The sequence below is a fragment of the Camelus ferus genome, chromosome 21 (genome assembly GCF_009834535.1).
Source record: "Camelus ferus isolate YT-003-E chromosome 21, BCGSAC_Cfer_1.0, whole genome shotgun sequence".
Classification (NCBI taxonomy): domain Eukaryota; kingdom Metazoa; phylum Chordata; class Mammalia; order Artiodactyla; family Camelidae; genus Camelus; species Camelus ferus.
In genome coordinates, this window is record NC_045716.1 from 18310424 (window position 1) to 18454602 (window position 144179).

A 144179-nucleotide genomic window follows, 5' to 3' on the forward strand; every position below is an offset into this window, starting at 1 on the left:
GTTCTCCCCAAAACCTTATGAGATGTTTCATCTTAACTATGTTACTGATGAGGAAAGAAAGTCTTAGAGAGATTAAATAACTTGCCCAAGGTCACATGATTTATAAATAACAGACTGAGGACTTAAACTCAGGTCTCTTTGACCAGAGAGCTGGAGTTCTGAACCAGTCTACTCTAGAGTCTTATAAACAAAGATGTGGAGGAGATTTGCAAACTTGAAAGCAGTTGAGACAAGATTGGAAAACTATGGAAGATTTTATTTTCTTTCTTTTAAAATTTTCTTCAATGCTATATTGCATTTGTAAAGCCTAAAAAAGGAGGTAGAACCCCAATATTTAAAAATCCCATTTCCTAAATATCCTGCTCTTAACAAGATATGTTATCTAAGAAATTCATCCAAGTGGTTGGTAATTAAATGTGTTAGTCCTTGTATGATTACATCATTAAAGGATGGTTGGAGTCATTATATTTTAACCCAGTGGAATGGTTTTCTCACAGTTAGTGTTGGGAAAGGCACATGGATGGAGAAGAGGAAGCTATTTGACCTCCTCTGTCAAGCTTTATTTGGGGCTATCCCCATGATTTATCCCTCTCTCCAGTGCTCCCAGCTAGAGTTCTTCACTGAAGCATTCTAGTCTATAGTTCGGTTTTCCAAATTGCTCAAGTATCCAAGCTTCTGTCTCCTCCCTGGACTCACTCTGAGTCGCTCTCAAGCATCCCTGTTCTGGGCTGCATACATGACCCATGAGCATCTCAGAGGATCACTGAATGACCTCATGGAGCATGCAGTGTTCATTCCCCAACTGCCTCTATCTCAGGGAAGCCACTGTTGGTTAGGGATGGGAATTATCCAGAGGGAAAGGAGAATTCTGCTCCTCACCAGCTTTTGGAGGAAGAATGTTCAGTGGAAATGCCAAAGAGCCTTCTAGAACTACCGAAGAGGAGGCCTTAGTTTGAGCTTTGTATGGTGGGAAAGAACAAGGCTGACAGTGGTTACTCAGGGTTTCTAGGGTACTTTGCAAATTACTGTCAAATTGACCACTCTTGCCTAAGAAGGTAGATCAGAGTTATGGGAGGAGTTTTGGGTGCAGAGAAAAGGTCTGAGGCTGGTGACTCAACAGCCACTGTTACTGGTTCCGAAAGCCTGTTGCTTCCTAGGAGTGGAATGGTGCAGGCGTTTCCCTCTCTCTAGCAGCTTATGCCAGTAGAAAGCAGGCTGGCAAACTACGTGGCTGCCATGCAGGGTAATTTGGGGATATTATAATATACCCCCAGCCAGTACCAAGAATGCTTCTCAAGGAGCTGTGGGGTCTTCGGGGACATAAGAAGTTCAGGAAGGTCCCAGAGAAGGAGAGATCCCCACACAGTGGGTGTGGGGTCTGGCAGGAGCATCAGTGGAAGTGACAAGTGTTTGGGGAGGAAATCCTCAGATTACAGATGCCCGTGAATCTCTCTCCTCAACTTGCAGACTTCAGTGCTCTGAACCGATCTGAACCTGGAAGAGGCAGTGATGTCGGAAACCTGGTAAAGGCCTTGGAGTGGGCAATCTGAGTACCACAGATCTGTTAAGAGCCAGAAGGCACTGCCAGTGGGCACCATTGCAGGCCATTCTGGGCCATGTCCCCAGCTCCCCTCCTTGAGCCTGGCATGGGTATTTGCTCAGGAAGGTAACTTTCTGAACATTCAGGGTAAAGATGTTGGATAAAATCTGGGTCTGGGTCTGGTTCTGAGCTAGAGCCACCTCATAGTCTCATTTTCTCCCCCGCCTCCCGTCAACCCTTACAATCCTAGCCCACAGCAGGGCTGTTTGGTACACTGGTCAGCTCAGCCTCCGTATCAGATACCTGTCTCCGTGGGCTTCCTCATCTTACCCAGCAGGGCTGACCCCAGGGTGTTTTTCCCAGTGCTTTCCCCAGGCCAGTTTTAGACTCTGCAGTCAGGTCTCCTAGGAGACGTTTCAGAGTTTGGGGGAATTTTGTACTTTCATTTTGTTTTCGTGGGGTTTTTGTTTTTTGGGCTTTTTTTTTTTTTTTTTAAACTTATCCAGATAAATGTACTCATCATGGGCTCCAAGTGACCAGGTGGTTTGGACTGCTTTTCAGAGACCCTTCCTTGTGGGGCTGGGTTGTCTTGTAGGGACCTCTGATCAGAGGCCAGGATGAGAAAGGTCGTTAACTGGGAGGCCCAGATGCTCAGGGGCAGCCCAGATCCATTTCACTTTGCCACCTCTAGCCTTAAAGTGTCAGAATTGAGAGTAACTCGTCTCAGGGGGATTGCACGCTCCTGTTTAGGACTAGGGATGACCTCATTGTGCAGGCCACCTGAGACTGGGTTGTTTTCCACAGACAGACGGTCCTCCTCACTCTCAGGGTGGGGCTTCACATAGCCAAAGGGAAGGAAGTGGTGCTTTGTTACAGGTGATGGAGGTATGAGGCAGGAAATGCTGCTTTCCCAGGATGCTCCTGTTGCCTACGCCCCGCTCTGTGCCTGATGGAATGTTTCACGGATAATGGGCTGTTGACCAACACAAGCTTGAAGGCCGGTTAAGGTTCTTGCTCGGTGTGATGGAAGTGCCGTGGTGAGGGGATAGAACACAGACTCTGGAGCCAGACTAGGATTGAAGCCAATCCTTCCATTGTTTCAGTCTGAGCCATTGGACAAGTTATTTAGCAGCTCTGTACCTCAATCTATAAAATAGTGATAATTATGCCTGCTTTTTACTGTCACAAAAATTAATGGAATGATGTATGTGGAGGCCCCAAGCATCTAGGGAGTTCAGCTAGGGGAATTTCCCTCCTCCTACCCTCTCGAATATTCATGGGAATAATGAGTACACTCAGGGAAAAAGAAAGAGTTTTGACCCAGAGACAAGGTTCCCACGTTTGGTCCAGGCCCTGCCTTACACCACCACCAGCATTGCCTCCTTCATAGGGCTGTTGTAAAAATCAAATAAGATGGTGAATGCAAAGGCTTTTGAAAATGGCTTTGTAAATACAAGGCATTGTCACTTGTGTATCTTTGCTGTCGGTTGGTCAAAGTTTGCTCTGTATAGCTGACAAAGCAGCTTGGTGTGCCAGGCACAATAATCTCAAACCTCAGGTTAGTCTCCTTGCCCTTCAGGTCCTGTATTACTTTCCTGCGGCTGCTGTAACAAATTACCACAAACCGGATGGCTTCACTGTAGGCTTTTGTGGATATTCTTTATCAAGTTGAGGAGATCCCCTGTATTTCTGGGTGGTTAAGAGTTTTTATCATGAAAGTGTTCAATTTTGTCAAGTGTTTTTTTCTGCGACTATTAAAATGACCGTGTGATTCTTCCTTAGCCTGTCGGTATGAAGAATTAATTGATTTTCGAATGTTAAACCAGCCTTACTCATCTGGGATAAATCCCACTTGGTTGTAGTGTATAATTCTTTCTGTACATTGTTGGATTTGGTTTGCTAATATTTTGTTGAGGATTTCTGCATCTATGTTCATGAGAGTTATTGGTCTGTGGGGTTTTCTTTTTTTCCTCATAATGTCTTTGTCTGTTTTTGGTATTAAAGTGAGTTAGAAGATGGAAAAGAGTGAGGTAGAAAGAGTTCCCTCTACTTCTATCTTCTGAAAGAGATTGTAGAGAATTAGTATGATTTCTTCCTTAAATGTTTAGTAGAATTCACCAGTAAGCCCATCTGGAACTGATGCTTCTGCTTTGGAAGGTTATTAATTATTAACTCAATTTAATAGATGTAGCCCTGTTCTGATTGTCTGTTTTATTTTGTATGAGTTTTGGTAGATTGTGTCTATCAAGGAATTGGTCCATTTCATCTAGGTTATTAAATTTGTGGGCATAGAGATGTTCATAGTATTTCTTTATTAGCCTTTTAATGTTTCTGCAGTTGGTAGTGATATTCCCTCTTTCATTTCTAACACTAGTAATTTATGTCCTTTTTTTCTTATTTAGCATGGCTAGAGGGTCATCAATTTTGCTGATCTTTTCAAAGAACCAGTTTTGGTTTCATTGATTTTTCTCTATTGATTTCCTGTTTTCGGTTTCTTTCTTTCGGCTCTAATTTCGTTCTGTCTTTTCCTCTGCTTATTTTGGACTTAATTAGCTCTTCTTTTTCTAGTTTTATAAAGTAGAAGCTTAGATTATTGATTTTAGTTCTTTCTTTTCTAATATATGAATTTAATGCTATAAATTTCCCTCTAAGCCCTACTTTTACTGTATCCCACACATTTTGATAAGTAATGTTATCAAAGAGGGGTGATGAAGTCTCCAACTAAGACAGTGGATTCATCTATTTCTCTTTGCAGTTCTAACAGTTTTTGCCTCACATATTTGAAGTTCTGTTGTTAAGCCCGTACATGTTAAGGATTGTTAAGTCTTCTTGGAGAATTGACTCCTTTGTCATTAGGTAACACCCCTCTTTGTCTCTGAGAATTTTCCTTACTTTGATGTCTGCTCTGTCTGAAATTAATACTAGCGACTTCTGCCTTCTATTCACTAGTGTAAGCATGTTTTCTCTTTCTCCACCCATTTACTTTTAATCTATATATGTCTTTATTTTTAAAGTGGGCTTCTTGCAGACAACTGTATAGTTAGGTCTGGTTTTATTTGATCCACTCTGACAATCTCTGTCTTGTAATTATTTCATTTAGACCATTGACATTAAAAATGATTATTAATTTAATTGCATTAATATCTACCCTATTTGTTACTATTTTCTATTTGTTGCCCTTGTTCTTTGTTGCTCTTACTGCCTTCCACTCTTTTTCTGCTTTTTGTGGTTTTAACTGAGCATTTTAAATGACTCCATTTTCTTTCCTTTCTTAGCAAATCAGTCACAATTCTTTTTTTTTTTTTAACTATTTATAGTGGTTGCCCTAGATTCTGCAATATACATTTACAACTAGCCCAAGCATACTTTTAAACAGCACTATACTGCTTCATGGGTAATAATAACAAAATAGTCCAATTCCTCCCTCCTCTCCCTTGTATCATTGCTGTCACTCTTTTCACTTATATATAAGCATATATATACACAATATATATGCATAGGCACACATAATTTAATAAATTGTTGCCATTATTATTTTGAACAATGTGTTATCTGTTAGATTAAGAGTAAGAGAAATAATAGTTTATATTTTACCTTCACTTATTCCTTCTCTAATGCTCTTCCTATGTCGATCTGAGTTTCTGACCTCTATTATTTTCCTTTTCTCTAAAGAACTTCTTTTAACATTTCTTGCAAGTCACAACTACTGACAACAAATTTCTTCCATGTTTGTTTGCCTGAGAAAGTTTTTATTTCTCCTTCAATTTTGCATGATAATTTCACAGGATACAGAATCATAGGTTAGTTTTTTTTTCCTCAACACTTTAAATATGTTACTCCATTCCCTTCTTGTGGTCAATTTTTTTTAAAGTTAAATAAATGTGAAACATCAAAGATGTATATTACAACCTCACTTTCTCGTCAGTGACACTAGTGAATTTTTGCTGAATAAGATGATAGTTTTTGAGTACTGGAAACCTATTTCCTCATTTTTTAAAGTAAACTTTGTGATGTAAACCTACAGTCATGACACATTTTTAAGTTTAATATGCATCACCACCATTTTCTCTATCACTTTCTTTTTTTAACTTTTTTTTTATTGATTTATAATCATTTTACAATGTTGTGTCAAATTCCAGTGTAGAGCACAATTTTTCAGTTATACTTGAACATGTATGTATTCATTGTCACATTTTTTTCTCTGTGAGCTACCATAAGATCTTGTATATATTTCCCTGTGCTATACAATATAATCTTGTTTATCTATTCCTCTCTATCACTTTCTAGACAATCAGTAAAACAATAAATCAGAGCTCTGATTTATATTATTTTCCAACTTTCATGATATATGTACTTCCACCCTGGCTTATTTACAAGCTACCAACATGACACTGAATGCAGAACTGGGAAGAGAAGTGTAGCAGCACATATGACCTGGTATTTTATTTCCACCACAGAGATACAACAGATATAAATGTCTTCAAGAGCAGAGATAATAGTAAAGTGTAAAGTAATTAAGAAGTAATGAGTTTTAAGTTTTTATTCCCTTAATTTTAATATAATTTATTTAATTGTAAGTTTATATAATTCACTTTTTAATAATGGTAATGTTTATCAACCAACCAGCTCACAAGATTCCTGAAAATGTAACAATTGCCTCTCATGAGTTGGTATTTGCTGGCTCCAGCACAGCACTGGGTAGTGTTGTGGGGAGGATGGTTGAGTGTTAGGTGTATATGTATGGGGCTGAGGGCAGGGACCCATAAGATTAAAGAGCAAATTCACGGAGTAGGGTGTGTATAGCTCAAGTGGTAGAGCGCACACCTGGCTTGCGTGAGGTCCTGGGTTCAGTTCCCAGTACCTCCCCTAAAAATAAATAAACCTAATTACCTTCCCCTCAAAATAAAACAAAACAAAAAAAGAGCAAATCCACATACATCACCAACTCTTATTACCCTTATCCTCTTAGGGAGGCCATTGGAGAGTACCTTTGACTCGCTAAAATGGACTTTAAAAACACTAGCCTGGTCTTCCAAAATTTCCTTGTGAGCCAGTAATAGCATCTTTCCTGTGTTTCATTCTTACAGCTTAACTTACGGAAAAGCACGGGATCTTCCTTCTGTCAATTCTGGTTCCTTCTCCTCAACAAAAAATTAGTTACAAGCTCGAAAATAAAGGCAGCCCCTCCAGACACAGTACAGGGCTCACCAAATTCTACCACATTGTACCCAGCAGGGAAATTGGGTTTCTGCCAACTGACCCACCCTTGCCCACTCCATCTCTCTGTGACTTTGGCACCAGGACCTGACTGCATGTAGAGGTGTTCCTCTGAAATTATGGAACAAATCAGAAGTAAGAGGTCCATCAGCTCATCACAGTTCAGTCATCCAGGTTTAGCTTTGAACTAACCTACCCATATTTGGGGTGGCCAGACAAAACTGCATCTTTTCTTTGTACTCCAAGAAGAGTTACCAGACAGAACTGCTCAGAGAAGCTTGACATCCCTTTCCGGGAGACAGCTAAGAAAGGGAGGAGGGGAGCACGTTTCTTCCCAAAACTGAGGTTTGGCCGAGGTGACTACACAGCTCTCTTCCCGGCTCTAGTGGCCTAAGCACCTGACCCTGACTTCTTGGGAACAGCAGAGTGATTTAAGACCTGAAAGGAGATGAGCAATCCTGGAGGCATAGGCAGAAAAAGTCCCGGTGAGACAGGAAGCCTGCCGGTTCCTGATGCATAAACTAGACAGTAGAGGCAGCACTTGACTGACGCGGAGCTCACTCTGCTGCGGCGTCTGTGAGCAGCTGCCGGGTTCCTCACCAGGCTCCCCTCCCTCTCTTCACTGGCTGATGGATCCCAAGGGACTCCTCTCCTTGAACGTCCTGCTGTTTATCTCCCTGGCTTTTGAGCTGAGCTGCGGAACAAGTGAGTGTTCGTCTGTTTGAGGGCTTGGGTCTCACGATTCTCTGCCAGGAATCAGCTAGCCCCATGGATGGGGAGAGGACGCAGGGGCAGGGGGCTGTGATTCTGCTGCCTCCTTCTTAGAGACTTGCTCTGAGTTCCGCCTGCCTCTTTCAAAGAGGAAGAAATGTCATGAGTTGCTGGGCCCCTTGGCTCCAAAGCTCAGCCCCACAAATTTTAGTTTCCTAGGAAACCAAGAGCTCTAAGCCAAAGGCACCAGTCACATTCTAGACTAGCCACTCCGGGTGAGGGGCTCCAGTCAAAGTCCTGGCTGAGAGGCTGGTTTTGCATGGGTATCATTTTGGCAAAGACCCAGGCTAAGGGAATGAGCTGGGAAAAGATTGCTCCTGTACCCCTGTCCTGAATGGGGAATCTCACACACACACACAGGCAGACAAACCACAAGCATGGTCCAGCAACCAGAAGTAGCTCTAGTGGGAAGAGGGTAGAAGTGAAAACCCCAGGCATTGGTCAAGAGCAGATAGTGGCCACAGTGTGGTCATACTGGTGGCTACTTTCCTGGAAGAGAAGGTCCAAGGCAGCAAGAGGGGGAGAGGCCTAGATTTTTGTAGCCCAGGGCTGGTTACAGTAAGTGAAATATGAAAACTGGGAACCCTCGGGGTCAGGGCAGCTCCACGAGAGGGCCAAACATACCACAAAGCATTTGGAGCTAGGCTCTGTTCCTGTCTTTCTGGCTTGTCTTCCTCCAAAGGCCACTTGGTATTCTCTGTTTAGTAGTATCTGAGCTATGAGGAAAGGTGTCTGAGAAAGAAAAAAACAAGCAAGAAGTGGAATTTGGGCTCCCTGTGGAGTGGGTGAGAATCTCCTTTCTTTTTAAATGCCTTGGGACTTTAGACTGTGGGAGGCAGCCTGGAGTGGAAGCAGCATTAGGGAAGGGAGGGGGGAAATCCCGAGGCTCCAGAAGCTTTGTTCTTGGGGTTTTCAAGACCGCAAATCCATTATGGACTTTTCCAGGAAGAGTCCAAAGATAATGCTGGAGTTGTAAGAGGGGCTGCACTTGGGATATATTTTTTGCCAGACTCCCAGATGAAGAGCCCTTCCTTAAGTTCACTTTTCTTGGAATCAGGCAGATCCATGGCTCTTGCTTTCCGAGGTCTAAGAGAGGAATAATTGAGCTCAGGGCTCAGAAACCCAAACAGAAACACCTTAAGCCATCACAGGGAGAGTATACCTTCCTGGGCGTACCCTATGTGTGACTCCACCATTTTTGGAATTCTTCTGAGTGACTGTCAGGAGCTGTGGGGTTGAACAGTGAGCTGGACTTCTCCATCTCTGTGCTTGCTTGCCTCCTAGCCAGCCTGGCCCACGGCATCTCAGGTTCTGCTGATAGCTTCTCCCCTGAAGGCTATGGAGGTCACTGGTTAGTGAGATACAGCCCAGCCCCATAAGGCGTGTCTATCCAATTGGCAATGGCTCCCTTCCTTGCATTCATCTTCTCTGAAATATGTACAAAAATTTTAGTGTTTTTATTTTTAAATACGTACCCTTTTGTGAAACCCCAATAAAACCCAGACGGAACTGCTTTGCAAGTGGGACAGGTCAACCATGACAGATTTACCCAACCAAAAAGCCCAATTCTTGTAAAATCAGTACCCACACCTTTCCCCATGTCTACTCAGCTCACCTTCCAATAACCAGTCAGAATTACAAAAATCAAAATGTCCGCATGTCCCTTCCCTAGTAAAGTGAATTTTCTAATTCGCCCAATGATATATATTTTTTAATAGACTTCATTTTTAGAGCAATTTGGGGTTCACAGCAAAACTGAGTGGAAGGTACAGAGATTTCCCGCTCCCCCAACATATGTGTAGCCTCCTCAATTATCAACACCCCCCCGCCCCCCACCAGAGTAGTATATCTGTTACAACTGAAGAATCTGCCCCAGTGGGATTTTTCATTCCTCCTTGCGGGTCCTCTCCACCTCTTTCACACATGTGGGGGAGAGGTGAGGGACCAGTGTGGGGGTTCTAGACTTGGCCCATCCTTGTGTGTTCACTGGTTTATTCTATCCCAAGATGTAGATCTAGGCACTTTTATTTTTCAAAAGCTTTAATATTATGATACAATGTCATTACCTTCACTGTCTCCAGTGCTGGACTAGAAATCAGAACCTCAGGACTATTTGGTATTAGCCATAGGTTGACTTTAAAATAAACAGCCACGGCCCCTGCCTAGCACCTGACAGTGTCTGCTACATGAGAGCCCTTCCACAAATGTTTGTTGAGTGAATAATAATAGTATGCACAGCATCTTTGCAATATATCAGACACTGCTGTAAGTACTTTATGTGTATTATTCATTTAATTCTCATACCAACCCTATGAGATATGCGTTGTTATTGTTACCATTACAATTTTACAAAAGGGAAGAGGCACAGAGTAGTTTAGTACTTTCTCTGCAGTCACACAGCTTGATTCCAGAGGCCTCAATGAATGAAACTGGATAAGCTTATGTTTAGGGAGGAGGGGAATGCTAAAATTAGTATCCGCATCTATGAATATTTAATATGCTATTGATTATCGAAACATATGAGTTGGTTTTAATTGAATTGAAAGGACGTATAAGAATTTTCAAAAGGTGAGAGAAGTTGATAAAATTATAGGAGGAAATAGAAGGCATAATGGAAGTATTCGATCTAGAATTTGGAAAGTGAATAGAAACATCTTTCATCATGTAATATTTTCATTAAATTTTTTAAAACTAATTTGTTTATTGACAGAGTTTTACGTGTATGTCTATAAAATTTCAACAATTTATAAAAGGATATAGAATGGAGACCGATCTCTCTTTCATACGTCTCCCTACTGTTACCAGTTTTTTGCATGTCCTTCCAAATATATATGCCTGGTAGGTTAAATTTTTATGGGACTTGAAAAGAGTGTTCTAGATGAAGGCCCAGATGCAGAGGTAAAGTGTTGTGAGTGTTCAGGGGGAATGGTAAGCAGCCTGTTGTATCTGAAACCTAGGGTTCCGAACTAAGGACTTCCATCTCCTGACTGGCAAGTGGATAGAAGAGTCCTCATCATTTCCCTACATAAATACCTCTTAGGGATGTTATAAAAACAACAGAGTACACTTTGATTTTAGAGAGAGGATAAATTAGGCTCTGTGTTGCCTTTTGTTCATTCATTCATTCATTCATTCATTCATCTCATTCAGTTTTTTCATTCTCTTGCAACAAGGATTTACTGAGTTTCTACCATATCCTATGTGGGTGTTAGGATTACAGCAGTGAATGAAACAGACACAATCCCCACTCTTGGAAGCTTATAATCAAGTAAGGATGACAAGTACTGAGCCAGAGTGAAAAGTGTGATGAGTGATATGAAGGAGAGAAGCAAATTACACTGGAAACACATGGCAGGGAAACAGAATCTAAGCCAAGGGTCGGAGACCCGGAGGGCGGAAGGAGGCAAATAAAGGGCAGTAACAGGCTTTCAGGCTGGAGGATGGTGAGTGCAAATATTCTAAGATAGGAAGATGCAGCAGTGTCAAGGAATGGGAATAGGAGGACAGCTGGTGGGACTTCAGTTTAAAAAAGAGACTTAGACACGTTACTTTTTCTTTGTAGGCCTAGGTTTGCCATAAGAACTGTGAGGTCTCTAAGTCCTACCTGGAAGAAATGCTATAGCAAGGTGCTACAAGCACATGTGAAAGCATTAGGGCTGGACCAAAGAAAAAAAAGTTATCATTAGGTAAAATCCCATCTTGTGAAAACGTTGGCTAAATGCTACTGATTTCAGGAAAATATCCATGCGCGCATGTGAATCACTCTACTTTCTAAGCAGCATTACTGTGGAAGGAAAGTGAGTTGGTGTTAACAGCTACAAATGTTTCCTCCAGACTCTTTTAGTAAACAGGGGCTGACTGAATCACAGACCCACTGGAAAACACTCATCAGGTAGAGTGTTTCAGGAGCTGGGACTCCACTTGAAGGGGTTTACGAACCACTTTAATTTTCCACTCTTGCTTGGGTGACGATGATTTCATGAACCCCCTGCAGACCTGGCCACTCACACATGTTCAGCTGTTACCTCACCATTCTTCATGTGGGTTGTGGGGTGTGAGGGTCTCTTCCTGGTGAAGTTTTGATTCCATTCCACATGACTGAGTCTACCTAAACCACTCGGCCTGTTTTCCTCATCTGCCCTCTCTTTCTTTCCCTCTTTCCACTCCTCTTTTTTTTTTAATTTTTCTTTTTCTGGGGGAGGGGGGGTTACTCCCTGCCCCATTCTATTTCCCCTCTTCCCCCCAGCTACCCACCAATTCCAAGTTCTGAAAATCACCATGGTGTAATGAGTCTATTGGTTTAGATGGATGGAAGGGGCACACAGGAGACATAGGGGGAGGGGGAGGGTTATGGTCTGAGAATGGTCCATTTCTCCTCCATATCAAAATTGGTCTAAAAAATCACCAGGATGATGGTGATTCTCAACCTTGATTTGAAGCCCAGACTCCTTTGAAAGATGATATTTATGGACGTGCTACCAGAAAAACGTATATATGCTGATCTACACAGCTTCTGTACACAATTTCAGGGGGCCCACTTACCGCATGCACGGATTGTTCTAATTTTCTGTCATCCCTTTATAAGTAGAAGTTTAAGTTCAGGATTCAAGAGCTTACTCTTTTGGGTACTGTACCTATCAAGTTGTCTGGATAGCCAGGCATCCATAAGTGTGGCTGGAACAAATTCCATCATGCTGTCCAATTTATCTTTGTAAAAACAGCAACACGAACACCAACAACAGCATTTCTTGTCTAATCAATTAGGCAACAAGGGAGAGGACTCTAAAGAGTTGATGTATTAGAAACATGTAAAAGAACAAATACCTAAGTTGTCTTTCTCTCTTTTCCTTAATAATTATCTGCCAATCGAATCCCTCGAATCCCATTTTTTCTTTTTTCCCAACCTCTGAATCTCTAGTCTGAGGTCAGCTGGGCCCTTTATAGGACAGCATTGGATCTTAGAGCATTTTGGTATCGAGAACATCTTAATCAGTTTGCCCAAATTTCCAACAACCCATCTTAACCTCAAGTTAACTGTGCCTTTTCTGGGTCGCTGCATTACTTAGACAGCTTTATCGTGCTCTTCTGACTTTCTTATCAACTAGAACAATCTGTGCTCTCTCTGAGTCATGGGCTCTTTCTTTTATAAACTTTAGCTTATGGTTAAGTTCAGTTATTAAGTTCTGTCACACACTGGGCAAAGCAAAATAAGGGAGTTTCAGGTAACACGGCTTTCAGCATTCCATAAATTGAATAGATATTTATTTAAAGCCAACTATGTGCCAACCATTGTTCTAGGTCATAGGGACCAAAGAGTGAACAAATTCTTCCTCTTGAGGAGTTGGCATTTTAGTGGAGGAGACAAAAATAAATGAATATACAGTATAACATCCGATAGTAAGAAGGGAGATGCCACTTTAGACAGGATGGTCAGAGCAGGTCTCTCAGAGAAGATAATTTTTTGAGCGGAAATCTGAAATAAAATGAGGGAATGAGCTCTTTAGCTATGTAAGGGGAGAGATTCCTGGAGAGGGAGAGAACAGCAAACGCAAAGGCTGTGAGATGGGAAGATTCTGGGTGAATTAAGGAATAGCCAGAGCCCATGAGGCCATAGCACAGTGAATGGAGACAGGGCAGGAGACGGAGCTGGACAGGAGCCAGGGACTGGGTTATTCAGAGTCTTTGAAGCCATAATAAGGACTACGGATTTTTATTCTATGGGTGCTTAGAAGGCCCTGGAATATTAAAAAAAAAAAAAAAGACAAATTTAATTACAAAATAGAAACACTCACAGACATAGAAAACAAACTTACAGTTGCCAGGAGGAGAAGGGGTGGTAAGGGATAAATTGGGGGTTCAAGATTTGCAGATACTGACTACTATATATAAAATAGATAAACAAAAAGTTCATACTATATACCATGGGGGACTATATTCAATTTCTTGTGGCAACTTATGATCAAAAAGAATATGAAAATGAATATATATATGTTTATGTGTGACTGAACTATTATGCTGTATGCCAGAAATTGACACAACATTGTAAACTGACTATACTTCAATTTAAAAAAAGCAGGAGAAAGACAAAATCTGACATTGTTTTTAAAGATTACTCTGTCCATTGTATGGATGCAGGGAGATTTGTTGGAAGACAGTGGCAGGGCCCAGGCCTGGGATGATGGTGGTAGAAATGAAGGAGGTCGGAAGTGCTCAGTTGCCAGGTATATTCTGAAGGCAGAGCCAACAAGATTTGCTGACAGACTGAGTGTGGAGTATGAGAGAAAGAAAGGAGTCAAAGATTATTCCAGTGTTTTAGCCTGAGAATTTGGGGGAATTTAATGTTGTTTGCAGAAGGAGCTATGGAATCAAGAGTTCATTTGCTAAGTTTGAGATGCCCTTAAGACTCCCAAATACCTATTATGTGTGGGCAGTTTTGAGTACAGGGAAGGGTTTGGGTGGGAGATGTAGCTCTATAAGGATTCCAAAAACATGTCAAACTGCAACTAGGGTGAGTGTGGCTGGTAGACCTGGGAGCATGGCTGTGAATGGGTCTGAGTACTGAGTCCTGGGATGCTCCAGTATTTAGAAGTCTTTTAGAGCAGAAAGTTCCAGTCAAAGAGACTGAGAAGGGGCAGCTAATGAAATAGAAAGAAAACCAGGAGGTAGTTTAATGAAGACGCTATTTCAAAGGAGGGATCTGAACTATGCCAAGTGCTCCTGAGAAAGCAAGATGAAGATAGAGAATTGACTTGGTACCATGGAGATAAAGTGACCTTGACAAGAGTGGTTCTAGTGAGTAGTAGGGAAGAACGCCTGTTTGGAGTGGGTACCAGGAAAAATGGATCAGGAAATGGGGACAGAAAGCATACAGTATAAAGTATACCACACATTAAAGGACTTTGTGATAAAAGAAATCAGTGAAATGGGGAGGTGGCTGGGGGCGGACCTCGGATCAGGGGAGCAGTCTTCAAGTTGAGGGAAATTACATGTTGGAATGTTTTGTGTTGGTGGAAATAACCCACAACATCCCATACCAATAACGAAGGTGATGATGCAAGGGGTGGGGGGCAATTACAGGAGCAAAGCCTTGAAGCAGGTGACTGCTCCATGAACGAAGATGCTACCCTTAGCTGGGAGCATAGATCATCCATCCAAGTAGGTAAATTGACTTGGTGGTGGAAACAAATGGAAGTTCTCTTTTGTTTCTTCTTCTTTTTCAGTCATCAACTGAGGCTGTGGGTTTAAAGAGAGAAAAGGTGTTAGATAGTCAGCAGTAGGATCCCTTACAGTGGTTTGAAAGGCTTGGGTGGGTTTTTTTTTTTTTTTTTTTGACTGTTGTTGTTGGCTCAGCTTTTTTGAAAAAGAGAATAATTTCTCACCCTCAACCATACTAAGTATCTTAATGATTTTTTTTTTTTTTTTTGGAGAGCTAGGATTCCACGGTTTGAACAACGGGCCCACCCCCTCCCTGACTCCACATCCCTCAGATTTTCCTCTTTCCTCCTCATCTGAAATGATGCTTCTGTGACCGTGGTCTCCTGGACTCACAAGCTCAGAATCACTTTCATTTACTCTCCAACCTTCATGCTGTATATCCAACGGTGATGAGATGTCTGGTCGAGGAATTAACAGACCTGGAGTCTAGTGCAGTTACTAGCTATATGACTTTAGGGAAGTCACTTAACTTCTCTGTGCCTTGAGTGCCTCACCTACAAATCTGAGTTGATAAAATTCCCTCCTAGATCAAAGAAACCCAGTGTCCTAGTTAGTCTGTACAGCTCTCTCATAAGTCATTTTTAGGTTTCCACTGGGGTTTTTGAAATACTGAGACGATAGTGGGATTCTCATGACAGTCCTTATAAAGTGCTAAGGGCCTAGCAACCCCAGGGATAGCCCAAGAGGAAGAGGGAGATCCTCCAGTTTGTTATTCCTGATGACTAGGCGGTGTGGTTCTCAAAGGCTTCCATGATAAAGGACTTCCTCTGCCTTCCTCCTGCAGGTGAGGACTTGATGAACTGCCCAGAGATCCCTGGCCGGCTGGGAAGCAGCGTGCTGCTGCCCCTGGCCTCTGAGTGGATGATTAAGAGCATGAACAAGAGCATCCACATCCTCATCACAAAGGCAGAGTCACCCGGAAGCAAGGTCAAGAAGAAAATAGTGTCTCTTGATCTGCCGGAAGGGGGATCTCCAGGATATCTGGAGGATGGCTACACATTTCACCTGGAAAACCTGAGCCTGAGGATCCTGGAGAGCAGGAATAAGGATGAGGGCTGGTACTTTATGAGCGTGGAGGAAAACGTTTCAGTCCAACACTTTTGCCTGCAGCTGAAGCTCTATGGTAATAATAGTGGCTTCCCCGGTCCACGCTGGAGGGCCAAGAGAGTGCTTTGCCCAAGTATGTAGGCCTCTCTCAGAAGCAAAGGGTATTTAGAATTGGAAGCAACTTGAAAGATCATTTAAGTCAAGGGGGAAACTGTGCTTCAGGAAGAAGTTTTAGCAGTTCACAAATCTTTTTTTTTTTTTGTCCAAATTGCGCATTAGTGATAGCTTTACTCCCATTTTCCAAAGAAAAGGGGACCAGCTGCCGATAGGCTGGAGGTCCTGGAGCCCCAAGAGTCTTGCTTTGCAGATGAGATTTTCTTTGGAAAAAGGGTTTTGGTTTTTTTTTTTTTTTTTTTTCTGATTTTTAGGAAGTTTGAATATCACTGACCGAGTCCAACCTCTCACAGAGGAGGACATGGACATCTGGAGATAAGTGGTTTGCACATGCCTACTCGCATCTGTGTAGGTGGCTCACTACACTAGGGGTCCTGGGAGAGGGAGAGCTGAAACTCATCCCACACACCACTCAGCCAAGCCCTGTGTCCTGGCATAGGATTGCATCTGCCTGGTGGAAGAGGCACCTCCTTCTTATTTAAACAAAGGCTTTGGTTATAAAGTTTCTTAGTTGCAGAACTTAACTGGAACCTATGTCCCTCTGACTCTAAGGTCGGAGATTTTTTTGAGCCTCTTTAACTGTCAACTCTTTTGAATGTACCCAGAGTTTGTGTCTCTTAAGTCCAGAGGCTCCCTTGAGTTCCCAGGGATCCTGGCAGCCACTTGGGCTGTCCTGCTTCTTCACGGTCACTTCCTTATCTCTGAGGATGGAACAGGGAGCCCCATACACCCAGCATTACTTTGAAATCCTCAGGTACCTACAGGAGAGACAGCAATGCCCTTCCACCTTTCCCCTCGCCCCAACCTTCCCTTCCCTCCAAACAATGTAATGCAGAATTCCCACAGCCCTCCACCAGGTACCAGGGGAGTCCTGTTCACTCCCACAGTGTCCCGGGAGCAAGGCTGCCATTAGCATGAAGACTACATATGCATTTTTCTAGAACAGTTCACTGCGTTTGTCAAATCTAATCAGTATTTTATGATCAAATTCTTACCTTGGAAAATATGGTCTCTGCAGCCTTGCTATTTTTCTCAAGTCAAAGAAAGAGGCTGGATTTTGGAGTCAGACAGATGCAGGTTCAGATCTCAGCTTGGCTGCTGAGAGGCTGAGTGACATTATGTAAGACATTCTACCACTCTGGGACTCAGTTTCCTCATCTATAAAATGGGTATAATTATAAATAGGGTCAAAATGGCTGAAAAGATTTAAGAATATGATGAATGTGAAATTCTGGCATTATGCCTGTCCTATAGTAGTTACTAAATAAATACAGCTTTCCCTTTTACCTTGCCTATTTCACAGAATTAGAGTGGGATTAGCTGATGAGACCTATGGCTATCCCTATTCCAGACACCCTAAAGCTCTTGCTATTCACACACACACACACACACACACACACCCCCTCACAGAGTATAGATGAAATCCCACCACCAAAAAGTAATTCTTTTAGGTCTAGAATGTAATACTCTAGCAAAGGACACTTAAAACCCATGGGGGAATTAACCAACAGCAAACACAACAGTTAGAATACAGGAGAGCAACCTAGATCAGGAACAACAGGAAGGGGCATGGGGAGCCCTTACAGTATTGGTAGGAGGGGACTAAAAGACAATTTTTTCTTCTCTATTTTATTCCAGGGTGGTCCTGGAAAGGAGTATGGGTTTGGGGCATAGGGAGACAGATGGTGCAAAGCAGTAGGTCCCCATTAGGAATAAATCACACTGCGGACCCACTGAGAGGGAAAAAGCACCATTAGACTGCATTTTCTTCTGACAAAGAAGGTGAGTCAGAATTCCAGAGGGTTCCTTTCAGTGATGGCTCCCTTCCTCCCCCTCCTGACAGAGCAGGTCTCCACTCCGGAAATTAAGGTGTTGAACTCAACCCAGGAGCACGGGAACTGCAGCCTGACGCTGGACTGCATAGCGGAGAAGGGGGACCAGGTGGCTTACAGCTGGAGCGAGGAGGTGGGCACCCACCCGCTGAGACTTGCCAACGGCTCCCGCCTCCTGTATCTTACCCTTGGGCCCCAGCATGCCAACAATGTCTACATCTGCACTGTGAGCAACCCCATCAGCAACCGCTCTCAGACCTTCATCCCGTGGTCCACATGCTGGCCTGATTCCTCAGGTGAGTGCCCTGGTGGTGGACAGTGTGCCACATTAATGATGTAGGCTCAGTCCCCACCTGCACCAATTGTTCTACTTCCATAGCTGTGGTCTTCACCTTGGTAACAACAGTTTACTTTTTCTCTACAATTCATAAAAGCCTCCCATGTCCATTCAGTGAGTGCCCTCTGCTCATAATGACCAGGGTGCCATTATGCTCAGTTCACAGCTGAGGTAACCAGTGAAAAATGATGGAGACAGACCCACAGCCTAGGTCTCAAGTTGAGATCCTTCCTCTCCCCTCTGGCCTTGGCTCTAACCTGCAGTGGTGGCTGGGTGAGAGAGTGCAGGGGGGCAGGTCCTGCCTCCCAAATCCATGCTCCACTAATGGTGGGATGGTTCTACACCATCAGTAAGTATTTATCAGTTACCTATGGGATAGGAAATTGGGAAAAGATATGATACATGACCTCTGCTCTCCAGCAACCTGTCATAAAGTTAAGACATGAGACATTTGCTCAATAATGAATAGCAGGATATAATAAAGGGTCACATTTCAGGAAATGGACTGTGAATCCCAGAGCTGGTCAGAGGGCCAGGAGAGTCGGCTCTCTGATTAAGACTTGGACTATAAAGTTTGGGGATAATGATAAGTCAAATAGCACTTTATTGTTGGCAAAGCACTTTCAAATGTATAATCTTTGTGATCCTCACAATAGCCTTATCAGATAACTGTTGTCATCATCGTCATTTTACAAATGAGGAACTTGAAGCTCGTAGCACTTAAGTATCCTCCTCAAGTTTCTTCAGCTTATAAGTAGAGGAGTCATCACCTAAACCTAGTTCTTCTGACAGCTCTTTCTCTGGAAAGATAAAGCATAATTATTCTGTTCTCAAAAGGAAGGAAGGGCTGATTATGTAAGCCCATCTAACCACTTGAGATTGGACCCTTTTCACTGATAGATCTTGTGTCCATGCTTCAGGTAGGGTCAGGAACAGAAGAACCAAGGTGCTGGTCCTGCAAGGCATGATCTATGCCCTGACACTCTTCTCTCTGCATCCACTGAGGAAACAACAGGAGTCATTCCAAGAAGACTCCTGTCTGTGATGACCTGGTGTATATATGGAGGGCTTTCCCAGATGACCGGGGATGGGGGACAGGGGAATCTAGCCAGGTCATGCCCTTGGGCATAGCATGTCCAGTCCCCTGACTGAGGTTCCCTCAGGATAGAGACCGCCCCCCACCCCCGTGTTTCAGCAGAAGCAGCAGAAACACGGTGTCACAGGAAAGCTCCATCAGGATCTCAGCTCAGTCAGTGAGACAACTACCCAGCAGCCAGTTCACTTTCTTGAGCCTCTGTTTCATCATCTGTGAAATAAAAAGGGTGAACTAGTGAAGTTCTTTCCAGAATAAATATTCTATGATTCAGTTTGGATGTACATTAATAAGAAATGTTAATAAAGGGTTGTCAAGGTACATTAGTTTGCTAGGGATGTTGTAAGAAGCTGCCATGCACTGAGTGGCTTCCATAACCAAAATTTATTGGCTCATAGTTCTGGAGGCTAGAAGTCCAAAATCAAGTTATTGGCAGGGTTTGTTCCCATTGAGGGCTGTGAGGGAAGGATCTGTTCCAGGCCTCTCTCCTCGACTTATAGGTGCTGTCTTCTCCTTAAGTCTCTTCACGTTGTCTTCCCTCTATGCGTATCTCTGTTCAAATGTCCCCTTATTGTAAGGACACCAGTCATGTTGGATTAGAGCCCATGTGTAAGTAGGGCTGCAATAACAAAGTACCAAAGACTGGGTGACTTAATTAATGGAAAGTTATTGTCTTACAGTTCTGGGGGCTGGAAGTCCAAGGCCAAAGTGTCTCTAAGGCCTCTCTCTCTTTTCTAGATGGCCACCTTCTTGCTGTGTCTTCACATATCCTTTCTTCTGTGCATGCCCATCCCAGGTATCTCTTTGTGTGTCCAGATTTCCTCTTCTTATAAGGACACCAGTAAGATTAGATTCAGGCCCATCCTAATGACTTCATTTTAACGTAATCATCTCTTTAAAACCCTTATCTCCACATCGGCCACATTCTGAAGTGCTGGGGGTTAGGGCTTCAACATATACATTTGGGAGGGGATGTAGCTCAGCCCATAACTCCACCCTAATGACCTCATTTTAACTCGACTACCTCTGTAAAGACTCAGTCTCCAAATAAGGTCACATTCTAAGGACTTCAACATACGAAAGTTTGGGGAAACACATTCAACCCATAACACAAGTAGAGATCCCCTCTCTTGCCTCCAGAGATGGGGAATCACAGCACGTCAGAATCAAATCGCACAGCTAGTTTATGGCATGCCATTCGCAGTACAGCAGGTTGCCTAAATACAGAAAACAGTTTTATTAGTTCATTGATTCATGTTTGCAAATGAATGTTACGAATTTTTAAGATACTGTGTTTAGTTCAGTAGAAGATTTATTAAGGTTCTGCTATGTTCCAATATTGTGCTAGGTGCTGAGTATACAAAGACCAAATGACAGGTCCTTGCCCTTAAGGAAGGAGATAGTTTTATAAATAACTAATTATCCTAAGTCACATAGTGTAATAGGTGCAAAGCAGAAGTATGTGCAAGGTACCCAAAAGGAGGGAATGGTTGACACTGTCTCAGGGAATCAGAAAGAGCATTACAGAGAATGTGGCAAACTAGGTTTGAGGAATAAATAGGAATTAACCAAGCAGATAAAAGACAGATGTTCTAGGCAGAGGGAAAGGCAGATATAGCTGGTCTTATTCTGTATTATCCTGTAGGTGAAAAGAACTAATAAAGGGTTCTAGCTAGAGGAGTGATCAGCTTTGCATTTCAGAGAGGAAAATCAGTGGTGTAGAGAATAGACTGGGGCAGGGAAGAGGCAGAAGAAAGAGAAACTAGTTTTTGAGGGAGGGGTCATTGTTACAGTAACTCTTCAAGAGATGAGCCAAAACAGTGGCTGTTCCTTTAACAAAGATTCCATTCAAGGGAAACCCCAGCCTTGGGATGAAGTGGTGGGGTGTGAGGGTTTATTAGAAGTCACTTTGCCATCTATAATGAGGACAGTGATTTTAAGACATTTTTCACTTTCATCAATGAAAACTCGAGTGGCAATGATGTGATGAGACCAAATGCAACATGATGTCAACATTGTCTCTTGTCAGGACTCCCTGAAACTAAACTGCACAAAAACATATTTGTCCCTCAAAATCCTTTTTTTTAAACAATCGTCCAGGCTCTTCCATCATATATTCATCTTTATTCCAATTGCTATCTCAGTGTTTTGCAGTAAGTAACACTTTCATGTCTATTGTCAGTTAAATATCTTTACTGTAAAGTCCAAATCCAAGGGTGCTACAAAGCATTTTCTCTGGGTCATGCAGAATATGGTGATGTGGGTCAACACTGGACAGTATGTGACAGCATGACTTGCTGCCATCCTCCATGACCGTGTTATGAAATTGTTATGTCTATGCAGAATGAGTAATACTGAATTTAAATAACTCAACTACAGAGGAATGCCCCTGGAAGCTCATCTTGAAAAGAGGACCCCTTTCAGTACATTAGCAAAAGGTTGGCTCAGCAAGTCTGGGTTAACTCAGTGGAAGGAAAAACTGACACCCGTCAGCAAGTTCCGGGGGCTCCCCCTTTCTTACAAGGTCATTTCATCAAAAGGGAGCTCCCAGTGTTACAGAGTCACCTAGCTGTTCCACGCACAGGGGCAGGTCCTTCTGCATGGTGTTCCCAATCCAGCAGACAAGACAACAATGATGGAAGGATGGAACCTGGGCACCTGTCATGGACCAGAGCCTTGTCACATGGCCACAGGAAGCCGAGAAATGTAGTCCTTAGCTTGGCAGCTGTGTGACTGGACAAGACTTACATCGCCATGGAATAATGAAAATGACACTGGGGGTCCACCTAGGAACCTCTGCAGCACAATGCTGGATGGGGTAGGCAAGTGTAAGGGATGTTTCTGGAAGCTATGAACCCTGTAATAATTTTTACTTGGATGGTCCCAGATCTTAAATTAGTATATGGTTTAGGAGCACCCTTCCCCCACACCCAATTCAGAGTGGAAACCGCCCACCAACAAGAAGAAATCTCTTGAAGATGGATTGATTTCTTCAAGTAGATGTGCTCCATGCAGGCAGCTTTGCTGACAGAACCACATGAAAGGCAGGAAAGAGATCTGGCACCCTTAGACCGTTATATTAGCATCTCAGTATCTCCTGGGGTGAACTACATTTGTTTCTCAGATTCTTTTTATTTTCTTCTTTATCTCCCTTAAAGAATAAAGGTTCAAGGACTTGAGGAGAAAGAGAAGCTTTTGTGTTTCTGTGGCAGCAGACTTTCAGAGACAAAACAGGCCCTTCAGCATTATTCTTGGAGGCGTGGCTACAGGCCAAGTTATCATATTTAAACCACAGCCAACTGAGCAGACTACCAAAAGGTGGAAGATCATGTAAAACACTCTTTATAAATGGCGCTGGAGTTCTCAACCAGCCTGCTCAGCTACTTCTAAGAGGCTCCAGTGGGGAGAACCTCCTAAACCCCCGGTTTAAGAATGTTAAGATAGGGTTTCTTTGTGGACGAAGAATGGGACCTGTGGACCCCAGAACAATGTTGGCCTGATTTCTGAGCATCACCATCCTGAGGGTCCTCACTATATGACTGAGCAAAAAGAGGGAGAGCTGGAGTTTCTGCCACAGGAAATGGTGGTTTTAAAATGGGAACACAGATGGTGCTGAGAGCACAGATGCACACCTCCTTCCTGGTTTGATTTTGTTATTACAAAGCACATGCCAAGTAGGTCATTGCTCATTCTCTTCTACTCTTGCCTTGGGCCAAAACAGAAGGTGACCCTGCATTCCTTCTGAGACCTTTATATTAAGTATTCTGATAATTAACAAAAGGGTACATGACATTCTTCTCCCAGCTTCTTTCTATGGCCTCTGATTTAACTTACTCCATCACTTGCATATTGAGTGCCCCCTGCCCTACATCGCACCAGGTGGACAGGGGGATGCATATGAAGCCGAAGGCACAGGATCTACCTTTAAGGAGCTTACAATCTAAATAAGACTCCTAGACCTTACTAGGTGGAAAAATATCATTATAAAATGAAACCACTACTAGAATTCCTCTTTAGAAGGGAACAGAGTTTGTTTAGGATGGGGCTTTAACAAATGCTAGAGGGCAGAAGGTGAGACTCCCTGCCCCCGCCCCTAAAGAATCCAGCTGTAAGTTAGATGGTTCCGTGTAATAATGGGAGAGATGTTGCTCTTGCAGATACAGGAAGGTGAAGAGAGGATCTGAGTCTGTCAGATGGTGGAAAGCTGCTCCCAGCTTTCACGTTGGAATCTGCTCCCTGGTGACCTTTCAAATCTACAGAAGTGGATTCAAACTCACAAAATTCTTCGTGTAGGGTTTTGTTTGTTTTGAAATGTGTGTGGAAACTGATGAGGGCAGTGAACTTTGCATGCCAGGACAGCCCAGACTAGAACAAGTAGAGATGCAGGAGCGAAGACTTCAAGGACCACAAGCAAGTTATGCCCAGAAATGACAGAAATCATGGGCAGCCTAACCCCAACAAGCTGTAAAAGTATTATTTTTTCCATATTTACCCCCAATTCCGGAGGGCATAGAGACCCTGACATTTAGTTTCCATATATATATATTTCATAATTGGATAATAGCACCAAAAAAATGAGTACCAAGTGTAGAAATACTTAGATCTGCTAGAGAGATAGGGAAAGTAAGTCATAAACAAATGACAGGATGGGGCTGAAGCATCCCTGATCATCAGTGAAGGGACTGCTTTGGACTTGAGATCAAACCTATCGCCTTGTCCTTCCAATCAATCAGCAAGAATTTACTGGAGACCTATTATGTTCCAAGTTCTAAGAGAGCTGCAAAAAAGTAAAGAGGTGGTCTCTGGCCTCCAAGAACCTAGCAGCTAGTTGGGGAATTAAGTTGAAATTTATTTACCACATGCAGGATTCCAGGCATTGCTCTGAGTGCTTTCCCTGCATTACCTCATTGGTTCATCAGAACAACTCTGTGAACTAAATGTTTTTATGCTCAGTTTGCAGATGAGGAAACTGGAGCCCCAGTGGGTATAAGCGGCCTATCTGAGGTCACAGAGCTATCACGTGGTAGGCCCAGAATTTGAATCCATCTGTCTGGCTCCAAATGCCCTCAATGAAAAATAGTCTCCAGAGCAAAGATAATTCTAAGATGCAAGACATAAACCAAGTGCTTCAGAGTCCAAGGGAGAGGGAAGAATGGGAGCTGGGAAGGTCAGGAAAACCTACACAGAGGAAGCAAGATTGGCTTGGGAGTTAGGGCCCGGCAGACAGACTGAAGGTGCAGCAGAGGGGAGAGCAGAGGACAGAGCATATGGGCCGGTGTTGGATGAAGGACAGTGGAGGGAGGAGTTGGCACTTGGAGAGTTTTTGATTCACAAGGTCTCCCAGGCGTCTCTGCCTTCCACTGCTTTCCTTGTGGGGACCCCGCCTCTATAGGATGAAACACAAACTGTAAAGTCTGAAGATCTTATCTCAGTCCACTTGGCCATCACCTTCCTCTGTAACTTTATGTACACTTATCAGAGTCTCAGTTGCCTCAACGTAAAATTAGCAAGTTGGGTGAGAAAAATGCTATAGTTTCTTTAAGGTTAAAAAAGGCCTGTAACTTAAATCCTCCGATAAGATTCCTATTCTCTGTATCCAAAGACTAAAAGAAAAATCAGGGCTTATGAAATACATTTCAGGACCACGGCCGTGTTGCCTCTCAGATCTGGCCGGGCTGGCAGAAGCTGGTTATTTATGTCATAGGACAAGGAGAGCAGGTAGCTTTCATCCTCCTGAGACCCTGAAAAGAGAGAGCTGGTGTCATTATGCCCTCTGGGCCTCGGTAAAATGCCCCTGTCATTTTTAGTTTATGCGAGTGGGTGAGCAGCTGAGCTGTCAGCAACAGGACAAAGTCTCCTTTGGCCAGTGTTACTGATGCATTTATGTCATCTGCTATTTCTAGCTTTGTTTGTTTGTTGTTTGTATAGCTATTTAGCTATTTTCTAGTTTTAGGTGCACCACCTTGTTGATTTTACTTTTATCTCAAATGAAATTTGAAAGAACTATTACCTTTAAAAATGACTTAAATGGTTGCAGTGTTTGTTCTTAAATTAACTGTTGTTTTAGAAGATCTCAAAATATATGAAGGAAGAAAAAAAGAGGAAACACTAAGTGCTACTATAACAATTTGCTGGGTCAGTTCATTAGCTGGGTTGATGAACATGTGGCACTTAGGCTGCTGGCTCTGCTTCTTTATTTTAGGATTTGAAAGGTTTCTCCATGGGTTTCTGGTGTTGGCATCATAAGCCCTGAATAATCAGATAATCAGTCTTTCTCTCACTGTCTCTCAGACACACACACACACACACACACACACACACACACACACACACACCTGTGCAGACGGTTCTCAGTGACCATAAGCCATCGAGAGTGGTCATTCAGAGTAGTGCTGCTCAGAGGGCAACTCCAGTCTTCAGTCTTGTGATTTCATGCTCACATTTCAAGCTTAATATCAATTCATGAATCTTATTACAACCCTCTGCTTGCCCCCTCGCTTTTTGATCAGGTGGTATGACTGTCTGCTGAAGTTGGTATCTGACAAGGTTAAAACATGTTTGTTTTGAGGAAGAGAATCTATAATCAGGATGTTCACAAAGCCAGTTCAGTGAGGTTCCTTGGGATGACTTGATGTGTGAAAGACCTAGAAAGAAAAAGCAAGCCTTTCCAAACCCAAGAGGCGACTTCTGGTTATCTATCAGGCTGAGGGCCCACTCAGATCATGGTGGGATGCCTTTTATCAATTTGTTGAGACTTCAGTCTGTATCTTTGGTCGACTCTGTAAACATCTGAATTGTGTCTGCAAGCCCTCTACTCCTTTGTAACCCACCTATTCCTTCCTTCCAACTTCTTCCCAACAAACCCATCACAGGTTCAACAACAAACAGGCTGATTCCACAACCATCCTTATAAGTTACCCTTACACATTAATGTTAACTCCTGGCATTATACTATTTAAAATGTGAATGCTATTACTTTACTTAGAACCCTAGTGCTTCAGGTTGGCCCCCACTGTTCATTACCCTGATGTAACTTACCCCAAGCCCAGAAGTCTCCTTGACTTTCCAGGAAGTCTGTCTTCAGCATTGTTTCGACTCCTAGACCAAACTCAAGTTCTTGAGGATCTCTGCATCTGCTTCCTTATCCACAAAATCAGAGTATTAAGAGCACTCACCTCATAGGATTGCTGTGAGGATTAAGTACATTAATAAACAGGATGCAGTAAAAATTGCCTGGACCATTGTGAGTGCTCTGTAGTTGTCTTTTACTATCTTGTTGAGTTAAATGTCTCACTTACTGGGGCAATAGATCTCATCACTGTTTTCCAAAGTGCTGCTTCTGGTTCAGAAGGATTCAGTGAAGGGGGTAAAGGAAAAAAAGCAATAAAAAATGGGCTCTCTGAGCTTTAGCTTGGGTGATTGTTATGCTAGTGCTAATACTGAACACGGGAATGATTCAGAGGAAAACTATATACTTTTCTGTCAGCTTAGGTCTAGTGCTTTCAACACAGTTATTTGCATGGAAGGACGAAAATAGCACTGCTATGTTTATTTTAACAAAAGGCAAAAGTAGATTCTTCCTCCTCCCAGGGTCTCATGAGAATGGTGTGGGAGTATGGGGAACATGAAGCCACCATGTTCTTTCTGCCCAAATGGATACAGGACAAACTAGAGACTTAAAAACAGAGACACTGGGCAGAGAGTTTGGACTTAGGAAAAACAAAGTTAAGTTTAATTTTAGTCTTGTAGGAAAATGTCTAAAGTGAAGTGAAAATAAAGCATTTGAATAGAAGAATCTTGAGAGAAATTGGGAGTATGAGAGTCAAACATAGTGAGAAAAAGTAGGATAAGAAAACAGATCTGGCAGTCTTCAGTAGTCTACAGCTGATGTCTAAAACCATGAGAATGAACGTCTCCCTTGAGAAAGAATGTGGATAGAAAATGTGGGGCTGTGTCTCCTCACTTCTGCGTAGGATGTTTCTAAACTCACAGCACTGTTGAGGTTGCCCTTTGACTTTTTTTTTTTTTTTTTTTTTTTTTTTTCAGAATCAAGACAATGGGGACTGTATGCTGGACTGTTCTTAGGGGGCATTGTTGGTGTCATCATGATTCTCGAAATGGTAATACTCCTACTGAGAAGAAGAGGTAGGTGTCTGACAATAAAGAGATATTTATCAGACTCTGCGGTAAACAGGGGACCTCTCCCTACAACTGCTTGCTCTCACCACTTTGGCTTTTTGCAGGAAGCGCCTTTGCAAAAACACTCAATAAACATATCCTGTGACCTTGCTCAATCCAGTCTAATTCTTCATGTTTTGCTTGGTCCCCTATAGTAGGCTATGGGGATAAAAAGCAAGATGAACCACAGGTATCCAACATGGGAGAAATTACACAGATAGATTCAATATGCTAGCACTGCAGCAGAGGCATGTGAAGGATGCTGAAGAGGTCTGGACAAGAGGCCTAAAATATTCACTAGAGCAGAATTCAGAGGACTCTTGGATCTTGTTCAAGAAAAGTTATAATTATCAACTAAAAAAAAAGACATTATAATAAGGTGTTTTAACCCAAGGGTTGGAACCTTTCTATAACTTATTTTTATCCTTACGATATCCCTCTGAGAGAGGTAGGGTATAGTTGTTCCTATGTGACTTAGCAATGGGGTAACAGAGGCACAGAGAGGTTAAGTGACTCCTGCAAGGTCACCCAGCTGGCTGGTGAGGGTATCAGAGCTGTAACTATGTCTTCCAACTACAAGGCTGTGTTCCTCTGGGAAGGCCCACAGGTCATCAGAAGACAGCAAAGGGAACATGATTTCCTAAGATTTTAGCACAAATTCTGATTCACCCTGGGGAAAGTGTGCAATCCATGAGGTTACCTAAAGCTAAACTAAACAGTTATAGAAATCACCCAGGGTAGACTAAAATCATTAAGGCTCAATTACTCCCTTGCCATGTAAATGCCTAGATTTAGTATCTCCTGTCCTCTCCTCCAAGTTGTCCTATGATTCAATATCTCAGGGCAGCGTGCTCCCCATTGGCCACACCATCCACCACCTACCCATGCTAGAGTCAGAAGTTCCTGCCCCAAGTCAGGGAAGATCCCTGGGCTGGGGTTCCCATGGGGAGGCTAGAACTTGATTCTCACATTGATTTCATTCTCAAGTAGATCAGTGTTCTCCACATGTAATCTTCTTGAAAAAGCCCTTACCTCAGCGCTCTGATGTTGGTTTTGCTTGTATAAGAAAATCTAGATCATAGCAAGCCGCCTACCTTGTCTCATTTCCTTCATCTAAGAGGCAGCTGGGGAGGAGATGGTGGGTTGGCAATTCAGACAGAAATCCTGTTGAGACCCTACCGGGATGGGGCAGGGCAACCACATTTGGCTTGGACAGTAAGGAAGCAGTGAAATACAGCGATGAGAAGGCTGAGAGGACCATACCCCCATTAACCTAGCTAGTGAAGGTCCTGGGATCCTGACCCACACTCTTTCCTCAGCTACATTCTGCTCAACACATGTTTGTGCTCTGAAGAGAGTAGTCTCCCCTCCACTGTAATTCCCCACCACTTTTCCCAGCACACATACCCATCCTTCTTCTTAATCACTGTGTATTCCCTGTAAGCCAGGAACACAGAAAAACCCTGCCCCAGATCTGTGGAAACAACCCTATGCTTCATTGCTGTACCCTTCATAAGCCTTTGCTCAAGAGATTCTATTAACAGCTTCTAATGGTGTCATCTGTTGCCTGACTCAGAGGCTTTCAGGAGGACCCTCTGGCAATTTCATGTCTAGAGATACACTGATTAAGAACATAGACTTTAGCATCAGACAAATTTACTTTCAAATGCAGACTTGGCCACTGACAAGCTGTGTAGCCAAACGATTTAACCTCTCCTCTGCAAAGTGGGGATAATATTATGTACTTCATGGTTTTCTTGTGAGGATTCATGGGTCAATACACAGGAAGCACTGGACATGGTGGCTTATATGGGTATATGATGGATGACAGATAAATAGGTGGATACATACATATATACATATGTACACACATACATGCGCAGAAAGACATCTCTTAATATGGACATCAGTATTTAAGTCCTATTGCCAGCAGAGGGCAGCACTGGAAGGATCCAGGGACAGCACCTTGAGCAGATTTACAGGACTCAAACTTAGAGTACTAGACAACTTTATGCCTGAGGTGAGAGCTGAAAAGGACATTAGACAGTCTACATCTTCATTGTACAGTTATGTTAAAGGAAGAGACCCTTGAGATGGCCTGTGTTGTCTAATGCCACACAGCTAATGAGGGCTAGAATGTAGCTGCCCCAGTTCTAAGGCTAAGACCTTTTTCATTAGATCCTAAGGCCTTGCTGACTTTGAGTCAAGTTGAGCTGGCTCCTGGAAACCTGTTCTTGCCCCGGGGGTAAAAATAGAAGTGAATTATCTTGATTCAGTCTTTGAGACGCAAAATTCAGCCTTACTTTTTTCATCTGTCTGACCATGTAGAGCTGTCCCCACAATTGTAATTTCCAGCTTGAGCTGACCTGAAAGACAGAAGTTCTTTAAGGACTGAGGTCTGTTCTCTGTGCTGCTTGTTCCCCTACAACACCTAGGACAGTGCTGGGCGGGCATGGCTAACTTCACACTCACTCACGGATTTGAACTGAAAGGTTGTAATTCTCAGAACTAACCTGCAACCCCATCCTCCATTCTATACACACACACACACACACACACACACACACACACACACACACATTCCTCAGCCAGCATCAACCCTGACCAAAAAAAATGAAGTTGGAACCACTAGGCAGGCACAGGAAAATCATACATCAGCTTCTTTGAATTCTTCATGCTTCCCAGCCGCTGCCCATCAATTCTTCCCCAAGGATCACTCATGCAGCATAAAACCACCTTCTCTGCATACATACACTTTCCCCTTCCAAGCAAAAATATGCCTCTCCTAAATGCTATTCCCTCAGAGACATGCTCCTAGATTTTTAAGAGGATAAATTCATTGGTGTTAAAATAAGTCTATCCTAAAGACTTTGTGTGATTGCTCCTGGGTCAAGCCTCCATTGCCTCTGCCTGGACTTTGCAATAGTCCCAAAATAGACCTCCATGCTTCCATCTGTTCCTTTCCCTCCATCCTTCTCACTTCTACGTGATGCATGCAAAGAATACCTTGAAACGTTAGAAAGAATGAGATAGCACTAGCATGGAAAATGTCCTCAACACATTGTAAGTGAAAAGGTCAAGTTACAGAGATAGCATATGCAAATGACCCAATTTGCATAAAAAATCTGTGTAAGTATAGCAAATGTTCGGAACTGCACTGTCTTATATGGTAGTCACCAGCCACATGCGGCTGTTTACATTTAAATTAATTAGAATTAAGTATAATTTAAAATTCAGTTTCTCAGTTGCTTCAGCCATAGTTCGGTGCTCAATAGCCACTTGTGGCTTGCAGCTACCATATTACACTGCAGATATGGAACATTTCCAACATCAAAGAATGTTCTATTGTCCAGAGCTGGTCTGGAAGGGTATATACATCAAACTGTTCAAAGCAATTATTTCTGAGAATGAAATTGTACTGATTAATGGGGGAGGGAGGACATACTTTTCAATGTATATTATTTTAAATTTTGTAAAAAAAAAATTATTTTTATAATTTAAAATGAAAAAATTCAGAAACTGATTAAAAATTTAAATGTTTTACAACATATTAATTTCCTGAGACCCAGGACCCCGAGCAAAACTTCCAGATCGTAGGCATCAGAATGTCACTGTAGCTTTATTTTCCGAACAGTCCTAGGCAGATCATGCCTCTTAGACCCCTTTCCCCCTACATACACCCCAAAGCCCCCCAAAACTGGGAGGTGAGAAAGCTATGAGTGAAACAACATACTACGAGCTGAAGAGTTCAAAAGAGATATAAATAACTTGCACTGCCCCTAAAGAACTTAGAATCCTATCAGGAGGCCAGATATGCACATCAAACAATGGAGATCAAAACCATTGAATGGCACATCAATTACACCTAACACATTTAGGGAATTTACCACGTGCCAGGCACTGTTCTAAACACTTTACAAATAATATCTCATGGAATCATCATAATAACCCTGTGAGGCAAGTATTTCTATCCCGTTTTACAGGTAGGGAAATAAGCCTAGAGAGATCAAGTATCTAACCTAATGTCATACGAAAATATTCAGGGGGCTTGGGGCTCAGTGCTTTGTTCCTATGGTCCCCCTGGCGGTGGCGGGCGGGGAGGGGGAAGATCACATGGGTCTGAGTAGAGAGTTCATGCTGGGGACCAGAGAGAGATAATCACTATGATTTCTTTTCCCCAGGTAAAACAGACAGCTGCCAGCCAGCAGTGGAAGCAAAAAGCCTTACTATCTATGCCCAAGTCCAGAAATCAGGTGTAAGTCCTATACTTTCTTCGTCTGGGGTAAACCTGTCATGTTTCCCATGGGATCTGTATATGTCTGATCTTTATGGGTCTATGTGGGCAGAGAAAATTAGGGAGGCAGAAGTCAATAACAAGAGCTCTCTAAAAGGGCATTAAACTTCAGGATCAAATGGGACTATTTATTACTCAAAATAATGGGAAATACTGGGTAATTTTCTGGTCATCTGTTTCTTCATAGGAAAAAAATGAGGAAGCTAGAAACATGTGACATATGACTCCTTCCAGCCTGCCATTCTAGAAGTCTGTGATTCTGTTATCAAACTCTCTCCTTCTCTAGGGAAGAGGGTGCAAACTTTTTTTTTTTTTTTGAGTAAAGGTAGATTTATTTAGAGAGATACATACTGCATAGAGTGTAAGGCAAGAGAAAAGCAAGGAAAGAAGTGTGGGAACTGGGTGCTCAGGTTAAAGCAAAAGTAGGTACACACTCCATAGAAAGAGTGCGGGCCGTCTCCAAAGAGGAGGCAGCAAAAAAGGCCAGAAGAGGGTGCAAGCTTGAAGAGAGAAGGAAAAGCTGAGGAAGGCTATCGTGTGACATGTTGGTCTGATCCAAGTTTAGGAGTTTGCAAAGTACCAAAGAGACAGGGAAGGATCTTGAGGAGTCTGCCTAGAGAGTGGTTGGAGAGATGGAAGATGATATGTACGCTGGGGATGAAAGAAAGCAAAACTGTGATGGAGTGATGGTTGAACTAAGACAGAAGAGATGGACTAAAAAAAAAAAAAACAAACTAGAGTCATGATGAAGTTGAGGAGCAGATATGTTAGAAGTAAGAGGGAAGCTAAAAGGATTATGGTCAGATATGTTTCAGACATGAAGGCAATTCTAGGTGATGAATAGGCCAGAATCTGGCCATTCAGAGTGTAGGGAAAGACAAATTCTTGAGTAAAGCATGTGAAGGTAGAGACAGCTTTGATTAATACCTTGGAAAATTGTATCAGATGATGGTAAATGCATTTCTGATAACCAGAGATAAACTCTTGGACAAAGCTCTTCTTTCTGCTGTCCCCCTAGTGGACTGGAGGGTTTGTTACACAGGCCATGACCACAGCTGAGAGCTGAGAACCAAACTCCATTTAAATAGATGAGAGTCCCAAGAGCAACCTCCACGTTTGTACTTACACATTTTGGTAATCAGGTTCAACCATGGTGCCTTTCCTGTCTATTCTATCCCATGCTGCTAGCATCCCTATTTTTATTGTAAATTATGGCATAACATACCAAAAAGTGCACAATATATAAATGTCAGCTCACTGAGTTACCCCATCTTGGTATCTGGTAAAGCAAGTCTTCCTACCTCATTTTTCTTCAAGAGTTTTTGGCTATTCTTGTCCCTCTGTACTTTCATATGGATTTTAGAATCAGCTTCTCAAGTATCATGAAAAGGAAGAAAAAATCCTATTAGGATTGCATTGAATCCACAGATATAGTTGAGGAGAAACTGTATCTTTCAGTATTGAGTCTTCTAGTACCATGAAACTACCACTCAGATCAAGGAACAGAACATTGCTCATACCCCCAGAAGACCTCTTTGTGCCCCTCCCAATCACTATTTTCTCTCTCCTCCCTAAAGATTCCACTATTATGACTTCTGAAAATATAGTTTAGGGTTTTTGGGGGTTTTTTGTTTGCTTGTTTTACTTTATGAAAGTGGAATCCTACAGTATTTTTCCTTTTGTGTCTGATTTCTTTTGCTCAATATTACATTTATGAAATTCATGCATGTCTTTTTTTAATTAGTTATTATTTTGGGCTGGTGGGGGCAGTAATTAGGCTTATTTACTTTTAGAGGAGGTACTGGGGATTGAACCCAGGACTTCAAGCATGCTAAGCATGAGCTTTACTGCTTGAGCTATACTCTCCCTCATGCATGTCCTTGAGCTTAGATATAATGCATTCGTTTTCATTGCTTTATAGAATATCATTGTACACATATAGTAGAGTTTATCCAGTTGACCATGTGTTGGACATTTGGGAGTTTTTTTTTTCAGTTTGAGACTATTATGAAAATTGGAGCTATGAACATTCATATGTATGCTTCTTAGTAGATATGTGCACATATTTTTGTTGGGTATATTCTTAGAAGTAGAATTGCTGAATCATAGAGTATGCATATCTTCAAATTGATTAGATAAGGCCAAACTGTTTTTCAAAGTGGATGCACCAATTTACTTTTCTGCAACTACATACAAGAGTTTCAGTTGCTAGACATTCTAATCAAAACTTGGTATTATTGGTATTTTAAATTTTAGTCATTCTGTTGAATGTATCTTTTCATAGTTTTATTTTGTATTCTTCTAATTATTAAAGATGTTGAACAACTTTCATATGCTTATTGACCATATTAATAGCTTCTTTCTTAAGGTGCCTCTTAAATCTCCTGCCCGTTTTCCTTTGAATTTCAGGCCATTTTGGGGCGGGTGGATTGATTAGTATAAGATCTTTAAATATTTTTAGCTTTTTGGCAGTTATATGTTAGCACATACCTTCACCCATCCTGTGGTTTGCCTTTGCAATTTCTCAGAGATATATTTTGATAAAGAAAAGTTCTCAGTTTTAGTGCAGAACAATTTGGTAATCTTTTCCTTTGTAGACAGCACTTTTTATGTTCTGTTTGAGAAATCTTCCTCTACTCCCAGGTAATAGGATACTCTTTTGTCTTCTTCTAAAACTGATTTATCTTTTACACTTATATCTGTTATGTGCTTGAAAATGATTTTTGGAGTACCATGTGAGATGAGTCAAGTTTTTTTTTTTTTTTCTGAATGGATAACCTATTGAATATTTATATTTAAAACATTGTTCTTGGCCTGCAGGGCAGCCTTTATCATAAATCAGCGGGCCATATATGTGTGAGTCTATTTTGAAGTTCTCTATTCTTCTCCACTGGTCTATTTGTACATACTTGGACCAGTATCATACTGTTAAATCTGTGATTACAGATTTATTAAAAGTTTGATATCTGGTAAAATGAGTCTTCTCACTTGTTCTTGTTCTTCTTTGAGTTCTTGGCCATTTTTAGTCCTTTGCATTCTCATATATACTTTAGATTCAGTTTGTCAGTATCCCCCTTAAAATTCTGCTGGAATTTTAAATAGAACTGCATTGATCAATTTTGAGGAGATCATATATATTTATAGTACTGAGTCTTTCCATTCACAAAATGATATATCCATTCCTTTATTTAGATCTTCTTTAATTTCACTCAATTAATGCTTGAATTTTCTTCTACAACATTACTTCCAAAGTGCTGGCTAGCTCCTTTTTTACTAAAATATGGTCTGTGAACAAGCAGCATCGGCATTATCTTGGACCTAATTAGAAATGCAAAATCTCAGGCTTCCCCTGCCCAGATCTTCTGAAATAGAACCAGCCTTCTAACAAGACCCCCATATAATTGATAAGCACATTAAAGTGTGAGAACCCCTGTTCCACCCCAAGCACTTCCAGTCATGGGGAATTCACTGCCTCCCAAAGCAATTCACCTCACATTTGAGCACCTCTTACTATTAGAAAGACCTTCATTTTATTGAACCAAAATATTTCTCTAAAATTCTAACCTTGATTTAAAGCTGAAGGACTCTACAGAACAAATCTAATGCCTCTTCTACATGGCAGTCCATCAGATATTATTAAGAGAAAGATCATGTCCTATCTTGAATCTTCTTCCCTTCAGTAAACTTTTCCAGTCCTTTACCTCTCCCATCAGGTGACAAAATTCCAAGTTCTTTCCCATTAAAATCCATGTGCTTCAGGCTTTAAGTCTCACTGTATTTCAAAGAAAAGTGGAGAGTAGCATTATCCTACCCAGTGCCCGCAGAGTATGTTAAAAGGATGACTTTCCTGGCATTAGTTATGCCATCTCCATCTTAGAGGATTGTGGTCTCAATTTACCCCCATACAGACGACCCTGGTATCGTGGGTTTTAATGCATTCTAAGTAATGTCAACAAACATCAACTGAGGTTTTCTTATGTGTCCCAGCACTGTTTTGTAGGGAATGCAAAAAAATATATAGGCTATTTCTCAAGGAATTGATGGTCTGTTTGGAGAAGCAATGTGGAAATATATCAGAGTGTTTTAAATACAGTGTACAGTTAAGTGTTGTAATGTATGAATTAGACTTTAAATACCTGAGGGATTTAGGTAAAGAAGAGGTCATTATAAATTGGAGTAACCAAAGAAGAATAATTTTTTTGGAAAGAACATGCACTTTAAGTTAAAAGACCATGGTGGGAATCCTGGCTTTGATACTTTTTTGCATGTGCACGTTAGGAAAGTACTAAATCATTCTGGGCTCCTTCACCTGTAAAGTGTGTGTAACAATAGTATTTAATATATAGAGTGGTTGTGAGACAAACGAGAAGATATATGTGAAGAACTTTGTAAACCTTAACACGCTTGGACATGAGGAGTTATTTTTAAGCTCAATATTAGGGCAGGAAAGAGAAGTAATGAGAAACCATGTTAGAGTGAAGAATGGCAGGACTTCCATGTGTTGTGGGTGATATGAGTGAGACTTAAATGCTATGAAAATCCCATTCTTGTTCACTGTTTGCAGTAAGAGCCACACCTATTCCAGTTCACTGTGAGGAAGACTTTTCAAACATCTGGGAAGAGGAGGGGTATATAGCTCAAGCAGTAGGTTCAATCCCCAGTACCTCTCTCAAACTAAATAAACAAATAGACCTAATTACCTTCCCCTGTCAAATAAATAAATAAATAAATAAATCTGGGAAGCAGTAATAATGAATCAGGCTGTCTCACAAGGCTGTGAGCTCCAAGTTATCACTTGGGGAGTCCAAACAAAGCCTGGAGAATTGAGTTCTAAGGAACTGGGAGGAGAATTTCCACCTGGAAAGGAGGCTGGACCGAATGACTCCAAGGAACTTCCTTACTCAAGGCTTCTTGGTTCTGCGCTTCTCCATGGGGACCTGGATGGGAAATAACTCTCTCCACAGCTAATCTCCTGCTTTCTTTGTTTCCCTTGTAGTCTGTTCAGGAGAAACCTGATCCGCTGTTGGCTCAGGACCCCTGCACCACCATTTATGTTGCTGCCACAGAGCCTGTCCCAGAGCCTGTCTCAGAGCCTGTCCCAGAGCCCGTCCAGGTCCAGGTGAGGCTCTCTGTGTCTCCTCTCTGTAGAGAGGGAGTAGGTGGAGGAGGCAGAAGGGTGGGACCTGAGGAGAGCTCAAATGGAACAGACTCCTGACGTGAGAAGGCGGGCCCTAGCAAGCAGGCAGCAAGGAGTATCTGCAGCCTCAATTGCAGGGCTTCCAGGAGACCCCTCATGGCTGCTCACCTGGGGTCCCTGCTCATCAGTGTTTCTGTCAGAGGTGTCCAAGGACCACATCAGAATCAGCTGGCATATCTGTTAAAAAACCAAAGATTCCTGAGGCCTTTCACCTAGGGTTCTGTTCAATCAGAGTGTCTACCTAGAGGAACCAGGAATCTGCACATTAAAACACAACATCCTCCAGGTGATCCCCGTGCACATTTAAGTTTGGGAACCGCATCTTGAGTCCAGGAGTTCTCAAGTCCAGCCACGTAGCAGAATTGCCAGGAAAGCTTTTTAAAAGTGCTCATGCCTAGTCTCCATAAAGCCCTATTTAATCAGAGCATTTAGGAGCGGAGCTCGGCTTTGGTGGCAAGCCTGGAAGAGGGTATGACGTGCAGCCCTGAAGGAGCCTCACCAATTCTGCCCCATTGCAAGATCGGTGTGGACTAAGTTTACTTGACAGGAATCTTTCCTCTTACTAAATGAACAGAAATAAATTCTGGGCTGAAATCTCAGCTCCACTTGGGCTCTATTAAATAAAGCATTTGAGGAGACAACGGAGGATTAAAAAGCAACAGAAATGCCTACGTTTATCCATCCTCTTCAAAGCTCCTACTATGCACATACCCAGCAATGCCTGGGAGGGTGCCTTGTCTTCATCTTGAGGTCTATTCACAGACCATTGTCCTATCTAAAACAAAGTGAAAACATAAAACTGACTTTAAAAGCTTTAAAAAATAATGTAGTTTTTTTAATGATGTTTTCTTGGGGAAGAAACACAGCACTTGGTGTATTTCATATTTTTCAGCAAAACCCCCTAAGTTCCCCCATTCCTGTCTCTTTCTCTGACCCTTGAATCTCCTCTCCCTATGAGAGGTCTTTGCCCACAGTCATCATCTCCTCCCTGTCCCTCTCTCCTGCCTGAATCACCTCTCCCTCCTCCTTTTGGGTCTCACTAACTCTTTCATTAAAGCTCAGTAACTTAGAACTCTCTTGGCTTCTCCAAACTGAGTGCAGGTCCTCAGATGACTATGACAGGCCTCCCAGTCTCCCTGATGGCATGCGTATGCTTGAAGGGAGCTGAAGTCCACCTTGTGGGTGGGCAGGCAGTCTGGGGACCTCAGTGCTGCCTGCATTAATACTCAGCTGTGACAGACCCTGAGCAACTTGCTATGCTACGTGATTCTTGAGATCTTTTCCTTTTCCTAAGCATCACTATTTCCACTTACAGCCTGTGAACCGAGTGCTGGTCTCTCCACTCACAGACTTCTGTTTTGTGCCTAGGAGTCAAGCTCCATCACAGTCTATGCCAGCGTGACACTTCCAGAGAGCTGACACCACAGACCCAGTAAAGGGAATTTTGGAAGTAACACGGAGGAGCCAAAAAAAAAAAACCACTGAACTTGGTCCCAGGTCCCAAGTTAAATGTGACATCTTACACATCTGTGCTCTTCTTGGATCGACTCCCTGGTGATGTTTCTTCCATACCTACCTGTGGAATGGACAAGGAAGTGAGGCTATCCAAGCACTTAGCCTGCTCTGCAGAGGGCACAAGCCCAGAACAGAAAGCTACCGAGTATAGCTTTCCATCTCTGCGGTGTAGCAGGCAAAATGGATAATGCCAGTCCATGGAGTCCAGACCTTCAGGTGTCTTGCTCTTTGCTGGGATTGGACAATAAAAGCCAAAGGCAGAAAGCCAGAGCAAGACATCCAGTACCTGTCTCAGACAGATGACCACCAGCTGCAAAGTCTGGAACAGCTTACACTTTGGCTGCCTGTACTCAGTCCAGGAGCTGCTCTCACTCACCATGCAGACTTGATCAAGGCTCTGAGCCTCAGTTTCTCTCTGGGTGGGCAGTGAAGGGTAAATTCCTCATTGTATGTAAAACACTGAGATTATTCTATAAAAGAAGCTAATAGAATATTTTATTTGTAAATACTGGAAGCTAAAGAATTAATAAACTGAAAAGACACTGAAATCTCTGTGCTTTGAATAATGGAATGAAAAAATTCTAAGATTCTTAAAAGTGTAGTTCTGTGCAGTGGCTTTCAGATTTAAAGAAAAGGAGCGAGTGTTTGGTGATGCTGTTACAAAGGAAATTGGAATAAGCAGAACTTGTCCCAGAGTGATTTTTCACTTCCCAAAATGATTTTTAAATCTTAGTTTTCTGTTTGCTCCATTGAGTAACAAATCTGGAGCCTCAGCTAAGACTTTCCAAACCAATTCTGAGCCCATTTTACATCCCCAGCCTCATGTCCTCAGGGTCTCTACCAAGCACTTCTCAATCCCAGCATACCTCTCCTCACACGAAATTTATCCTGAAGTTGAAAATTAACATATTTTGATCCAACAGCTTCAAGTAATTGAATGCTTAATAACTTAAGTTGCAGGATGCAGACAGAAGGAGCCTCTTCTGGTAAAGTCCTATTTCCCTTCTATTCTCTGCTTTCAGAGCAAGCCTTCTTCAAGGTAAGCTCCTCTTCTTTCTCATAGGGTCTTGTATGACCTTAGTGAACACTTTCACCAACTGTCTTACAACCGTATAACAATGGTCACCAACTTTCCAGCTCAAAACTTTGAGGCACTAAATGCCTTGTTCTTCACCTCCTTTACCAAGTCAATTCACATTTTAGTTCTGATGCCCGGTGTGTCCCATTTCCTGGAACAAATTTCAGTAAGACTGTTCTTATTTGCAATAAACAGAAATTAACTCTGGATTTTTTTTTTTAAATGTAGAAATGGAAGCTGCTGAAAAGGTATTGTTTGGTTCAAATAACTGCTAGGAGGATCTGTAAAATCATGGTTTGAAAACGAGAAGGAAAAAGGGAGACATAGGCTGTGGCTAGGACCACAGCCCAAATCACAAAACCAGCCCAGAGATGAGGATGCTGGGCACCTGATGTGCTGCCATTGTCTCCTTAGCACAAGACCCAGACTCCACCACTTCCTCCCTGCCTCAGCCGGGCTTGGAAACAATACTGCTGTTGTATCGTCTGCACCAGAGTGACTTCTCCAGGGTCCCTTCGTCCACCTTTTCATCTCTATCTTCTAAATAAGAGTCTGGGACCAAGTGGCCAATCCTAGGTCACACGTCCATGTTCTACCTCCAAGGGAGGCTGGGAATTGAATATCTGGCATTTCCCACTTTCCTAGTGGTTGGTGGGGTCTGTCTCTCTCTCTCTCTCTCTTTTTTTTTTTTAACACTTTTTATTGAGTTATAGTCATTTTACAATGTTGTGTCAAATTCCAGTGTAGAGCACAATTTTTCAGTTATACATGAACATACATATTTTGATTGTCACATTTTTTTTTCGCTGTGAGCTACCACAAGATCTTGTCTCTTTTGAGTTAGGGAATTCCCTAAGCACAAGCAGAGGGATTCAATGCTGATTGGGCATGTGTGTGCACACACACCTGCACATGCACACACACACAATGTCCACCCTTACGTAACTTCAGGCTCAATAGCCATCTATACTCAAAAACCAAGGAGCTACTAACTGGAATTTTTAAACCCTGGGGTTATGAGTAATCACTCCTTTACTAGAATTCAGATTGTTCCCAACAGCTGGGTTTTTCCTGTGGCTGAAATCTACCTCATGGAAGGGCAGAAACAAAGGAGGAAAGAAGAAGCTATTCTCTCAAAATTCCCTGACTGAGGCTCAAGATCTCACTGGAGAGGATGGCTGTGCCTTGGAGTCTTTCAGGCCATCCTTCATCACCAGGCCTAGGGTTCGAGTGGGAAAGCAGAGAACCCCTCGGATTATTCCCCAGAGGCACTGTGGGTGAGCTGGAACTCTCTTTTTCCTCAGACTTGAAAAAAATAAAACTGATACTTTAGAGGCTGGTTTCCCTGTGTTTCTTCTTTACTGTTTTCTTTTGACTGAGTAGGTCTGAATTCTACAGAACTCAGGAGGAACAGACCCATTCTCAGATTTAAGGGACTGGGGTTCTGAAATTCAACTGGGCGTAGCCTTCAGCCTCTGCGACGCTTCCATATGCTGACTGAAAACCACTGATTATAGTAAGTGATTTCCCTTCTTCCAGATTTTGTTTCTACTGCCTGGAAATCAGTAAAATACAGACAGTCCATCCATGAAATTGCACTTTTGTCTTTGTGTTGCCTAGAGAATTCAGAACATAGCAGAGGGTGGGAAGGGACAGACTGGGATTTCAAAATGTGTAGATGCTGACAGGCATATGCAGAATAGATAAACAAGATTATACTGTATAGCACAGGGAAATATATACAAGATCTTGTGGTAGCTCACAACAAAAAATAATGTGACAATGAATATGTGTATGTTCATGTATAAATGAAAAATTGTGCTCTACACTGGAAACTGACACAACCTTGTATACTGACTATAACTCAATAAAAAAAATGTAAAAAAAAAAAAAGAGCATAACAGTACAGCAAGACAAGTTTCATGACCTTGTGTCTCTACAGCTGTAGCTGTGAAACACTGAAGGTGGCTGATTTGATTTGATAAGCTGTGAGGCTATCTTATCCTGAAGGGTGGGTAAGCTCTGTGCCCTCTTCACCAAAATGAGGAGCCATGCTCCACACAAAGATAACTGTTTTTAAAGGACTGCTTAATTTTTGTCACTGCCAGGGTAATTGCCTTCCCTGGATTTCTCCAAATTCCCCTGGTGGAGCAAATCTAGACTGGGTTTCTCAGTTGCAGCACTATTGAGATTTTGGTCTAGATAATTGTTTGACACGGAGGCTGTTCTATGCATTATGTGGTATTTGCAGCATCCGCAGCATCCTCAGCCTCTGCCCACTAGGTGCCAGTAGCACATCCTGTCCCCGGTCATGACAATTAAAAATGCTTCTAGATATCACGAGATATTCCTTGCTGGGCAAAATCTTCCCACTGATTGAGAACCACTAAATTAAGAACTGCTGGTCTAGAAACATCCTGGCCCTTTAGTCATCTTTGTGTAGACTAAACATACATCTATATACCAAGAAGCAAATTTATTAAAAACCATACTTTGAAAATGGTCATCTAGTCACTTAAGCATGGCTCACATCTGCCAATATTACCAAGGTTATATAAATATTTGAGCTCCCTGAGTAGCTTTTAAAAAATACTGATGCCCATATATCCGGAGGGAACTCTAATTCAAAAAGATATACGCTCCCCAATGTTCACAGCAGCACTATATACAATAGCCAAGACACAGACACAACCTAAATGTCCATCAACAGATGACTGGATTAAGAAGCTATTTCTATTTATACGGTATATTTATACAACGGAATACTACTCAGCCTCATAAAAGAATAAAATAATGCCATTTGCAGCAACACAATGGACCTAGAGATTGTCATTCTAAGTGAAGTAAGCCAGAAAGAGAAAGGAAAATACCATATGATATCACTCATCTAAATATAAAAAAGGAGAAAAAGAGGACACTAATAAACTCATCTACAAAACAGAAACAGACTTGTAGATATAGTAAACAATCTTATCATTACCAGGGGAGAGGGGGTGGCAAGGGATAAATTTGGGAGTTTGAGATTTGCAAATGTTAGCCACTATTTATAAAAATAAATTTAAAAAACAAATTTCTTTCGTATAGCACACAGGGAACTGTATTCAATATCTTGTAATAACCTTTAATGAAAAAGAATATGACGATGAATGTATATATATATATATATATATATACACATGACTGGGGCATTGTGCTGTACACCAGAAATTGATGCATTGTAACTGACTGTACTTCAATTAAAAAAATACTGATGCCCAAACCCTACCCCAAACCCAAATGATATCTGGGTAGAAATCTATAGAAATACCGACTTAGAGGCTATGGTTATATCCAGAAAGGATTTTGCGAAGAGTTCCACACAGCAACCACAAGAGGGAGATGTAGCAATATAGTCCACCCTACTCAAGCATCCCCAGCACCACTTGCAACTGAAGGATGTGGATTTAGTCACAGCGTCATTGAAACTGTGGCTGGATTCTCATCAGTTCACAGCCCTCACAAGCTGGAGGGAGAGCTGACCCCTCCCTTAGAGATAAGGAGGCCCAATGTAAATCGATGACAGACTCTAATCAAGGTTAACTACAATAAGTTTAATTCACAAAAGACTTCGACACAATGCTTCATTCATTCAACAAATAGTTATTCAGTTCCTACTAAGTGTTAGAGGTTGTCATCCAGTGGGAGATACAAAGAACACAGGCAACTAAAATACTATGATAGGTAGACAACCACATGATCTACTGTGGTTACCCCTGGAAAGTAAAAGGAGATGCTATTAATAATTATACCAGGGCAATGGCTGGGCAAACCAGAATGTGTAGTCACCCTAATGACAAAGTAAGGGATGTTCAGTAAGCACACAGAAGATGCACAAAACTCAAACTTCAAGAGTGAGAAGAGGAAGCTTATTTTCGTTAAAAAGTTTTAAGTAACAGTGGAAATGAAGGGCTCCTTCTCCTAAAATTCCTATTGTGTTTAAGTCTCCTTTCTTCAATTATCTATGACATGACTCATGCCCCTTCTGTGCCTCTCCCACTGAACTGACGGCTCTCCTCTGAGCACAGTCTGGTTTGTCAATGCCTCTTAAAATTTGCTGCTTGAGATCAAACGCTGCTTCAGATGTGAAACATACTAATGCAGGCAAGAGCGGAACTGTTATCTCCCATTATATGAGCAATATACAGTCATTTTGGTTTTTTGGTTGGACTCAGGTCAACAGAATTGGATGAATACACTTAAACATATTCCTCAATTCATGATAAATAATCATCACTGGCCTATGTACCACACCTCTTTTATTCCTTTTTATTTTATTCTTATATTTTTCCTCTTCATACTACATCCTTGTTCTCTTTATGCTTCCCACCTCCATGTCCCCAAATAGACACATTCTCATCTGTCTAATGTGTGCCCTTTAGTCCATTATCCATACATTTATTTTTGTGTGTGTTTACTAGTCTAGATATATAAACCCAGAATTGTTTTCAAGTTACATATGTAGACCTCTCATTCTGCTTCTCAGTTTCATTTTGGTTTTGTTACTCAATATGGTGATTTTTAGATCTTTCCAAGTTGAAACATGTAGATTTACTTCAATTTTTAAAAATACTGTTCAGTATTACACCCTACAGACATGCTACATTTTTTTCATCTATTTCCTTCTTGATAGACATTGAAATTTTTCTAGCTGCTGAAGATGGTAACAATATATTCATATTTCAATGAGTTTTGCTTTTAACAGGAGGAAAGAAAATGAGATGGTATATGGGAGAAGAAATGAGGTCAGGATACTACACTTTGGGGGTTAGTTTATAAAGCATATTTGTTTGTTTACACTGCTGGCCAGTAATGAACTAGAAATTGGTGGTATATGATGGAGAGAGGAAAAAGAGTGAAGTCCAAAGAACAAGGAGGGAGACTGATCTTTCGCTTGGTGCCACCATATTGTCTCTTCTGGTAGACATATTTGTTTTTCTCTTCTTTGTTCTGCTTAATTTCCATGATTATTTGTCTTTTTGTTATTGTTGTTAGCATAGCCACATAAATAGAATAACATAGTAGAATAATTATTCCTGATACATAGTCATGGAATTTTCTTAGTTTTTGGCTGTATCTGTTTCTAATTCCAGGTTACTGGAATTTGTTAGAAGAATATATTTTAACTAATATTGATCTTATTGTTTTAAGTTAATTCCTTTATCCTCTCTTTAAATAATTTTTGAAAAAAATAGAAGAGGAAAAAGAGTAAGAGAGAGGAATAAAGAGGAAAAGAAAAAGTTTTATTTAAAATTTATTTAAATTTAAAATTTATTTAAAATTTGAAACACTCCCTATGGATTATATGGATTATATGCTAATAAAGGACTCTGAACAAATAACTTAAGGAGGATGTGCACTTGAGAATTTGAGTGGTGGGGAGGGGCTTACTGTTCTCATGGTTTTTTCTCCAAAGAACTGGAGAGAGCACTAATAAGCTTTAGTTGTTTCATGCTCTGTGTGATTAACAGTTAAACGCAACCAGCTATGTTTTTCAGGACCTCAAAATAGACTTTCATATATTGATATAAAGAAGTAATTAGCTCCTTTCATTTCAGCTTGTATTCTGAGAATATCAAAATTGTCGCAGAATTTATCCCCTCATCCACTGATATTTATCATGTTAGGTTACCCACAAGCTGCTGATGGTTTTTCAGGCTAGCTAGAAGAATAAAATCTATTAAATAAACAACCTCTAGGTTCATGGCCTTACACGCTAGGTAGCTGGGAGGATTTCATAAGAATGAAACACAGAAGTTTAAAATTTTTGGTTGGGGACATTCAAGATCCAACTACAAAGTGACCATTCTCACAATAATATCCACCTTTCAGCGGTCCATCCAGGCTTGGCTTGAAATCTTCTGTCTATTGTGGGATGACTACCGTTGGTGGTGGTGGGGAATTCTTATGTTGAACTGAAGTCAGCTTTCCTGGAACAAGATCCATGGTGATGTATTCTGTCTCATGGAGACACTTTGACACCATCTAAACAGCAGTGTTTCAGATATCTGGCCATGGTTATTACGCTGTCCCACTCGCTTAGTCCCAGTCCCCTCACTAGGTTTTCTCTTTTTCAGACTAACCAACCCCAGTTCCTTCATCTGTTTCTCATATGGATGCTTTTAACATAGTTGTGGAAACAAACTTGGCCCTCGACAAATGATTATGTCTTTCTTATTGTTATCAGTGCCTGATGTTTCACCATCAGTTGCCCTCTAGGTGGAGAATTTCCTGATCCTTAATGTTGTTCAAATGATGTGCTATTTACTACTCATTTCTCTCAGTGATGATAATATTATGAACTAACATTTATTGAAAGCTTACATGTGTCAAACACTTTGCCAAGTATTTACAGGCACTCTCATGGAATCCTCAAAACAAACTTAAGACATTATTGTGGTTTGTTTTTATTTTACAGATAAGGAAACCAAGCCTAGAATGGATAAGAAACCTGATAGGGTAATATAGCCAAGGGGTGGGGACTGTAGTGGCCTGTATTTTCTCCCAGGCCTTCAACCATTTGTGTAACATTGTCGTCTTATAACTTTCCCCTTGTTTCTCATTTAAATTGTGGTATCCTTCTTTTACCCACTTCTTGATAGCTTTTTTGTTGTTCTTAAACTCAAAGCTATGGTCATACAGGTAAGTGGATCTGGAGCCTCTTTATGCTACTTGATTACTACATTTATTTCTTTCCCAGAACCTAAACTTTGCTTACGTTATTTGAAAAACTGCATATGCTCTTTGATTTCTCTTTTCATTATATGCAAAGTTAAAAATGATTCAACATTCCTTTCTTATGTAAACCCTTCTTTGTTCTAGTTGCATGGAATCACCTCTCCTGTTTTCCTCTGACTGCTTGTACAATTGTCTCTCAGTTTCCTTCTTTTCCAGTCATAGTTCTTTTCCACAGGGTTTTGTCCTTATGTTTTGTTTTTTCATCTACACTTTCTCTAGTGTAGAGAATTTCCAAACATAGAATTAAAGATAATCATAAATCAAGAATCAGCTACAACTGGAGGCTAAGAAAAGACTCTTGGAAAGTAAAGAATATTACCAAAATTTAAAACTCAAGCAAAAAGCTGAAAAGCACTATGCACAGGATTGAAATCCATGTTTGAAAGGCATTCGATATAAAACAAAAAGACAAAGAGAAAACTGAGAGATGTTAATTCAGCCATTGGAGGATAGCTTCACATATTTTAATAGCAATTTCAGGAAGAAAAAGTAGAGAGGCCAGAAAAGAAGTAATAATCAAGGAAACAGAAGAAAATTCCCCTCTCCTGAAGAAAGGCTTGAATCAGTCAGACTGAAAATACAACCAGATGCCAGGCAGGGGTATATAAGGAAAACATACCTGGACACAACCTGGTAAAATCTAGGAATCCAAGGATAAAGAGAAAATCCTAAATGTTTCCAGACAGAGAAATTAAAGAACAAGAACAAAAACAGCATACTTCTCTTGAATGTAAATCTACATGCTTAAAAAAAAAAAAAAGGAGCGCATAGCCAACAAAGTTATTTACATAAGAGAACAAATGAAGACATTTGTAGATACTTATGGACTCAGAATGTATACTTCTCAAGTATACACTTTTAAAAATTTACTCAAGGGCACACGCTAGCAAAATAAAAAGTAGATTGAGAAAAACAAACAATCTGATTAAAAAGTGGGCAGAAGACATGAATAAACATTCTTCCAGAGAAGATATACAAATGACCAACTGGCACAAGAAAAGATGTTTGAATAGCTAATCATCAGAGAAATGTAAATCAAAACCACCATGAGATATCACTTCACACCTGTCAGAATGGCTATCATCAAAAAGAACACAAATAACAAATGCTGGCAAGGATGTGGAGAAAAGAGAACCCTTGTACACTGTTGGTCGGAATGTAAATTGGTGCAGCCACAGTGGAAAACAGTATGATGGTTTCTTGAAAAATTGAAATGGAACTAACATACGATCCAGCAATTCCACTCCTGGGTATATATTCGAAGAAAAAGAAAGCTTTGATTTGAAAAGATACATGCACCTCAATGTTCGCAACACATTATTTAGCCAAGATATGGAAGCAAACTAAGTGTCCGTCAACAGATGAATGGATAAAGAAGATTATATATATATTCTGTTTTATATATATATATATATATATATAAAACATCATATATATATATGAAATCTTCTTTATATATATATATATAATCTTCACGTGTGTGTTGTGTGTATATATATATATATATATATATGTATATATATATATAATGGAATACTACTCAAGCATAAAAAAGGATGAAAATTTGCCATTTGCAACAGCATGCATGGATCCTGAAGTTATTATGCTAAGTGAAATAAGTCAGACAGAAAGATAAATACTGTATGTTGTCATTTATATGTGGAATATAAAAAATAAAACAAAGGAATCAATACAGCAAAACAGAAACAGATTCACATAGACAACAGACTGGTGGCTACCAGAAGAGAGAGGGAGGTGAGGAGAGATGGGATGTGGGTAGGGGATTCAGAAATACAAGTATGTAAAGCAGATAGGCTACAGGGATGTATTGTGCAACACAAGGAAATATAGTTATTATTCTATGGTGACTTTAAATGGAGTGTAATCTATAAAAATGTTGAGTTGCTGTGATATACACCTGAAACTAGTATGATGCCATAAATCAACTATACTTCAACTTAAATAATAGATTAAAATAAATATTTCCAAAAGGGAGAGAAGTTATGGAACTCAAGATATACTGGTGAGAAAAGAAAACAATAATAGTAAATTTCCAAACTGTTGACAGTAAAGTTGCTGATATAAGTATTCCTAGGAGGATTCATAAAACGGGAAATGGTTCCTTAAAGGAATAAAGAAATAAAACTCTAGCTTATTTCAACAAAATTAAGAGATTGAGAGAAATAAATGCTAATATTTCATCTTGCTGGGAGTTAGGGATATCAATACTGATTAATCCTTGTTACTGATAGAAAAATCTAGATTTGTATGTTTCCTAAAATGTTATGTGCGATTACTGATAGAACAGATTAGTTTCAAGATTTGGCTCAGTCTGTGAAGGCATTGTGACATATTGGTGGAAGAAAAAAAATGGCAATAGAAAAGCTGGTTTCTGGCCAACCAGTCTGTGGGTATGAGGCTAGGTACCTCCACTGCAAAGAAATAGAGGGAAACACTGCAGCGATTGGGTCAAGAGGCACACCACCATGAGAATGTTAACTGATCAAATTAATTGGAATGAAAAGAAACATGACTATCCTTCTGACAGACTTTCACTTGTATTTCAAGCAAATTTTGCTTTATGAATGAAAATGCTATGTTGTTTGGTGCCTAAAGTTTTATGATCAGTATATCATTTAAGTAGATTGCATATACTTTTTATCCTTGTGCATTTTCTTATTCAAATCACACACTATAATGTGTTCATTGCACAAAGCTCACAATAAAAAAGAAATTTAGGAATTATGTTGGAGGTGTGGTGACACCCAGTGTCGACAATTTGAGATAAATTTGAGGACTTGGAATTACATGATACACCACCTATCATTTTCCAAAGAGAGGTGAAACCAGTTATTTGAAATGCCCAACAGTCATATCAAGAGCATGACATTTATGGATATTCAGTCAAATCTGCATACTTAAAACAAAAATTGTAAATAGTGTAAATTGAGTTTCAGGTACCCAAGTTGCTCTCTACTCAAGGGAGCACATGTAGGAGAATCCAAAAGTTCTTTGCTTAAATATGTGAATATAAACGTTTTTCATATATATATATCGAATAATTACTACACTCAAGATAATGAACACATCCATTGCCTCCAAAAGATTTTTGTGTCCTTTGTGATCCCACTCATATGTCCACCCCCCACCAACCAGGTAACCATTGATCTGCTTTCTATCCCTATAGATAAGTTTGCATTTTCTAAACATTTTTTTTTTAGATTAGAAAAGAACTTTATTAGTTTACACTGCCATGGACAATAGTTGGCCACATAGCAAGAGGTGCCTGTGTGAGCCTGTAAACATTTTTATAACTGGAACTTAGAGTATATTTTGTGTCTGACTCCTTTCACTTGGCATAATTATGCTGTGATTCATCTATGTTGTCATATCTCAAGTGTATTAATGGTTCATTCCTTTTTGATACTGAGTAGTATTCTATTATATAACTATAACACAAAAATTTGTTTTTTCATTTACCTATTGATAGACATTTGGGTTATTTCCAGTTTTGGGCAATTACAAATAAAGTGATAATAAACTTTCATGTATAAGTCCTTGTACAGACGTATGCTTTCATATTCTTTAGTAAATATGTAGAAATGGAATAGCTGAATTCTATGGTAGGGATAGTTTGAATTTTTTAAGTAGTTGTCACTGTTTCCTAAAGTGGCTGTACCATTGTCTTAATTCCATTCAGGCTGCTGTAACAAAATATCATAAACTGAGCAGCTTATAAACAACAGAAATTTATTTCTCAGAGTTTTGGAGGCTGGGAAGTCCAAGATCAAGGTGCCAACAGGTTCTGTGTTTGGTGAGGGAAAATACCTGGTTCATAGATGGCTCATTTTGCTGTGTCCTCACACATAGAAGGGCAGAGGAAGCTCTCTGGAACCTCTTTTATACGGGCAGATTCTTTTCATGAGTGTTGCATCTTCATGATCAAGTCAATTTCTATAGCCCCCACCTCCTAATACCATCATATTAGGGATTAGGTTTCAATATATGAATTTTAGGAGGACACAAACATTAAGTTTATGGCAGCCATTTTACATACATACACACCAGCTGTGTATAAAAGTTCTAGTTTTTGCCAACATTTGGTGTGGTGAGTGTATTAGTCAAGGTTCTCCAGAGAAATCGAACCAGTAGGATTGCTACTGATATAACTAGAATGAGATTTATTATAAGAAATTGGCTCCTCTGATTATGGAAGCTGAAAAGTCCCACTATCTGCTGTCTGCAAGCTGGAGAACCAGGAAAGCTGGTGCTGTAAATTCCAGTCCTGAGTCTGAAGGCCTGAGAACCAAGAACACTGATGATGTAAATCCCAGAACAAGGGCAGAAGACCAATGTCTCAGATCATGCAGTCAGTCAGAGAGCCAGTTCAACCTTCCACTGCCTTTTTGTTCTATTGGCCCTCAATAGATTGGGTGATACCCACCCACTTTGGGGAAAACAACCCACTTTATTCAGTCCCCCTGTTCAAATCTTTATGTCTTCCAGAAACACTCTCACAACATACTCAGAAATAATGTGTAACCAGATATCTGGGCATCCCATGGCCCAGAAAAGCTGGCACATAAAATTAACCATCACAGTGGGTCTTTTTAATTTTAGCCATTTAATCTTGTTGTCAGCTTAGTTGTCAACCCTTTATCTTCTTTGGTGAAGTGTCTATTTAAACCTTTGCCCATTTATTTTGGGGGGTTGTTTGTTTTCTTAGTGTTGAGTTTTGAGAACTCTCTATATATTCTAGATACAAGTCGTTTATCAGATATGTAATTTGCAAAAATTTTCTCCCAGGCTGTGGCTTGTCTTTTCATTCTCTTAATGAAGTCTTTTGAAAATCAGAAGTTCTTGATTTTAATGAGGTCTAATTTGTCTATTTTGGTGCTGTGTCTGAGAAATCTTCATCTACCACAAGATTACAAATATTTGACAAATATTTTCTTTTATGTTTTCTCCCAGAAGTTTTGTAATTTTAAGTTTTACCTTTAGTTCACATTCTATTTTGAATGTAGTTTTTAAATATGGTACAAGTTATGAATCAAAGCTCTTTTTTGCTTTCTTTACATTCTTTTTCTTTCTTGTTCTTTTTTCTTTTCTTCCCTTATTTCTTTTTTCTTTTGCATATGGATATTCAATTGTTCTAAAACCATTTGTGCAAAAGTCTTTCTTTCTGTACTTTATAGCTTCTGTGCTTTCATCAAAACCCCTTTTTCCATGTATGTGTGAGTCTATTTCTGGACTCTCTTTCCTATTCCATTGATCTATTGTCTATCTTTAAGCTAATACAACATTATTCAATTCTAAATTTATAATTACTGAAATCAGGTAGTTGTAGCTCCCCAATTTTTATATTTTTCATAGTTGTCTTGCCTATTTAGGTTCTTTGCATTTCCCTTTTAAAATCAGCTCGTGCATTTCTATTAAAAATCTTGCTGAATATGAACAATTATACAACAACAAACTAGAGAACCTAGAAGAAATAGATAAATTTCTAGAAATATACAACCTACAAAGACTGAATCATGAAAAAATAGAAAGTCTGAACAGATCGATAATGAGTAAGGGGACTGAATTAATAATCAACAATATATCAACGTAGAAAACCGCAGGACCAAATGACTTCACTGGTGAATTCTTCCAAACATTTAAAGAAGAATTAATACCAATCTTTCTCAATCTTTTCCAAAAAATAGAAGAAGAGAGACTACTTCCAAACTCATTTTACAAAGCCAGTATTATTCTAAAACCAAACAAGGACACTACAAGAAAAGAAAATTAAAGGCCAATATCCCTGATGAACATAGGTGCAAAAATCCTCAACAAAATATTGGCAAACCAATTCAACAATACATTAAGAAGATCATACACCATGACCAGGTGGGATTTATCCCTGAAATCCAAGAATCATTTAACATCTGCAAATCAATCACACATTAATAGAGTGAAAAATAAAAAATAATATGATTATCTCACTAGATGCAAAAAAATTTGGAAAAAAATTTGATGTTAATTCATGATAAAAATTCTCAACAAACTGGACATATAGGGAATGTATTTTAACATTATAGAGGCCATATATGACAAGCCCAGAGGTAGTGTCATACTCAACAGTGAAGACCTGAAAGCTTTTCCTCTAAAATTAAGAACAAGACAAGGATGATCACTCTCACTACTTTTATTCAACATAGTACTTGATGTCCTAGACAGAGCAATTAGACAAGAAAAAGAAATAAAAGGCATCCCAATTGAAAAGGAAGAAGTAAAACTTTATTTGCAGATGGCATGATAGTATATATAGAAAACCCTAAAAACTCCACCAAAAGCCAGTTAAAACTAATTTTTAAAATTCAGTGAAGTTGCAAGGTACAAAACCAATATGCAAAAATTATTTGTATTTTATATGCACTAATAACAAAGTATCAGAAAGAGAAATTAAGAAAACAATCCCAAATACAATTGAATCAAAAAGGATAAAATACCTAGGAATAAATTTAATGAAGGAGGTGAAAAGTCTGTGCATAACAACTGTAAGACATTGATGAAAGAAAGTGAAGAAAACACAAATTAATGAAAATGTGTCCCATGCCCATAAATTAGAATAATGAATATTGTTAAAATGTCCATACTCCTCAATGAAAACTGCTATGAAAATTCCGATGGCATTTTCATAGAAACAGAAAAAAAAATACTAAAATTTATATGGAACCACAAAAGACTGAATAGCCAAAGCAATTTTGAGAAAGAAAAACAAATCTGGAGATATGACACTCCTGTTCTCAAACTATATTACAAAGCTACAGTAATCAAAATAGTACAATATTGGCATAAAAATAGACACATAGATTAATAGAACAAAGAGCCCAGAAATAAATTTTATAGCCAATTACTTTACGACAAAGGAGCCAAGAATGTACAACAGATAAAAAACAGTCCCTTCAATAGTGTTTGGAAAACTGTATATGTATTTTCAAAAGAATAAAACTGGACCCGTATTTTACACTATACACAAAAATCAACTCAAAATGGATTAAAAATGTAAAACCTGAAACCATAAGACTCCTGGGAGAAAGCATGAACAGTAAGCTGCTTGACGTTAGTCTTGGCAATGATTTCTTGGATTTGACACAAAAGCAAACATAGCAAAAGAGAAAATCAACAAGTCAGATTCATCAAACTAAAAACTGCACAGGAAAAGAAACCATCAACAAAATGCAAAGGTAACCTAAGTAACTGGAGAAGATATTTGCAGAATAAATATATGATAAAGGATTAGTATCTAAAATATATAAAAATTCATATAAATAAATAGCAAAAATACAAAAAAATCCAATTTAAAAATGAGCAGAGGAACTAAATAAACATTTATCCAAAAAAGACACAGATGGCCAACAGGTTCATGAAAAGTTACTGGTATTTTTCACAGTAAGAATCTTTGCCACAAGCAGTTTCCCTGCCCAGATAATTGGCCATAAGACAATTTGCCATAAAAGAAAATAACGAAAAATAAAATAAAAGACAGACACTAAAAAGGACATAATAAAGCATGAAAAATTAATGACAAGATTTTTAAAGATTTTATTGTGAAAAATAAAACAAAAAATATTTGAAAGCATTTTAAATATGTGTGGATTCCTGGTTATAGTTGTTTGGGGTATATCACAGAGAACGCAATGACACTTCCTTTCTCAAAGTCAACCACTAAGGATTGTTCAGTAAATGACTCCAGAGGCTCACACTGCCTAGGAATGAGCTAGCTGGCTGAGGATTCCTCTCAGTGGGCAAGGCTGTACATAATCTTACTTCCTCCAGATCTCAGGGCCTGTGTCTTCAGCTTTCCCTGCACTCCCCAAAGCAGCTAAGTCCAAACTGCTTGGCATCTGGACCCAAATATTTATTCTCATTAATAATGAAATTCACACTTCATATACATACAAGGCCTTTGTTATCCTAACAGGGATTGGGGGCCTCTACTAGAGAACAGTCCTGTGTTACATGTAGCTCAATTATAATTATATACATAATATATAATTTATATAATTATATATAACATAAGCATATGCTGTCTGATCACATACATATACTATTATCACATATAATTTTATAATGATTATATACGAATAACTATATGATTATATAATTCTATATAACATTAGTTTTTACCATTTATTAAGCTCCTATAGCATTAACACATTCTTCCTATTCCCTATTCCCTCCCACCTTTCACTTAATAATGCTAATTTACTCTTCAGATCTGGCTCAGCTTGGCTGTCAATTCCTTCAGGAAGTTTCCTTCAGGAAGCCTTCTCGACACTGTCCTAGCCTGTCCACTGCTCGTGCTACCCTCTCAGTTCCCCTTTTTTTCCCTTTTACAACACTTACCACACTATACTGCCTGTTAATTGTTGATTCCCCCCAACAAGAACATGAGCCCCAAGAAAGGAGGGAGACCAATTGCTTTGTTGCTGTTTATATTGCTAGTGCCCAGAATAGTGCCTGGCACATAGTAGGCATTCAATAAATATTTGTTGAATAAATTATTAATGCAAGGCACTTTCAACAACAGGAAAAACTAGCCTGTCTTACATCTGTTAGCTCACACTTCCTTTTTTAGATGTGACTATAAAAAGGAGCAAGAAAACTGAAAAGAAACTGGCTCCCTGTTGGAAGACTGCCATACACGTCCGAAGAAGATTGTACCCTGGAAGAAGATGGCGTGTCACCACCTGTGGATCTTACTCCTTAACCTACAAACCTGTGAGTTCTGATCCTTGCTGATCCCCACCTAGTTTTCTGCTAAGTTTTAGAAATTGCCCTTAAGGAAGACATTGAAGTGGCCTTTGGATCTGTTTTAACAGAAACACTCTGGGTCTCAAAAGAGATCCAAATGTCTGGGGAGAGACTTAAGATCTAAATAACTTTTTCATCTTTACAGTTTATTTATCTGAATTTTATCTGCACTCAGCCTCTAAAGGTCTGAGACAAACCCTTCTGTTCAGAAGAGTCAGCGTGTGATAGACTTGCCCAGAAAACCAACAAAAGAATAGATAAATCCAAAACCTGGGAAAACTTAAAAGCAATTTCTTTTCAGCATTAGAATGTGTTACATAGATTTTAAAAGAAATATGGCCTTTTTTAAAAAAAAATTCTTTTAGAAATATGCCCTTCTTAGTTATATTTCATTGCTCCAGCAGATTCGAGTGATGGGTGACTATAATCCGCACTGTAAAAACTTAATCTCTATAAGCTCACTTTATTTTCTTAAAAAAAAAAAAATCTTTTTAATGGAGGTACTGGGGATTGAAGCGAGGACTTCACTCCTTTTATTTTCAAAGCATATTCAGAGCTCTTACTCTGTTTCTGTCCTCCAAAAACTCTAAGATAATTGGATTATTAAAGTAATTGAGATTAATATCCCTGTTTTACAAATAAGTTAGTTCTCGAAAAAGAAACGAACTAAAAATTCTGTTTTTCTTACTTACGGCTTTAAAGTATAAAGGGCAGATGAATATTGGTGGTTGTTTGTTAGGACAAAGAAACTCTGTAACATTAACATAGCTCTGGGATTGTTTCATCGTTGCATATATCATCTCATTGAATCCAAACAACTGCCTTGTTTATATAAAAACTGACTCAGTTTGGCATTGCTAAATCTACTTACAGTATCTCTCACCAACCCAGGAAATGTAAATTCTTCCCCTGAGTTAGAACACAGGATCTAGTGGGTTAGAATTTCCTGAAAAGGAAGTATCAGTGGGCCTTGGTCTCTCTGGTTCCTTTGATCATTTAGAGCGCAGTTCCTTTAAGGTGAGCTTCATGGAGATTGCAGCCACTAGGCACACCAAGTTTTTGGAGCCCATGCTAGTCACCCTGACACACAAGTAGAAAATGCAAGTAGATGGCGAAAAAGCTGGATAGAACCTAAATGGAAATCTAGGGATGTCCCCAATATTCCAAAGAAGGGCTGGACAGGGTGGTATTTGATACCACTAATTTACAAAGCATTCTACAATTTTTATGCCTATGTTCTTATGTGAGACATACTAAAATCATTGAAATAAGAAGCAAGATAGATTTTATTAATCCCATCATGTAAAATAGACTAAGATTCAGGTTAAACAATTCACCTGGAATTTCACAACCTGAAATTGGTAGAACTGGAAATGGACATTTGTTCTTCTAATCCCAAGGCTATAGCTCTTTCTGCTCCACTCTTTTCTGACCTCTTCAGTCACTCAGTTTTAAAGTACTTGATGCTCTTCAAAGGGCTAACACGTGCTAAGGTAAAAGGTAGCACTAAGATACACTTGCCTCATCTGTGAAACTGAAATCGAAGTTGTCAAATCAGCTGTCAGTAAATCATTCATCCACTAGCTGGATTGACTTTGGGAAAGTTATATGAACTCCACCTGTTGTCAGGAAGGGGGCTATTTCCCCCTCTATCCCTCTTGAGTTCTTGTGGCTGGATTAATAATACAATTGACACAAAACAGATTAACAGGGGAAAAGAAACAAATTTTAATTGATGCACACAGAGGTCTCATAGAAATGGGAACTAAGGAGTGGCTAAAGCAGGCAACTTTTATACTTTTTAGACAAAGAAACAATAAATTTGTGGGAAATTGACAAGACAGAGATACTTAGGTTCTGGGTGCTTAATTAGTGAAGAATCTAAACAGAGTTTGGCTTGGGGTAGTAAATTAACGTTTATACAGGCTTCTTGCCCTGAGTTCCCTGTATCTGGCAATAAGGATGGCCTCTACCTTCAGATGCAGGAATGCACCTTGCACATGGAGATGTATTTTCTGCTTTCGGGGGGACAGAGAAGGGCCAGAGTTTCCCTCCTGCAGTGTCTGCTTCTTAAGCAACTTCAATTCAAAATAATCAATATGCCATTTTGGCATATTTTGAGGCGGCCTGTCCTGGGCCCCAGGGCTGCTATTTAGACTTCAAAATGGGGAGACCGTTAGTACCATAGGATTGTTTTGAGAATCAAAATGATAATTCATGTACAATGCTTAGCGTGGTACCTGAATATAATAAGTGCTTAACGAGTATCAGCTAATGCCGCTGTTGCTTTTCACACTTGCTTTTTACCTAGTGTTAGGAAGAGCCAGGGCTTTCTCCCACAGAGATCCTAGGCAAGATTCCTCTGTTTAGAATGATCCAAGGAACATGAGCAGGAGAAAAGAAGGTAGGAATATGAGCTGAGGTGTGGGCTTTTGGGGTTCTGGAAGAGGAAACCAGGGATGAAATGTTCATTTTGTCAGGGACCTGGGAAGGAGGGGTAGGGGCTTGTTTTTACAGCAGCAAAATCAGAAGTACTTTCATGTACCATTTGCCTTTGCTAAGTGGATCTGCTTGCCTCTTAAAAAGATTATTCCACAGACATATCCTGAGTGCAAAAATATACCTTAAACCCCTCCTGCTGCTCTTCCTGGCAGAGGTGGTCCCTTATATTTAGCATTGGGCTTAGAAGTCAACACTGACTTTTATGTACTTACCTGGAGTTCAAAGCAATTGAATCAGCTAAGAGGCAATGGGAAAACGAGGTCAGAAATCCCCATTTTTCCCTTGAAATAAGAGAAGTCTGAGTGTGCGCACTCATGATCATTCCATGTTGGAAAAGTTTTCTCTAAGAACCAAGACTCACTGTCTTGTGCTCTGATGTCAATTTTCTCATCATGACTTGTGAACACCGTGATTCTGACTGTCCCTCCAACTATTCTACTAACCGTCCACCCTTTGGGGTAGAAAGCAGAAGAGTCCACCACTTTTGCTCCATGCCCATTTCCCTCCACATGTTCTCTTTCACACTCCTTTAACTCTTTTATTTCCCCACGCCTTTCTTGCTTTAGTTTCTTCATTCTCTCCTCTTGCACCCTTCTCCTCTCTCCCATCAATAAGAGTTAATAACTAACCATTTACAGAACAATCACTACACAACTAGCATTACTCCAAGTAGCCTACATTTGTTATTTTGTTTAATCCTCACAATATCCTATGAGGTGGGTATTATTAATATCCAAATTTTATAAATGAAAATATTGAAACACAGAAAATTAGAGGTCATTTAGCCAAAAAGTGGAGGAAGCCAGATTTGAACTCCAGTGTCTTTAGACTTAACCACTGAGCAGTGCCGCCTTCACCCACTTTGATGCCAAAGTGGAATAAAATATTGTCCCTACTATTGATGGTTATCACACTTTGAGATTTATCACTGAAGAGTGGTGATGTATTCCCAACAAGAAAATATTATTCAGCCGAGGATGGGCCTATCTCTACACCCACCTCTATAGGTGGGCTAGTGGGCAGGCCTTTGCCAATAACAGGAGTTTAGACAGGCCAGCAAGGCAGAATAGCCAAGGAAATGACTGTATCTAGACACGATTCAAGTGCCGTTCACATCAGCATGATTTGGGTTGACTTGAATTAGCTTCTTCAGAACAAACAAGGGTCCAGTATCATCAGGGTCTTGATGTCCTGTTGCAATGTAGAATACAATCACAGAGTGTTCCAGCAGTTGATGCTTTAAAGTCCAAGAGAAGTGAGTGGGCCCATCCTGGATATCTATGCATGGGTAAATCAGCTCCGACCATCATCCTGGGGTTAGAGACAGGATTTCATGACTGGAGAAGAATCCTGCCAAGGGTTAATTTGCCACTGGTCCAAAGTCCTAATAGAGAAGAATCTTCAAGATAAAGACAAAGCCTCTATTCTAGAAAGAGATTTAAGCAGACTATTACTATGGACACTTAGAAAGGCCTTAAAAGCAAAAGCCCAGTTATAGCAGTTAAAGAAATGGAAAAGCATATTATGTATTGGGAAAACTGAGCATCAGGACATCAGCTTAAAAACCCATGATCCAAGGAGAGGCTGGAAGCTGCATCCTTGTGATAAGACACGACTCCAATCTGCCGAGGCAGTCCCTGGAGATCAATATGGTGACCCACAGAGCGGCCAAGTGCCTTCACAACAGGAGCCCTAAGGAATGCTGGGTCACTCAGGCTACTCAAGTATTTCCTGAGTCAAACCTTTTTTCTTTAGAACCTTAGAGGATGAATATGTAAGTTTGGGGGTAACTAGACTTGTCTATGTGGAAGCTGGTAAATAAAGAGGTATGAGCAATTAATTGGGGGACTGATGTTGGTGGAGGAACATACCCACTTTTCCTTTGTTATATTCAACTGTTTATTATATGCTTCTTGAATGGAGTAGTGCTAAAACAATGGATGGCCAGGATCCCATCTCTGTTTTGAGAATTTGTGTGTATATGTATATATACATATACACACACACACATTCTTTTTCATTATAGGTTATTACAAGATAATGAATATAGTTCTCTGTGCTATACTGTAGGACACTGCTGTTTATTTATTTTATATATAGTAGCTCATATCTGCTAATCCCAAACTCCTATTTTATCCTTCCCCTTGACCCTTGTTTTCCCTTTGATAACCATAAGTTTGTTTTCTATGTTTGTGAGTCTGTTTCTATTTTGTGAATAAGTTCATTTGTCTCTTTTTTCAGATTTCACATACAAGTGATATCATATGACACTTGTCTTTTTCTGTCTGACTTATTTCACTTAGTATTAGAATCTCTCAGTCCATCTACTGCTGCAATGGCATTATTTCATTTTTATGGCTGAGTAGTATTCCATTGTGTATGTGTGTGTGTGCATGTATATATATGTGTGTGTATATATATATGTTTATATTTGTATAACAATTTCCTTATCCAATCATCTGTCAATGGACATTTAGGTTGTTTCCATGTCTTGGCTATTGTAAATAATGCTGCTATGAACAATGGGGTGAATATATCTTTTTAAACTGGAGTTTTCTCCAGATATACGCCCAGGAGTGGGATTCCTGGATCATAGCTCTGTTTTTACTTTTATAATGAACCTCCATACTGTTTTCCATAGTGACTGCACCAAATTACATTCTCATCAACAGTGTAGGAGGGTTCCCTTTTTCCCACACCTTCTCCAGCATTTATTGTTTGTGGACTTTTTAATGATAGCCATTCTGAACAGTGTGAGGTTGTACCTCATTGTAGTTTTTATTTGCACTTCTCTGATAATTAGTGACATTGAGCATTTTTCATGTGCCTATTGGCCATCTGTATGTCTTCATTAGAGAAATATCTGTTTAGCAATTCTGCCCATTTTTTGATTAGGTTGTTTGTTTTTTTGTTATTGAGTTGTATGAGCTGTTTTGTGTACTCTGGAAATTAAGCCCTTGTCAGTTGCATCATTTGCAGATATTTTCTCCCAGTCTGTAGTTGTCTTTTTGTTTTCTTTATGGTTTCCTTTCCTGTGCAAGAGCTTGTAAGTCTGATTTCTTTATTTTTGCTTTTATTTCTATTGCCTTGGGAGCCTGACCTAAGAAAACATTGCTACAATTATGTCAGAGAATGTTTTGTCTATGTTTTCTTCTAGGAAATTTATGGTGTCTTGTCTTATATTTAAATCTTTAAGCCATTTTGAGTTTATTTTTGTGTATGGTGTGCGAGAGTGTTCTAACTTCATTGATTTACATGTGGCTGTCCATCTTTCCCAACACTATTTGCCAAACAAACTGTCTTTCCTCCATTGTGTACTCTTGACTCCTCTGTTGAAGATTAATTAACTGTAGGTATGTGGGTTTATTTCTGGGCTCTCTATCCTGTTCCATTGATCCATATGTCTATTTTTGTGCCAATACCGTGCTGTTTTAATTACTGTAGCTTTGTAGTATTGTTTGAAGTCTGAGAGGGTTATGCTGCCAACTTTGTTCTTTTTCTTCAGTATTGCTTTGGCAATTCTGGGTCTTTTGTGATTCCATAAATTTTAGGATTATTTTTTTCTATTTCTGTAAAAAGTGTCCTGGGTAATTTGATAGGGGTCACATTAAATCTATAGATTGCTTTGGGTAGAATAGCTATTGTTAACAATACTAATTCTTCTAGTCCAGGAGCATGGGATATCTTTCCATTTCTTTAAATTATCTTTAATTTCCTTTATGAACATTTTATAATTCTGAGCTTCTAAGTCTTTCACTTCCTTGGTCAGGGTTATTCCCAAGCATTTTATTTTTTTTGATGTAATTTAGGTTCCTCCTTTTAAAAACCATATGACCAAGGGCTTTTCATCATCATGGAGAATGACACAAAACTTATGGCTGCTAACCCTTTGCTTCCTCTTTGCCTGCTACTTCCCTTCACTGAGAAAAACTGATTACAACCATCACCCTTCTGAGTGCCACGGAGTGTGTCTACCTCTGGTCACCCTTCTAGGCCTGGATTAAGGGAAGCAGTAGATGGGAGGAGAGATGGGGAAGGTTAGTTAGTGCTGAAAAAAGAACAAGAAATGCTTATTTGAAGGATCCTAAAGAAATGAGGGGGTGTAGGTAGCTGTTAAGCAACCATACACCCTTCTTTATTTCCACGCTTGTGAATACCTTCATGTTGAGCTTCTCCAAGATCTTCCCAACACTCCAACTCTTCTTTTTCCCATAAGAGTTGCCTGGGGCTGTTATTTTAATCTCTGTAACAGTGCTTTTTTGTTTTATATAACAAACACATATGGTGCCTAGTAGATGGCAGGTACTTTTCTAAGAGGCTTACAGATATTAACTCATTTAACTGTCATAACATTTCTTTGAAGTAAGTGCTATTATTAGCCTATTAGCTTCATTTTGAAGCTGATAAAACCGACACACAGAGAGGTTGTTAACTTTCCCATGGTCTCCTGGCTAGAATTGGGCAGAAGCAGAATTCAAGCTCAGGCAGCCTGGCTCTTCATCACTAACTCCTAGTGCCTGACACGGGGGCAGAAAGACAGTGCTCCTCGGGGCAAGACTCCCTTTGGGGTCTCTAGATTCTTCTCTGTTACTGTACACACTTGACAGCACTCTCTTGTCATTTGATCCTCATAATTTCTCAAAGTGGAGGAGGAATTTTATTTAATTTACCAACTAGAATCCTGAGGTTTAGCAGGTAAGTGACTTAGTCATGGTCAGTTAGCTGGTTGGCAACAGAGCCTTGACTAGAACATGTTTCTTGATCCCTAGCTCAAGACACTTTTACTAACCAGGTTATGATTTCCCCAGCCCGAGGATCTACACAAAAAAAAATTTGTTAACAGCATAAGAATATTGGAGTGGAAAGAAGTTACAGTTAGCCAATTGCTCTTCCTTGTTAATCAGTTTACATTCCGGACATCCCACACTAAGACCCAGAGACCAGTAGAGTTCTCTCTTGCCCTCAGTCTTACTCTTGCTCTGAATTTTCTACCTTCCTTTTTATTGCTAGAAAGTGGGTAATTGGGTCAGTAGCCAAAAAAGTATTTATTCTTTCAACAAATATTTAATAATCATCCACTAACTGTTAGGGAAATAATAGTGACCAAAACAGACAAAGACTGCATTTATGGCAATTATATTCTCATGGGAGTGCGGGGTGGGATAGACAGTAAGTAAATACGCGCAATGTTTTAGTAGTCGTTACGGCTAGGAAGAAAAAGGAAGTAAGGCAAGGCAATAGAGAGTGATGGGGAGGGGAGTGCTACTTAAACTGGGCGATTAGGAAAGCTCTCTCTGATGAGATGATATGGGAGCTGTTTCACAGTGAGAGAGTGCTGGAAAGAGTGCTGTAGACAAGGAGGGCAGCAAGTACAGAGTCTCTAAGGCAACAGCAATTGTTCCCAACTGGTCTGAAGGATGAGGAAGCCAGTGTGATTGGAGTGAGTAGGGGAGAGAAGGGTAGGCAATGAGGAGGGAGCGGGAGGGACCAGAACAGACACGGTCTAGAAGAAAATGGCAAAGTATATGAAAGGAGACTAGGGAGCCCCTCAAAACCCCAAGTGTATGCTATCTTTGTTTTTAATAGACTCTAAGGAGAACTACGACATTTTAGGTCTGAACACCCATCCACTGTCATCAATATTTGATATTTCAAAATCACTTTGGATTCCACCCAACACTTCTTTAGTAAGTTTCTCTTGCTCAGCTATGAAGAATTTTCTTCTATCCAGTTAAAGTCCTCCTATTCCATCAATATTTCTAACCCAGATGAAGTTTCTGATTGTTTTTTTTTTCCAAACACATTTCTTTTTCTCATATTCTCTTTTGCTTTCTTCCAGTCAGTGGTTTTGGTAGCTACTTTATCATGAATGGTATATTTGTAAAGTCCATCCATACACAAGGCTTCATCCAGGGAAATAGGAGTGACCACCTAAGACATAGAAAGGTATATTAGGCTGGGAAAAGCCCCCAGCTTCTCCTCCAGGAGGGGAAATCCAGCTCCAATGAATAGGCTGTTCACAGTGCTCTCTGTCCAAACTGGTGTCACCCTACCCCTCAGGTTCCTTCTTCACTATAGCTACCTGGGGTCACAGTGAAACATTTTTCCATCCAAGCCCACTCCCCAGGGTTCCAGCCTTTTCTTGCCTTTGCTTCTTCTCTAGAAGTGTTGCTTTTCTCTGACCCTTCTCTGCTGTGTGGTCTGGCTGTGGGAGTCAAGAAATCACACTCATTGGGGGATGTTTTGACTGTGGGTCATCACTTCTTCATTGGGCTCCTAAGGCTGCTCGACAGTCCCTTTATCCCCATAATCAATCTCTTCTTAACTCCCTAGGGTGTTCCTTAGAGTTGCATTTCCTCAAATGTTTTATGATCATCAAAAATAATAATAGCAACTACCATTTATATGTGCAAGTGCTTTATTAAGTGCTTTATCTTCATAATTGCACTTAATAATTATCCACATTTTAGAGGTGAGAAACCTGAGGACCAGAGAATTTAAATAATTTTCTTAATATAACATATCTAGGTTCAAATATACCTGGATTCAAAACCTGCGACCCTTACCCTTGTATTTCCTAACTAGTCCAACCCTTGCCCATTCTCGCCTCCTACATTATGGAAGAAGTGAAGGCCAGCAAGCATGACTGTCTGCTATTTTATTCTCCCTGCTCCAAAATGCCCACTATGCATTAAGCACCTTCCATGTGCCCTCACAATAATTCTGTGAGGCAGACGTTATTACATCCTAGCCTGTAGTAAAGGAAGATAAGGGCCTCCATAGAGTCAGGGGTTGAACTTGATCATACACCCATCAAACCTGTGTTCCCTCCACCTCACCAAGCAGACTTTCTTCAATCCCTACCCCCCAAAACACCTCAAAATACCCTTATCATTCTGCTCTTCCTTTCCTTTTTTCCTTCCACTTCAGATGAAGACACGGCCTTCCTCTGGTTGAAAACCTTTCGCTGTGTGACATTGCCATTCCATCTTTTGTTCCACCCAAGCATTAGTGGCCACTGTGCTGGGTTGGGGATTTGAATTCAAGGTCCCCAGCTTCAAGTGATTCACGGTGTCCAGAAACAGGATTCGTGACTACCACCCAACGTGGCATGTACTATGAGAGAGAAACACAACTGCGTGAGTAGGAGCACCTAACCTAGAGCAGATGCCATCAAGGAAATATCTCTCTTCTCTCCCTCCCTACCACTCTCTCCCCACCAATATCTTTTATTTTAAAATAAAATCAAATAAGTCAGCTTTGCTTGACCCTCTAGCTATGGTTCTATTTTATAACCTTTCTTTCACTATCAGGCTTCTCCACTCCCTTACCACCTATTTTATCCTCAAATCCTCTATACTCTGGCTTCCACTTGAAACATCTTAAATTGCACTACATTCTCAAAGGCCAACAGTAGTCTCCTAATGGGCAGATTTAGGGGCCATTTTCAGTCTTTATCTCACTTGAACACTTTGAATAATTAGACATCAGACTGACTAATCAATTAGACATCTTCTTGAGATTCTTTCTCCTCTTGGGTTCCAAGATATTACCCACCATTGATGACTGTCTTGCCACTCCTACCACTTGGTCTATTCAGTTTCTTTTGATAGTGCCTCTTCTATGACTGTGGGCACGGTTCACAGGCTCAGCCTTGGACTTCAGCCTTACTCTTCCCAAGTGACCCTCTTCTTCAATCACCTCTTTTCCATAGATGGTTCCTAAACGACTTGGATTTCAGTTTGATGGCAAGTGACAGAGACTCAAAAATAAGAATGGCTTAAAGAAGAAAGAAGTTTATTTCTTGCCCATGTGAAATATCTGGAGTTGGCAGCTCCATTGGTAGAATAGTTCACAAGATCATCAGGGATCCATACTTTTTCAATCTTCCTGCTCCACAATTCTCAATACTTGGCTTCCTCTTCTTGATCCAAAATGTCTGAGATCCAGTTGTCATGGCATTCCAGCCTGCAAGAAGTGAAGAAGTGATGAAGAAAGCCAAGTGTCCTCTTCTTAAAGACATAAAAGTCAATACAACATTTTGAACTTTCATCCCATTGACCTGAACTTAGTCACATGACCAAACTGAGCTAGCAGAAGGCTGGGCAATATAGTGTTTATTCTGGGTGTCCATATTCCAGGCTAAAAATTAGGGGCAAAAAGAACCATTGGAAAGCAGTTAGCAGATTCTGCCACAGCCCGCCCCAAAACAATACTTTAAACCCATTCTCTCTTCTTATCTACCATCCTTCGAACTGCTTACTTAGATGGTCCATCATCATCCCATATTCAGTATTTTTAACCCTAAACTTGTCTTCTCCTTTTGGTGTCTTTCCAGCATAAACTTAATCAATTTTCCTGTAGTCAACTTAATTAGTTTTCTATTGACATGAAGTAGACACACAAAATATATTGTTGAACAGCTGAATTTAATTAGATGCCTCCTTATTGCTTGCTTTTCTTTGCACTATCTCTCAAATACAGCCCTTCCTTTCTATTCTTATTATCATTCCCTGGTTCATGCCCAGATGGCTACAATAGCCTCTGACATGGTCTCTCAAGTCCAGTTTCTCTTTCCTCTCATTCTTCCTACACTTCATTACCATATCACTATGATTCTAAAACATTATTTTAATCTTTATTCTCAAAAACTTTAATAGCTCCCCTCTGCCTGTGGTATAGACTTCAAACTCAAGGCTGTCCCAAATCTAAACCTAATTTATATCTCCAGCCTTATCTATCTCTACTCTGTTATGCAAATCTATGCTTATGCAACCTACATCACACATTCTTCGCTTCTAAATTTTTATTCAGGGCCTGAGGACCCAAGACACCCATCCTTTCCCTCTATCCAGTAAAATTCTACTCATTCTTCAGGTTTTTCTTAAATTCTGTTTTCTCCAAGAAGTTTTCCCTGACCACTGCAGCTCAAAGTGATCTCTCCCTTCTTTGAATTCCTGCTGCAATGACTGTCTCTACCATTCATCTGAATTTATTATGTACCACCTAACATTGCAAAGGAGAGTTATGTGTATGTGTGTGTCTTATTTCCCTTACCAGATATGAAATTTCTAAAAAAGACAGGGAAATTTCTTGGTCATAGACTTGCATAATGCATTTCATGGTAAGTCCTTAAGATATTTTGTGCCACAAGTTCTCTCTGAAATTGGGTTTTCTTAAGGTCTCCTCCAACACTAATATAATGTTTGAGTCCTTTCAGGATCTAGAAAAATAAATATTGGGGTTGGTTGATATGGGGATTCTTTTTGTTTTAACTGCAGTCTTAAAGAGAAGAATAAAGTCTACCAGGTGGAGTGAAACCAAAAACTATCCCTCTAGACTTTACTTGAATCAGCCCTTAATAATGGCTCTTTATAAATTCTTCAATATGGTCCTGGTGTCACCAAGGCCATCATAGAAATGGGTTAGGGAAACCCCAAAGGGCATGTACTAATTGTTAAGATGATGATGAAGATGAGAGTCATTATCATTAATAGCCTCAGAAATAACTGACATTTATTTTGCTGTGATGGTTAACAAAGCATTTCCACTCATATTCTATGATTTTCTGATCACTAATTAGATAGGCAAATTTTATAGTTATTGTTTCCATTCTATGGATGAAAAAACTGAGATTCAGAAAATTCCTGTGACTTTAATAAGGTTGCCCAGCTCATAAGTAGAAGTACTGGCACCTATGTCTTCAGCCTCGCTATCTTTCCACAACATGCTATGCTTTTGCAGCTGCCTCTTTCAGACCTCACTGGAGTGTTTGAAGGTGACAGAACTGCAAGCCCTACGTCTGTTCTCAGCAAGCCCAACAACACCAGAGTACAAAAAAGCAGCAGGACTTCCCCCAGCTTTGCCTTTCTGCCACTCCCACCACTTCACCCCAGCATCACTTCCTGAATGACTTGCTACAGGAGATAAGACATACTTCAAAATCAGCATCATACACCAACCAACTTGTGACTGTACTACTCCCCTCTTACTGAGAAGGTCTCAGCCTTAGCAAACTGCTTACACACTTCCTGAGTTTGATGAGAGAACCCACCAGAATTATAAATATATGGAACCCACCCTTTTTTGCCTTCTCACATGTGAACCTGAATCCAAAGTGTAGAATGGAAATTAGGTACCAGGGCCTGATATCAAAAAAAACAAAAACAAAAACAAAAACTTACAAGATTTGGGAGATCTGACACCAGGACCAGCTATATAATTTGCAGAACCCAGTACAACATGAAAATATGGGGACCCTTGTTCAAATAATATTATGAAATCCAAAGTGACACAGCAGCATTAAATCAAGTTCAGGTCCTTCTGAGCTCAAGGCTCTGTATGACTGCACAGGCCACATGTCCATGTCTGGGACATTCAAAGATGTAGGCTGGGACACTCCAAGTGTCCCTATTCCAGACATCATCAGCCCAGTGGAAGAGTTTATCTGCAGAGAATTAATGTTCAAGGAAATGGATTTTGGTAAACTTTGATTCCTGCCACCCAAGGCAAGCTTAGTCTCTCCTTCTGTTCCCCCTGTGGTTTGCTCTCACCCATCACATTGTGTTATTGTTCAACTGTATACACAAATGCCTTATTCCCTGGGCTGTGAGCTCCTTGGGTCTGCCACCTCCTAGTTACCCCTGAGTCCCTAACACAGCATCTGGCACTTAGTTTGCACTTAATAAATGTAGAAAAGGGTCCTTAGTGTACCCCTTTCCCCCAGGACTTTGTTACATCTCCCTCTGCACTTAGCCCACCCCAGCTAAGTCTCCAGTCCTTGCCTAGGATCTTCCTCCTAAGGGAAAATCGTGGGTGTTCTGAGAGGAAATAGGTATAGATCAGTAGTCCCTGGCCATCCAGGAGTTATGGGTTAGAGGGTAAGGTGGCCATAGTGAGACACCACCATCAGATTAAGAAATCTCTTTGTTCTTCTGACATTTCAGAATAACTTATATTCTCAGTGACCTTTATTCTTGCCCTCTTTATGCCAAGCCCTGGATAAACTTTAGGGTCACTCTGAACTCACTTACGTGGGAAACTTTGGTTCTGCTCTTTGGGGCTTACGTGCAACCAGTACTCATTAGAATGGCCCCATTATTGTTAATGTTTATGACTGAAGCCTTTTCTGATTGGTCAGTGCTGTGTTTATTGTTTATTAAGGATTTTGAATATCACTCATGCTGGCTCAAAATGCTATTTCACACCAAACAGAGCTCAGTGAGAGTAACAGAGCAACGAAAGAAGAGGAGGAAGAAAAGACAGTAACACTTTGTGATTATATTGCCTTTCATTTTATAAAATATGTATCAGATGATTTTATCTTTGTAACATGAATGAAGGGGAAGAGAAGAAGATTAATTTTTCATTTTTCCCGTGTTAGATTTCAACAAGAACTCACCCTTCAGCTTTTACCTGAAAGTATTTCTGGATTCCCAGAACAAATCAAGTTCCCTTCCTATTCTCTCTCAAAGTACAGTGACATTTACGTCATTGGTAGTTAGTTACCTGATCAACATCTTTCTCCTCCTTTAAGGGTTAAGTTGCAGAGAGCAGGAACTGCATCTATTTTTATTCACCATTGTCCCCCCCCCCCCGGCTCCTTGCCTCAACAAACATTTGTATTATAAACTAATAAATACCTACCATAGTATCTCAAACAAAGCTGAACTTTAATAAATACATTCATTCATTCATTCATAAATGAACTTTGCTTACTTCAGAAGTTGTTCCAAGAGAGCCTAGGCAACACATAGGTGAATTCCATTTATTAATTCATTCCACAAATATATACTAAGCATCCACCCTGTGTCAAGTACTCATCTAAAGACTGGGGATACAGCAGTGAACAAAAAAGACCCCTCAAAATTACCAACGTGGGGAATGTTTACTCCAGAGCCTCTAAAGCACTCTCTGCCTTCTCAGAATAGAGGCATAAATGTTAACTTTGTTTTTTGTGAAGACCATAGTAATCATCTCAGGCTCTTGTCCCAGGTCTTCCGCCACTTGACAATATGATCCTGGGGAGAAAAACACTTAATATCTCAGATCTCTTGGAGGTTTATGGTCTCAAATTCCTTTTAGCTCTCAGAGTCTATACGTCTAGATAAATATGTTTTTAATGAAATGGATCCCTTAAAATTTACTGGGAAACTTAGTTTTTGAATAAGAATCTTTTAGAATATACCTATAGTAGAATGCAAAAAAAAAAAAAAAAAAAAAAGATATCCTCAAGAAACTGGATGAGCTGCCCCTCAGGGAGATTCAAGCCTGGGGAGACAGGGAACTCTAAAAGATGAAAAAGTCAAATGGCTGTAATTTTCTATTTATGTCCTTAGATATGGAAGCAGCTGGAAGTGACACAGACATCCTCATGTTGAATGGGATTCTGGGGGAGTCAGTCACTTTCCCCTTAAATATCCAAGAATCACAGGAGGTTACCAGCATTGCTTGGAATTCCAAAACATCTGTTGCTTTTGTAGTACCAGGAAACTCAGGAGCAGAACCTACAGTTTCTATAACCCACCAAAATTACCATGAACGAATAAATGTCTCAGGTCAGAACTACAACCTGGAGCTCAGAAATCTAAGGATGGAAGATTCAGGGATCTACAAAGCTGACATAAATACAAAGACCCCTGAGAAGTTCACCACCACCACCAGGTGCTACAACCTTCAAGTCTACCGTAAGTTGTGGGAAGACAGGGCTCGTTTTTCATTTTTACTTTGCACTTTTCTATCCAAAGAATATCTATATATCTGACAATTGGGTTCCCTAAATCTTTTTATACTTATAACTACTTACATAAATATATCAATACTTATCAAGAGGATGTGGCTTTGCTTGCCTTTAGCTATATACTCTTCCTGTGGGCTTTATTTTCCTTTTCTATAAAGTGTGAATAATCATACTGTTTACTTCCTATAGTTATTGTGAGGATCAAGTAAGATAGTGTATGCAAAGTACTTTTAATAACTTTTTTTATTTTGAAATAATTATAGATGCATAGAAAAGTGTAAAGAAATGTACAGGGAGGTCCTGTGTGCATGTCACCCAGGCTCTCCCAGTTGTAACATCTTCCGTACGTACAGGACAATGTCAAAACCAGGAAATCAGTATTGGCACAATCTATTGAGCTTATTTAGATTTCATCTGTTATACAGGCACTCATTTACGTGTATATGTGTAGCTCTGTACAACAGTTGTACAATATGTATCTTCGCATAACCACTACTGCAATCAAGATACTTAACTGTACCAATGTTACAAGATTCCTTTATTCCTTTGTTGTCTCATTACCACCCCCTTTCCCCTCCCAAACTCCTGTGAAACATTAATCCATTCTTCATATCTAAAACTATGTTACTTCACGAATTTTGCATATATAGAATATGCAGTAAGCATGCTTTTGAGATTGGCTTTTTTCACTCATCCTAATTATTTTTTGAGTCATCCTAATTATTGCAAGTATCAATAGGTTACATCTTTTTATTGTTGGATAGTATTTCATGGAATAGATGTACTACTTTGTTTAACCATCCACCTATGGAGAGACATTTTAGTTGTTTCCAGTTTGAGGGCTATTATAAAAAAAAAAAAAAGCTGCTATGAATGTTTGTGTACAAGTTTTTGCATGAGATATGTTTTTGTCTCTTGAAAATAAATGCCCAAGAATGAAATCATCTGGTAAATCCATTTGTTAAAATTTTATCATGATAAAATATGCGGAACATTTAACATATTCATCATTTTAAGTGTACAGTTCGGTGGCATTAAGTATATTCACATTGTTATGAGATCATCGTCTCTCTTCAGCTCCAGAACTTTTTTCTCCCCTTTTTAAATAGATTCTATTTTTTTAGAGCAGTTCAAGGTTCATAGAAAAATTGAGTACGAAAGTACGGGAGTTCCCAGTGGCACCCTGCCCCCCACAACATGCACAGCCTCCTTCATTATCTACTTTTCCCATCAGAGTGATACATTTAGTACAATTGATAATATACAGTGATACATCATAATCATCAAAAATCTATAGTTTACATTTGGGTCTACTTTTGGTGTCATACATTCTATGGGTAATGACAAATACATAGATAGTTAGCCACCATTATAGTGTCATTCAGAATCGTTTCACTGCCTTAAAAACCTCCTGTGTTCTGTTTATTCATTCCTCTCCCCAGCCCCTGGCAACCACTGATCTTTTTACTGTCTCCATAATTTTGTCTTTTTCAGAATGTCATGTAGTTGGAATCATACAGTATGTAACCCTTTCAAGTTGACTTCTTCCACTTAGTAATATGCATTTACATTACCTTCATGTCTTTTCATGGTTTGATAGCGCTCTCCAGAACTTTTAAGAGTCATCTTAGTTTTAAAAGAATTGCCAAACTATTTTACATTTCCACCAAGAACATATGAATGATCCAATGTTTCAGCATCCTCACCAGCATTTAGCGTTATCACCATTTTTGTAAATTTGGGCCATTCTGATGGGTATGTAGTATATGTCATTTTGGTTTTAATTTTAATTTCTCCAGTAGCTAATGCAAAATGCTTTTAAAAGCATTATTATCATCATTTAAATTACCACAATTCACCGGGAGATATCCATGGTGTGTTATGTAATGCTATTCAAAGTGTGGTCTGTGCACTGGCAGCATCCGCATGCCCTGGGAACTTACTGGAAATGCAGATTCTAAGGCCTCAACTCTTATCTTTGGTGGTGAAGTCCAGGAATCTGTATTTTAACATTCTCTCTGGACTATTTCTACGTGTGGTGAAGTTTGAGAAGTGCTAATCTAGCCTGTGCAATATGGTAGCCACTAGCCACATGCAGTTCTTAAGTATTTGAAATGTGATGAGTACAAATTAAGATGTGCTCTAAGTGTTAAATACACACTAGACTTCAAAGTCTTTGCACAAAAAAAAAAAAAAATCCCACAAAATACCTCATTAATTATTTCTATATTGGTTACAGGTTAAGATAACATTTTGGATATATTGAGTTAAATAAAATACATCATTATATTACCTTTTTTTTTTTTTTACTATTTCAATGTGGCTATTAGAAAATTTTAAATTATATAAGTGATTCACATTTTATTTCCATTTGGATAGCACTAATTTCTAGCACAGAGAATATTTGAGCCATGACTCAAAGATTTACCATCCATCTGCCCCACCAGAAATGTGGCTAATATATACAATTCAGGTAAACAGTTAATCCACTAAAATTCCAAGTTCCATAAAGGCAGGGACTTGTATATGAAGTTTATCACTATTCCCCAGCGCCTATCTTGCCTGGCACATAGCAGGTACTGCAGAAGTATTGACTGGAGAAATGAATTAATCATAATAGCCTCAGGTTCTAATACAGTGCTTGCAATTGTAAGTGCTTAATTAACATAGCATAATTGAATCGTGTTGTATCTGGACGGAAGGCATACTGGAAAGAGTATTAATGTTGGAATTAGAACTCTTGCCAACTGTGTGACCTTGGCAAGTTGTTTACCTTCTCTGTGCCTAAATTTCCTTATCTAAAGAATATAGATTGTAATAGTTGGGATAAAATGAGATAGTGTTAATTGAGCTCCTAGTACAGTGCATGGCCTTAGATACTTAATAACTAGCAGTCATTACTAATTTTTTAACCCTTAGCCCCTTTTAGATTCTAGTTATGAAGGTTTCCCTTGATGAAGAAGACTCTGAATTGGGCCTGAGTGACAAAGTCAAAGAATCATATCCAAGTGTAGACACTTCAGAAAGTATCTGACTCATTCAGGAGCTTTGGTTGAGAAAATAAAGAGGTCATTCAATTTTGTGACATTTGTTTTCATACCTTTATACATTTAGTTTTACCTACTCAGTCTTTAGGAGGTGTTACACCATCAGTAATTAGGGCAGACTACTGTAAAATCTTAGAGAAAGCTCTTACGACAAAATCTGTACTTTGGGGCCAGTTAGCTAAGAAGGCAAAGAAAAGGAGACTGACATTTATTGAATACTACCTATGTGTCTGGGCTTCTACCACCTAATTTTTAAAAATACATGAAGATTATACATATTTAGGCAATATATGCAGAAAGAGAGCAAAAGATAATACAGTGAAATACAATTCTCCCTTCCCAGAGGCAGTGACTGTTGTCAGTTTATTTTGCCTCTCCAATAGAAAATTAATGTACATACAAGCACAGGTAGACTGATAATTAGATAGACAGACAGATAGATAGATAGATAGATAGATAGATAGATAGATAGATAGATGCATAGATACACAGATACATAGATACACAGATACATAGATACATAGATACACAGATACATAGGCAGACAGACAGGTCTTAGAGTGGTCTTTATAAATCACAACCACTCTAGCTGGAGAAAATTGTTATCCCCGTGTTATAATTGAGGGCACTAACGCTTGGTGAAGCTGGATACCTTCGCCATCATTCCATAGTTAGGCAATAGTGGAGCGTGGATTCTGAACCAGGTCTCCAATGGCTTCCACACTCTTTGACTTGGAAGGATGAAGGCTTGTCAGCCACAACTTTGACCTTCTCTGCCCATCAGTTTTGCATAGGTAACATCTCTGGTCCTGCTGAGAAAAATGAGATGGGATCCTATTCTTCACCACCATCCCTACCTTGACACCCACACACACAAAAAGTCTTTCTAAAAATAAGTGAACCAAAAGCAGAGATGTATATAAATCAATTATATAAATCTTATAAATCAAGTTTCACATTTCATTATGCATACACATATTCATCACTGTTAGAGTTAATCAAGTCTTTGCTCCAAACTTGTTTAGAAGTTCTTTTGCCAAGCCTTCACTAATTCTGATCTGGAATGGTTCCCTCTAAGAGACTCTTAGGACCAGGGTTCCTGGTTAGGTTGGATTCAAAGACCTGCAGCGCTAACTTCTCATGTTCTACTCCCTCACAAGTACCCACAAATGATTCCTGTATTTACACTGCTGAATCTTTTGCCTCTGTAGACTGCATGTTAATTAGAAAGCTATGTGCCGGTTCCTTCCTCTATTCCCTCCCTCACATGGCTGTAGTCGAAGGAACAAACCGCAACACAGCAGCTTTGCCAAGAACAAACTAAACTTACCAACTCTGAATGTGGTCATTTTCTTATCTCCTGGTAAAAGAGCTTTCCTTTCCTTCTGTCAGCTCCAGATCTAGCCATTGCCTCAACTTACATATAATTGCTTTTTAGTAATCTTGTACTACTTACAACTTTTACAGTTTACCTTTTGATTGCTTTAGTAAAAACATTTTTTAAATGAACTTTTAAAGAGGTTTTAACTTTCACCATGGGCACTTTAAAACAAAACTAAAAACAACAACAAAACTTAAAGAGGACACACATTCACCAGAAAACAGAGCCCAAAAAAAGGTTCTTAACGAGTGTTTCATGCAGTGGTGTGCTGATAAATATTCAACTGATTCTTAATGGTGTCAGAAAGGCTGTGTGTGCACACTGTGAATTTTATTTCCATAAAAGGTGTATGACACCCAGTTGCACAAGTGATAATAAAATATACAATAGTTTTTAATGTAAATTCCACATAGTCAATTGTCACAGAATGCCTTCACTGGATATCTTTTCATTTTTCAGTTTTATTAGGTAGAAATGTTACAATGTGACTGCACATATACAAAATATTGCATGTAAATACATACACACAATATACTGCACATATTTTTTTTTTTTTTGCTTTCACTGATTTTTGATGAACAGTTAAATCCCAGCCATTCTACAGCTGCAATTGATGAATGAACCAACATGAGGAATGGATGAATGCAACCAGTATGAAGATTGGTACATGCTTTAATTTAACTAATAAGAAAAAAGTGATTCAACAAAGACATATGTATCGGAACTTCACTTGTTCGTCAATGATGCGAGCAACTTCTTTGCTGAACTGGATAATGGTTTTCAAATACTGGAAGAACATTTCCAACATTTTTGGTGCTGTTCATAATGTGGCAGCAGCAGACGGGATGCACTTTTTAGTTTAATTTGCTTTAGTACCCTTTCGTCTTTTGCTTTCTTAAGTCTAGAGTGACAGTCAACAAAGCAGAAAATCAAGCTACTTTGTAGCATTTGCCAAACAATATGGTGTAAATACTCCCAGGGTGGCTGATTTTAAGACATGCAGAGTCGGGAAGACTTTGCACATCATTACCAAGGACAGATATACTAGATATAAATAACTTCTAGAGCATAGATAATAGTAAATTGTCCAAAAAATTTAGAAAGTGATGAGTTTTGAGTATTTATTAGCTTTGTTTTTAATATAATTTATTTCACTGTAAGTTTTTAACAATCATCATGAAAATTTTCTGAAAACTTAACAGTCAGTTCTCACAAGCTGGTAGAAGCCAGCTCTAGCTTACCACTCGCTCGTGTGTTTTTCCCTTCATAGGTCGGCTTGGGAAGCCAAAAATTACTCAGAGTTTAATGACATCTGTGAACAACACCTGTAATGTCACACTGACATGCTCTATGGAGAAAGAAGAAAAGAATGTGACATACAGTTGGAGTCCCCTGGGGGAAGTGGGTAATGTCGTTCAAATCTTCCAGACCTCTGACAACCAAAAGCTGACTTACACGTGTACAGCCTGGAACCCTGTCAGCAACAATTCTAACTCCATCTCTGCCCAGCAGCTCTGTACAGGTAACCAGCTCTGTCCCTCTCTCCTGGAGTCTCAGATATGACTCTGACTCTGACCTGCTGGAAGGCCTGAATCTGGGCCTCGTCCTCCCGGGGAAGGTGCTTCCTTTATGCCAGGCCTGGACCCCGGGGGCTTCTCCTCCCAGGAAGCCCTGGAAAAGAGTCCAAAGACTTCTGAGAGATGCCAGGCACATCAGGGTGCTCTGAGGCAGCCTCCGCTTGGCTCTCTGATTCAGTTTCTGATCCTGACTTTTAATAGCAGAAAGCAGTTTCCCTCAGAGTTTTGGCCCTCCCTTAGAGGACACCCAGAATCGATGGCGCCCCGAATGTAGACAAGCTTGCCAGCCTCTTGGGACTATTTCCCCAGAGTCAACCTCACTGCATCTTCTATTTGCAGACATCGCATTGGGCCTCCATGCACGCCGCACTGGGCTGCTGAGTGGGCTGGCTGTACTCGCTCTGTTGATAATCATTCTATCTTCAGTGCTTTTGTTCCTTTTATGCAAGAGAAGACAAGGTATGATTTTCCCAGACAGTAAAATGTGGAAATGCACCTTCCTTCCTTCTGGGACTGAAGTCATTTATCCAAGGTGGGGCGGAAATAAATGTCCTTTGTTCCAGGGACTCAGCCTTCCTACAGTCCCCACCCCACCACCTCACCTTCTCCCAGAAAGATGGCCCTAAATGCTTATGTCATTACCCTGAATGGTCTTCAAAATCTGTTACTGAGATCACCAGGGTGTGGTGGGCCCAGAACTTAGGTTCACATTTAGCCCTGTCATTAACAAGCTGTGCTTCACTGAACATGTATCTTTACCTCTCTGATTCGGTGTTCTCACATGTGAAATGAGGACTGGACTAGAGGGTGTCCTGGGTCTCTTCCAAGGCCATGCTATTTTGACTATGACCTTTGGAGGTCATTGAGGGACATGTACTAATTTTGTATTCCATGGTCATTAGATCCCTTTAGATCATTCTGTAATTGTGCCATTTGCAATTAGGAAACCTGATCTTAGGCCCCAGGGGATTACTATACTGTCCCATTCCTCCTAACCCAAAATGTCCGCCCCAAAAATCTTCCTTTCCCACCAATCCTAATAATGAGCCTGGATGTAGAGAGGCTGTACCTCTGAGTCCACGTTCCTGACTCTCATTGTGTTTGATTTCTCAGGTTCCTACTTGAAGATCTTCAGTAAGAACCCTGGTAAGTTCTCAGTCACAATTTTCCCCGGATGATGACTAGAAGAGATGAGTTCACAGCAGAGTAGTCAAGCCTGAGCTCGTACTTTGCAGGCAGTCTGGGGTGAAGGTCCCAGCTTGACCTTTTATGAACTACCAGTTATTTTATCACTGTAAGTCTCCATTTTCTCAGTGGTTAAAAAAAATGTATAAAAGTAGGGCATGCTGCATAGACTTATTAAATGGATTAAATGGAATCACACATATAAAATCCTTGGCCCAGTGCCAAGGTACATCATAAGTACTTCGGTAAATGTTGGCTACTCCACTTGTAACTGATGGGGCTGGGCTTGACACAGAAGGAGGCACTCTGGGGGAAGAGAGTTGATGACACGAACCGTAACTCAAAGAGTCTCATGATGGGGAGAAGTCACACAACCTTCCCGGGCCAGAGGTGATCTTCAGGGTTCCTCAAAGACACATCTGTTGTCAATCCCTCACAGCCTCTTGGGAAGGAAAAAGGGCTGTTTTTCATCTGCAAATGAGATAAATGTGGAAATGCACCTTCCTTCTTTCTGGGACTGAAGTCATTTATCCAAGGTGGGACAGAAATAAATGTCCTTTGAGAGCATTCCGTCTGGCTCACCCACTAAGTCTGAAGCAGGGTCTGTGGAAGGACTAAATTCTGAAATTGGATCCTGTAATAGTGCTCAGCTCAGACTTGTTGTCTGTGGATATGTTGGTGTCCTGGACTATGAAGACCCCAAATTCTGGCCATCTCTTTTCAACTTGACCCTGAAATGTTCCACATCAGGAGGAAAGAAAAGCAGTACAGGGGGAGAAATGCCTCTACCAGCCTATGAGTTCTTCAAAGTAGAGACTTATCTCTCCTGCCTGCTTCTCAAGGACCTCACAGAGCTCGGCACAGAGAGGGAGCTTAACAAGTGTTTGACTGTGTGAATCAATCAAGTGAGCAACGCGTGTTTGTGGAGCACCAACTGTGTGCTTAGCACTGAGGCGGTAACATTAAGGTGTGCACCACAAGAGTCCCACACAGTGCATACCTAGAAAGACTCAGACTAGTGGAAAAAACTAAGACCCTCACATGGAAAGACAGCTAGCCATGCAAGGCAGTGGATGCGAAGTGTCAGAGACACTAAGGAAAGCCCTTGGGTCCCCACACCAGGATTAGGGAGGATCTCCTTATCCTAATGTGGGCTCTGGGGTTAAAGAGGAATTCCCGGTGAACTCTGGGCGAGGCCTGAGCCAGGCGCTTCTCCTACCACCTGTTATCCCTCGAAAAGGGACAGACAGTCAGGGGTCCAAGCATCCATCTCAAGAGGATGGGAGTCACTTAACCTCTTTGGGTGTCGTGTCTCCATCTCAAAAAGAGAACATTAGGATAGATCATCTCTAAGACTTCAGCCACCTTTCACAGACTGTGCTTCTATGTTTGTTTGTGACACAGATGCTGCCTCAAAGAGAACTGTATACGCATACATCACGGCTTCGAGAGACACCCAGCGAGCAGAGTCGAGAATCTATGATGAAATCCCCCCGTCCAAGGTGAGGTGACAGGAGTCGGGGGCAGCAGACCTCTGCTCACTGCTGCTTAGACAGCAGCCTGAGCCAAGGGCCTGGGGGGTCCGACCAGGAAATGCCATGGAAGGGAAATGTCTCCCTGAGTCCTTCTGTGAGAACGGAGTGTGGCCAAGTGTCACCCCATGGCAGCCCCCAGTGGTTGAGGCCCTAAGCTTCCACGTGGAGGCCCGACTCCAGCTTAGATGAGAGTCATGACTAAGAGTAAAGCACCCTCTATAGGGGACCGACAAGGGGGTCCCTGCAGTGAGGTGAGGGCTGTTACGTGGTCCCTGACTTGTGAATGGGTTGCTAAAGGGGTTTCAAGGGCACAGAATGGAGAGGGGTCCCCTTGAACTTGACCTGTTGGTCTGGCTGCAGCAGCAGCTGGCTTTCCTCACGCTGATGCACTGTCTCACTGCCTCCCCTCCCACTCGTCTTTCACCTGCCTGCCCCCCCCCCACCCTGAGTCAGGGTTCTCCATGGTATCGCCTTCTTCTGTGCCCCCACCAGACTGCTCTCCCGAAGTCTCCAAGGAGTGAAGGGGAAAACGAGGTCTGCCTGGTCAATCTAGCACTGTGCTTGGGCTGATAGGTCAGCTGGGTCCAGCAGAGCCCGTGGAAAGCTAAAAGTCTGGCTAAGACTGAGCCCGACTGCTACCCACTCTTCCCTGCTCCCCGCCCGTGACCTGACCCTGATCCTCTCCAAAGCTGGATGAAACCAGAGCTGAGGCTGGGAGAGGAGGCCACCTAGTGAAGGTGGGACCAGGGAGAGGTGATGGGCGGGGGCAGAGGTAGGAAGCGGGACTCATAAGGTTGTGCCTGGGCTCCCTCACTGAAGGGAAGGTGGGTGTTTTACAGGTGCTCCCCACCAAGGAGGAGCCAGTGAACACAATTTATTCCATGGTGCACTGCTCTGATAAGGTAAAGCCTTTCCAACTTTTTATCCCTGTTGTCCTGTCTGTTCCAGTCTTTCTGCTGTACCTCGCCCATTCAGCCAGGTGCCAGCTGGTCCCTTGGGGCTCTATGCTTCTCGGGATTCATTGCCAAGGGCCTGGTCCGCTTCCACACATGCACATAGCCCTGTCCCCCAGGTCCATGGCCATCCACAGGCTGGCCAGCTTGAGTGCTGAGCCCACCCTTCCTACTGCAGGAGACTCCGGGCCTCTGAACTGCAGTGTGGAAACTCCAGCCTCTACAGCACCCAGGGCCGTAGATGGCTCACAGTGTAAAAACTGGAAACCAAGTGCCCCCCTACCCAACTCTAGGCAGACACAGGCCCACAGCAGGTACACAGCTTGGCCAGTAGAATACAGGCTGAATTTCAGTGTCCATTTCCTCCCTCAGCAGGCGTTCACAGTGTGCAGCCTGCACAAGCATTTGTAGTGGTCCAGTGACATTCACAGTTCCCTGTACCTCAGTGTCCTCTCAGATATACAGATAAGACTTTCAGTTTTGGGGACCACATGAGGGGTTGTCGCTGTCTGTGAGTCCTCATTTCTGCTGTAGTCAGGACAGCTTTGGGATCTCTGGGTGAATCAAACGTTTTGTAAGTGTTCCTGTTTAAAAGCTGAGTTAATAGGCAGGAAGCTAATCAAGAAAGAAACTGGAATCCAGAAGTCTAAGGGAAAGGGATAATAATGATAACATAAGAATAGTGGGAGGAAATGTTGGGAAATTGGAATGGAATGCAAATGAATCCATGAATAAAAATTAAGAGCTGATTCTATAAGGCATCTATGAGCTGGACAAGCAGGAAGGTTGTAAGGGGACTCAATGCATGGGTCAGTTTGAATGTAAAAAGCCAAGAGCCCTGAAGAGCAAGACAGAAGGACCTTGACTTCCTCAGTGATCAGAAGAGGGAAAGAGTAAGAAGAAAAGGAAGGAGGTGAGTGATCAGAGAAGAGGAGGACGAGGAAAGGGGAAGGGGAAGCAGGAAGTGAGGAGCAGGTGCCTGCATGTTTGAGCCGGGATCTGAAGCAGAGTGGGAGGAAACCGAGAAGGAGATACAACAGGAAAGAACTCTACTTGAGAGATTAATCAGGGAGCCCTGGACTGAGACATCTCCAAGTAAATCTAGACAAGCTGAAGGACAGTTATTCACCTGACAGTATGTAATTCTAAATCTGAGACTCCTCAAGCCAGTGGGAGGGTTGCCTGCAGTACTCTGGGTAACGAGCACATGACACTGATGGAGGTGACTCACCACTACATCTGGGCCAAGGGACAGTTATTAGGGCACAGAATGAATGAAGGCTCGAGTAGGAACCAGGAAGGAAGGTAGCCTGAGCCTGGATGTTGCCTCAAGTCTATAATCAAAATTAATGCAAATATCCCCATTCCCTCCTGCTGCTGTTTTCTAGGCTAAGAAGTTGATGACCCAAGGGCTTGCAAATGGGGTGGCTGGAACAGAGCTGAGGGAACTCAGCAAAGGGCAAGGCCCTGCTACCCCAGATCACCCCAGAACAAGGGAAATCTAAGGCATCTCCCTGTGCCATTTACATAACTCTCCTGGGTACCTCGTGGGACTGGAATTCCCTAGCAGCACCTTTCAGCTAACATGTCCTCCATCTCCCTTTTGTGCAGTCGGAGAAACCCAGCACTCAGGACAGCAAACCTCCTGGGACTTCAAGCTATGAAATTGTGATCTAGGCTCCCCGATGGCGTTCCTCCCTATGGAAACTGAGCTACAACTGTAGATACTGGCAGATGCCCCAGACCCAGACTTTCTCGGCCATGGTTTTGCCTGGAGATTGCAAATCACCAAATCCCAACACATAAGCAAAGAAGGAAGCACTCTGTTGCTGGGTATAGCTTGTGCCTAGATAGACAAAATGGACACATGCCCTTTCTGGAATGGCTCCCTTCCAGATGAATGACAAGGCAGGTCCCCTGCCATAGTTCTTCCCAACCTTCTTCATATTGCAGCACATGAAGAAAATAATATTTTTATGGCACGATGGGCAAACAGTCAAGATTGCTCATGTCTGAAGGCTGCCTATGACTAGAGGAAATGACCCTTCCCAGTAACCCCATATGTGGAAGATCAATATTTTGCACACCTGTAATATGCCAGTGGCATGCAACTTAGGATTCTCTACTCATGCTCAATATATACTGTTGTGGCCAGCACAACAATGGTTCCTGTAAATGGATGGGTGACGTGGCAATTAAGAAAGACAGACACAAGAGTCAAATCAAAGATGGGACCAGGGGACTCAAGACCCCCATGGACCAAGAGCCCTGAATGCCCGGTCTGCATCATATTTATTATGATTCTCTAGCCAGAAATAATCTAAGAATAGTTCTGAAGATTACTGAAGCCTAATAGCAATCACCAGGCCCCCAACAGTCTAGAGTAGTCATTAAAATATAGTCATCATCCTGTCTCCTCCTGGCTTCATTTTTCTGACTTGTGAATAGGTCAGGTCTGGTCACAGATAAGCTTTTGACTTCCCTTTAGCAATGGCAAGGTTTAAGTGCCAGAGCAGTTTTCTGCTCGTTAGCTCAGTTTTCTGAGACTAACATTGTTTGCCTCCAGGAAGCATTGGTTTCTGTTTAACAGCCTTAACCTGTCACAAGGGAACTTTGTACATTCCTTATTCCTTAGGAGACCTCACATTGTTCTGTATTCCCATAATATACGAGGATCCCTGGTGCATGGTCTCCTCCCCCAGTACGCACGGCACCTCGGGCAGATGAAGCCCCTCACCTAAGTGCATGGCTTGGTGTGTAGAATGAGGACTGCATTTCAACCTCTGTCTTTCCCTTTGTCTGGAAACCTTTGTGCAGGGTACAACTGTCTGGACCAGCCCAACCATACATGACTGTGTCTCATGGAAAGCCATCAGAGTTGTGGCTCTCAGCTATGCAGACACACTCTCCAAATGGAGTGTTGGAAAATGCTCTTTCTAGAGGCACTAGACTGCTGGGGCTTTTTTTTTTTTCATGCTCTACTTCAGAAACCGCATAAGATTTTCTTTCTGGCCAAGTTTTCCTTCTATATCACTCTGTGATGTGCCAACTTGACTGGGCCATGGGGTACCCAGATATTTGGTTAAACATTATTCCAGGTGAGAGTGTGAGAGTGTCTCTGGATGAGATGAACACTTGAATTGGTAAACTGAGGAAAGCAGACTAATCCTCCTCTCCAGCATGGAGGGGCATCACCAAATCTATTGAAAACCTGAATAGAACAAAAAGGCGGAGTAGGGGAGAATTCATTCTCTCTCTCTGCCTCACTGTCTTTGAGCTGAGACATCAGTCTTCTCCTGCCTTTGGACTTAGACTTGGACTTGGACTGGAATTTGCACCCTCAGCTCTCCTGGTTCTTAGGCCTTTGGACTCTGACTGGAACTATACCATTGCCTCTCCAGCCTGCGGACTACAGATCTCGGAACTTCTCGGTCTCCATAACCACAAGACTTAGTTCCTTTTTATATATAGCTGCTCCCTGTTGGTTCTGCTTCTCTGTATAACCAGGCTATTCCACACTCCAAGCAGGCTTAGCAAGAAGAGGAAGCCATATCCAGTACACTCATTCTCCAAAAGAAATTGCTTAGCTATATTTCTGGCACTTTAGGGGAATTCAGCCATCAAAACAAGAGACCTCGAAGGAAGTAGTCTCTCTCGAGGGGGAGCTTGCGAGATGACAGTGTTGATGATGAAACCTGATTCGCCCCAGTTCCTGAGGCTCAGCCCAGGGGGCCCTAGAGTTCAAGCTGAGTTTAGTGACCCGCCCCTTCTCCCTGCCAGCACTTAGGAGGAATCACCCATGGCTGAGCAGAACATTCAAGTAAGCATTTGAGAAACTGTTTCCCTTATGTGTTAGCAAACATAACCAGCTAAATCCTAAACCCTCATGACCAATCCCAGGCTGGACAGCAGAAATAAACTGCCTTTAGGCAGAATGAAGGTTTAGTCCCAGTTAATGGATCCATAGAACTATCTAGCCCCAACTGTCATTAGCACTGTGTTGGAGGCTGCAACGTCTCCAAAGTATAAGATGAGCATAATGTCTGCCCGGGTCTAATTACAGCATAGACACTACAGTTAAATCCTGAATTCCATGCTGCAAGGAGTGGCACAAGCTAGCACAGTCAGAGAAGACCTTATGGAGGAGGTGCAGCTGAAGCTGGGCCTTAAATAGTGGGTGGGATTTAGTAGAGAATGAAGAAGACAGAGGGCATCCAAGTGAGGAAAGCATAAAAGAGAGCAAAGGCCTGGATCTGTGTGGTGTGTTCTGGGCACCTCCTCAGATACACCTATGCATGGCAGAGTGCCTCAGCTGGAACGTGTGCCCCCATCCCCTGTCCATCTACACACCCTTCAATACTCAGCTCAAATGTCACCTTCTCTTTGAAGCTTCTCCTGGTATCACTAGTCAAATTGATCATGGCTCTTTTTGCACTTCTTCCTTACCCTTTGGCCCTTCTATCACTAAAGCTCATTTCATTCTACCTTACAGTATAGAGAATTATTTGCTTCCTTCCACATTGTCCATTACTTAAAGGGCAGGTCCATGACTTCATGGTCATGAAGTGATCATGAGAGATGATAACTTTCATCTCTGCATCAAACACCAGCCAATATGGTGCCTTGCACGTACTCTGCTGGTGAGCTACAAATGCTGTTGAATGGAATTGAAAGTGACCAGCCAGCTTGAAAAGAAGGTACATGTTGGAAGCATTGATGGATAGAAGCCAATAAAAATAGTGGAATCAAATTATGGCAAGCATTAAATATCAAGATGCAGACATCAGAGGCTATTTCAAGTATAAGAGCATTTGGGAGGGCTTTAGACCAACTATGATGTCAACTGAAGCAAGGAGCCTGGTGTGAGGAGGTGAAAGGCAGTCACCCTAGGGAGGGACATGAAGGAAGAAATGAAGAGATTTGGTCCTAAAGGATGGAGAAGTTCCAGAGTCACAGAGAACAAGCTGAGTTTCTCCTAAAATTAAAGCATCCCTCACCTTTACATGCATTGAGGGATCACTCCTGAACATCTGCATTCTTGAATCTGCTGTCCCTGCCTCTCTCTGGTGTGCTTACTCAGTCAAGTCCCTAGGGTCCGAATGCCCCAGTGGAAAGTGCAGGGAGAAGGAAGAAGGAGGAAGGAAGGGAGGGAAGGAAGAAAGAAGGAAGAAGACCCAGAAGCAGGAGTTCCTTAGGTCTCCCAGGAGAACAAACATGAGAAGGAACCAGTGCACCAGAAATTCTTCAAGTGGCCTTTGGGACTCAAGACCACAGTGCTTATCTCTCACTCTTTCCTACAAATCTTCTGATTAATGAAGACATAAGCTACTTCCATTCCCAAGGGCTCAGTTCTCAGATTCTCCTTCTGTAAAATGAGTGCAATTTTATTTTCCCCTTCACAGCTTTCCAGACAAACTAGATGATGGCCAACAGGTTTATAAAATCAAAGTATTCTTTCAGTGGAACAGGATCTTGTATCAGGGAACTGAGAAATTGAAAAACATTGCAGTTAATGCTTCTCAGAAATACAAAGTGAAGCTGATTCAAAATGAGGGCTCTTTTTTTTTTCAAAGCTATAGAACACTTTGCACAGTCCACGAGAGAAGAGCTTGACTGGGCCACCTCTAGAACGTGGGCATGGGAAGAAGGAAAGAGCCTGGCTGGTCCAGGCTATGTCAACAGAGCACTTCTCATATTCCGCCTGAAGAAAAGAAATGGCAAGCTATATTTCTTCAAGATCCACTACTTTTCTTCTGTTTGACTTTTTCCTGAACTTCCCTCAATTTGTAAATAATTAGTGACAGTCCCTACTGGTTATAATATGAAGCTTGAAGAAGGAAACGATCAGAAGAAGTGTAGAGCGTGGGCACAAATGCGGGCTCTGATGCTAGAGTACCTGGATCTGAATCCTGGTTTCCTAGTTATGTGACCTTGGACAAGTTATTTTAACTTCTCTGTGCCTTGGTTTGCCCATCTGTAAAATGGGGATAATACTGGTTCCTATTTTGTAGTGTGGATGTGGGGATTAAATGAGATGTTACATCTTTGCACATAGTAAAGCCCTGGATCATTGTATCAGCTTGTTCTTATAGCCCTGAAACCTTCACGAGATGCTAAACCAAAATTATGAAATAAGGTTCTTGCAACAGAAATGTATCTGATATTATGCTAAATTCACTGCCATACATCAAACTTTTAACTCTCAGTCCTCCTAACTCAATGTCTTCTTTCACTTACCTACACTACACCCTAATTACCTGATCCTATACCATTGTCTCCTCAACTAGACTGAGAGCACGAGGGCTATGTCTGAATAATAATGATGGACATGGAGAGCTGCTTGAGGGCAGGGAGCCTGTAATAGTTAACTGAGGGTGTACTTTATATACCAACTGCCACACTAGATGCTATAAAGTAGAAATTAATTCTTGTATTTTACGTTAAGCCTGAGGCTGAGGGAATAAGTACCTTAGCAAAGTCAGGAAGCTTGGGAAGACAGGATTTGAACTCAAGACTTCTTATCATAGAGGACCGTATTCTTGCACCTGACCGTGCTTGCCAGCCCTTTACCTGCTCTGGATCCCCACCACCTGGCACTTTGCTTCAGGTATAACACACACCTGGCACTTTGCTTGACACATAATAAGTGGCCCACAAATATTTGTTGAATGAATATATACATATAATAATATTTTAAAGACACTGAGAGCAGCTCCAAGTAAACGTGTTCATATGTTAATTCCTTTGTTCTCTGGGCAATCACTCAACTCTCCTGTTGGAAACATCCATGAAAGAAGCTTGGATAGAGCTCTTTGTCTGCATTTGGGGCAGAGCTGGCTTCCTAGCAAACAAGGGATCCAGATCTTAAGCATTTCTGATGAATGACAAAATGAGAGAAACACAGTGTGAACTTCCACAGTTGATAGCACAAGAATAACAGAACAGGAGAGGTAAGAATTGAAGAGTTGTGCTACACTATTTCATGGTTAAGAAACAGCTGTGCACCTTTAGTTTTTAATGATCCCCCATCCAAATGTGAGGATCCCTGGATGGTCGTTCAAATCAAATTAGAGAGTTAGTATATTTTGACAAAGGACCATTCATAAAAGTCCTGACGTTCTGACTTGAGGAAACAAAGTTATGGATTAGTACATTCTCTAGAAATTTGCAGACTTTGAGAAATTTATTTTGAGACTGCATAAGAGAACAGAACTATCTCCTCTTTGGATGATAATTATTAACTCTTGCTGGCTGATTCCCCAGACAGTTTTGAACAGCTCTGTGCAGGTCTCTGGGTTTGGATGCATCAATGCTGGGCCATATCCTTGCAAGTGAGAAATAGAGATTTTTCTTATGAGGTCTTGTTATAGACAAATAATTACATAAATAGCCTGTCAGAGAAATTTTTAATACATATAATCTCAATCATTTCATTTATTTTCAACTGTTTGTGGGTCATTTCTGCATAGATGTCGGAAGTCACCTTAAATTCAATATGCCCAGAATTGAACTCACAGATCTTTCCTTGACCTCCCTACCTTGCTTTCTGTCTGTTTCCCTGATACTAATTAATGACCCACCATAATCTTAATAGCTAATACTTCTTGAGGGCTTACTATGTACCATTCTCCACCCTAAGGTTTTATATGTATTTCCTCATTTAAAGTCTACAAGAAACATTAAATCTCATCTACCACTGATGTAGATGCAATCATCCTCCAGTTTCCAAATTAAGAAACTGAGTTACAGAAAGGCTAAGTAACTCATCCAAATAAATATTAAAACCAGGAATGAGGGTGGGGAGGATATAGCTCAGTGGTAGAGTGTGTGCTTAGCATGCATGAGGTCCTGGGTTCAATCCCCAGTACCTCCATTAAAGAAAGAATAAATCTGGTTACCTCCCCCCACCAAAAAAAAAAAAAAAAAAAAAAAGATTGATCTGAAAAAAGCCTTAAAAAAAACTGAAATAAATTCTTAGTCATCCAACTCTAAGAGCTGTGTCCTGAACTGTTATTTTTCACTGCTTCATCAAATAGCAGCTACCCAAAGCAGAAAACTCTTATCCTAGAGTCTTCTTTCTTTCTTCCTGTCACCTCTACTCATGGCTACATTTAATCAATTTCAACTCCTCTGTGCGGCTCCTCTCAACCATGTCCCCTCAGTCTGGCTAATTCTCAGACACACCCTTCCTCTCCACACCCACACTGTCAGTTCTTTTCCTTACCATTTATTATCCAAGTTGTTATCCTAAAGAATAATCTTTCTAAAACATGGAACTTATCACTTCATTTTCCTACTGAAAATTTTTTCCTGTGAGACAAGACTCCTTAGCAAGCTGACCCATCAGATCTTCCAGGCCACCCTCCTGCCTGCTCCTTAGGTTCCAGCCGCATAGAGATACCATGGGTCCATGAACTCACCAAATCCTTTCCCACTTCCATGCCTTTGTCCATGCTGTGTCCTCCACCTGAAATGCCTTTCTCTCCTTTCCATCTCTGGATCTTTCATATTTCAGAGATCAGACCAAGCATCCCCTCTTTGTGTAGACTTCCAAAGCCTCCCACTCACAGCTAAATCTATAGCTCCCTGTTTATATTCCTATAGCATTTAGTACCTAAGTGCATAGTAGTAGCATTTATCGCATTCTAGGATAATTATGTAGCTTTTTCTTAAATGTCTCCCCAACCTGGCCAATAATCATTTGAGGTCATAAACTTCTTCCTCTTCTTTGTGTCTACAGTGAACTTAATGAACCTCAGATCCTCAAATAATCGAATAACTTAATTAACACAAACCTGAAGATTATGCTCACTGGTAGCAAATGCTGCTAAACCTGTTTCAGAGGCTAGATGCCATGTTTGTAACAGAGTATTGTATCCTTTCTACATATTATCCTTTTATTTCATGCATTTGTAAACTTCCACTGATAAAGTATTGGCTACACCTTGTAAGTGCCTAAAAAATGAGATCACAGACTACGTTTCAGCAAGTAAACACAAAAATATTTGATGATGTATCTATTCTTTTTGTGTCTTATTTTGCTTTTTAAAGAAGAGAAAAAACAAGTAGCTGAAGCAGCCAAGGCTCTTTCAACAACATGACAAAGGCTGTGTGCAGACTGAGAACTCAGACCCTGAGTAGATGCAAAGGCACCGAAGGACTGAAGGTGGTAAAACAGAGAATGGGAAAAGGAAGTCTGCTGTGAGAAAGACCACCAGGATCCTGAGGAAGGATGGGAAAGCTAGAGAGGGAGGACCAATTCCAGAAACAACAAGAAACCAGAGCGCAATAGAGGCTTATGGCTAGAGGTAAAGCAGGTAGTTCTGCCTTGATCATCCTAGAGACAGAGGAATTGGGCACTTAAATCATGTGTTTTGGTTGGGGTCCATCTCTCTCCAGGACAACAGCTTTGTCTTACTCCTCTTTCCACTCACTGCACTTCAGCACAGAAACCAATGCTTCATAGAGCTTAATAAATATTTGTTGAACTGAACTCAGACTGGGACCCAGACATCAGGAGTAAAAAAAAAGAGTCTTGGAAACCACTTTGAGTCTGTTTCTAAGGAATCGGAGAGTAGGGGTTGTCTAGGTCACACACAGTGCGACTTGGAGGAATGAGATAAAAAAGCTAGGCTCTCACTGAGGAGATTAAGGGTGTGGTTCCCTCAGAACAACATGCGCAGGGCCTCAGGATGTTTTGTAAAACGTTGAAGGAAAAGTGATTTGCTAAGAAGTGGTATGTGAAATAGCAGATAGAGGCTTCTAGATCTGAAACCACTTCCTTTACTTGCTGCTTATCAAAGAAGCCTCAGATCCTCTACTCAGAACAACTCTTCGCAAATGTGCTGGGGCTCCAGCCCCCTCAGCAGCATTTCTTCATCCTTTTCTTGTTGACCTGATATTGAACTACTACCCGGAAGATTTTCAGAGCCCCTGTGTAAAACTCTGTAAGCAGATACCGGAACCACTTGAGATTATTTTTTTTTTTAATTTTTAGGTGATGTTTTTCTAGTGCCCTCTGAAGTTCTGGAGCATTTCATCTAATTTAATCTACACATTAGCCTTAGGACTCTCCCTGTGCCTGAAATACTTTATCTGCTTCTCATTCCTGAGAGAAGTCTCCTTGTTGCCTCCGACCATGTCTGATGCCCATTTTTGCTTTCATCGCACTACATCTCTTTCTGCTATAGCGGCTTTCAGATTTTATCCTTAAATATTTCTCCTTGTGGTTATTTGGTTAATGTCTCCCTTTCCCCACTGGACTGTGAGCTCTAGCAGGACACAGACCACAGCTGATTTTGCTCACCGATTTATAGCCACAGTGTCTCCTGTGCTGCTAGTTACAGAGGAAGTCCTCACTGTACAATGTTTTGATTAACTAATGAAGATGCAACAGTTTGTGCAGCCTTTAGCTGCCTTCCCTTCACTGGAATGTGGCAATCCTTTGTCATACGTCTCAGTGACAAAGGAATTTATTCCTAAGTATATTCCCTTAATAAGTTTCCAGCCTTTGGACAGAAATGCAGTAGAAAAAAAAATTGCCTTGTCTACCTGTACAGAAAACATAGTTGAGATTTAGAAAACACAGAAAACAGTTAACATTAACAATGTAGGCCTAAGACAGCTATTCTCTGAAAGGTAGGCTTACAAGGTTGGCCCTTAGCTGGTGTCTGAGAACTGGGATCTGGGGGAAGTTCGATCCAGAGGGGTTCACTGAGTTTAAACTGTTGTACAGTTTGCTTTGTGCTGAACTCCCGCTTTCCTTGAGATTCTGGAATTTGGTACGTGCTAGGCAGTCAGTGCCTATGTTCCTGACTATCGACAAAAACTCTAGAATCCTAGGCTCAGGCAAGCTTCCGTGGTAGACAACATTTCACATGTGTTGTCATCACATGTCACATGCTAGAGGAATTAAGCACATCCCGTGTGACTCCACTGTGAAAAGACTCTTGGAAGCTTGTATCTGGTTTCTTCTGGGCACCATTCTATGTACCATCTCCTTTTACTGATTTATCTATCCTTCTGTATCTATTCATTGTAATAAATCATAGCCATGAGTATAACTGTATGCTGAACCCTGTAAGTCCTCCTAGTGAACCATTAAACCTGATGGTGGTCTTGAAAATCCCTAACACAGCTCTTGAATAATTTTATAATCTATCCAACTTTTCTTCTTTTATACACCAGATAGGGTAAGCCAGTATCATCTCATACCTGGACAACAGCACCTTGCCTCCTGAAGCCACACTTGCCCTCGTCCAATCCATTCTCTACAGCCAGAGTAATCTTTCCAAAACACAAATATGATAATGCCATCTGGTGGCAGGAAGAACCAATGGATTGCTCTGGTTTATAGCTTTATACCTATAATAGTTTATAAGTTGAAGATTTATAACTGGAAGAACTTCTACAATCAAAGAAAAAATGGAAAAGATATTCAGTTATCTAATTCCCCAAAAGGTACCAAGCCTAGATGGGCTTATTAACTAGTTCTACCCCCATTCAATGACAGGGTAATTTCTATGTAATTTCACCTGTTCCAAAACATAAAAAAAAAAAAAAAAAAAAAATAGTGAGGAACTTCAAAATTCATTGAGCACTGATTCCAAACTAGATGAGGATAATTCCCCAAAAAGAAAAATATAGATCAGGGATCAGCAAACTACATCCTGTGTGTAAATCCAGCCTGCCAAGGGTTTTATACAAGGGTTAAGATAGTTTTTACAATATAAAAAGGCTGAAAAAACTCAAAAGAATAATAACATTTGGTGATGTGAAAATGAAATGAAATTCAAATTTCAGTGTTCATAAGTCAAATGTTACTGAGACAGTCCTAACACTCATTCAGTTACGTGTTGACTGTGGCTGCTTTCATGCTACAACAGCAAAGTTGAATAGTTGCAATGGAAACCATATGACCCATGAAGTCTAAAATATTCACTATCTTGACCTTTACTGAAAAAAAAACTGTCAACTCCTGATATAGACCAGTCTCACTTACAAATACACATGTTAAAAATCTTAATTTAAATTTTAGTAAATTGAACCAAGCAATGCATTAAAAGGAAAAATGCAATTGAGTAGGGTTTATCCCCAGAATACAAGGATGATTTATCTTTAAGAAATCTTTTATTGCACTGTGTTGTTTAAACCCATTAAAAAGGGAGAAAAAAGCATAATCATCTTGATAGATTTCAAAAAATATATTTGATAAGATTCAACACCCATGAATGATTAGAAAATGAAATAGCAAACTAAAACTAAAAGGTGTTTCTCTCAATGTTTGATCAGAAAAACTGAAACTATGTTAAATATGGAGAACCCTTTTGAATATAAGAAATTGAATACAAAAGTGATGGAAGGATTTGAGAAGTAAAACAGAGAAGATGAGGTTACTAAGCAATTAGTAATTTCAGGACGTTTTTACCACATCTAGGGGAACTTGCCTTGGGAACCAGTACTACTACCACATTGCAGGATGCCAGGAATCCATATTTCCACCAAAACTACAAGAGCCTGGCAGCCTAAGGTCACCCACCACTGCAGCTGCCACCACTGGAACCAGAGCCCATAAATACCACACTGCCAAGACTTCTGGAATGACTTCTAGAACTTCATTACTCTGGAGTTGCACTCATTTTCCACTACGGCTGCTGCTGGAGACATTACCAGAAACCAAGATGGGAAAAAAAAAAAAAAACATTATTTCTTCCTTCTTCCCAACTTCCAGTCTTTCACCAGTACTACCCACTGATAAAACTATAGAACAATATTCCTGATGTGTATTGATGCAAAAATCCTCAACAAAATACTAGCAAATCAAATTCAGCAGCATATATATATATAATGGTTTTCCATCATGACCAAGTTGGATTTACTCCTGGAATGCCAGGATGGTTCAACATACAAAAATTAATCAATATAATAGAACACAGCCCCCAAAGTCTTAACCCATCCAACATCAACTCAAAGTCCAAAATCTTATATAAATAGTATCTAAATCAGGTATAAGGGAAACTCAAGGTATGATTCATCTTATGGGAAGATTCCTTTCCAGTTTTGAAACCAGACAATTTACATATTCCAAAAACACAATGGTAGAACAAAGGATAGATATTCCCGTTCCAAAAGGAAGAAATAGAAAAAAAGAAAAGGGTCACAAGTCCCAAGTAAGTCTAAAATCTAGCAGGGAAGAGTCTATTAGATTTTAAGACTTGAGAATAATCCTCTTTAGCTCCATGTTCTTGTATTCTGGATCCATCTAGGTGATTCTGCCTTCTAGGCCCACCAGGTCCATTCCCTCAGCCCTGGGCAGTGGCCCCCACCCCTTTGGAACGGAGAAGAAAACAGCCCTGACACTTGAGCTTGTGCCTTAGGGCCTATGGTGGCAGTATCAGCCTTACCAACCTCTGAACCACCTTTGGAATAATTTTTCCCTTTTCTTGAAGAATAACACATTTGCAGCTGGATAGCTCTATCAGCCTGTCCTCTAGAATCCCAGGCATTGATGGCCTTCCTTCATCTAGTCCTGTCTCTGTCCCCTTCCATTCAAGCTGAGAGCTTTTCTGCTGGTACAAAATTCTCAAAAACCTTGGCCTCCCATGCAATTCATGAGGGTCCAAGCCATCAGACAAGAGGGTCCTCCACAGATATTTCCTAGATAACCCCATCTCTATTTCTGGATTCTTCTGAAATGACTGATTGGATCTATAAATCACATACCTGTAATTCAGCCTATACTTGGAAAACCCAATCTAGCATCATACTTAATGATAAAGGGCAAAAAGCTTTTCCCCTAGGATCAGGATCAAGACAGGATGCTCACTTTCACAATTTATATTCAACATAGTATTGGAAGTCCTAGCCAGAACAATTAGGCAAGAAAAATAAGTGAAAGGTATCTAGATTGGAAAGGTAGAAGTAAAATTATCTCTGTCTGAAGATGACATGGTCTTATATATAGAAAACCCTAAATATTCCACACACACACACACACAAAATTATTATAGCAAATAAACAAATTAAGCAAAGTTGCAGGATACAAAATTAACACACAAAACACAGTTATTTCTGTACACTAACAATGAACAATACAAACAGGAAATTACAAAAATAATTCCTTTTACAATAGCATTAAAAAGAATAAAATACTTAGGAATAAATCTAACCAAGGAGGCCAAACACTTAAACACTAAAAATTACAAAACATTACTGAAATAAATTAAAGACAAAAATAAATGAAAAACATCCCATGTCCATGAATTGAAAGATTTAATATTGTAAGGATGACAGTACTACCCAAAGTGATCTACAGATTCAGTGTAATCCCTATCAAAATCCCAACAGTCTTCTGCCAAAATAAAAAAACTCATCCTAAAATTCATAGGAATCTCAAGGGACCCTGAATGGCCAAAACAATCTTGAAAAAGAACAAAGTTGGAGAACCCACACTTCCTGATTTCAAAACTTACTACAAAATTACAGTAATCAAAACAGTGTGGCATGGACATAAGATAGACATAGAGACTGGTGGAATGAAACAGAGAACTCAGATATAAACCCTCAAATATATGGTCAAATGATTTTTGACAAAGATTCCAAGAATATTCAATAGGGAAAGGACACTCTTCAACAAATGGAAAACTAGATATCCACATGCAAAAGAATGAAGTTGGACTCTTACCTTAAATGACACAAAAATTAACTCAGATGAATCAAAGACCTGTATATAAAAGCTAAGACTATAAAACTCTTAGAAAACAACACAAGGGAAAATCTTCATAACCCTGGATTTGGCAGTGGTTTCTTGGGTATGACATCAAAAGCATAGGCAACAAAAGAAAAAAATAGATAAATTGGCCTTCATCAAAACTAAAAATTTTGTGCATCAAAAGACACTATCAAGTAACACAACCCCAAAATGAGAGAAAAAAAATTGCAAATCATATATCTGATAAGTGATTAATGTCCAGAATCTACTAACAGCTCCTACAACTCAATTAACAACAAAAACAGCAAACCCAAACAAACAAAACTTTTTAAAGGGGCAAAGGACTTGAATGGACATTTCTCCAAAGAAGAATTACAAATGGCCAATATGCACATGAAAAGATGATCAACATCACTAATCATTAATGAAATGCAAATCAGAGCCACAATGTGATACTACTTAACATCCATTTAACGGCTATTACCCACAAAAAAAAAAAAAAAAAAAAAAAAAAAAAGCAAGGTAGTAGGATACAGGATTAACACAGAGAAATCCATTGCATTTCTTTACACTAACAATGAAATGTCAGAAAGGGAAAGTAATAAAAATTCCCTTTTAAAATTTCACCAAAAAAATAAAATACTTAGAAATATACCTGATCAAGGATCTGGCAGACTTATATGCTGAAAATTATAAAACATTGGTAAAGGAAATTAAAGATGATTTTTTTAAATGGAAAGATATTCCATACTCCTGGACTGGAAGAATTAATATTGTTAAAATGCCCAAAGCAATCTACAGATTTAATGTGTTCTTAGGTCAGTCTCCCAAGACAATAGAAAAAAAGCAAAAATAAACAAAAGGGACCTGATCAAACTTATAAGCTTTTGCATAGCAAAGGAAATTACAAACAAAGTGAAAAGACAACCTACAGATTGGGAGAAAATATTTGCAAATGATGCCACTGACAAGGGCTTAATTTCTAGAATATATAAACAGTTCATACAATTCAATAACAAAAAAATTTTTTTCAGAAAATGGGCAGAAGATGTAAACAGACATTTCTCTGAAGAAGACATACAGATGGACAATTGGCATATGAGAAGATGCTCAAAATCATTAATTATCAGAGAAATGCAAATCAAAACTGCATGAGGTATCACCTCACACCAGTCAGAATGTCCATCATTAAAAAGTCCGCAAATGATAAGTGCTAGAGAGGGTGTGGAGAAAAGGGAATCCTCCTACACTGTTGATGGGAATGTAAATTGGTGCAGCCACTATGGAAAACAGTAGGGAGGTTTCTCAAAAAACTGAAAATAGAGTTTCCATATGATCCAGCAGTCCCGCTCCTGGGCATATATCCAGAGAAAACTCTAATTCAAAAAGATACATGTACCTCAATGTTCATAGGAGCACTATTTACAATAACCAAGACATGGAAGCATGGAAGCAACCTAAATGTCCATCAACAGATAAATGGATAAAGAAGATGTGATACACACACACACACACACACACACACACACACACACACACACACACAGGAATACTACTCAGCCATAAAAAAGAATGAAATAATGCCATTTGCAACAACATGGATAGATCTGGAGATTGACATACTAAGTGAAGTTAAGCCAGAAAGAGAAAGAAAAATATCATATGATATCACTTATAGGTGGAACACTTATAGGTGGAATCTAAAATATGATACAAATAAACTTATTTACAAAACAGATACAGACTCATAGACATAGAAAACAAACTTACAGTTACCAAAGGGGAAAGAAGGGAGTGGGATAAAATTAGGAATCTGAGATCAGCAGATACAAACTACTATATATAAAATGAGTAAACAACAATGTCCCATTGTATAGCACAGGAAACTATATTTGCTACCTTGTGATAATCTATAATGGAAAAGAATATGAAAAACAATATATTTATGTATAACTGAATCACTTCGCTGTACACAGAAACTAACACAATATTGTGAATCACCTATACTTCAATTTTTAAAATTAGAACTAATAAAACAATTTAAATACAAAAGAAACAGAAATAACAAATGTTGGCAAGGATATGGAGAAATCAGAACTCTTACACATTGCTGGTGTGAATGTAAAATTGTGCAGCCACTATGGAAAACATTTTGGCAATTCCTCAAAAAGCTAAACATAGAATTACTCTGTGCTCCAGTAATTCTGCTCCTGGGGATATATCCAAAGGCATTGAAAGCAAGCACTAAAACAGACACATATACATCAATGTTCACCACAACATTATTCACAGTACAGGTTTCCCCACTATCCAAAAGTAGAGTGTTCCTATGAAACCTTATGTAAGCAGAGAAGACATAAAGCAAAGAAACAATTACCTTAGGACACATCTTGCTTACAGACTCACAAAATAAGTAAAGATGAAGCACAGATGCTCACAGAGTTCAAAGCCATGATGGGTTGACATTGAGATACTGAGTGTAGTTCTTGGGGAAGGAGCTTGGTAGTGCCGTTCTCACTGCTCAGGGTGCACACTGCCTCTGGCTCCTGCAGAACAAACACTGATCACTGTTTTCGCTTTTCACCTCTTCTCATCAATGTGAAAATCCTCTTTAGATTTATTTTAGTTAGCAAAAATAAGTACTAATGTAGGTCTTTCATAAAAGCATAGCGGCATAAAATGAACTTTAGAAAAGTGGGGGATATGCATATGCAAAAGTGTTCATAAGCAGATGAATGAATGAACATAGTGTATATAAATCATGGAATACTATTCAGCCATTAAAAATAGAATGACATTCGGATACATGCTACAACAGGGATACATCTAGAGGATGTCATGCCATGTGAAATAAGCCAGACACAAAAGAGCAAATATTGTATGGGTCCACTTATATGAGGTATCTAGAACTCATAGAAACAGAAAATAGATAAGAGGTTACTAGGGACTGAGGGACAGGGTAAACAGGGAGCTGTTGCTTAATGGTTACAGAGATACCATTTGGGGTAGCAGAAGATTCTGCATGCAATTCCAATGTTGCAGGTGGGGGGCTGGTTCCACACCAATTAGGAATTCTCCAACACCAGTAGGTAGCCTATAATGCAATTCAATTCTGACACTCTCTGCCCGGAGGTAGCATCAGGTTCCACAGGTTAAGGACTTGTTACTGAACCAAACTTGGGTCTGCTTGCCTGGGAACAGTAAAGACAATCTACTGATGCCAGGTTGTGGTGAAGAATAGTGCAGCACTCATTGTAGGCACCAAACAAGGAGCGCAGGTGGTTAATGCTCAAAAAACCCAAACTCTGCAGAGATTTCTGAAACTAAGGACAAGGGACCAATAGTATAACAAAAGATGTTCACATTGCTCTAATGACTCAAGAAAGTCCAAGGGTTTTGAGAGCCATGAGCCAGGAACTGTGGACAAAGACCAAATATATATGAGAAATTTGGTCATCTGAATGACCAAATAAATATTTCTTGTAATTCAAACATCAAAGGTAATGAAAATGGTTTAAAAATACATGATGTGGGTGGCTGCACAACACTGAAAATGTACTGACAGTTAAAACAGCAAAATTCAGGTTACCTAACCACAATATAAAATTTAGATTGCTTTACCACAGCAAAAAGAAAAATTGTAAGGTATATAGATACAAAGTGAAAATTCCAATTCACATTGCACACTTAAGATTTTTGTGCTTTGCTCAGAAGAAAAGAGTAAATAGAAAAATAATAAAATTAGGACTGTTAGTAGGAAGGAAGATCTTACCACGCCTCCTAGAGAGGAAGGGGGAAGTGTCAAAAGAAGCATTTTCGGTTTATGACAGAATTGCAAGGATGTTGACTGCCGTGAGGGCTCCAGCTCCAGTCTCCACTGCTGACAGCATGATCTGGCTGTTCCACTCTCTCCCGCTTGTCTTCTGCCTTGGCCCAGGTAAATGCTGACGCAGACCCATGTGGTCACTGAGTGACTCCTGGTTTTGTGCAGCTTGCTTAGTCTAAACCACCTAGGTGTCTGTCTCTCTTTCTCTCTGCCAGGGGATCGGGTGGGGCTCACAGTGGTGCCTGAGAAACTGCTTTTGCCTCTCAACTTAGAAAGCTTATGGCCTGAGAGGGTTCAGAATTAACAATATCAACTGTGTCTGCATTTAAGGGAATTATCTGCTGGGGCTTGGGAAATGAGCTTTTCTGGGGCTATGATTAAGAAAAGAGGCCCGCTCACCAAATTTAGCTAGTATCTTGCTGTGTGAGCTCATGTAGGTTACGTGTTCCTCCTGAGCCCCATGATCTTCACTGAAAATACTGAAAATCTATGATTAGGTTTAGTCAAGATTTCTGAGCCCAACTGAAACACTAGAAATAGCCCTCTCTGTTTTTGCTTACTGTGGGGAAAAAAGCATTCTCCATCTCTCCTTTCCTTTGATGCAAATCAGGGGCTAGCTAGTCCAGCAGTACTTAATACGGCAGACGGAAAGGAACTAACTGATTCTGCCTGCTTCTCATCCCCTGCTGCCCATTCCATGGAAAACATAATGCCACATTTTGGGAAACACAAGTGGTCCACTGGCGCCAAAGTATAAAAATTAAGGACAGATGGGGCAGGAGACAAGACAGGAAATCTCGCCCAGAACTAGCCCGGGATAGCAGATAAAAATAGTTAATATTCATTGAACCCAGAACTAGCCCAGGGTAGCGGATAAAAACAAGTATGATATTCATTATACTGTCCCAGACACTGGGTCAAATGCTGTACTTGCATTATATACGTAAGCTTTATGACAGTTCTGTGAGTCTATACTATGAGCATCCTCTTTTTAAATAGCTCGCTCAAATTTCATTAGCCAGTAGGTGGCAAGCTCTTGTAATAGTCTTGAGAAACACTCATGAGCTCCCGCACTTGAGAAAGAGTGACGGTTAAACATGGCAGCGGTACAAGAGAAAGAAGGACAGACGAAAGAATCACCACAGATGAAGAATTAACTAGATGACCTGGCATTGGGAATAAGGGGTAAAGAGAATTTATTGTCATCCAATCAATATCCATTTAGCACCTACTGGATACTTGGCACTGTTCTAGTTTCTGGGAATACACCATGAACAAAGCAGGCAAAAATTCCTGCCCTTGTGGAGTCAACATTTTTAGCAGGGGAGACAAACTATAAACAAGATAAATAAATGAAACAGTATAGTGGATAGTGATAACTGATACGAAGGAAATAAATCAAGCAGGGAAAGAGGGTATAAAATATTGGGGGCAGTGAAATTTCAGACAGGGTAGCTAAAGAAGGTGACAAAATTGAGGGGAGGAGAGAGCAACCATGAAGACGAAGGTGATTTCAATTTTGGACTTACTAATTTTATGATGTTAGTGTGATATCTATGAGAAAATTTCCTGAAAACAGCTGGAAATTTAGGACTAGAAGTAGAGCCAAGGCTGGACGCTTTGAAGTCACAGCATAGAAATAATAGATGAAGCTAAGGAGAAAAGTGGGAGGAGAACGGAAATTGGAAAGTATGTATAAGATGCAGAAAAGGGAAGAATTAATTCATACATTCAAGGGCCAGAGAGGTGGCCTGGGAGCAGAGACCCACCTGTTTGCCTCCTTGCAAAACTGAGCCCATCTCTAAAATTAAATATTCAGGATGTCTTCTGGTTAAAATTCCCCTGCTTCTCCCCATCTCCATCAATACTTCTCATAAGGGCCCTATGAAATATACACTGTTCCTCTCCTCCCTTCAAGCAAGAGGAAATACCCTTAAGTAATCTGCTTAATGTCACACTGTTATGGAGGAAGTGGGGAAGGGGTAGAAAAAGAAACATAGTTGAATGTGTCTGCAGGTGTTCTGAGGCCCGGGAGGAGAGCAGTGATTGCCAGGGTTAGAAATCCGGGAGCCTGGCTACAGAGTCGGTGCTTTTAACTGTTCCACTATGCTACTTAGTTTAGACACAGTTACATATTCCCATAAATGTGTGTGTAATTACAAACTGTGATGCTAGGAAGAAAACAACAGGGTACCTACCATATGAGAGAAAAACCAGGGGATCTGCTTTTGATGAGGTGATGTGAAAAGGATTTTCTGGAAAGGTAGCATCCATCTGATATTTAAAGAGTGTGAATATTCAAACAAGGAGTCGTTTAATGAAGAAGTATTCAATTCCACATATAAGTGATATCATATGATACTTTTTATTTCTGCCTGACTTCCTTCACTTAGTATGATAATCTTTAGGCCCATCCATGTTGCTACAAATGGCATTATTTCATTCCTTTTTATGGTTGAGTAGTATTCCATTGTGTATATATAGCACATCTTCTTTATCCAGTCATCTGCCAATGGACATTCCATGTCTGGGCTATTGTAAATAGGCTGCTAAGAACATTAGGGTGCATGTGTCTTTTTGAATTAGAGTTTTCTCTCGATATATGTTCAGGCGTGGGATTGCTAAATCATATGGTAAGTCTATTTTTAGTTTTTAAGGAACCTCCATACTGTTCTCCATAGTGGCTGCATCAAATAACTTTCCCACCAACAGCGTTAGGAAGGTTCTCATTTCTCCGCAGCCTCTCCAGCATTTATCATTTGTGGGCTTTTTAGTGATGGCCATTCTGACTGGTGTGAGGTGATACCTCATTGTAGTTTTGATTTGCATTTCTCTGATAATTAGCAATATCGAGCATTTTTTCACGTGCCTATTGCCCATCTGTATGTCTTCTTCAGAGAAATGTCTGTTTAGATCTTCTGCCCATTTTTTGATGAGTTGTTTGTTTTTCTGTTATTGAGCCATACAGTATCACTTATGTGGTGGAAACTTTTTAAATGACATAAATGAACTTATTTACAAAACAGAAAGACTCACAGACATAGAAAACAAGCTTATGGTTACCAAAGGGGAAAGAAGGGGAGAGATAAATTGGAAGTTTGGGATTAGCAGATACAAACTACTATATACAGAATAGATAAACAACAAGGTCCTACTGTATAGCACACAGAACTATATTTGATAACTTGTAATAACCTATAATGAAAAAGAATCTATGTATATATAACTGAGTCAGTTTGCTATACACCAGAAAACAATACAGCATTGTAACTTAACTATACTTCAATTTAATAAAAAAGCATTTGAAGCAGTGGGAATCACATGTGCCAAGGCTGTGATGCAGGGAAGAGTTTGGAGTCATTAAGGAAGGGAAAGAAAACCACTGTGACAAGAGTATGACCCAAATAAAATCAATCTTGAAAACAAACAGGAAGGAAGACAACGCATGCCAGCCTACATTCTTTCAAGTGGGTCAGACAATAACTTGCTCTTTTAGAATATTTAGCTGAAAAGATAAACCATGTTAAGAAATAATCCTAATAGGTATAAATGAAATCAGACATCATTATGCCCTGGAGAAAATGAATCTCATTTGTTTCTGCATTTTATTCTTTCTAGGTGGGAACTTGTCAAGTGTTAATATGCATACAAACTATTAGGGAGTCTTATTATAACACTGATTCTGGCTAAGATTCTGCATTTATAACAAGCTTCCAGGTAACTCCAATGCTGCTCCATGGACCACACACATGAGACTTTATTCATATTGAGGTTGGAGGGAGGGAGAAATAAGAACTAATTCTTTGAATGTGTCTGCAAGAAGCAGATATAGGTAGCCTGATGTCCAAGAAATAACAGTGGTAGGAAATGTACACACAGCCAATACATGTGGGCCAGCCAAGTGATTCTGAGGTTTTGAATCAAAAACTTGCAAACTCTTCTGCTGAGAGATTGTAATCCAATGACTCTCCTTCCCCCGAGCAGCATTATCTACTTCTTTTTTTAATTAAAAAAAAATTTTATCATTCATTCTTTTTTTAAGTTTTTTTGTATATATATTTTTATTGAAGTATAGTCAGTTTACAATATTGTGTCAATTTCTTGTGTACAGCATAATGCTTCAGTCATACATGAGCACACATATATTCATTTTCATATTCTTTTTCACCTTAAGTTACTATAAGATAATGAATATGATTCCCTGTGCTATACAGTATAAACTTGCTGTTTATCTATTTTATATATTTTAGTTAGTATCTGCAAGTCTCAAACTCCCAATTTATCCTTTCTCACTCCCTTCCTGCCCTGGTAACCATAAGTTTGTTTTCTGTGTCTATGAGTCTGTTTCTGTTTTGCAAATAAGTTCTTTTTTTTTTTTTTTTAGATTCCACATATAAGTGCTCTTTCTGGCTTACTTCACTTAGAATGACCATCTCCAGATCTATCCATGTTACTGCAAATGGCATTATTTCATTCCTTTTTATGGCTGAGTAGTATTCCATTATGTAAATATACCACAGCTTCTTTATCCAGTCATCTGTCAATGGACATTTAGGTTATTTCCATGTCTTGGATCTTGTATATAGTGCTGCTATGAACATCAGGGTGCATGTATCTTTTCAAATTTGAGTTCCCTCAGGATATATGCCCAGGAGTGGGAATGGTGGATCATATGGTAAGTCTATTTTTAGTTTTGTGAGGAATCTCCATACTGTTTTCCATAATGACTGCACCAAACTACATTCCCACCAACAATGTAGGAGGGTTCCCTCTCCTGCACACCCTCTCCAGCATTTATCATTTGTGGACTTTTTAATGATGGCCAATCTGACTGATGTGAGGTGATACCTCACTAGATTTGATTTGCACTTCTCTGATAATTAGTTTATTGATAATTTTTTTCATGTGCCTATTGGCCATTTGTGTGTTTTCATTGGAGAATTGCGTCTTTAGGTCTTCTGCCCATTTTTGGATTGGGTTGTTTTGTTGTTGTTGCTAAGTTGTATGAGCTGTTCTTATATTCTAGAAATTAAACCATTTGTAAATATTTTCTCCCATTGTGTAGGTTGTCTTTTTGTTTTGCTTATGCTTTCCTTTGCTGTGCAAAAGTTTATAAGTTTAATTAGGTTCCATTTGTTTATTTTTGCTCTTATTTCTATTGCCTTGGTAGACTGCCCTGGGACAACATTGCTGAGATTTATGTCAGATAATGTTTTGCCTGTGTTTTCTTCCAAGAGGTGTACAGTGTCCTGTCTTATGTTTAAGTCTTTAAACCATTTTGAGTTTATTTTTGTGTATGGTATGAGGGAGTGTTCCAACTTCATTGATTTACATGCTACTGTCCAGTTTTGTAAGTGCTAGGATTAAAGAGATAATAAGCATAATCTCTACCCTTGAGATTATGGAAAATAGAGGAAAACAATCTGCATGTTTAATGTCTGCATTAAAGGCCTTATGGAGATGACAGAGTGAGCCATGTGGATACCTGGGGAAGGGCATTCAGGAAGAGGGAATTACAAGTGAGTGTACAACCTTGGCCTGTTCAAGGAATAGCCAGGCCAGCATAGTGAGAACAAAGTGAAAGAGAGGGAGAGTTATAGGAAATTAGGTCAAAGAGAGAAAAATGACCAGATCATCTCAGTCCTTATACATCACTGTAACTATTTTGTTTTCTGTTGTTACTTTTAACCTCTTTTACTGAAATATAGCATACAAAGAGAAAACTGTACAAATCCCAAGTGTCAGCTTGATAAATTATCATATGAAGAATAAACAAATCTGTGTATCCAAACACGGGTTAAGAAATAGCACGTTAACAGCAGCCTAGAATACCCGCTTTATGCTCTCTCTTAATTGCTATCCCTCCCTCCTCCTCAACGGTAGCTCTATCCCAACTTCTAAAAGAATTGATTTGTTTTGCCTTTTTTTAACTTTAAGTAAATGGAAGCATACCATTGTGTTCTATTTGTATCTGGATTTTTTTTCTTGCTCAAGATTTTGCTTGTTGAGGAACAGCCACACCCATTTTGTCTACCTATTGTCTATGGTTGCTTTTGTGATACAAAGGCAGAGTTTGAGTAGCTATGATGGATATCACATAACTAAAAGCCTAAAATACTATTTACTCTCTGTCTCTAATTTATAGGAAATGTTAACCAACCTCTAATTTACAGGATGCATATCACTGAACCAAAGAATATATGACAAAATTTTGCAGACAAAAAAAAAGATATTTGTTTGTGGTACTCACCCATGTGATTCCAAAAGGGAAGAAGGGTCAAGATGACAAATAACAGCCTGTTAAAGTGCTGATGGGAAAGATGTAGTACAGAGGGGGACTTGATGATTGTGGTGTTCATGTGATGGGCATGCACATGACATTTCAAGACAGAGAGAAGTGTGAGCTTACCCGGGAGCCGAGCATCACACTTTCAAGAGACATTTCCTCCCCTACTTAGATCCTCTCCTGAGAACTAAGAGCTCTTGAGAAGGCTGAGGTTGTGGCAATGGTTATTCATTGATTCACTCAAACACTCCAGATCCTACTTTATGTCAGGCACAGTGCTGACAAAAAGTAAACAGAGGACTACAAAATGGTTTGATAAATGCTAGGAATTTGGCAAATGATGCTAAGGAAGCATCTTCTTTAAGAATGATTATAACCATTTTACCTTTTTTTGCTCAAACATGAATGGTTCTGAGATAAGCTCATGAGAGTATGGCCATTGTATGCTACTTTGAAGTTACAGGCATCACTTTTATAATTATCAGTTTTTATCTTCTCAACTGCTAGACTATAATCTTTCTGAGAGCAGAAAAGATATCTTCTGGTGTCATGAAAAGAGCAAAAAATAGTTACAGTCAAAGTGGTTGGGTCTGAATCCTGACTCTGTTATTCTTTAACTGTGTAACCCTGGGAAAATTAACCTCTCGGTGCCTCAGTTCCTTGTCTATAAATGGCAATAATAATATTCATCCTACCTACCTCACTGAATTGTTGTTGGCATCAGATGAAACAATGTATAAGAAGAACTATAAATATCTATTTTTCGTTCTCTGTCTCACAAGCCTACTATGTTGAACACAGTAAGTATTTAGTAAATGTCGGGCTTTAATTATATTTCATCAACAGAGACTTGTGGAATTTGGAGTCTGCAACAGGGAGTTGATGCAGTCTTCCCTCTCCATCTCATGCCCAGATAACTCAGAGGCTGGGGCCAGATAGTGTGGCCATGACCCAGGAGTGACCAGCCAGTGTGGGAGGGTAGACTGGCCAGGATCATCTGGACCAACTACTCATTAACCAAAAATGCCAGATATTTTGTTGAGAATGGAGCCTCCTTGATTGCCCATTTCAACATTTCTCCTAATCCTTTCCCTCTTCATCACATCTCTGAGCTTCTGTACCAGAGAGCTCCAACAGACTTGACAAAGTAAGGAGAAAGGGTGCGGGGAGCAGGGGGAGTGTGGGGAAAGTTATAGCAGTCTCCTTTCTGTGTTCACAGGGAACACAGTTTCACAAACCAGCTCAAGCCCATTGATTGTAAACCGGGCTCTGGGGGAGTCGGTCACTTTTCCCCTGAAGTTTTCTGCAGAAGAGAATGTCACATCCATCACCTGGCTTCACAATGGAATATCTATCACCTTCATACAGTTAAATGAAAAACAAAGTCCACTAAAATACGTGACTGATCCACAACGGAAAAATCGATTGACTGTCACCGATTCCTACTCCTTGCAGCTCAGCAATCTGACAATGGCAGACGCAGGATTTTACAAGGCCCAGAAAACCACAGTGAGCTCTTCAGTGTTGTCCACTTACGATCTGAGGATCTTCAGTGAGTCAAACTTGGGGTTTAATTATGTATGGACTGAAAAACATTACATGTTTCAATTCAGTGTGACTGCAAGTGTGCACTACAGTCTAGTGCTTAAAAGCATGGCATTTGGAGACAGACTGAGGTCCAGCAGTAGAACAATTCAGTGGCATTGCATGACAGTTAGTGACAGATCTGAGATTAGAACCTACATCTTGTCACTCCTAGACCTCATACCAGACTCCATCACACTTGTTGAGACAATTTTCTTCTGCCAATATTTAAAGGACCAAGCACTACTTCTTCTGCAACAATCACACTCCTGAGGCTCAATGCCAAAGATTTCTCAATGCCTTTTGGAGTACCTCTCCTTCAAAGGCTCATACACAAACAGACGTGTAAGCTACACCAACATGTTTTACAATAGTGCAAAGGAATGTTAAGATATAAACTATATAGGTCTTTTTTTTAAAAACATTGACCAGTTATTCTGTACGTTCCAGGCTAGGGATAGCAAAGATTTGATCTTACAGGCCAATATCAATTAATTGGGAGTAAATGCCTAGGGCTCAATGTTAAGAAATATGTTAGAGCCATGTTAATCTTTTTCACTGAGTCAACAATATTTGTTAACCATAGGCAATGGTGAGACACTGTTTTAGGCACTTGAAATACATCAGTGAGCAGAACAGACAAAGATCCCCGCCCTCATGGAGCTGACATTCTAGGTAGGGAATACAGAGGAGATAGTAAACAATACACAATATATAAACAAATGACACAGTATGTAAGTAAGCCAAAAGTAATATGGAGAAAAGAGATGAGAACAGCTTAAGGTGCATCAGGAGTGCCAGAGAGCAGAGGTCAATTTTAAATGGAGTGATCATAACAGGGCCTCATTGAGAAGATGACATTTGAGTCAAGACCTGTTGTAGGTGAGTGAGCCAGGCAGCTATCTGGATGCAGAGCCATCTGGCAGAGGCACTCCCCTGCGTCTGGCAGGCTCAAGGAACATCAGGGGAGTCAAACAGCAAGAAGCAGAGTGAGGGGGAGAGTAACAGGAAGTGAGGTCATTCAGGAAGTAGGGGGCCTCATCGTATAAGGCTCTGAGAGCCATCACAGGGATCTCAGCCTCTACTCTTAGTGAACAGAGAACTATCAGAGGGTTTTGTAGAGAATTAATATGGTTTGACTTACTTGTTTAAAGGATCTCTTTGGCTGCTCTGTTGAGATTAGACTGCAAGGGACAAGGGTGGAAGCCACTGGACCCATTAGGAAGACATTACAACAATCCAAGCAAGAGATAATGCTGGCTTGAACCAGAGTGGTAGCAGTGGAGATAGTGAGAAGTGGTTGGATTCTGGATATATTTTGAAGGTAAAGCCACCAAGACTTCCTCATGTGGGACAATGAGATGAAAAGATGAGTCAGAGATGACTCTGGGGCTTTTGGCTTGGGCGACTGGATGGATGCAGTTGTCCTCAACTAAGATGGGGAAAGCTGCAGACTGAGAAGTTTTGGGGGAGAAAAAACAGGAGTCCTTTTGAACATGTTGAATTGGAGAAAAACATTATATCCTGGTGGAAATGTCAAGTAAGTAACTATATATACCTCAAGTGGAGAAATGTATCAAGACAGATTTGTGAGGTCAGCAATGGACACTGGTTAAAGGAGATGTAATATTCATGCCAAATTTGCCATTGCTATGCTAGGCACTCTCTCACTCAATTCTCATAATTGCCCAAGAAGTAGGTATTATTGCTCAGTTTTACAGATGAGGAGAGTGAGGCATGAAGAGATTAAAATTTGTCCATGGTCATGTAGCCAGTAAATGACAAAGCCATGATTCTAACCTAGATCTTCCTAACTTCGTATCCAACACTCTTGCCGCTACATGAAACTTCTGTTCTAGCAAGGTACGTTTTGCCACCTCTACTCAGTTTGCTAAGCTTAAAGCATTGCTCAGTCTCTTCTAATCAGACAGTTGGAGTCATTCTGCTCTTCACTGGGTCATCTTTATTTCAGCCCACAGGCCAAGTCTAGGTCAGTGGGCTTTTCTGTACTGCTTCCATGTCCCCATTGATTCACAGCTACTGTCATCTTACTAGGTCTCTGCTCTCAGAAATTTCTCCATCATATGTATTGTCAAATGCCCAAATATAGTGCATTTCTTTGTTCCCCAGAATTGCTTGCTTGCTCTCTCAGTTTCTTCACATCTCCCTTCCCTAATTCTTTAGTTCTCAACATTTCCCTTTCTGACTTGCTGGCATTCTGCATCAAGGTCTCCTTGTCATCATTTGAGCCAGCATCAGACGCAAGGAGAGCCAATATTGTCACAGATTTTGGGGAAATATGGTTCCCCAAGGAAGGTAAGCTTCTATTTTCCACTCCAGGTAGGGAAGTCTGACGATGAAGGAAACAGGGCTCTTGTGCCTGGTCTTCTGGTTTCTGACCTGGCTAAGGGAAGACTGGCCCTTAGCTTAGTCTCCAAATTACCTTTATACAAAGGACAGTGAACAAGGGCTAGAAAGGACCCCAGGGATAAACTGGAGCTCAGAAAACTAAAGTGGTCAGCCCCAAATCACTCAACTAGTCGGTGGCAACCCCAGTCTTTGCCTTCCCACTTTTCTCACGGGCTACTCTGTCACGTACTCATGGTCATCATCATCTGGTCACCCCAGACCTCATTCCCATCAATTAGGAAGAACAAGCAGAGTTCTTTACAGAGTATACAGCAGTATCAGGTGGAATGCAGAACATTGAGGTGAGGGATATTTTTCACAGAGGGCTGAGCCAAGCCATTTGTCCTTAATCCAGGCCTTTTTTTCCTGCATACAGGACGACTAAGGAACTTACAAGTTGTCACTCACATTGAAAGACCTAGCAATGTGACCTGTGAGATCCACCTGACTTGCTCTGTGGAGAATCCAAATGATGTCATATTCAGGTGGCAGATCTCAGGAAAAACACTTCTGAGGGAAGCAAACCTCACTATCTCCTGGGACCCCAAAAATGACAGTGAAGAGACCTACACTTGCATAGCTGAGAATCCTGTCAGCAATTCATCCTTCTCTGTCCCTGTGCAGAGTCTCTGCAAAGGTAATGGTCTGAACAGGTCTCTCTGAGAGCCTTGAGCAGCCGTGGGGTACAGAGTGTCCCTCATGCCCTACAGGATTCCCAAAACAGTGGCCCAGTGGGAGGCAGCCAAGAGATGCTGGGAGAGGACAGATGCATTCCAGAGCTCTGTGCTTCTCACTTCTCCCTACAAGTCTATCCTACTCCCCTCCCCCTCCATCAACCCTTTCTCCAGCCCACTCAAAGCCCAAGAAGAGCAAAGTCCTTGGAAAGGCAGGATTGCTTCCTCCCCCAGCTCTACCAGGCTGCACCCTGCCCTGTCTGCCATATGGGACTCCCACTCCCAGAAAGCCTGCCCAGATCCCCCTGTGTCTCTGGGTATTGATGAACCCACCTGGCACCTAAACGTGGCCTCGAAGACTTGGCACAGTACAGGTTCTAAAAAAACATTCTGGGCCTCACTCAATGTGTCTCAAGTGCAATTTCCTTCTTTTTTTTCTTTTCAGATGTTATTAATGAAGAAAGTGAACACATGGATATCAAATGGATTATAATTGTGTTTTCTTTGATATGTATAGTCATCATAGTCATCTTTGTGTGGCTGCTTGTTCGGAAGGGAAGATTAACAGGTTTCCTTTCTTCCTACTTGTCTCTCCTCCAAGGTTCCAGAAACTCAGAGTCTCTCCTGTGGGAGACAGATAAAGGGAGGAGGGACTGGCTCAGCTAGTTCACTGGGACAACACTCAGGTTGTGAATACTCATGTGCTAATCTCCTAAGGAAATTGTCCTACTGGAAAATGCAGGACCCAGCCTCAGGTCCTGCCTGCCCTTCCCTTTCGGGTTCCCTTCCACCACACGCTCTAGAGAGAGACCCATGGGAGTAGGGGGTGGAACGCCTCTCTCACTACAGTCACAAATTTCAATTTCACTGATTTTATTTTTCAGGTTTCTTCCATTTGTCTACTCGGCAAACACAGAGTCCTGGTGAGTTTCCAGACTCTGAACTCCCAATCCTAAAACAGATGGGAAGAGCCAAATGGAAGAGGAAGGGGGCCAGTCAGAGGGCTGGATAATGAGAGAGAAGGGAGTCGGAATGTCATTACTCAGATGGACCAGATGGTGCAAAGGGAGATGACCTGAAACTGTGCATGTTTGTCCCTTGTGGGACCTACAAGGTCCCTTACAAGAATGCAAACAAGTCACTCATGCAATTTCTTGGAGTGGGCTTAGGGTCATTCCCCGCCCTGCTGGTGGAGAGACTAAGTATCAGTGACAGGGCTCATGGCCTGCCCATCGTCAACAGCAGGTGCAGTGTACGACAGGAGCAGAGCATCAGAGTCCCAAAGAGAAACCGCATGACCCCATCACTCTGTTCAGCCAGGGCTTGGACATTGAGTAGACAAAGTCAAAGGAGAGAGTATGATACAGAGATAGGAACACGGGCTCTGGACTCAGATTGGCTTTGAGTCTCATCTCATGGGTGAGAGATACATGACTTCACGTACAGAGGACATGGCATGAGGTTTGGAATCAGCAGGCATGCATTTAAATTCCTGTGCCATCACTTCTACGTGCATTTGGTCCACGTCAGTAAAACCTTCTGAGCCTCCAGTTCCTTATTTCTAATATAATCAAACCCACTCCAAGGAGCTCTGAGAAGTTTAACAGTATTATACATGTGAAACAGCCTGGGTCCATTATCCCCGCCAGTGAGGTTCTCTAGCAAGTGTGTAGGCACCACTGTTTGGTCCCAGAAGCTTCCCTTCCTGTGAATCTAGAGAGAGACTCTGAAGCTGGGGTACCTCAAGACCATGTCACCCCCAAGAGGTGAGGTCAGAAATAGATCACATGGCTGAGCAGGTTCTGGTTCAACCTAGAACTCTAAAGACTGTCAAAAATGAATGAACCCTAAGGAAGGGCAATGCTTTGAACAACTGCCTCCCTGGAGCCAGAAAGTGACCTGATGTAGGCAAGGTCCTGGGAGAACAGACCAGAGTCCTTCATTCAGCCACTGATTGTGCCTTCCTGTGTTAATATAGCAGAGACCAGGAGGAACTTAGAGTATGCTTCTTTCTCTTCAGGGAACACTGTGTATGCCCAGGTCACCCCTGCAAACAGGGTGAGTACTTTCAACTTTATACTCCACCATAGTCATTATTTTTATAGCCATTATTCAAGAACTTGTCACCACAATCATCTGACTGGTTCAAATGACTAACACCATTGAGAGGAGGCTAAGGCAGCACCAGGAGCTGCAGAGTTATGTGCAGGAACTTTCTAGCCCCCACTGCTCTCACACCAGCGGAATGCTTACTTACACCCTGCTTTACAGTGCCTCATCTAACTGCTTAATGCATCAGTAAGCCTTGTCCCTTCAGCTTAATTACAAGCTGCCTGGAAGTGAAAATTATGTCTTCCTCTTTCTTCCCCTGTGTCTTAGCACGATGCTCAGTAAATACTTGCTGGATGAATCAGAGCTTAATTAAGTTTGAGAGTTCCCAAAGGAGATAATTCTGTAGTAGGGGGTGTCTCATCCTGGAAGTAGGGGAAATAGGGGCGCTCAGAAGAGTCTTTTCAGAGGGAAAGAGAAACAAAAATTTGCAATCCCTCAATAGTAGCAGACACTAAAGGCACAAGCAGCCCACAAACATCCCCTCCCCTCTAGCACGTAACAGGATGGCCTTGGTCAGGCATCAGGAACTCCTTGCCATGCATCAGTAACTCCCCATCAACCCAAAAATAAAGCACCTGCAAGTGATAGATTTCTAAATAACACCACACATCCTGGGAGGCCAGTTTTCCGTGTCTTCTGAAAAATAAGCCAAGAGAGCCTAGCATTCTTCGACTGATGGAAGCAATGGTCTAGCTAGAAATCTTGGATTCCGTGAGCAGATCTCCCCTCACAAAGCCCCTCATGGGTATTTGCAAAGTAGGCTTCTTGAAGATAGCAAACAAAAAGAGGTGCTCTCACTTTTTCAGATATTTCAACTGCTTTCTCAATTTCCTCTTGAAAACAAGGTGAATCATTCTCAACAAACCAAGAAACTCATCTCCAGCAAATCTGTTAACTTTTTCTTTAGCAAAGCATTGTGACATTTTCAATAAATTAAGGAATATTTAGGTTATTATCAAATCCTCTGAAACTTTCAAGTAAAAACTATGAACATGGGGACTTCTTTTATGGCTGGAATTTGTATTTCACACAGGGCCATTATTAAGACCAAATGTTTCTATTCTACCAGTTCCCCAAGTTTGAGTAGACTCCAATGATGTGATGACCAGGCAATTAGAATCACAGGGGCAAAACAGAGCCGGTGATACCTCCTGTTACAGTTAGTAAAGATATAATACAATAACTATCTGGTGTGCAAGTTAGTTCTTGAAACTTGGAGGAGGCAGAGTAGGGTAGGATGCAGGGCAAGAGTGCTTTCTTTCCTTCACGTCACCTGCCAACAAGGCCACCCTTCCATCTCGCTCTGGTTCTCAAGCCCACCCCCTGGTTTGCTGGGGTGTTGTACTTCTGTCTGGGGCTCAGGAAAGGTGACTAATCCTTCACAGGTTTGAGAGCTGGTGATGCTTGGTTTCCAGTTACTCTTGCTAAGCACTCCCTAGCCTTCCTCCTGAAGAATTTTGACATAATTTCTCCTTCGTCACACTGCCTTTCCCAAGAATATATCTCTGCATAAGTACGTGTTCTCACTGTCTGTGTGAGCCAGAGCGGTATGATTATGTTTTACAGGGAACAGAAATCCGAACACCTTTGAAAAATAGCGATTCCCCCACAATTTACTCTAAAGTTCATCAACACAAAGAGGTAAGCCCATGATTGCCCCCTATTCATAGATTCTTACCTCTCTCCTCAGACCTACGACTTTGCAAACATAATAAAAGTAAAGAAGCCATTTTACAGATGCACAAATCCCATGAGGATACAGAAAATCTCAGGACATCCCCAAAACATATCCAAGAAGCTCTCTTGTATTAGGATCATTACACAAAACTGAGTGTTTAATCTACTTGTTTTTTAATTTAAATCCTGCCTTATCCTATCAATATCCCTATCTGCCTATTAGCACTCTCCGTACCTCCTCTGCAGCCACAAGAGTTTCTGGTCCCTACTGACCTACTTTATTTTTCTCTTTTTCCTGTTACAGGAAGCCCATTTACTCCATGTAAACCACCCTTCACCATGTCATATAAGTTGCTGAAAGACCTCAAAAGAATTCAGGAATGATACTTCTTCTCCTGATCCTATGAGAGAACAGAGCTTAGTTTCTGCCTGGCAACAGAATTTGAATATCTAGGATTATCACTTCCAGTCCTTCAGACTTGAACCTGCTTACCTTGGTCAACCATCTAAGGAATAACATCATTTCCAGCATATGATGCAAAGAGCATTTTCTAATCTGCTCCAGGCCAGACAGTACATCAGGTAACATGCATGGATGGTGAATTTTCCTTTGGTAACTGAGCAAATGGAGTCATGGTTGGCAGAAGATTATAGTTCAGAAGACAACCACTTCTCTCCTTTTAGAAAGCAGAAGGATTTTGACTCACTGGAAGAGAGTACAGTCTGGTGGTTACATGTGTTGCCTCTGGAGTTGAACAGACCTGTGCTCAAATCCTGATACATCATTTACCAGATATACCTCCTGGGACATATTACCTAACCTCTTGGAGTTTTGGTCTTCTAGACCGAAAAAGGAGGATAGCAGTACATCAGCCCTTTTACTCAAACCAGGAACCTGAGTTATCCTTGGCTTCAACTTTTCTATCACCAGGCCCTTTGGACTCTACCTCCAAATAGTGGACGTATCTACTCTTCTCCAAATCTTCAACCACCACTCTATATACAACCATTATCATCTCAACGTGGAATACTACAATAAACTCCAAGCAACTCTCCCCAACTTTTGCTCTTGGCTCCCTCCAATCCATTCTACATGACACAGCCAAAGTAATGTTTTTAATATAAGTCAGATCCTTCACTACTCTGCTTAAAATCCAGCAAGACTTCTCAATGTACTTAGGATAAAACTTGAGTCTACATGGCTTTGGATAGCACAGGATTATCAGATACCAGCTACTATATACAAAATAGTAAACAGCTAGGTCCTACTGTATAGCACAGGAACTATATTCAATAGCTTGTAATAATCTATATTGAAATGTGTATAACTGAATGACTTTGCTGTACACCGGAAACTAAAACATTATAAATCAACTACACTTTGATTAAAAAATGAAAAAAGAAAAAAAAAGTCTACCCTCTTAAATTTTTAAGTAGAAAATACAATATTGTTAACTATAGGCACTATGCTAGGCAGTAAATCTCTGGGACTTGCTCCTCTTGTGTAACTGAAACTCTGAAACTCTATCCTTTGACCTGCACCTTCCCTATTCTACCTTCCCTGTTCCAGCTCCTTCTATCCCCTGGTAACCACCATTCTACTCTCTGCTTCTATAAGTTTAATTCTTTTAGATTCCTCATGTAAATAGGATTATGTAGTATTTGTTCTATGTCTGGATTATTTCACTATGCATAGTGAAATAAGTTCATCCATGAATTTCATATCCTTTTGATATACACTCAGAAGTAGAATTGCTGGATCATACAGTTGTTTTTTGGGTTTTTTTTTGGTTTTTTTTTTTTTTTTTTTTTTCAGGAAACTCCATACTGTTTTCCACTGTAGCTGCACCAATTTACATTCCAACAGTGTACAAGGGTTCTCCTTTCTCCACATTCTCACCAACGCTTATCTTTTGATGTTTTTAGTAATAGCCATCCTAAAAGGTGAGAGATGATGTCTCGCTGTGGTTTTGACTTGCATTTCCTTGACAATTAGTGATGTTGAGCACCCTTTCATTTCCTGTTATCATTTGCATAGAATATCTTTTTCCATCCCTTTACTGTCAGCCTATGTCTGTCCTTAAACCTAAAGTGAGGCTCTTGTAGAAAGGATATAGTTGGATCTTACTATTTTATCCGTTCAAGCACTCTAAGGCTTTTGATTGGGAAGTTTATCCATTTGCATTTAAATTGATAAGTAATTATTGATATGTAAGTTCTTACTACAGCCATTTGTTAAATTTTTTATATTTTCTATCTATTTCCTATTTTGTAGTTCTTTTGCTCTCTTCCTCTGTGATTTGATGAGTTTTTGTACTGATATCATTTTATTTCTTTCTCTTTTTCTTTTGTGTATCTTCTTTAGGTATTTTCTTTGTGGTTTCCCTGAGGCTTACACAAAATATCTTTAACAGTCTATTTTAAGCTGATCATAGTTTAACTTTAGTTGCATACAAAAGCTTTTCATTTTTCTTTCTCATCCTTTATGCTATTGATGTCATAATTCACATTTTTTAAATTGTGTATCCATTAACAGACTGTTGTTAATAGTCATTTTAATATCTTAATCTTTTAACTTTTATAGTAGAGTTAAAAGTGATTTATGCACCACCATTACAATATTACATTATTCTCCAGTTGTCTATCTACAGACAACTTCAATCTATCTTTCTCAACTTACAATGCGGTTATGTTCCCAAAAAACCCCAATGTAAGTTGAATATATTATAAGCAGAAAATGCATTTAATACACTTAATCTACCAAACATCATAGCTTAGCCTAGTCTACCTTAAATATGTTCAGAACACATATATTAGCCTACAGTTGGGCAAAATCATCTAACATAAAGCTCATTTTTTAATAAAGTGTTGACTATCTGATGTAAGTTATTGAATTCTGTACTGAAAGTCAAAAAAGAATGGTTATATACATGCAGAATGGTTGTAAGTGTATCAGCTGTTTACCCTCATGATCATGTGACTGACTAGGGGCTGCAGCTGCCCAGTATTACAAGAGTAGAATACCGCTTATCATTAGCCCGGGAAAGATCAAACTTCAAAATTCAAAGTATGGTTTCTACTGAATGTGTATCACTTTCACAAAAGAGTTTAAAAAAAATTAAGTTAAACCATCGTAAGTCAGTGACTGTCTGTGTTTACCTTTGCCAGTGAGATTTATACCTTCCTATGTCTTGGTGTTGCTGTTCAGCATCCTGTAAGTTCAACATGAAGGCAGGTCCAGTGATGATGAACTCCCTCAATTTTTGTTTGTCTGGGAAAGTATTTATCTCTCCTTCATTTTTAAAGGACAGTTTTGCCAGGTATAATAATCTTGTTGGCAACTGTCTTTTGTCAGCACTTTAAATATATCATCCCACTCCCTCCTGGCCTGCAAGGTTACTTGGTTACTTTTAAGAAACCCACGACAGTTTTATGGGGAGTTCCTTTTTTTTTTTTTTTTTTTGTATTTGACAAGTCACTTCTCTCTTGCTGCTTTCAAAATTCTCTCTTTGACTTTCAACAATTTAATTATAATGTGTCTTGGTGTAAGACCTTTTTAGGGGCAACTTATTTGGGATCCTTTAGGTTTCATGAATCTGGATATCCATTTCTTTCCCCAGGTTTGGGAATATTTCTATATTAAAATAATAACTTTTTACCATAATGAAAATTTGTTTTGGAATTTGTGGGGGGTTTTTTGCTTAAGAATATTTCTTAAACAGCTTTCCAACTTCAAAATATGTAGCTCTGCTGCATTATTTTTGCTTTTGATTAAATTTGATCAATTTTATCTATAAATAGCTAAAATTCAAATAATACTTTAAAATGCATATAACAACTAACTACAGTCTCCTATTTTATATTCCCCTCTCCCATACTTCCCCTTCTCCACACATCACACAAAAAACACATTACATATTGACTTCTTATTTGTTTAGAGATTCATCCTTTACCCCAACCCATCCTCTTAATATAAAGTCATCTCAATTTTGGTTAAGTATTTATTCAAATGCTTTAATCATTATGACCATGTAAAATACTATTGGTTACTGAGCCAAGAAGTAATAATGATTTCATTTACCTTCTTGTATAGTTTTCCGTTTTTCTTGGAGTTAATTGCCTTATTTTCCCCTTTGCTTTGTTTTCATTGAACATCCGACTGTCTACCCACACCCTCCACTAGCTCTGCAAAAAGTGATTTCAATATAATTTTCCACCCAGTCAAGTCTGCTACATAATTTATCAGCTTCATGTTCTTCTAGAGACATGATTTGTGGAACAACTGACTTCATATTCCATCCTAAGCTGGTATTTTCTATGCTGATGCACAGCAATTGTTTTGGGACTTCCTTTGTCATCACCTTAGAGAACTATTTTACCTATATCCACTGTGAGATACTCTAACTTTTGTATCCCATGATTTCCTCTATATATCTCTGGATTGTTTAAATAGTTATAGTAATAGTGTATTACTTTGTGATTTTAAGCCAATTAAAATCTTCTAAAATGTTAAATGATTTTTTAAATAAGTACAAACTTTTAAACAGCCCAGGACTTTTGGAGACAGCCCCAGTGCTAGAGACTATGTAGTGAAGACCAGCTCTCAAGACCTCAAGATTCAATGGAAGGGATGGAAGAGTTAGAGTAGGGAAGACCTGAAATAATGGCTGCAAACAATAGATGAGCAGAATGAAATTCACCAAAGTTAAATTAATCTCAAATACTGACTATTAATTACATTATCAGTCAGTGAAACAGGACAGGGCTGATAAATTTGATCAGGAGAAAGAAATAAAAAAACTTCCAGGAATAAAGTCAAAAGGCATCAAAGAAAAGAGAAGAGAGTTACTGCCATATCCATGCAAGCTGGCCTGAAGTTTGAGAGGAACCTCTTTGAGTAAGTAAGAGAGTACCTTCCTTATCAAGGTAAGCAAGACAAAAATAAGACTTTCAAGGTCTTTCAGAGGGGAAGAAGGAATAATCTGGAAGTCAGCACAGGTAAAGAAATGTTTTCAACATCTAGGATGCCCAAAATCAGCAAGAAAAAGAGATCATGGTGTGGAAGGGACTGCTAACCCATCAAGGGCAGGAAACCTACCAGAATCCACCTCGAGTCTGAAAAGCACTGGGGAGGATCACAACTAAAACAGTAACTAGGAATGTGTCTATGAATATCTAAGTGGTGAGTGAGAAAAAAGTTTATAAGAAAAACTAAGCTTACATTTCACAATAGACCTGGTAATAAAATAGAGACATCTGGATTCTTATATTTCCTTGAAGCTTTTAAACTTCCTCCATATTTATTATCAATGACACTCTCTTCCCTTGGCTTCTGTGACAATGCATTCCTCTAGTTTTCCTCCTTCCTTACCAGTTGCTTCTCAGTCTCCTTCTGAACCTCCTTCTCCTCTGTAGGACCAGTAGGACTGGAGCTAAGGCTAAGACATGGGCCCCTTTCACTTTTCCATCTACGTGTTGTTCTCATATGATGTCAACCATTCTCATTGCCTTAATACCATTTATATGCTAATGGTTCCCAAGTTTTTATTTTTAGCCCTGGCATCCTGGTTTACCTCACAAATCCCTATTTGGAATCTCCCCTTGTAAGTCTAATACACATATCAAACTTAAGATGTCAAAAAGAATTAAAAAAAAGAAAAAAAGAAAGAAAACTCTGAATTTCCCTCTCCTAGTCTTTTCTTCTACTGCTCTTTCTCATAAGAGTAAATAGTACCACTGTTAAAGGACACTTGCAATCAGATCTCCTTTCTAGGCCTGAAGACCACCCGACACTCACCATATAATTAATCATTGTTTTCCCTTTCTTGTGGGAAACAAAAGGAATTAACCAACAGTAAATAATCTATTATTCTGTAGGTAAACACAGTAAGACCTGGATGCTCCAGTCCCAAGAGACAAATAATGCATTTTGAATTTACAAAATTTCTACAAAACAAACAAACAAACAAAAAACCCCAAAAACCTTTCTTTGTCCAGAAGGTAAGCTTGTTCTTTAATGTTTTCATTGTAGAATGGAGGAAATTGCATTATCATTAAACTACTTTGACTGAGGTAAGGTTGAGATTGGCTGTCTGGGAAGGTAATAAAAGGGAAGAAAAATCCTTTCCCCTTCACACCAGCTGGCAGTCCCAAACCTTTGGCATGGCCTCTGAGACCCCTACTACATCACCGCTCCTTATTTCACAGCATCCCAGCCACACTGGTCTTTATTCAGTTCCTAGAATTATCTAAATTCCCTTTCCTGCTTTTGTGCTTTTACACATTCAGTTCCCTCTGCAATACCTTATACACACACACACACACACACACACACACACACACACACACACACACACAGAGAGGCAGGCTAGCTAATTCCTTTCTAGTCTTCAGGACTCAGCTTCTACATCATTCCTCTAGAGAAGCCTTCTCTGACATATTCACCCTCACCTTCAGTTAAGTCAGCTATCCCTGTTACATGGTCTCCTAGCTCCCTGTATTTCTCCATTTATAAAAATTGTGATTTTATAAGCATTTATGTGGTTTTATGTTTGATATATTTATATATCTAGATATATATCTCCACTGGACTTGAAATTCCGAGAAGATAATGACTATGTCCCCAGAACCTCACAAGGTACTTAGTCCATCAAAGTAGACCTTCAGTAAATACTTGTTGAATAAATGAACTAACAATAGATAGAAAGTAAATTTGGTTGAGAGGGTGGAGAAGTGAATTTAAAGACTAGAGAAAGGACCAAGGTACAGAATGGATGACATTAAAATTGTTAAATACAACAAATGTTGGTGAATGCTGGCAACACCAGAGGGGGCTCCTTCTAAACAACAAGTCAGTTCTTCAATGGAGTCACACCAAGAAGACAAACCCCAAACTTTCTCATCACAATGGCCTGATCGGCCTCTGAAATCTCAAATTTACAATTACCTCTATTCCTCTTCCTTACACTTCCCCTACACTCACTGGTGTTTCCACCCTACTTCATGCATTTTAAGTCCTCCAGAGCCTTAGTCCCTATCTAAATATCTTTCATTCCCTGTCCACAGATCAACAAAGTCACTATTAATGCTCTATGTGCCCTCTTCCTTAGCTTTTCACTTTGCTGGGCCAATATCCAGTCCAAAGGATTCTCTGTCTCCCATCCTGACTTCCCAATGACTACACTCAACCTGCAAAGTCCATTAGAGAAAAATTAATGAACCATGCAGCACACCACAGATCCATTCAATTTATCTTTGGGTCTTTTCTCCATTCAGTGATACTTTTACCCTTCAGCTACTCCAAACTCTCATTCTTCACATATTCTCAATGATACCCCCAATATCAACTATCTAGTGGTTCTTCACCCCCTAGTTGCTCTTTAGAACCACCTAAGGGGCTTTTAAAGCTACCATTGCCAAGAAATATTGATTTAATTGGTCCAAGCTGGCACTCCAGCAGCAGTATTTTTTTAACTTTCAGGTGATTCCAGTCTACTTAACAGGAGGAACATTCATTTTGGTATGTAGATTACATGGGGTGGTCTTCAAGAAGAAATAAACTTTCTCAGTGAGTATTTTAAGAGAAAACTGATGACATCCTTGTGGATTTGAGAAACTAAACTGCATTGAAAAAGCTCCAGTCTTTCCCCTGCTTCTATCTATAGGGTATTGCCCATCCCTCTACTTCCCTCAGAGCCAACAGACAAGGATGCAGGAGAAACTAGTCCAAGTTCAGTAAGAGCCTGAGGAAAGGGGGACCAGGACACCAAGATGGAAGTGCTGTAGGGGTGGGGAGTGATCAGTAATGAAGAATAAGGAAAGTATTCCTTTGGCGTACTTACTTAAGTTCTAAACCAGAAATCACAAATTGGCAGCTGGAGATCAGGATCCTCTCTATAAATGTGTGGCCCCCACAGTGCTTTTTTTTTTTTTTTAATTAGTAACATGAGAAATTGGACCAGTTCACCTAGAGATCCTGATTTTCTGTTTTTTCTTTAAAAAGAAAAATGTTTTTCAGATATCTGACCACACTGGGACCACATTCCTACAGGGCAACAATTATCTGGTGCTGAGCAGCATTTGTCCTATTTTAAATAGGGATTGCACTCTACACTTCACCCCTGGACTGCCTTGCCTACTTCATTTATTTATTAAATCTGCCTGACACCTATAAGTGTTTAAGTTTCCAACTGATAGCCTCACCTCATGCTGGTCAAAGATGCAAATTAGCTAGGCCCAAAATTACAATGTGAAATATAAACTATACAAACTAGACTTCCATGAGACTAGGGCAATGCCTTTGTGTTTTCTTCATCAGCTTTTTGTTATATAGATATAGGTTTGAAGGAGTCAAAGAGTTTATTAGTGCTGACAAATTTAGAGTTTAACCAGTGCTGACAATTCAGAAACAGAATTCATTCTAGAGAAAAAGAATTCACAGGAATTTGTGATTTGTTCACATTTGGAAGATGAGGAAGAGGAATTTTGACTATGATGAGTCAAATATATCTTAGTGATTGACTAAAATTCAAAAATGAAGAGACGGGAAGTTTGGTGAAGAAAATAATTAATTCAGTCTTGAATGAATTTAAGCTGTCTGAAGCACATCTAAATGCTATTCAGTGGACAGTCAGAGGAACAGGACTAGAGCAAGGGAGCATAATTGGGGCTGGAGCCACAGATTGGAGTGCCCCATGCATTTGGGTGGCAGCTAAATCCAAAAGGTTGGTAAGATCACCCAGAGAGTGTATGTACAGTGAGAAGAGAAAAGGACATCTAGGGAGCCTTGGATAACACCACTGAGAAGGGGAATGAATCCAAGAGATGACAACAGAAGGAGTTGTCAGAGAAGTAGGAGAACCAACAGATTCAGGGTCACACAATTTCAAGAAAAGAGAAGTTCAAGAAAGTGGAAGTGATGACAAATTCTTCAGAAAACTTAAAATTTTTGGTAAGTAGGAGGTCACATGTGACCAAAAGATGAGCAATTTTAGCTTTGAGTCGATGTTATAAGGCTGTAACACCACTACTTCTGTTATAGTCATCTGCTATCCTCAGGTCACTGCCCCCCTCCATTCCCTAAAGAGTTTAACTCCTGCCTGACTCTTACATTCTTCAACATTACTACTTCCATAAATCTGTTCATGTAGATGGTCCTTCCATTTGCTTTTCACATCCTTGACTTCTTCTCTTCCAATGATCTTGTCCTTCACCCCTTTTACTTCTTTAGCCTTCAGTTGCACCATCCTACTATTCTCCTCTGTCTTTTCTAGCTCCTCCTTGCCTCTACTTGGCTTGGCTTCTCGTATGATTCTTGTCCCATAAATAGACATATTTCCCTAGATTCTACTGACTGGAGACCTCCTGTAGTCATACCCTTTAGTACCAACAGATATAATCCTTCCATAATTTAATTCCAAGCATCCCATCTCTCTAATTACTACCTTCTGTCTTCTCATTTCTCTCTCTTTTACCCCAACTCCAGCAATCCTCTAACTGCCATCCTCTGATCAAAATTCCATGTTCAGTTATCATCATCACTCCTTCCCATATACCCTCAACTTCCTTATTCTATTTTGGGTTGAACTAGCTTGACCGAAAAATAAATAAATAAATAAATAAAAGTCAATACTGATTAAATCCAACTCTTGGGCTCTTTCTTGTTTGAATTTGCATAACTAAAGGTAGCTAGAGAAAAGCATACCATGCTATGATTAGTCTCACTTTTTTTTTTTTTTTCTCATTTTCCTTATTGAGAAAAGTAGAAACAATCTGAAGGATATTTCCATTTGCTGCCACTGTAACATCTATCTACTTACCTGAATCTGTATCCCACTCTATCTTCTCTCCAGTTACTATGGATGAATTTACCTGTGTCAGGCAAGGGACAGTCCTTCTACTTACTCACTATAAGCCATCTCCTCTCTATAGGAATAGCATTGAGTAGCAATGCCCTATTCAAGGACATTGCTCCAGAAATTTTCCCCTTTCTCTTTCTGTTTTAGCAAATTCCCTTTCTATGGGATCTTTCTCATCAGATTACAAACACGTTGTTACTATTCAATCTAATAAATAAAACACAACTCTGTTGATCCCACTTCTCTCTCTAGCTACTGCTCCACTTCTCTCCTTTTTACAGTGAAATTCCTATTTTTCTTGACCCACTGAAACACTCAGTCCTCAACTTACTTGACCTATCAGCAACATTTGTTCAATCCCGCCTTTCTTCTTGAAACAGCTCTTAAATCATCTTCCAGGATACAAAACTCTCCTGATTTTCTTCCCACTTAATGCTCATTCCTCAGTCTCCTTTATGGGTTCATTCTTACCTCCCCTACCTTTTATCACTAGATTATTTCAAAGCTCAGTTCTTAGAAGATTTACCTTTTCTATTTATTCTCATTCTAGTGATAATCTCATCTACTTTCATAAATTTAAATGCCATCTACAAGAAGATGATCCCCAAAAAGTAATATCTCTAATCCACTTAACCACTAAACTCTATACTTTATCCAGTTGCCTCAAGACTTCTACACTTGAATGTCTAATAAGTATCTCATATTTAATTGGTTCAAACCTGATGTCCTAATCTTCCCCCCAACCTGCTTTTCTCACAATGTTCCCCATCTCAGTAAACTGCAACTCTATCCTTCCAATTACTCTGAACAAAAATCTTTGATTCCTTCTTATTTCTCAGACCCCACATCCAATCTATCATATGCTATTAGTCCTTCCTTTAAAATAGATCCATAATCAGATACTTCACTGCTACCACCCTGGTCTAGATCACCAACATCCGTCATCTAAATTACTGCAACAGCCTTCTTATCAGGTAGCCCAGCTTCCTATCTTGCTCTTTTCAATCTATTCTCAACACAGAATGATCCTTTTAAAACTTCAGTCAGAACACATCACTCTTCTGCTCTAACCCAAACTCAAAATTGGATTTTCATCTCTCTCCCAGCAGAAGTTAGGATCACTAAAATGATCTAGAAAGCCTTCTGTGACTTGACCTCCCCCTCATCCACTACTTCTCTGACCTCATTTTCTAGTTTCCCCCTCATTCTCTCAGTCATTCTTTGATACCAAGCATACGCCCACCTGGGGGCCTTTACACTTGCTATTTCCACTCTCTGGAATGATAGTCTTGCAGATATTTCCATGGCTCACTCCCTCACCTCCTTCTGGTCTTTGCTCAATTGTCACTTTTTTATGTCTAAACAAAAGAACATGGGTGAAGCTGGAGATATAGATTTGAGAACTGTTTGTATGTAGGTAATGGCTGAAGTTATATTATTGGTAAGGAGTGTGTATATAGTAAAAAGAGAAGATGATTACCTATAGAGCCATAAGTAACACCACTGAGGAAAAGAATCTCACCTGAAGAAGAAAAAGGAATCAAAAGAGATTTTAGAAAGACCAAAAAAATCCTAGTGTCACAAAATTCAAGGAAAGGGAGAATTGCAAGGAATAGGAAATGTGTAAATAAATTTTACAGTAAACTTATGTGATATGTGTGGTTTGATGAGTAGGAAGTCATCAGGGATCTTAGGGAGAACAGTTTCACTGACTTGATAGGGTTGAAGCTCGTAAGCAATGACTTGAGAAATGCCTGGAAGATATGAAAGTAGAGACCGAAGCTGGAGATTATTATTTTGAGAAGCTTGGTTCAGTAGAGAAAGAGAGGGTTTAGATTTTAGCTAGAAGGTAGATGCAGGTACATGAGAAGGAAAGTTTTTATTCTCTTGGAATTCCTGTCTTTTTGTCCTTTAGGGTAAATTAAAAGCGTTAATTTGTTTACACACTAAAAGGCAGGTGGTAAAAGAGGGAGATGTGAAAGATTCAGCAGAGGCAAGGGATAACTGATACAGCAAAGTCCTGCAAAGAGGATTCAATAGCATCCAACAAATATTTATGCTGTACCTACTACCACAGGATGCCAGGTGTTGGCATGTAACAATAAATGGAATAAACATCAAATAGATTGTAGCATAATGGATGTGGGTGAGGTTAAGACTACAACTACGGATTCTGGTCTTAAAACTGAAGGGAAGCAAAGAAAGAAGAAAAGGGTTGGTTATAGGAAATTGAGGAACTTGATGTTTGATGGCCTCGATTTTCTCAGGAAACCAGAGACTGCCATCTGTTGAGAGTAAAGGGAATGTGAGAATCAGGCTTAAGGAAGGTAGTGCAGGTTAAAGATTCAGCAATAATTAGAGGGAAAAGAAGAGAAAACTAATCAAACCAAAATAAAAAGGAACTAACAAACAATTCTGAATGCCTAAATAATATTAAGAGCCATTAATTGGTAGAGGCTCTGTTCTCTACAATTCTGTGGGTTTTATCCAATAATATTCAGCACTCTCAAACACAGAATGGTTTGTAGAACCAGCAGGTGGTTGGTGACTTATAGGGCAGGTAAAGAGGTAAGGTATAGTGCTAGGATCCTGCATACAATCCAAGTTGTCGACTAGGTTTTGTCCCTTTCCAGCTCTCCTTTCCTTTGCCTACCTCTAATGTATAGACAGTAAAAGCTGAACGCTTAATTTCCCAGCTCCCCTGCAGCCAGGGAAGCCATGTGACACACTTCTGATCAATGAGACATAATCATGGGTCTGCAAATAATGCCTCTTCTATTTTCCTCTTCCTTCTGCCTAGAGCACAGTCAGGAGGCCTAGAGAAGCAGGAGCCACTTGGCAGCCTTGAGGCAACAAGCGGGAGGACAAAGTTAGCGTACGTAGCAAGGATGACAGAGCAAAACGATGGAAAGAACTTGTGTTCCTGATGGTATTGTGGAGCTGCTGCATCGGCTCGCCGCTGAAGTTTAGAAGCCACGTTACTTATCCCGCAAGTTCCCGCAAGAGAAAGAGGTAGAGTTAGGATTATAATCCAAGACTAAAAGCAAATTCCATGCTTTCAATCAGTGCAACCACAGAAAGAATGGGTTTCAAAAGCCTAATGTGATGACAGTCAGTTTACAGAATAGTCTGGAGAAAGAGCCTGGAAAACCAGAAACTATTACAGCTAGAGAGCTCTGGGATGAGGTGTAAAATGATACAGGGTTAACCAGGAGAATAAAAACGGAAGGACAGAGCAACATCACCAAGGAAATACTGACGGAATTTTAAAACTGATTCCGCATGGGAAATAAAGAAGAGTTATTCAAAGATGAATCCAAGGTCTCACACTTGATGATTATGGTACAACAACAGAAATTTGATCGTGTGGAGAAGTCAGCTTGGGAGATGTGCTGGAAAACACACCTGCATTTCTCCTGTACTCTCACAATACTCCCATACAACATTTCTGACACCAGATGTGTGGTGTTCTACACAGCCAGCAATTCTCCAACACCAGCTGGGTATGCTACAATTCAATTCAGTTCTGACACTATCAGCCTGGAGTTAGTACCAGATCCCACAGGTTAAGATATCAGTCCCACAAAACTGCACCATCCCCTCACTTTAGATGCCAGTCACAAGTCCCCAGTTGTTACCTATACTTCTGTCCAATCAGCTATAAATCAGGGTTCCCACAGCTCCTTCCTTAGGTTCACAGAACTCAAGGAAACATTTTTTACATTTACTCATTTATTTTGAAAAGGTAAAATAATGTTATTTGCAGCAACATGGATGGACCTAGAGATCATCATTCTAACTGAAGTAAGCCAGAAAGAGAAAGAAAAATACCATATGATATCATTCATATGTGGAATCAAAAAAAAAGAAAATAAGAGGACACTAATGAACTCATCTACAAAACAGAAACAGACTCGCAGACTTAGTAAACAGTCTTACAGTTACCGAGGAGAAGAGGTTACAGGTAGTCATGGAGAACAGGTAACGATTTTAGTGCTTTTTTTCTATGTATGGGAAGATGCAAGAATCTGGGTTTATTAAAGTCCTTCCTGCGGTATCTAACTATCTAAGGGGACTGTTTTTCCAAAGCAGAATGCCTTATCCTGTTTTTCATCCTGAATTCCTTTCAAGGTCTACTGTCAGTCAGCAACTGCAGCAGCTAAGGACTGAATTCTTGTAGAACTGGATGGTGCGCAACATTTTTTGTTTTACACTAGCATGGACTCTGACCCTCAAAGTACCACCAAACACTAGTCTATCTACCACACTTTCACTTGTTGACATAACTTTCTAGGCCCAAAATGGAGCTGTGCCTGCCCCAGGTGCCATGTCATCAAATCAAAATTTAGACAACTTTCATGTCCTAGTAAATGTTGTTGTCATGAGACTGGAAAGGGGCAGGGCACAGCCATTCAAGGAATGCTGCAGCAATTAACATCAAAATGGTGAAAGATTCAACCCCCAGGAGGCCTTGAGGCTCAAGATGATGGGAGATTTAACTTCGTAAACCTTGAGCTTTATTATACATTCATTGTAATATATTAACATGGTGAATAACATGCCCACAGGCCCGTGGCAGTTCCAAGGCTAGCTATAAAAGTCAAAGTGGAAGATGGCCAACTTCCTGGGAAGCCCAGACCCTTCCCCAGGCTAGCTAGACTGATCCTTCCACTTATTAGCATATTGAAGCCACCAAGCCCATAAAAACTGGCAACACAGCGCCTCACCATCGCCTCTCACTCTCTCTCTGTTCGGAAACAGCCAGCACTCTGTCTATGGAGTGTGTACGTACTTTTAATCTGAGCACCCAACCCCAACACCTCGTGGCCTTCCTCTTGCCTTCAATGTATCTCTCTGAATAAATCTACATTTATTCAACTGTGGCTCGCTCTTGAATTCCTTCCTACCCGAGGCCAAGGACCTACACTTGGCAGGCCACATCCCAGGGGCTTAACCGAAGCCTGGGACACAGCACTTCTCATGGCCCACATCTGTTTTCCTGCATCAGTCAGAGAAGAAGAAATTTTCCTCTGCCTTTCTAGATTCTTCTGGCTGATCTAAGAATTAAATTGACATGAGACAGATTAACAGGAGAAAATCAAACAGAAGTTTAATAACATGAAGACCTAGGAGAGACCCAAGAAAATTGAGTATCTTGCCAAAATAGCCAAAACCCTGAACTTAAACATCATCTTCAGTTAAAAATGAAAGAGGATGTTGGAGGTAGTGGTTTGGGACTTCAAAGGGAGGAAGACAATTCACATGGAGATGGAAAAGCAAATATTTGGTAAAGCAGAATTTGCTGGGCCAGGCAGAGACATGGAACACAGGGTGGACTCAGATCTCTAGGCCCTGCAGTTTCCAGTCCACACCTAGCCCATACTCTTTGCCGACATCTCGGATGATAGCTCTGTTCCAAGAATAGGCTGTGAACGAAAAATGTTGCAAACCATATCGCAAACAAAGAATGCTGAAACCATCAAGTCATCAGTGGCTGCCTCCACCCCCCAGTGAAGAAGCCCAGCCTCTGCAGCCACTCACCATGGTGCACCCTGAGGGGACTCAGAATAAGAAAGGACAGGATACTGGCCCTAGATAGCTAGGTGCTTGTCAAAGGAATGAATTCAATGAGCCCAAATGTTTGCTTCCTCCCATACATAGAAAAGCGCTAAATTCTTTAACTTGAGATGCCTGGTTTTCTTTAGTTAACAAGTAGTCTTTCAATGTTCCAACTACCTGGTCTTTGCTGTAAAGCTCCTGTATAGCCTAGCTCCTCCCCTGCCTCTTCAGAGCAGTCCCTCAGAGTGATCTGAGAAAGGCTGTCATCCCAGGCTCAAAGGGGGTCAAGTCCTCAAAAATGTCCACCTAATAAAATATAACTCTCAACTTTTATGCTGTGCATTTATTTCAGTTGACAAGGCCCTCTATCTAAATTATTTTAGGCAATTAGGGGGAAGGCCAAAGTTTCTTTCAGAATCTTTTGGGACTTGATCATTTTCACCTCAAAATAATCCTTATGCCAAAGAGACATTTTTGGAGTAGCAAGCTTTGATCTCCTACACTCTGCTTGACTAGAGACACAGTGTATCCAGTCAGCCAATCCCTAACAGCCAAGCCAACTGGGCTCGATACTTACTTGCTTTTTCATTATCCTTCATCTTGTAAAAACGTCCTGCCCTCTGTCCCATTTGGCAGCTCTCCAAATGGAGACCACCAGCTTGATAAAATGTTAAAGTTTGTATCACATAAATTGTCTTCTTTAATCATTTTTTAACGCACTTAAAGATTTGAGTGAAATGGCTGGAATAGAAAACAAATTAAAACTGAGTTCTTTAAATCCCTGTCCTCAAAGTCCCTTGGTCGTCCCTGCTCAGAGCTTCTCATGAGATACCCAATTTTTAGGTTCTGGCACATGCCTTTCTAGAGAGCCCATTCTCATTCTCTCCTCCTCTCAAAGGTCCAGGGCTCCCAGAACTAGTAGTGGTATGCCAGCAGACTTGTGTAAGTCCACTGTTAAATTTTCAGGAATTTCACAAGCTTATTGTTAAACACAGCCATTATTAAAAACTAAATTATATAAGCTTACATTTAAATAAAGCATATTTTTAAAAGGTATTAAGGACTCAAAATGCATCACTTCCTCATCATTTTACTAGACTTTACTATTTTACGCTCCTGAGATGATTTACATCTATTGTACCTGCAGAGTGGAAATACTTTATATACAACGGTGCACATCTTTATGCAAAAACTACCACAGAATTGGCAAGTACTACAAAATTAGGCTTTTGTGGGGTTTTGTGTTTGTTTGTTGTTGTTTTTGATTAGTTTGGTTTTTAAATATTTGCTAACACACCGCCTGCCCTCCCCTCAAGGGAAAACTGAAACACACCTGTTACTCTATATGCAGACCCATCTGAACCCTTTTCATGGTAGTTCCCTTTTCAGAACAGGCTCTGGGGCCTAGAACTGAACAAAAGAAGCCTGCTGAGATTCTCTAAACCTTTCACTTCTAACATGAATTTTCCAGGCCCATAAAATTTGCCACTGCTGCCATGTTTTGTTGGGCTTTTTTTCCCCCCAAACAATTCATTTACAAGTCTTTGAATAATCCTGTTTTCTTCGATAACAAATGCTGAACGTAAGTATTCAGTATTAAAATGTTTAAGAGAAGTCAGAGTGAAAGAAGACGGCAGGAAAGTTTGTCGTGACTTTGGAAAAGCTGAGTCTCCCCTCAGAGGTGGGAGTTAGGAGAGTCTGAGTTGTTGAGGGAAAAAATCCTAAAAGCAAAGAGAATGGAAATGCTTCTTTCTGCGAGAGGAAGGATCAAAGTAAAGGGAGTGCCCCCTCCTATGGGTTGTGAGTCATTTCCTGTTTTAATTCTTCCTGTTTGTCCCTGGTTTTTCCACAAGTTGAGTCTGTACCTTGTACCCTTACCTCCCTCCCAGGTGATGATTACTGCAGCCTTGGTGCTGGGTGAATACGCTCGGGACTCTGAAGCACTTTGATGTTGAAAGCTGTTTGGGAGTCAGAAACGACTTCTAAATTTGCAAACTTTCCAGTCACTTGTGAGTCTCTTTGATTAAACTGTAGATAGAAGCTCCAGACCTAGCCCTGGGCTGAATGCTTGCTTCTTCTTTTTTTTAAATTTTTTTTCTCCCCTCCTTCCTCTGTCTTTCTTTTTGTTCTCTTTCTATGTCTCCCTTTCTTTTTGACCTGTTCCTCCTCCATCCTTCTTTCTTTTTTCTGTTGTGTTGTTCTCAGTAATTTACATATATCTTGACTGAGGAGTGCTCTTCCACAAGGAGAGGAAGTGAGATTCTGAGCCTAAGATTCTGAGGTTCATAACTGAATGACCGTTAGTCCACCAGAGGCATGAGAAAAAGACAGATAAGAGAAAAAAGCAAAGCAGCTCTCCTTTGAAAGGGGAGCCATAAAAACAAAAGCTCTTAGCCTTGTTTACCTTTTCTAAATAACATCAGAGTGCTTACATCTAAGAATAAGAATAGCTCAACTCTATGGGGCTACTTTCTCCAGAAGGATTCATTCAGGTAGCTGGAAAGAGCATGGACTTTGTCGTGGGTCAGCCCTGAGCGTGGTCCTGACCCCTCCTTGCTGGCTGTTTGACCTGGGTGAGACCTCAACCTCGGTAAGACTGTTTCCTCAAGGCCCACACCCAGGCAAGCCTCAAGGGCAAAGCCCACAGCTGTTAATGGCCAGGATCATTCTGATTGGTCACTGACTGTGCTATGCCCATTGCTAAATGCTTTTAGTCAATCCTGATTAGATTAAATAGTGTGTGTAGAGAGCCTGTCACAGAGTTGGACTGGAACATAGTAGTGGATATTCAATACATTTTAGTCCCAGCAAGTCCTTCTCTACCCACAAACCTGCTCAATGACACCAACAAGGAAGCAGTTAAAAAAAAAAAAAAGTTACTTTTATGTTCCACAGCTTACATAAAGGAAAACTTAGACACAAAGGTAAATGGACTAAAAACACCATAGTGAGTCAGAGGCACCAGCACTTGATCAAGGCTCCTTATGCCTGATTCAGAGCCTTAACCACAAGACTCTAGGTCTCCCTGCTAATCAATTAACAGTTTTAAAGTGGAAAGAGCATAAACTTTGGAGTCAGAAAGATCTGGGTTCAGATTATAGCCCTGTCACTTACTATCTATATGATCTCAGACAAGTCACAGGACCCTTCTAAACCTGTTTCCTCATGTGTGAAATGGGGACAGTATACCTAAAGGGGACTTTCCTTTACCTTAAGCCAATTATAGGGGCTTCAGTAGAGTCATAAGCAGCAGATAACTCAGAGTGACCTGCATCCTCTGGAGTTTGGGTGTATAAAGACTGTGAAGAAGATGCAGGCAGATGGGCCTGAGGCCAAAGAGTAGAGAAGAAAGAAGACTGACCATCCACAGATGGCGGAACAGAAATAAGAGTGTTTCCTCATACCAGGCACAGGCTTGCTAAAATGGAATTGAGCTGGAGTCAGTCTGAAAGTTTATCACGCCACAGAGGTCCCCTGTGATTGACTGTGGGAAGCTCAGTCCTGAGAGCTGAAGTTAAAACTAGTCAATCAGGTAATAAGTGTCCCCCACATGACAGGATTTACAGTTAAAAATTCACAGCAGAACCTATAATCCCCATAAGAAAAAGTAAGACAACAATGTTCATCTGCCCCATTCCAGGTCACAGGGTTACATAAGACAGGCTCTAATCTCTACTCTGCATCCTTCGGCAATCCAATGCCTTCTTTCATGGCATTGTCCTCATGGTCACTTCTGGCTCCAAATGCTTGCTTCTGATAAATTAGTTTAGTTTATGGATCATTTGACCATCTATGTGTGTTTCGCTATTCCTTATGGCCATAAACCCATACAAAGCCCAAGATCCTCTCCAAAATTTCCACCTAAAAAGCCCCATTTCACAAAGCTGTGAATGGCTAGAAGAATGTTCTGATTGTTCCAAAGGTTTTTGGAAGAGGGGTTGGTTTATGCAACACAAAGAATCGACTATTATTTTTGTCTTTCCAGCATGCATTTCTATCCCCATTCTTCTGGAAATAAATCTGTCACTTCTAGGCAAAAAAGTAGTCACATGACTTGTCAAGGACAATCATAGTGCTCTATGTCACTGGCACTGATGGTTGATCCAAGGGATAGACATATAATCCAAGCAGAACTAATTAGAACAGGTCCCTGGGACTGTTATACATGTACCAGGACCCAAAAAAAAAAATCTTCCCTTTCTATGGTTGCTGAGCTGGGTCGGGCAGCAACCATGTTTCCTGCCACATGGCAAAGTCCTGTCTGCAGTAGAGAAGAGTGGAGTCAACACAGAAAGAGAAATAGAGTCAAGCAGAGATGAGCAAGACAAGAAGAGAAAGACGGAGGGAAAAAGGGAAAGAGGAGAGAGATCTGGCAATGTTAATTCAAGTTTCTGGTTCCAGTTTCCTGCAGCTCTGGTTTCTGTAACTCTTCCTTAGATGATATAAATTCTCCTAGTATCTTTCCAAACTTTGTGAGCCAATGAGATCTCTTTATTTAAACTTCTTTGAATTGGGTTTGTGCCACTTTCAAACATAAGAAGCCTAATTAAATGTTGGTATCTCTAGTCTTAAAAATCCCTATTCTACCCCCAAGAATGGTCCCCCCGTGTAGCTCTCTAGCTTCTTACTCTTTTGATGACTCACTCTTTTTCCTTGCTCTTCCCCTTCTTCTCTTTTCTGTTCCCTCCTAGAATCAAAACTGCTGTAAATGCCTTCCCTTCTGTATGCAGACCAGTTTGCCTACTTTTTTCATTATATCAGTCCTAAAATCCATGTCCTCAGATTACATTGTTTACTACAAATGGTTTATCAAGGTATTTTCGTAAAGACCATTCCATATGAGAAAAGTCTTAGCCATTTATTGGCTGTTAGAGAAAAAAAGCCCAATGCAGATATTCCCTAACACAATTTTAGATGACTGGTCAGATGATTGCATAAGCTTTCTTCCCTACAAAATTACATTTTAGAGTTAAAATATCTGTATACATGAGCTAGCCCAAACCCTTTAACAAGCTTAGAGAAGTTAAGTGGCTTGTCCAGTACCAAAAAAGAGTTAGTAGTAGTGCCAGGGCTGCTGATCCTTTGTCCAGGGCCTCAGGTCACCAAATAGGAGAACAAGCTTTTATGACCTATTGCTATAATCTAGGTTGGTTTAAGTTTGCAAACTCAATATTCAGAAGGAACCTCTGAGCTTCAGTCTCTCAACTATAAATGACATAAAATAAATCACTAGTTCTCAAAAACTTTTAGATCTGGAAACTTTTATTTAAATAAAACTCTGTACTGACTGAAAATAAAAATAAAATAATAGTAAATACATTAGTTCAGATCCTCCAACAAACAAGATGCCGAAGATTTATTGGGGGAGATGCTATGAGGAAAAAGGGAGGAGCTGGAGAAGGAGACTCTTCAGATCATGATGTAGATCTGACCCTTAGAAAAAAGAGAGGAAATGATGGAAGATTAAATTAATAGTTTCCAACTGCCACAAAGGTCTAAGAAAGTCTCAGCTAGGGTGATGAGTCCTCAAGCCAAAGTCACCCATCAGGGGAAGTCTGCATCTTGCAGAAAAAGGCCTGCATTAGTATTCATATCACATTGAATCATTGACTAGGAGCAGCTCATGAAAACCGTTACTTTGGTACATACAATAGTAGATTCAGAGCATGCTGCTGGAGTCATGAATCAACTAGGCTTCCTGCAACAAAAGACCTCAGCGGCATACTTTGTGGTTACCTCAATTTAAAAAAAAAAAGTTCAAGCAGACATTGCATTTGGTTCTTTTCTATATCTTCCACTTTCTATTGTGTTCACGTGGGAAAAAATGGAAGATACAGAAAACAACCAAACAGAAGTTACAGAGTTGAAAAATGCAATATCTGATATGACAATTCTCTAGTTGAGCTTAACAGCAGCAATAGAAATGATCAGTGATTTTGATGACATAGTAATAAAAAGCATCCAAACTGAAGAACAGAGAAAAAAAAAATTTAAGGGACAAAGACAATACCTCAGTGAAATACGGCACTATTTTTTTTTTCCAAGTATAGTCAGTTTACAGTGTGCCGATTTCTGGTGTGCAGCATAATGTTTCTCTTATACATGTACATACATGTTTCCATTTTCATATTGTTTTCATTAAAGGTTACTATAAGATATTGAATATAACTCCCTGTGCTATGCAGAAGAAACTTGTTGTTCATCTATTTTACATATAGTAGTTGGAATTTGTAAATCTCAAGTTCCCAATTTATCCCTTCCCATCGCCTTTTCCCCCAGTAATCATAAGTTTGTTTTCTATGTCTGTGAGTTTGTTTCTGTTTTGTAGATGAGTTCAGTTAGTGTCCTCTTTTTTTCTTTTTCTAGATTCCAGATATGAGTGATATCATATGGTATTTTTCTTTCTCTTTCTGGCTTACTTCACTTAGAATGACCATCTCCAGATCCATCCATGTTGCTGCAAATGGCATTATCTTATTCCTTTTTATGGCTGAATAGTATTCCATTGTATAAATATACCACAGGTTTCTTTATCCAGTCATCTGTCACTGGACATTTAGGTTGTTTCCATGTCTTGGCTATTGTATATAGTGCTGCTATGAACATTGGGGTGCATGTATTTTTTCAAATTTGAGTTCCCTCTGGATTTATGCCCAGGCAGTGGGATTGCTGGATAACATGGTAAGCCTATTTTTAGTTTTTTGAGGAATCTCCATACTGTTTTCCATAAAGACTGCACCAAACGACATTCCCACCAACAGTATAAGGGGGTTCCCTCTTCTCCACACCCCCTCCAGCATTTATTATTTGTCTGCTTTTGAATGATGGCCATTCTGATTGGTAAGAGGTGATACCTCATTTTGGTTTTGATTTGCACTTCTCTGATAATTAACGATGTTGAGCATTTTTTCATTGGCTATTTGTGTGTCTTCATTGGAGAACTGCTTGATTAGGTAGGTCTTCTGCTCATTTTTGGATTGGGCTGGTTTTTTGTTATTAAGTTGTATGAGCTGTTTATATATTCTGGAAATTAAACCTTTGTCAGTCGCATCATTTGCAAATATTTTCTTAGGTTGTCTTTATGTTTTGCTTATGGTATCCTTTGCTGTGCAAAAGCTTATAAGTTTAATTAGGTCCCATTTGTTTATTTTTGCTTTTATTTCTATTGCCTGGTTAGACTGCCCTAAGAGAACATTGCTAAGATTTATGTCAGAAAATGTTTGCCTATGTTTTCTTGCAGGCAGTTTATAGTGTCTTGTCTTATGTTTAAGTCTTTAAGCCATTTTGAGTTTATTTTCATGTATGGTGTGAGGGAGTGTTCCAAAGTCATTGATTTACATGCTGCTGTCCAGTTTTCCCAACACCACTTGTTGAAGAACCTTTCTATTCCTCCATTGTATATTCTTGCCTTCTTTGTTGAAGATTAATTGACCAAAATCCTATGGGTTTATTTCTGAGCTCTCTATTCTTTTCCATTGATCCATATGTCTTTTTTTCTCTCCCCCAATACCATGGTGTTTTGATTACTGTAGCTCTGTAGTATCATCTGAAATCTGGGAGAGTTATTCCTCCAGCTTCATTCTTTTTCTTCAGTATTACTTTGGCAATTCTGGGCCTTTTGTGATTCCATATACAATTTAAGATTATTTGTTCTAGTTCTATGAAAAATGTCTTGGGTGATTTGATAGGGATCATATTAAATCTGTAGATTACTGTGGGTAGTATGGCCACTGTTAGATATATTAATTCTTCCAATCCAAGAACATGGGATGTCTTTCCATTTCTTTAAGTTCCTTTAATTTCCTTAATCAAAGTTTTGTAATTCTCCATGTATAAGTCTTTCACCTCCTTGGTCAGATTTATTCCTAAGTATTTCATTTTTTGGATGTGATTTTAAAAGGGATTGTTTCTTTACTTTCTTTTTCTTATATTTCACTGTTAGTGTAAAGAAATGCAACTGATTTCTGTATGTTAATCGTATATCCTGCTATGTTGCTGAATTCTTTTATCAGCTCTAGTAGTTTTTGTGTGGAGTTTTTAGGGTATATAGTAGTTAAAATCACACTGAAGCTGACTCATAAGAAACTGAGTGCTAAGCTGATTCTGCAATGAGTTATGTAAGCCTGAGACTCACTCTTCTCTTTGGACCTATTTCTTCATATTTACCATTAGGATTTTGGTTAAATGATTCTAAAAATCCTTCTAGTTCTAACTGCCTGTGAGTCTGTGAGTATAACTGAATTCAGACTAACCTCATCCTGTCTGTGACCATCTCAGCCTTCTCAGTCTGACTAGTTATCAGCAGGGGAATTTCCACAACCCCAAAATAGCCATTATGTTTATAATTCAAAAATTAAAATTTGACAACATAGATGGACATTGACAGCATTATGCTAAGCGAAATAAGTCAGATAGAGAAAGACAAGTATTGTATGACGTCATATGTGGAATCTAAACCTTCCCCTCCACTCCAAAAAAACAGAAAGAAAGAAAAACAACAACATTATGGATACAGAGAACAGATTGGTGGTTGTCACTATGCGAGGGGTTGGAGAGGTGCTGCAAAATAGGTAGAAGCAGTCCAAAAATAAGAATTTCCAGTTATAAAATACATAAGTCATAAAGATGTAATGTACAGTATGGTGACTATAGTTAATAATACCATATTGTACGTTTGAAAGTTGCTAAAAGAGTAGATCTTAAAAGTTCTCATCACAAGAAAAAAAGTCTGTTAACTATGTATGGTGATGGATGTTAACTAGATATATTGTAGTGATCATTTCACAATATGTACAAATATTGAATCATCATTTTGTACACCTGAAACATAATGTTATATGTCAAATTTATCTCAGTCAAAAATTAAATTAATAATTGTTAAGTTTGAAAATCTTTTCAAAATGTATATATCATGTAATGGCCTTGAAAAGCCAAAACTATAGGGACAGAGAACAGATCGGTGGTTGCCATGGCCAGCTGGTGGAAGACAAGCTAAGAACTAATGGGCAGAACAAGGGGTTTTTGAGTGTGATGGAGCTGTTTCATATCTTGATTGTGATTGTGGTTATATGAATATATGCGTTTGAGAAGACCCACAGAAGCATATATCACAAAGAATGAATTTCATTGTATATAAATTTAAAACTAATTAAATAATTTTTTAAAGTATAAGTGAATAGCTTCAGTGGTGATTCACATTCATTTCTTTAAAAGTTTACATCATTTTTAAATACTCTAGACAATTTTCCAGGCATTAGATCTAACTTCTCACTTGACTACCTAGTCTTTTAAAAATATCCCAAGTCAGTAGCATATACTTTAAACATATATAATGTATAATGTAAAAGATATAACAGTATATGTGCTCACCTAAAGAAATCATGAAGAAAGTGAAAAGCCAAGTCACAAACTGGGAGTAGATATTTTTAATATATATAACTGACAAAGGACTAATATCCAGAAACATATAATGAATTCCTATGAAGAGAGAGAGAAAAATGATGAAGTAAAATAGAGGCAAAAGATATAAACAGGCATTTCCCAAAGGGCAAAGGAGAAATCCAAATGTCAAAGAAGACATGAGAAGTTGCTTGACCTCTTTAATAAGAGAAATGCAAATTAAAACCACAATGAAGTACCATTACACATCCTCAGATAAAAATATTTAAGCCTGATAATACCAAGTGTAAGAGAGAACACAGAGCAATGGAAACTTAGTATAAGTTATACCTACTGGGTGCAGAGTAATTCAGTATAAATAGTTTAGTCTTTTCCTCCACTTAGAAGTTCTACCCATAAGTATACACCCTAAACTTGGAGCAATTCCTGACAGGTGCACCAAGATACATACACAAGAATGTTCACAGAAGCTTTATGCTTATTAGCTCAAACCCAGGAACAACCCAAATGCTCTTCAAACAGTAAAATGTATAAACTATGACTTATTCACGTAATAGAATATGATACAACAACCCAAAAAACTGTAGTTACATGCATCAGTCTAGCTCAATCTCACATTGTAATGAATGAAAAAGTAAGTCACAAGAACATATGTGGTATGACCCATTTACAGAAAGACATGAGCAAAGATAAGCAATGTTCCTTAGAGATGCTGACATCCCTGAAGTTTAACACGTCCACATTAGTCCATTATCATGATCACCCTGACTATACTGAGGAGTTGGGATAGAGCCACCACTGCCTTCCACATGGTGTCAGAGGTGAACATAACACCTGGGTTTCTCAACAGAGAATTAAACCATACTCTTCCTAACCTCAACTTCTTAGTGCAAAATTGGGAGTCTTGAACTCAAGAGAACAAGACTTCAAATAGCTACCTAAAAGTCAACCAGTTGAACCTCCCAGACTCACAAAGAACCAAAGCCCAGAAGGGAGTCTAAGACAAATTCCAAGCTGCCTTTGCAGGGGACCCAGCTCCACCAGTGAGGTTTGGTCAAACGAGACTTCCAAGACAGAAGTGGCAGCAGCTCATGGGTGTCTAAGGTCCCTTTTCAGACAGAGCTGAAGGCTGCTCAAACCAGGGTGGATTTCTGCCTCACCAGGGTCAGCAGGCGGTTTGGTTTTTCTATTCTGAAACTCCTTCTTCTATTTTTCGATTTGGAGTTGTGCTATTTCTATATAGAACATTAAAAAAAATAAATAGGAAGTGGGTGTTATCCCCTGCAAAAACAGGATGGACCATACCAATAGTTCCAATTCCACCTTCATAAGTTACCCCACCCCACTCCCCATCAACAAGAGGCACCAAAGGCTGGAAGCTCAGCTAAAATCTGGACCCAGAGAACGCTTAAAATCTCTAGCTTATTTTATATTCAGTTTTAACCAGCTCCGTTAAAACAAAAAAAGAGGCATGTAAAGGAAAGCAAAGTATATAAAAATGTAAACATAGTGTATCTCTCTCTTTCAGATTTCTGATGAGACCTTCAAGAACTGTTACAGTTTGGCTGGCACTGTCAGATGAATTAAGATAAAGCAACGGGCTTCTGCACATTGAAAGCCAAGTGCCCAGCTGCATCCTTCAGAAAATTCCTAAGATACCCTCAGCCCATGATATCACAGATATCTAGGTCTAATCACTGGGCCTCTGTTTTATTGAATTAATCGTTTATTAGCACAAAAAGCTCCCCTTGGTAACCCCCACCATAAATTATGTTTGGCACAGCACTACTGCAGAAATTCTAAAGAAACAAAACACTTATTTTAAAAAATCAAAATGAAAATAAATACTAAGACTGAGCATCCACATTACACTTCCTTCATTTAGTTTGCATTATCTTTTACTCAGAGGAAGCCCTTTTCAAGGAGGGGTATGTGTGACTTGAGTCATCTATGATTACTTATTTCACATCGTGAAGCTGGCCGATTCCACGAAGTGTGGCCCAGTAGTGAAAAATTGTGAATGGTTCTGCTACTGTTGAGTTACCTTGTGAGGACCCTGCAAAGGCTGTCAATATGAAAGTACTGTATGGACTCTTCTCAGTCCTAAGCTTGTATGAGAAAGGCCCTAGCTCCTCAGTTGCACTGGCCAAAACTCACCTTGATCCAATGCCATTGTTACTCAGAGAGACAAATCCAGTGGTTAAAATTGAGTGAAGATTGTGGTCCAGCTGCAGACATAGCAGGATATGAAGAAGATTCTTGTCTAATTCAATCCTTATTCCAGTCTGAGATAGTGAAGCTAAAACTGAGATATCACCCTATTAATCATTTAAAAGGGTCCAGTTCCTGAGTTTAGAATGACACTGTTGCAAGTGATGGGAAACCTGGCAAATCTTAGTGACTGCTACCCTCTGTCAGACCACTTCAGGGACCCGCAGCAGTCTGCACTATTATTTTGGCCTGGTCATTAGCTTGCAGTGGATGAGGGTCACAATGGTAGGTAAGGTTCTTATCCATTGATTTTTTAAGTTAACTCCTCCAGCCCTCCTGTCAATGACATGTTGCTTATGGGGAGCTTTGACATTGAATCCTTACCTGGTGGATCTGTTGAGGCCCCAAGGAAACACCTCACCCCTCTGGGCAAGAGTGAAGTTTTTCCTGAAGGGAAGGTCTTGGTCATACTCTGAGGAAGGAAGTGGAAATTTGTGAGTCCACTGTTGGGCCATAATGGCATAAATGGAAAAAAAAAAAAAAAAACCATGGATAAGACAACAGAGGGAAACAAGGATGCAATGGAAAGCTGGTACCTGGGCTCAGACTCTGTAGCTCATGTAGAGAGTCCCCCTATATTGGTAAACTTGTTATTTTGTTATGTGACTTAGCAGATTTCTTTACAACTAATGATCAAAAATCACGTGCTGTAGATTAAATAAAATAACAAGAAAATGCTTTGGAAGTTTAAAAGTTCAAATATTCAGTTAGCTTCAATAATGTAAAGTTAACAGTGCTACACAGAATCACACAATTTATTTTTCAATATTCCAGATGAAAGAAAAATAAAAAGGATAATAATAAAAAGCGATGTAGTCAGCACCTAGTTTAGTAAACTAAAATTAACATATAAATTATTTTTTCTTAAAAACTTAAAGTTTACTTGCCAAGTGTCCTGATGCTGATTATTCCTGTGTATTTTTTTTAAACTTTGACTGCATCTGTATCCCTAGACAACACAAGGTATTGTGACGCATGGGTTCAAGTAGTGTACTATATATATTCTTCTTTATTTCCCCAAGCTGCCTGAACGCTTTATTAATTCATTTATCAAATATTTGTTGAGTGCCTATTCGGTACCAGGAAGAACCCAGTTAATCATTACAATTCTCATTTTGCAGATATAGAAATCCAAGCAAAAGTGGTTAAGTGACTTGTCCAAGGTCACTAAGCTAGAGAGTAGTGGGTCCTGGAATCACACCCCTAGCTATCTGTTGCCTGAGCTTAAAATTTTCTACTAGATTATCCTGTCTCTTTGCTACCACTTACCTCACTTCCTGCCCTGCCACCAGGTGTGTGACCTTGGGCTAATGCCTTTGCCTTGCTGGCAAAGAGTTCTTTTTTTTTTTTTTAATCAACTTTATTATGGTGTGGTTCCTGTACAGTAAACTACACATATTTCAGATGTACAATTTGATGAATTTTGATGGATGTATCCACCAATGAAACTACCACCACAATCAAGATAGCTGACATTTCCATCACTCCCCAAGAAGTACAAATTTCGACTTCCCAATTTATCCCTTCCCACCCCCTTTATACCCTGGCAACCATAAGTTTGTACTCTATGTCTGTGAGTCTGTTTCTGTGAGTTCTTTTTTGTTTTAAACTAAAGTAAGTTTATAATGTTGTGTTAATTTCTGGTGTACAGCATAGTGATCAGTTATATACATGTAGGTATAGATACATATATTCCTTTTAATGTTCTTTTTCATTGTAGACTATTATAAGATATTGAATATAGTCCCCTGTACTATACAGTAGGACCTTATTGTTTATCTATTTTATATATAGTAGGTAGTATCTGTAAATCCCAAACTCCCAATTTACCCCTCCACCTGCCTTTTCCCCCCCGGTAACCATAAGTTTGTTTTCTATGTCTGTGAGTCTGTTTCTGTTTTGTAAATAAGTTCATTTGTCTCATTTTTTAGACTCTACACTATATACAGTCTTCTATAACTTTCTTCTTTGAACAATACTGTGTTTGAAAAAGTCACTCATGTTTATTCATGATGCTATAGTTTGCTTTCACTACTGTGTAGTATTCCACTGTATGAATAAACCACAATGGTGGATGTTTGAGTTATTTTTTCTTTTGCTTTGCTTTTTCTATTTAAAAGAAGGCTGAAATGCACATGTCTTCTTCTGCACATATTCAGAGTTTCTCTAGGCCCTCAACCTAACAGCAGAATTACAAGTTTATTAGATGAGGACCTTATTAAGATTACCAGATGTTATCAAATTGTTTTCCAAATGATTGAAGCAATTCTCATGTCTGTTGCCTCACCTACAACTAACACCTGATATTATCAGACTCACATTTTTGCCAATCTTATAAATATAAAATGAGGTTTTCTTCTCATTGCAGCTTTAGTTTGTATTTCTCTGATCTTTTAATAGTTTACTGGTCATTTTGGTTTCCTCTTCTGTGAATTACCTGCCATCTCTTCAGCCCAATTTTAAATGAATCATTTGTCTTTCTCTTTTGATTTATAGATGATCTACATATATTTATCCTTTATAATAATGTAAGTATATGCATTGCAAATATCTTCTCCCAATCTATGGCGTATCTTTCTTACTCCCTTCAAGAAAATTTTTAGATGAACAAAAGTTGTTTTCTTTTAATGCAGTGAAATTTGTCAATATTATCTTTTACAGTTTGCCCATTTTGTGTTGTCATACAATGTGTCAAGTAGTGAAGATACAGTAGACTATCATTTGTATGGAAGGTGGGTAGGGAAGAAGATATAATTGTATTTCGTACACATATAAAGAAAATTTGGAAGGATACACAAGAAACTATTAACTTTTGAGTTGAAGGCAGTGGTGCAAGTGTTGTGCAGGGCACAACAGGCGGACAATCTAGTTAGGAACAAATAAAAGAATCTAGTTACAATCTAGATTACACTTCAGGAACAAATAAATGAAGTCAGAAGTGAGACTTCCTTTTCAACAAAAGAAAAGTTGAAAACTCTCTGCAAAGTTCAAGCAATATCCTCTGAAAATGCAACTCGATTTGAACTCACCGAGTCAGAGCTTCTTGAACCTGTGAATGAATTGCCCTTAACACTTTATGATAATTTAACACGACATTGTCCGTCACGTAGGTGTTTCACCAGTGTGTGGCCATAGTGACCAGCCATCTCATGGGCCAACCCATTGGTGTTTCATGTGAAAAAAGTCCTAGCCTTCTATTTGCTATAACATTCATATTTATTAATGTTATAGACAGAATGTCTGGCCGCCATAGTTTGGATAAATAAACTGGCACAACCCTAGGCCAGTTTGGCTTTTTTAAATTCTGTATTGATGTTTTATTGCCCTCTTTTCATTCTGTAAGAAGTTGGCCATGAAATCATTGGATCTTGAGGCAGTGAATCTCCAGGTTTTCAAATTTTATCATCTCTCCCATAAAACGTGTGCCCCAATGACTATTAGTAGACAAAGATATTACAAACTGAGAGATAATGTCTTTAGAAATCTTTTGCTGACCATCACTGGTCATAAGCACGTATTTATGAAGTATTTACACGTATACGTGTAAGGTATAAAGGAATAAAGGTACACACGGTCACTAAAGCATATGCAGGTGAACAACATCTCACTTGTATAAAATCAACCCAAGTATTTATATACCAAAGTCCCCATGAGGGAGGATGAGCTGCCTTCTCTCCCTTGAGGCTTGGTAGTAGGATAACTTGTGTAACACCGTTGAGCCACTCTGGACCCACGGAGCAAGCCAGCCCTGCTTAATAATTCCCAGAGCCCTTCTCGTTCATGTGTGTCGTGTGATAGGCTACACAAGGCTGGGGCCACCTAGCAGCCACTTAAG

At 40.0% G+C, this 144179-nt stretch overlaps 3 protein-coding genes and 1 long non-coding RNA gene across 11 annotated transcripts; 3 read left to right on the forward strand and 1 right to left on the reverse strand.

The window, feature by feature from the left end:
- Positions 1-7232: 7232 nt before the first annotated feature.
- SLAMF1 (signaling lymphocytic activation molecule family member 1) lies at positions 7233-38958 on the forward strand. The gene is made up of 7 exons (XM_014562035.2): positions 7233-7462; positions 15528-15866; positions 17808-18092; positions 27273-27371; positions 31586-31659; positions 36695-36817; positions 38264-38958. The coding sequence occupies exons 1-7, from the start codon at positions 7387-7389 to the stop codon at positions 38312-38314; spliced, it is 1047 nt and encodes a 348-aa protein (XP_014417521.2). The 5' UTR covers positions 7233-7386; the 3' UTR covers positions 38315-38958.
- A 15760-nt stretch (positions 38959-54718) lies between these two features.
- Positions 54719-85157, forward strand: CD84 (CD84 molecule). 2 transcript variants are annotated; one of them, XM_032463908.1, is made up of 8 exons: positions 54736-55028; positions 69902-70249; positions 76001-76252; positions 76647-76766; positions 77421-77453; positions 78897-78994; positions 79867-79929; positions 81592-85157. In XM_032463908.1, exons 1-8 carry the CDS (start codon positions 54983-54985, stop codon positions 81655-81657), a joined length of 1026 nt encoding a protein of 341 aa, XP_032319799.1. In that variant the 5' UTR covers positions 54736-54982; the 3' UTR covers positions 81658-85157. The 2 variants fall into 2 exon arrangements, with proteins under 2 accessions (XP_032319800.1, XP_032319799.1); XM_032463909.1 differs by lacking the exon at positions 69902-70249 and having other exon boundaries at positions 54719-55028.
- Positions 65016-100421, reverse strand: LOC116658688. Of its 2 annotated transcripts, none has more exons than XR_004313944.1 (3): positions 100286-100421; positions 97068-97236; positions 65016-65531 (listed from the first exon to the last, which is right to left on the reverse strand). It is a non-coding gene; the product is annotated as an uncharacterized LOC116658688 (long non-coding RNA). The 2 variants fall into 2 exon arrangements; XR_004313943.1 differs by lacking the exon at positions 100286-100421 and adding an exon at positions 98463-98625.
- Positions 98507-114601, forward strand: SLAMF6 (SLAM family member 6). Of its 6 annotated transcripts, none has more exons than XM_014562169.2 (8): positions 98507-98627; positions 106022-106354; positions 109172-109432; positions 109915-110037; positions 110354-110392; positions 111448-111527; positions 113148-113222; positions 113563-114601. In XM_014562169.2, the coding sequence occupies exons 1-8, from the start codon at positions 98531-98533 to the stop codon at positions 113614-113616; spliced, it is 1062 nt and encodes a 353-aa protein (XP_014417655.2). In that variant the 5' UTR covers positions 98507-98530; the 3' UTR covers positions 113617-114601. The 6 variants fall into 6 exon arrangements, with proteins under 6 accessions (XP_014417655.2, XP_014417656.2, XP_014417660.2 ...); XM_014562170.2 differs by having other exon boundaries at positions 111451-111527; XM_014562174.2 differs by having other exon boundaries at positions 111490-111527.
- The last annotated feature ends 29578 nt before the right edge of the window (positions 114602-144179 follow it).

Coding starts and splice junctions, on each gene's coding strand:
- SLAMF1 (XM_014562035.2), top strand. CDS start 7,387: ATGGATCCCAAGGGACTCCTCTCCTTGAACGTCCTGCTGTTTATCTCC. Junction 7,463..15,527: donor TGAGCTGAGCTGCGGAACAA/GTGAGTGTTCGT, acceptor TTCCTCCTGCAG/GTGAGGACTTGATGAACTGC. Junction 31,660..36,694: donor CCCAAGTCCAGAAATCAGGT/GTAAGTCCTATA, acceptor TTTCCCTTGTAG/TCTGTTCAGGAGAAACCTGA.
- CD84 (XM_032463908.1), top strand. CDS start 54,983: ATGGCGTGTCACCACCTGTGGATCTTACTCCTTAACCTACAAACCT. Junction 76,767..77,420: donor TTTATGCAAGAGAAGACAAG/GTATGATTTTCC, acceptor TTGATTTCTCAG/GTTCCTACTTGAAGATCTTC. Junction 78,995..79,866: donor ATGAAATCCCCCCGTCCAAG/GTGAGGTGACAG, acceptor GGTGTTTTACAG/GTGCTCCCCACCAAGGAGGA.
- SLAMF6 (XM_014562169.2), top strand. CDS start 98,531: ATGTTGACTGCCGTGAGGGCTCCAGCTCCAGTCTCCACTGCTGACAGC. Junction 106,355..109,171: donor TTACGATCTGAGGATCTTCA/GTGAGTCAAACT, acceptor TCCTGCATACAG/GACGACTAAGGAACTTACAA. Junction 110,038..110,353: donor TCGGAAGGGAAGATTAACAG/GTTTCCTTTCTT, acceptor TTTATTTTTCAG/GTTTCTTCCATTTGTCTACT.